Source organism: Lycium barbarum, chromosome 5, assembly GCF_019175385.1.
Source record: "Lycium barbarum isolate Lr01 chromosome 5, ASM1917538v2, whole genome shotgun sequence".
NCBI lineage: Eukaryota > Viridiplantae > Streptophyta > Magnoliopsida > Solanales > Solanaceae > Lycium > Lycium barbarum.
The window spans coordinates 91,164,222-91,308,400 of record NC_083341.1 but is presented as its reverse complement, the minus strand read 5'-3'; the positions used below and the strand labels follow the sequence as shown (position 1 = coordinate 91,308,400).

At 40.1% G+C, this 144,179-nt stretch overlaps 2 long non-coding RNA genes across 4 annotated transcripts; both read left to right on the top strand.

Annotated features, from left to right (window-relative positions):
* Nucleotides 1-45,384: 45,384 nt before the first annotated feature.
* Nucleotides 45,385-64,228, top strand: LOC132641057 (uncharacterized). 2 transcript variants are annotated; one of them, XR_009582649.1, is made up of 3 exons: nucleotides 45,385-45,556; nucleotides 46,566-46,805; nucleotides 63,976-64,228. It is a non-coding gene; the product is annotated as an uncharacterized LOC132641057 (long non-coding RNA). The 2 variants fall into 2 exon arrangements; XR_009582648.1 differs by having other exon boundaries at nucleotides 45,394-45,556; nucleotides 46,566-46,749.
* Nucleotides 64,229-82,776: 18,548 nt separating this feature from the next.
* LOC132641058 (uncharacterized) lies at nucleotides 82,777-90,609 on the top strand. 2 transcript variants are annotated; one of them, XR_009582651.1, is made up of 3 exons: nucleotides 82,777-83,356; nucleotides 89,363-89,411; nucleotides 90,144-90,609. It is a non-coding gene; the product is annotated as an uncharacterized LOC132641058 (long non-coding RNA). The 2 variants fall into 2 exon arrangements; XR_009582650.1 differs by lacking the exon at nucleotides 82,777-83,356 and adding an exon at nucleotides 83,378-88,871.
* Nucleotides 90,610-144,179: the final 53,570 nt, after the last annotated feature.

Here is a 144,179-nt window from a genome sequence, read left to right as displayed (position 1 = left end):
ATTGTCACGACCCGACTAGGGGCCGCGACGGGTACCCGGGGCTAACCACCGAGCACCGCTCGTTCTATTACTCATCATACTCATTTAACGCTCTTTTATCACATTTATACTCAAATCATAAGAAAATCATATGTCATTTGGAAACATAAATACTTTTATATACATAAGCCTCTCGGCTATCAAAATCATATACATATATATGTACATAATAGCAACCTCGTGAGACCATATAACCCATACTGCGTATCTACGAGCCTCTGTTAGAGTACTAGACATATGGATGGGACAAGACCCCGTCGTGCCCAAAATACATATATATATATATATATATATATATATATATATATATATATATATATATATATACAAAAGTATAAACCCGATTAGCACCTCCGGAATAATGGAGTGCTCCTGCAAATCTGCTGATAGCTCCTAAAGGTCTGCGCCGTCTCCTTGTCTACCTGTGGGCATGAACACAGCGTCCAAAGAAAACAGACGTCAGTACGAATATTGTACTGAGTATGTAAGGCATGAATGAAATAAACATGATAGAGAAATCATAAGTCATAAGGGGAAGGCAAAACCTGCGCGACCTTTATGGACGAATACATTTTATACATATATCATATATACATAATCGTCGTACATGCATCATCATAGCGTATACCTCATTATGTCATATAATTCATCATCATAGTACCGTATCTGCTCATACACATAAAACATTATCCGTATTCAGCCACGTAGGGGCTCGACAATATCCGTATTCGGCCACGTAGTGGCTCGACAATATCCGTATTCGTCCACGTAGTGGCTCGACAATATCCGTTTTCGGCCACGTAGTGGCTCGACAATATCCGTTTTCGGCCACGTAGTGGCTCGACAATATCACATACATGTCTTCCGTATTCGACGACGTAGTGGCTCGACAATATCACATACATCATAACAAGGATCGGTATATCTCATCATCATCATTGTCATCACATACATCTTATAAGCGTATCGTAACCTTTCAGTAAAGCATACATTTGAATTTAACAAACAATCTATGAAAATCATATCATATTCGTAACTTGAACTTCGTATAAATATCGTATGATAGACATTATAATCTCTAGACTTAGGCTCAACATTACCATTATCGTTTCTATAGCATATCTCTTGCCTTTATCTCATATGAAATCCTCTATGAACATGGACTCGTAACTTTGCAGAACATTGGTCTTAGGACATGCATTAGAGCTTATAGACAATCTATAATAATGTCAGGGTGACATAAGGTCGAGAACCCCCGATTCCATTATGGAGCATTCATAAGCATTATGCCTCACCTTGAAGGAACTAGCATATAAGGTGAGTGTAATCAATGAACAACATCGATGGATCGTAATATGGATCATTAGCCTTGTAGAACCATAATATTATAGGCCTTAGAATCTTTAGACTTAGACTCATCATCATTATTATCACATTCGTAACATGCCTCTTATCTTATCCCATATAGCTATTCATGAACATAGGCTCTTAGTTTTCCGGAAGGTAGGAAAGTCATGGAGAGGTAAGGATAATACTATCATAGGAATCATATAAGGATCATTAGCTTCGTAGGAATATCATATCACGAGCTTTATGACTTCAAGACTTAGATTCATCTTCGACATTGTCATGCTTGTAACGTATCTCTTTTCTTTATCTCATATGAAGTCCTTTATACTCGTAGATTCATAGTTCTCAATATGTAAGAAAATCATGGAGAGATAGGACGATTCATACCATAAGATTCATGCCTTAGAAAGAAAGGACTAGCCTTACATACCTTTTCGTTTAGCTATTCTACCGCTTGATCATTCTCCTTCAATGCTCACGTCTTTACCTTAAAAAGAATTCGCATTGACATTAGCTAAGCGATTATAAGAACGTGCTTATTGAAGCTAAGGAAAATTGGGCAGCATTTCCTTTGTTTATGATTTCCTCCATATTTCATATCAACTCCCAAACACCCGTAACATCGCTCATAATACCATAATTAACAATCATCATTTATCTATATTATCCATATTTCACATTTTCACTTCAATTTCCCCATAATCATGATCATAATTCACTATTACGTTCTTCTCACATATAATACTTATTCCATGTTCTAAATGTCATTCATAATCTACTTACAATCACAACATATCCATATTCATGATTCATATTAATCTACTATTCACAATTGCCACTAATCTCATCTTTTGTAATCCATTTTCCATTTTCTTCCATAATCCAAGTGTTTCATCTTTTCCATACCTTAAACAACATGAAATAATCATGAAACTCACCTTTGAATGCGTAGGAACGGGTTTTAGTTAACAATACTTCACTTGGAGAAAACCCTAACTTCACTCCCAAGAGAATTCTTGACTTAGAGGAACCCTAGTGATCTTCTTGCACTTGATTCACTTGAATTCTTGATATTGATCTTTTCTCTCCTTTGAATTCTTGATATAGACAGGTAAGGTGTTCTCTCTATCAACATTATCGACTTTCTATCTCTCATTTTCATTTTCTTTATCTTGCTAAACTCTGTTATTCCTGTCTTGCATGAGCTGAATCTATTTTGGTCTATGAAATTTACTCTCTTTTCCTGTGGATCTATGTTGCTGCTGCACTCCATTTCAGGTATGCTCCATGTAATCATCTTCTGAGCTTTCAAATGCTATATTCCATGTACTCTAGTATTCCTTTGTGTATTGAAGCTCCTTAGATTCTGTATCTGTGTAATTCCTCATCTCTTTAAGCACCTATCTTCCTTCCATGTTTGTTGTGATGCTTCCTTGTCACTGTAATTGTACAATCTTTGATCTTTAAACCAACTCATAAGTTGAAATGATGTAAAAACCAATATTATACTATATTTGGCCCCACTATTTGTGTTCTTGCTTTGCTTATATTTCCTTGTAAGTCCTTATGTTATTTGTATGTGTGATAATATACAGACCTGAAAAAAAAAAAACATCATTAGCAAAAAATACCACCATTTCTCCGCCCAAAGAATTTGAACATGATGATAAAAGTTTCTTCTCCATTTTCTTTCCCCTGGTCCTGTACTATCCATACATCTCTTACTGCACTTGTGCTCCCCTCCCTTGTCATAAAATTCAATACCCTCATCTTATTCCAACTCTAGTTCTAATTCTCAAGTGAGGAACTTGAGACTTATCACTATTGACTATCCTTCTACACATTGTATTCAAACCTTGGAAATTTTGGCATTGCACTGCTGTATCATCTAAAACTTGATTAGCTAAAGCATTTGCCAACTTTGTAACATCTCGTAAATCAGAGTTAGGTCTGAATGTGTAAAAACTAGTATTAAGATGATATTTTAGCTATATGAATCCTTTCGGCATGAATTTGGGTGAAAGATAGTCGTTATAGAGTCAAACCAAATAGTGAAGTTCGTAAGAGTTCTTAAACTCGTCTAAGTTTTTGTTGATCTATCTTGTAGGCCAATTTCGTGAAAATATGTTGAGAATTTTGGAAACTTTCATCTCATAGAAGTTGTAGATATTTGAAATACCTTTCCAAATATATATGGTAGAGCTCAAACGGACATGTGAGTAAATATTTATGACCATTTTACTAACCTATCATAGTCCGTGGTGCATCCTGCTTTTCACAGGATCAGTCCGCGGTTCAATCCTGCGTTTCTCATGATGAACACCAAAAATCATGCCCATTTGCCGCGTCATGTGTTAGGGCTGCATTTCATGGGTCAAACATGCGATTCACAGGATGCGTCATGCGCCTTGCTAGGCTATAAAAACCCCCAGAATGTGAAATTTTCTTAAACCTTCATTCTACTTCATTCTTGGCTGACGTTTTGAGAGAAAACAACCCTAGAACTTCCCCAAAACATATAAGGTAAGTTTTTGATCAATTCCTATCATTACTACATCAATCTGACATCAAAGCACTACTCTTAAACACTAGTTCCTCTTCTCAAACCCTAGATTCTTGAAAACTCAAGACGAAGGAGATAAGGGCGTGTGGAGTTCGTCTAAGAGGTAATACTTCTAATTTTTTATGAGATTATTATTTAGGTTTGAACTAGTATAGAATAAATAAAGAGGTTAGAATCCACCAATGATTTTCATAAGATTCAAGAACTAGATTTAAGGCTTACGAGAAACCCTAGTTTTTGATATTCTAAGAAAACTTCAAGAAACGATTCAAGTTCTAATCTTATCATCTAAAACCAATGTAGTGTGATTATTGAATCTTGGAAAGTAAGTTTGAGCAGGATTTGAGGTATGTTTATATTTCAAAATCGTCTTTTCAAGTAGTCTACTTTTGAAGTACATTTATATTGTGAAAGCGTGATTTGTATTTGAGAATCCTTCTTTGATTGTTTGTATAAGTTAAAACCCTAGTTTGGTGGTTGTTATTTGTTGAACTAGTTTTCTAACTAAAAGATGACAATTTATCAAGGTCATGTGTGTGTAGGGTCAAGCCCGCATCGAACCTTAAATGAATGAAACTCTTTCAATGAACACGTTTTGCCCGTTATGGGATGATTGAAGTTTATTTCTATAACACTGAAGTTTCAAATGTGTTGTGAAATTGAATAGATGATTTGAACATTATTTCTAAATGGAATGTGACATGAAATACCTCCATTGTGAGAAGATGGTCTGAGAAGTGAATTTGGCTACAAGCCATGATTAATGATTCAGTTATATCCCATGGTTGTAATTGTTTGGTTTGGGCATGTATGGCAAGTTGTGCTAGTCCAGAGGATGATTAGCCATTATGGATCATAACATATCGATATGAGTATTGTTGTGTCAGTCCAGATGATGATTGATCTCCGTTGTTTCTTATCCTGGAGTATCTATTGCTATGTCAGTCCAGAGGATGATTGACCTCCGAGGCATGTCGCCCGGTGCATATGTTGCTGTGCTAGTCCAGAGGACGATTAGCCTTCATGTCTTCTTAGCCGGAGTATTGAGTGATTGATATTTTGTAACCTGTGAGTGGCTTGTGATGATATTAGATTCGTAAGTGAAATACTTGGCATGGAAAATGGTAAGGAGTTAAGTTAATGTGTTCTTCGTTGCTGGATTCTCAGATGACTCGTTAATGTTGATGACTTACTTTATTCCCGGGTTTGAACTGTGATTTTTATTGATATAATTTTATTGATTTTATTCATCATATCTTGTTTTGTTAACTGTTGCCCCTTAGACACTCACTGAGTATCCAGTACTCAGGCATGCCATTGTTTATTTTATGGTATGTTAGGTATCGTTGAGGAGCAGGTTCATGATACGCATACGACTTAAGAGAACTTGCTGCTTTCGAGACTATTCGGTGAGCCCACATGATTTTTCGTGGGGCATCACTCTATCTTTCCTTTTTGTATTTTAGTTTCGGGCTGCGTCCCGATGTTTTTAGAAACTTTTATTATCTTAGAAGCTCCATAGACAGTTGTCAGATTGTGGGTAGTGTGTTGGAGTCTTGTGTGACTCGTTAGGCACTTTGCCACCCTTATTTACTAAATTTCTGATTTGACTTCCGCTGGATTATCTCAAAGTATGATTGTTCTTTTATCCAATTTATTAATGATCGATTTTCGTATTTATTAAAAGATTATCGAAAGATATTAGACGTTTATTGATTTTATAAGGTGCTTCCGGTGTTGTTCATAACATCGGATGCCTGTTACGTCCAGGGTTGGATTCAGGGCGTGACAAGCGTATTTCCTTCCCTCAATATATGCCAGAAGTTTACATTCATATGCTTTCAAATCTCCATAATCCCCTCAATCCATATTGTTATACCCCAAGGTGGTTTCCATCCTTCCTCTAGGATCTTGAACATCATCTCTACTTATTATTTTCTTTTCTTTTCTCTCATTTTTTTTCTTTTTTCTCAGTTTTACTTTATTTTTTTTCTAAATCATACTATTTTTTATTTTCTTTTTCACCATAATCTGGTTCTATATTCAATTGTAGCTCCTTTGTTTTGTTTTTCTTTTTCTTTCTTATTCTTTTTTTAATTTCATTATTTCTTTGTTTTTCTTTTTTATCTCCATAATCTAAATTCATTCGCATCATTTGCTATTTTTATTTATTCTTCTTTTTTTAAAAATAAAAATCTAGTGATTTTAATTTACTTTTTTTTCCTTTTCTAATTTCATTTTTTCAATTTTTTTTCTTTATTTCCTTTTTTTTCTTTTCGCAATCTAATTCTACACACCTTTTGGCTCGTTTTTTTTTATATCAATTAAGAGGATAACTAATATATTTTCTTTTTATTATTTTTTTTATATCTCAAAAAATAATTTATTCTAGCATATAGTGTATCAAATCAGTAGCAGTTGCAGTATACTATGATACCCACATGGTATATATTATATACAGGATTGACAATTCATTCCTTCAAGAAAAATACTTAGTTCTCTATGATACCAACCTAGTATATATCATAAACTGAGAGGGTAACATAGAGGACTTGTTCATTGTTTCAAGAAAGAGCAATCCTCAGTCCTTTATGATACCCCCATGGTATTTATCATTTACTGACAGGTAATCATAGAGCACCGGTTCATTCCTTAAAGAAAAGCACAACTCGATCTTCTATGATATCCACATCGTATATATCATATACTAACAGGGTATCATGTATGAATGACCCACATGATATATCATACACTGAAAAGATATCGTAGAGGACCGACTCATTCTTCAAAAAAGAGCTTAATCGTTTAGACAAATGCTTGGTCAATAGGTTTGCTAATGTCACACCCCAGGAAATTTCGCATTACCAAGACTGTAGGCGGCTTAGTATGAGCTCAAGGAAGAGTAAATTTATACAAGGATTAGGGAGGAAGATTATATTATCTGATTATAAGAATATATATATATATATATATATATATATATATGACATTAGACACCATATGGAGTAAATCAGTTAACACGTTACTTGATGAATAGCCCTCGTAACTGTAAGTTAAGGTGGGGCCCACATGTCGGAGTTTGATAAAGGACATATCAAAAGTGATATGAGTAGTACATGGGAAGTTGAGTAAGTCTTAAGAAGGACCCTTAAGCCAAATATGTGCATAAGCCCTCCAAAAGGATGATTTAAGGATACGTTTTCGGATGATCTGACTTGGAGGGGCCAAAACGCTATTATAAATTTGGAATTTTGAAACACACCAAAATGAAAGTTGTAGATAATTGAAAGATCTTTCCAACCATAGGTCGTGGGACCTCATACGATGTCGGGATCAAGAGTTATGGCCATTTTAAGATAAAGACTCCAAGCAGCCAAATGGCTTCTGCGGGTCCAACTTGAGAAGGTCGGTGGAACCGACTTAGTAGGGGTATAAATACCCCATTAACTCCATTTTTTCAGCATTCTTACTGTTATATCCCGTATTTTTATACGTCGAATTATTCGTAAGTTAATCGACATAAGTTAAGGACGAGATTATTTTTGGGATATGAGACAAGGACTTTTAATCCCGATTTTAATAAGTACACGATTTGCTTGTAATTCCAATTAGTGTGGAAATATTAATAGAGATTAGATATTAATTAACTATGATTAGATTATTAAGTGGAGATTAGTGATTAAATTAAGATTAATTAAGTTAGCTAACTATATAGTTAAAGTGGGCCCCACTCGATTCTTTAATTAAAAAAATAAAAAAAATAAAAAAATACATTAAAATGATGATTCACCATGGAGGGCACGTGTAGGGCTAGTAGGATTCATATAAATAGTCAAGCTAATGACCAAATTTAGCATTCATTTCATTTTGCAAATTGAAGCTTAAGAGAAAGAGAAAGAAGAGCATAGCCATGGCCGCTGCTCTCGGCCAGCCATGGTTGTTGAAGAAAAAAATATGTTTTGTTGCTTTGATTAAATTCTAAGGTGATTTGCAAGTCCAAGGAGGTGATAGCAACATTGGGTATTGAATTGAGGAAGAAGAAATAGTGAAATTGGTGCAAGTGAGTGTAGAAATTGCTCCGATTAAATTAAGGTAAGATTTTCTCATTTTATGGTATAATTGGATTAATGGTATTGTAATGGAAAGATTAAAATTGTATTAGATGAAATTGGAAGTAAGAAATTGCATGAATTCGTTGATATTGGGAGTTGTAGTTGTTATGTGGAATTGTTGAGTTGAAAAGATTAAAAGTGTGGTTTATGTTCACATGTTGTTGTTCGTGTTGTTGTCGTGTTGTCGTTGATATGGCCTCTAAATTTGGAAGAAAGAAGTGTATAACGTATCGTATACAAAGCGTATGTTGGTCTGTTTGGTGTATAATCTTAAATGTTACTGATTTGGATTGGAAAAGGATTAAGAAAGGTTACTAGGTTGTTTGAGTTGTTTATGGGCTGGATTGTAAGGATATGATATGAATATTTCTATTACTGTCGTTGTTGGTATTGCTGTGATAACAGGAGATTAATTGGAAGTTCGGGTTAGGCGAGTTATGTAGGGAAAATGCTGCCCGATTTCCGTTAAGTTCTTAAGTAACAAAAATCCTAATCAAGAAAGTATGAACTAAAGAATGATTCCTATAAGCGATTGGTTGTAGATTTATAAGCTAGAAAGTATAGTTTACTAACGATAGCGTTACTTTCATATTAAATCGGCTAAAGGGACGACGAAGCGAACTTGGTTACGGTTAACCTATAATAGGTATGTAAAGCTAACCCTTCTTTCTTTTTGGCATGATTTTTATGAAACAAACAGACGACATATATATATATATATATATATATATATATATAAATGACTCCAAAGAAGCTCCTATTCTTAGAGCCACTAGGATGGCTAATGTTCTTGATTTCCAGAAGCTATTTCATTATGTCTTAATACGTGTCTATTATTCCAGAAGTTCTATTTTGATATAATCCATTGTGACATTCGAAGGGTACTTGATGTGATTATTGTCTTGATTTTTAAATGATAGTTCATCTTGATTATTCTATCGAGTCTCAGATATGACTTAGTTTGCATATGGTTGCTCACTACTCTATTCGTGCATGCCTCAATACATCTTTCACTGAGTCCCGGGCCAGGATACGTTCTCGTGCACAGTTTCACTGCATTGTTCACCGAGTCCCTCACTAAAGGGCCGGGATACGGTATATATATATATATATATATATATATATATATATATGATGTGATGATGTGATGATGTGATTATGGCGCCAAGGATGGTATGTGGCGACCTTATTCACCGAGTCCCATAATGGGCCGGATATGATATATGATATTGATATGCATGATTTTCATTTCATAAGGCAAGTGTATTGATATTTTAAAAGTCATACATGTTTCCGGTAATCTCCATTTCAGTTATGATCCTCTTTATTGTATTTCATGCTTTATATACTCAGTACATATCTCGTTCTGACCCTTTTTCTTCGGGGGGGGGGGGGGGCTGCATTTTATGCCTGCAGGTACAGATAGTCGGTTTGGTGACCCTTCAGCATAGGACTTCCACTCAGCTGTCTTGGAGAGCTCTGTTGTTCCGGAGCCTAGACTTTTGGTACAGATCTTATGATGTATGTATATGTTTGCCCAGGGGTAGGCGGGGCCCTATCCCGTCGTATTTCGCTATTGATACTCTTAGAGGTCTGTAGATATATGTGTGGGTTGTGTATAAGTTTGTCCAGCTGTGTCTATATGATGTGCTATGGATATGTTCGTATGTAGTGGCAGCCTTGTCGGCTTGCGCATGATATTGATATGTAGTGGCAGCCTTGTCGGCTTGCGTATCATTTTATGATTTGATCAGTTGTGACTCCTCAGGAGACAGTTATCTGGACATATATCTATGATGACGTAATGAACCTTCGGAGTTCCTTTGCAAGTTTCCATATTGTTCATAGTCAATTTGGCTATATCTAACAGGTACGTATATGAGTGTCCAGCTCGGGCACTAGTCATGGCCCATGGGGTTGGGTCATGACAAAAGTGGTATCAGAGCAGTTCATCCTCGGAATGTCTACAGACCGTGTCTAGTAGAGTCTTGTTTATCGGTGTGTTATGCACCACATATATAAACAGGAAGCTACTGGACATTTAGGATGTTACCTTTCTTTCATATCTAAGATCGTGTGATAGAGCCCAGCCATAGGAAATGAAATTCCTTATACTAACCCTTTTTTCAGCTGAAGAACGGCATCGCCAGAAGAAAGTGACTGATGATATTGGAAGCTACAAAGTACACAGGTAAGCAACGGTGTGAAAGATGCATGTCAGATAAGGTAAGATTATTGAAGTATGATTGAAATGTAAAGTTGAAGAATGAAAGGGAAGGTAGATAGGAAGGTATAACAGGACAGATTGTTAAAGGATCAGGTACGTCTCGAGGTGTGATATGTGAGGTAAGTTTCGACATCTTTATACTTTTACTTGAAATTGGGAGCCCTGTGTGGCTATGATATGATATGATATATACGTATATATGTTGGCCCTATGAGGCATTGTTGGTATTTCCTGCGTGCAGGTTTTGGGATAGTAAGAAATACAGAGGAAACTCTGCCAAAATTTTCTTAGAAATAAAAAGGGAATGAGATATAAGTTCGTAATATGTCTTGAAAGGTTGTGTCAACAGTAATGATAGGATTTGACCAAGTTGCAAGTCTGACTTCGAGAAATAAGTTAACGGTTGAATTGATGGTAATAGTAATTATGAGGTCAAGATCAATATGGTAAAAAAGAAATGTTAAGACAATTTGGAAGGGCTTGTGATAATAAAAGATGATTTAGAAAGGGCTGGCAAATCTTAATAGAGTGTTATGTTGAGATATCAACTGAATTGATCAGTAGGGATAAATTACGACGAGTCTATAGTTAAAAGGAGTAATAGTATGATTGAGACAAGAGTACGGAGGAGGAAGAATTGTGACGAATACGAATGTATTGATAAGACAGCCTGTGAGGTATTAATGCTAAGATTAATCAGAAAGGGTGAAAGGGTAAAAGGGTTAAGTACGCCTACTCCACAAAGTGTAATTAAACCATAGTAAGAATCGTGAATCCTAAGGTTAAGAAGTGTTACACCATAGGATTAATTACGAACAGGATATTATGTGAATACAATAAGGATTTTTATGAAAATGAGTAAAGCCTAGTGAGGAAGTGACTAAAGGATATGACGTGGTCTATGCGACTGAGGTATAAAGGCAAATGTGAAATGGAAAGGCAAGGTATAGAACGAATAAGAAAGACTTATAAAGTTCTTTTATAGGGAAGGTTCAAAATACAGATTATGTGATAACGGAAATGAAAGAGAGCACAAGAAAAGAAGGAGTTAATTGAAAGAAGGAAATAAGAAGAAAGCGAGCGAGATAATAGTGTAGCAACAGGTTATGACGTAGCCGAGAACACGAGTAATATAAATGACATAACTTGTGAAAGACCAAGCTACAGAAAAATGAGCAACGAGGTAGAATGAGTGCTAGAAAATGACTAGTATGACAAGAACAAACAGGGATGAACAGAATACGTTTGGAGGATGAGAAAAGGGGTTATGCAGAAATAGCGTTTTCCGAAGGATACAGGAGTAGCATGAGATTCCTCGTGCACAGAATGAAAGATGGATATAGACTGGAGAAATGGTAAGGGAATACTAAAGGAAGCACCCTAGATAGACAAAATTAATTGAGTACGAGTATAAAATAGAAAGGAAAATATATAGCTACGAACTTAAAGGTGCAGTACGACGACAAGGTGGTAAGATAAGACCATTATTAAGTCGAATTCGATATGATTTTGAGTAAGTTAGAAGTTAGCGTTGGGTACACAACAAGGGTGAAAGAGCATAAGACATAAAGGAGTACTGCGCGTATACGACTTTACCTGTGAAATCCTTAAGGGACAGGGACTGTAAGTTGAGGAACAAATGATGTATTGTAAATTCATTAGAGGAAACATATGATACAGGTTGGGATAAAGATAATGTTACAAGAGAGCTTTGAACACTTATCATCAGAATATATAAGTGCTACCTAATTGAGAATTTGGAACGATTATAAGTACTAATTAATTACTGGTTGGAGTAAGTGGAATGTGGCCTTGGACGAATTGCTACATGGGTTGCATTACTTGAGTACAGATGATTAGATGGGATTTTGTACTATACATAGAAGAGTTCTCATCACTTCGAGATTTTGTTAAGATTTCGTACCCGGATAATCAAAGTTATAGATTATAAAGGAAGGACACAGATATGGCACAGTTGGGATCAAATGAATTTGAGATTGGAAATAGGGACATAAAGCAGAATATAAACAGATAATGGTATAAGTACAACCCCAAAGGGGGGAAGCAGGTGAGAGAAGTGCAAGTGTTAGATGGAAGCGATTGATGCTACAATATATTTGATATGGATGCTTAAACTTCAAGTGAGATACCTTGCTAAAACATGTTAGTAAGATCTGAAGGCCAGCAATAAACGAATAGAAGTCAGGATGGTATTTGAGACAAGACCGAGGATCATTTGTAAAGATCTTATATGATATGACATTAGGAAGTGGGTGCCTGTAAAAAGAAAGAGTACGACAAGAGAATGGTAACGAGTAACTTAAGAGATATTATAAAGGATAACTACGCTATACTGGGTTAAAGACTAAGATGTTGGCAATAGATTTGTTCGCTAATGATATTGCGACTTATAAGTAGTAAGGAGAAGGGATAGAGAATCTCCTATAGTAGAATACAAGAAAAATCAAAGGGTGAATAAGGGAAAGGAAAGGAGTATGACAAGATAGGCTACGAGCAAGTTTTAGTACGGATGAGATATGTAAAGCAGAATGAGTCAGGAGAAGGAAAGACTATGACTAGGATTGGATATATATTATACAAGTTGTACAAGAATAGTTATGCAACCTACGAATATTTGTATGCTAAGGATGAGACCAAGTGAGTACTTGATAAGAAGAGTAAGGATTCAGTAATAGCAATGCGGTAATGATATTTTGGGTACATTAAGGAAAGGTGTAAGATGGTTTGAGCCAAATTACCGAGATAGAATTAGTACTGAGGGCAAATAGGACATGGCCATAGTTGAGCCCCGATACCGATTGAAAGATACAAGAGGAGGATGCAAGGTAAAGCATACAGACTAGTGAAACGACGCTAAGGTATTTAAGCACTTTCGCACATTATTGTAAAGATTACAACATAATGTGTGACAGGAAAACTAGAAACAAAATCTGAGTAAAGGGGTAATAGAATATGCCTAAAGTGTTACAAGTTGGGTTAAGGGAAATTGTGAAATGGTTTAGGCGAGACGATCAGAACAAGCTGGTTACTGGATGACAGTGAATTTATATGTCAAATCAAAAATTCTTTCAGAATTATACCAATTAATGATAGACAGAGCACAGAGCAGCTATGTAAAGTTATAAAATGAGGAAACTCCAGCGCTACTTGATCGCCAACTCTAAGGATTGAGATTAAGAGCTAAAAGCAAGGTGACAGTTAAAAACCTTTAAGAGAAAGTCGAGAAGTGATACATGATGCGGAAGATTTCAGAATACGGACTGTAACAGCAGGACAAAGCAAGGTTATTGGAGTAAAATAATGTTACGCCTTGGGGAAATTTCATTTTATTCGTAGAGTTACGAAGGGCCTACATGTTACCAGAGGCATAAATACCCCAAGGATTGTAAAGTCTAATGAATCGATGAGGAAAATCTGCGTGTTATAAAATCTTAATTAAGGATTTAGAGGTAAGATGAAGTGAACGATACATCTTAAGAGAGTAACTATAGGAGAAGAAAGAGAGCTGAGTTATGACTGAGAGCACCATGAATACAAGTCAGAATCAATCAGTGCCAGTACAACTGAACAGTATTCATACAAGAGTGATAGTAACATTTCAGTAGAAGCGCTCGCAATACAACTGACAACCGACTGCGAAATGAAAGGGAGAGTAAAGACAACGACGTGGAATTTCCACCTCGAGAGGCAAGGGCAAGAACAAATATTATGGAAATGGTTTCTGAGAGAGCTGGAATGCGTTATAATAAAGTGAAGGGATCGACTAATAAAGAGGCATGTGGAGGGCATAATTCAGTAAAAGAACATTTAAGGAAGTATTGGGAACGCAGGACTAGTTTAACATTCAAGGATGAATGTTCCAAAGGGGGAGGGGGGGAGGATGTTATATCCCATATTTTTATACGTCGAATTATTTGTAAGCTAATCGACATAAATTAAGGACGAGATTATTTTTGGGATATGAGACAAGGACTTTTAATCCCGATTTTAATAAGTACATGATTTGCTTGTAATTCCAATTAGTGTGGAAATATTAATGGAGATTAGGGATTAATTAACTATGATTAGATTATTAAGTGGAGATTAGAGATTAAATTAAGATTAATTAAGTTAGCTAACTATATAGTTAAAGTGGGCCCCACCCGATTCTTTAATTAAAAAAAATAAACAAATATATTAAAATGATGATTCACCATGGAGGGCACGTGTAGGGCTAGTAGGTTCATATAAATAGTCCAGCTAATGACCAAATTTAGCATTCATTTCATTTTGCAAATTGAAGCTTAAGAGAAAGAGAAAGAAGAGCATAGCCATGGCCGCTGCTCTCGGCCAGCCATGGTTGTTGAAGAATGAAATATGTTTTGTTGCTTTGATTAAATTCTAAGGTGATTTGCAAGTCCAAGGAGGTGATAGCAACATTGGGTATTGAATTGAGGAAGAAGAAATAGTGAAATTGGTGCAAGTGAGTGTAGAAATTGCTCCGATTAAATTAAGGTAAGATTTTCTCATTTTATGGTATAATTGAATTAATGGTATTGTAATGGAAAGATTAAAATTGTATTAGATGAAATTGGAAGTAAGAAATTGCATGAATTCGTTGATATTGGGAGTTGTAGTTGTTATGTGGAATTGTTGAGTTGAAAAGATTAAAAGTGTGGTTTATGTTCATATGTTGTTGTTCGTGTTGTCGTTGCTATGGCTTCTAAATTTGGAAGAAAGAAGTGTATACCGTATCGTATACAAAGCGTATGTTGGTCTGTTTAGTGTATAATTTTAAATGTTAATGATTTGGATTGGAAAAGGATTAAGAAAGGTTACTAGGTTGTTTGAGTTGTTTATGGGCTGGATTGTAAGGATATGATATGAATATTTCTATTACTGTCGTTGTTGGTATTGCTGTGATAACAGGAGATTAATTGGAAGTTCGGGTTAGGCGAGTTATATAGGGGAAAGGCTGCCCGATTTCCGTTAACTTCTTAACTAACAAAAATCCTAATCAAGAAAGTATGAACTAAAGAATGATTCCTATAAGCGATTGGTTGTAGATTTATAAGCTAGAAAGTATAGTTTACTAACGATAGCGTTACTTTCATATTAAATAGGCTAAAGGGACGACGAAGCGAACTTGGTTACGGTTAACCTATAACAGGTATGTAAAGCTAACCCTCCTTTCTTTTTGGCATGATCTTTATGAAAAAAACAGACGACGTATATATATATATATATATATGACTCCAAAGTAGCTCCTATTCTTAGAGCCACTAGGATGGCTAATGTTCTTGATTTCCAGAAGCTATTTCATTATGTCTTAATACGTGTCTATGATTCCAGAAGTTCTATTTTGATATAATCCATTGTGACATTCGAAGGGTACTTGATGTGATTATTGTCTTGATTTTCAAATGATAGTTCATCTTGATTATTCTATCGAGTCTCATATATGACTTAGTTTGCATATGGTTTCTCACTACTCTATTCGTGCATGCCTCAATACATCTTTCACTGAGTCCCGGGCCAGGATACGTTCTCGTGCACAGTTTCACTGCATTGTTCACCGAGTCCCTCACTAGAGGGCCGGGATACGGTATATATATATATATATATATATATATGATGTGATGGTGGGATGATGTGATGATGTGATGATATGATGATGTGATTATGGCGCCAAGGATGGTATGTGGCGACCTTATTCACCGAGTCCCATAATGGGCCAGATATGATATATGATATTGATATGCATGATTTTCATTTCATAAGGCAAGTGTATTGATATTTTAAAAGTCATACATGTTTCCGGTAATCTCCATTTCAGTTATAATCCTCTTTGTTGTATTTCATGCTTTATATATACTCAGTACATATCTCGTACTGACCCCCTTTCTTCGGGGGGGCTGCGTTTCATGCCCGCAGGTACAGATAGTCGGTTTGGTGACCCTCAGCATAGGACTTCCGCTCAGCTGTCTTGGAGAGCTCTGTTGTTCCGGAGCCTAGACTTTTGGTACAGATCTTATGATGTATGTATATGTTTGCCCAGGGGTACGGCGGGGCCCTGTCCCGTCATATTTCGCTATCGATACTCTTAGAGGTCTGTAGATATATGTGTGGGTATAGTATAAGTTTGTTTAGCTGTGTCTATACGATGTGCTATGGATATGTTCGTATGTAGTGGCAGCCTTGTCGGCTTGCGCATGATATTGATATGTAGTGGCAGCCTTGTCGGCTTGCGTATCATTTTATGATTTGATCAGTTGTGACTCCTCAGGAGACAGTTATCTAGATATATATATATATATATATATGATGACGTAATGAACCTTCAGAGTTCTTTTGCAAGTTTCCATATTGTTCATAGTCAATTTGGCTATATCTAACTGGTACGTATATGAGTGTCCAACTCGGGCACTAGTCATGGCCCATGGGGTTGGGTCATGACACTTACATTCTCAATAGTCCTAGAAACTTTTCAACACAACCCCCAAACATTTATAGCCTACTAAATCAAGAATTCAACAAGATTACACCAAACTAGTCCATGAAAGGTGATTGTTCTTGCTTCTACTCAATGTTGTGGTAAGTTTGATCTTGAAGAAATTTGGTGTGGCTGAATTTCTTCAAATATAAGGTATGTTCTTCATCCTATCTCTTATGTTGAGTTGATTTGAAGGTTTAGCAAGTCTTAAAAGTGAAAATAGTTGTGGAGGAAAGGTCATGAAGTGTTGTGGTGTAGTTGTTGTGTTTATGGACTGTTTTGAGCATGTTTTAGCCGTGTGGCTGGTCTGATTTACATTTATAGAGATGGTATCAAATGTTGTTGGTGTGTTGATGAGATTATGCTCTTTGATTGGGAAGAAAGGAAGTGTATATTGTTGTTGTATGTTGAAAAACATCGTGTGGGATGTTTATGGAATATATTGGTATGGATAATAGTGTTGTTGATGTTGGTATTGTTGTTGTTGTTGATTGGTTGCAATATTGTAATTTTGGGCTAGGCATAATACCAGATGAGATGCTGCCGAAATTTCGGCAGATTCTAGAAAGATTTATTAGAAGGCTTAGGATAAGTATATAACAATGGGCCTAATCATAGTATGAATGGTCTTATATGTAGACTTACGAGCTCGGACGGATAAGCGTAGGTAGTTGGAGGTTGAACAGGTATGTTAAGGCTCGTCCCTTTCTTTCAAAGGCATGATTCCTATGGTATGATTTCATAAATGTTTCCGTAGCCTTCTTGTTTTCAAAAGCTAAAAGTCCATGGTTCTTAAAGCTTCTCATCATGTCGAGGATAAGAATGATTTTATGATGGTGACAACGATAATGATGATTTTGTGTTTTAAGAACTCAAGTTTATGATTTCAAAGAGAATATGAGAATGTGGAGCTGTTTCTAGATTTCTCAATTTTATTTATGGATGATGACTCTATTTCTAAAGGCTCCAAGGTGTATGTAAAGATATCCCTTCTTTCTTTTTGGCATGAATTACATAAAACGAGCGAACGATGAGCATACATGACTCCAATGAACTCTAGTTCTCTGTGGTACTTGACATGACAGTTGTCTTTAATTTTCAAGTGGTGGTTCATTCTAAATATTCTATCAAGTCTCAAATGATCATTCAGTTAGTACATGATTGCTCCTAATATTCTATTCGTGCACATTGTTATGGCCTCACTTCACTGAGTCCCTCACTAGAGGGCCGGGTACGTATTCGTGCATATTGTTAATGCATCATTTCACCGAGTCCCGGGCCGGGTTCGTATTCGTACCCAGTTTCATTGCATTGTTCATCGAGTCCCTCACTAGAGGGCCGGGTATGTATATTATATATTTTACCGAGTCCCATAATAGGCCGGGTACACTATATATTTTACCTTGTCCTATAATGGGTCGGGTACGCTATATATTTTACCGAGTCCCATAATGGGCCGGGTACGCTATATATTTCATCGAGTCCCATAATGGGCCGGGTACAATATATATGTATATGACTTCATTCACCAAGTCCCACATGGGCCGGGTACGGTATATTATATATATGCATGACTCTCATCTCATAAGGCACAGATGCATTGGTATCCTTGATTATCATACTCGCCTCATGTCATCTCTTACTCAGTCATGATCTTCTTTATTGTACTTCATACTTTACATACTCAGTACATTTTCCGTACTGACCCCCTTTCTTCGGGGGATGCGTTTCATGCCAGCAGGTATAGATACTCAGTTCAGTGATCCTCCAGCTTAGGATTGCTACTCAGCTGCTTGGAGAGCTTCATTGTTCCGAAGTCTGAGTCATTTTGGTACATATTCTTTTGACATAGACGTTGTTGTACTCTTAGAGGTCTGTAGACATATGTGGGTTATGTATATGGTTTGGTCAGCTATACAGATGTAGATCGTTTTGGATATTCCCGCGTACAGTGACAGCCTTGTCGATTTGCATATTTTGTAATGTATGGTTAACTGTGACTCCTCAGGAGACAGGTTCATTTCGATATATGGCATTATGAGTCTACATCATGCTTTTACAGATTTCCCTATTGTCTTTAGTATCAGTCTGACTATATCTAATAGGTTCGTATACGAGTGTCCAAATCGGGCACCAGTCATGGCCCATCGGTTTGGGTCGTGACAGAAGTGGTATCAGAGCAGTTCATCCTTGGAGTGTCTACAGTCCGTGTCCGGTAGAGTCCTGTTTATGGGTGTGAAGCCGGCCACACTTATAAATAGAAGGCTGCAAGACATTTAGGAATCATTGACCTTTCTTTCTATCTTAGATCGTGCGATGCGAGCCAAGTCATAGGAAATGAAATTTCTTGTACTAACCATTGATTTCAGCGGAAGAATGGCGTTGATAAAGGAAGAGGATGATGATATTAGGATTACAGATGTAAGTCACTTTGTTGAAATTACATCATCAAGATGTGCATCTTCTATGAGAATAAATTGGTCATAGTCAAGATAAGCTGATTGTACAGTACATCTGGGGGAATTATTTACGTGTATAATTTAATGATAAGTTCAGTTGTAAGATTGCAGATGACAGAGGTTGAAGGAAACAGTACAGAGGTAGGTAATGGTAAAAAGGATTGTAAGTCAGATATGGTAAGAATGTTGTAAGTGTTATTGAAATGTATTGCCAATGAATGTAAGAGAAAGTGACCAGGGAAATATACAAGGACGATTGATAAAAGTTCAAGTATATTCCGAGTTGTGACGCATGAAGTAAGTTTCGTCATCTTTGCATTTTTGTTTGATATTGAGAGAGCGGTGAGGCTAAGGTGTGTTACGCATGTATATATTTGTCCCTGTGAGGCATTGCATGTATTTTCTGGGCTGCGTGCAGGTTTTGGATTGTAAGAAGTATAGGGGAAACTCTGTCAAAATTTTCCTAAAAATTTAAGGATGAGGACCAAGGATTTAAGAGATAACAAAGATTATACGTCTATGATTGCTACAGATTGATTAAAGGGAAAGTATAGGACACATTGATATGGGATTATAAAGTAAAGACGACGCTACAAGTAGACATCGGGCATCAGTTATTGGAATCAAAAGTACTATTTCGGCTGGACAGATAGTTGGGCACATCACTATTTCGAGTATCCCCATAAATTTCGATCGAGAATGGCAATGAAATACAACACTATAAGGTAAAATTTTTAAGGGGGGAAACAAGTAAGCTTGAGTACGAGCACAAGGACTGACTAAGGTATTGGAGGAATTATGACACCCGACTATGGGGTAATCGAAAAGAATAGGGAGTTATGAGGCAAGATGAGCTAAGGAAATGCAAGGATAAGCCATGAAAGTGGACGGAGATAAGATCGCAAGAAAAGGATTCAACGATATTACGTTGGTCGAAACAAGCTGGTGACAATGAACCCTCGTGAAATTTCAAGTAGTTAATTATATCAATTGCGAGAGTATATGGCATAGAACCATACAAACAATCACCATGATGAGATGGCTAACAGAATGGTGCAAGCACGATGAGGAAGATACTTCACTCTACAGCCCTCCAGACCGAGAGGAGGACAGGCCGGCTACAAGTATATGAGTCTTTTATTGGAACTTCTTATGTGCGTACAACTATTGCAGGATACCATTGATAGTTGACAAATGGAAGTTTTGAAGGGACCAATAACCAAAGTACTTATAGAAAACTGCGGCTAAGAAGTTTTACCGCTACAAGGAATCTTAACATTTAGGAATGGAAAACAGTTGTATATGTTGATTGATGGCCTGTCATCGGGAGTTCCAAAGGCTAAAATAGCATTTGCTTCGTTGGAAGAGTAAGGAATCATTTTAATCTGGAGGGAGATGCATTACGAGAATTTATCGGAATCGGTTAGAATTTCAGCTTGTTCTAGGTTGTAATAAAGGTCACGCAGTAGGGTCGATGCGATCATACCAGCACTAACACACCAGATCCCATTAGCACTACAAGGTTAAGCGTGCTGGGGTGAGAGTAATACTAGGATGGGTGACTCCCCTGGGAAGTGTACTAAAAGTCTTACAAATTCAGAGATAAGGGACAGATGAGAAGTTAGAGTAGCCTAAGGGAAATTGGAGTATGCGGAGTGGTTGGAAACCTTAAGAGATCGCGAAGGACAAGGCGGACTAGATCGGTAGCGAGAAAGAAGGTGCATCACTGCTCTAGAATTAGGATGAGTTCGAATAGTATTTAGAGATACTTTGTAAGTGAGGGGTTAGTAACCACATATATGTATAGGTATGATATCCCATATGTGATCACGCCAAATTGGTATGTGTGTCCCAGCAACCGGCGTCGCAATATACTGAAGGCATTAATTGAACAGGGTAGAGAAGTTCAAGTAACAAATGCTACAAGGTAAGTTGATGCTATTTTCACTACAGGTTAGAATTGGAAAGTCCTAACGCCATAACGCCAGGAAAAGGAAGAAAGTGAGTATATAGAAAGTAAAAGGATTAGAATGTCTTAAATGTAAGGAACGAGGGAGAGTGAAGTTTCCAAGAGGGACGATGGGCAAGTCAAGGGACTATTTGAATGAGATTCGAAGGTAGGCATGCGAAAGGGATAAAGTGTGGTAGTGTGAAAACAAAAGATGAACGCGTAGGGTTAGAGAACAAGCTTCGATAAGTGGGACTAAAGGATAGTAATCACCAATAGGGATGGAAAGTAAGAGAAAGAATGATCAGGGCTTGCAACGATGCTAAGATATTTCCAGCTCTCGAGAGGTATATAAAGGGATAAATGTGTAGTCATGTTGACATGGTTGCCTTGGACACGGAGGAGCCTTCCTAAAAGATGGTTTAAGAATAGAACGGATTTGCGTGTTTAAAGGAATATTTCATGGACTTCAGGGTGGAAAGAAGAGAGTATAATGCAGGGATTTCATGATACGAACAAGAAGTGGTAGAACACTGGAAGAACTACAATGCATAGGTGGGACGCAAATAAGTAGTCAAGGAAAATTTTGGATAAGTGAGCTAAGTGAATAAAATGATTGATAGTGGAGATGGAAGAGTGTATCATATTAACTCTCAATGATATATTGTAGACGCAAAGTGAAACCGGAAACTCAAAGTAAGAAGACCTTCAGTGATAATAGTTATGGAGAAAGACGAGGGATAAAAAGAGCAAACTGTGACCAAATGCTTCGTAAAATGTTTTGATGGATTCCAATGTTCCCATTAACCCGTTGATTCAGAAAATGTTCAGTCATAAAAGATGGAAGTAGAAAGTCCTTAAAGAAGGCAGCGAGAGTGGATTTGTAATGCATAAGCGCTTCGTTTAAACGCAAAACCCTCGACTAGCAGAAAGAAAAATAAGTCAAGCTATACGGTGAGAGAACTCCGGTATTATGAGAGACCAATCGAGTTGGAATATCGTTAGGGTTGGCCAATGACTACCAGTACTCGGGAGTTATTAGTGTGTAAGAACACCCTTAAAAAGAGGGGAAGAGCATATCTAATTCTGAAAGGAGGTGTAGCATTGTCAAAAGTCTAAAGAAAGAAGGAGGTTAGCTTAAAGAGGCTATGACTCAGGATGTAATGGCATATCAAGAATGTATTAAGAGGGAGCAGAAATGAATCAAAGATAAGCAAACCACAAGCAGGTATGAAAAATAAATTACGATGGATCAAGAAATACTTCATGCGGATGTGAGATATGATTTGCAGGCCCGGCATATTACAAAGAGTAATAAAGAGAGGGAGAAAGGTCTTCAAAATAATTTCATAGAGAACGATGGAAAGGGTGATGAAAACAAAGGGCACTGCAGCCGGGAGATACCCATTAGTAGGGAGACAAGGAAGAAAAAAATGGCATGATTATCAGAGTATTTGCAACACGACGAGCGATTATGGCATGATAAATCTAGACTACGATAAAGGAAACAGAGCGAGTGCGAGATACGAGTTGATATATGATTATGTACATAAGAACAAAGAGGTGATGGAGTGCATAGATGAGTCCAATGAAAGAGTTAAGAGTGCGCGAAGAAACTGACCAATGTATAGTATAAAGATACGGTTATCTAATTCTAAGAGGAAGGCAACGAACCAACGGAGATGTTGTGGGTTGTAAACTACAACATTCGAGGACGAATGTTTTTAAGGGGGGAAGGATGTTACACCCTGGGAAATTTCGCATTACCAAGACTGTAGGCGGCTTAGTATGAGCTCAAGGGAGAGTAAAGGTATACAAGAATTAGGGAGGAAGATTATATTATCTGAGTATAAGAATATATATATGACATTGGACACCGTATGGAGTAAATCAGTTAACACGTTACTTGATGAATAACCCTCGTAACTGTAAGTTAAGGTAGGGCCCACATGTCGGGATTTTATAAAGGACATATGAAAAGTTGCATGCGTAGTACATGAGAAGTTGAGCAAGTTTTAAGAAGGACCCTTAAGCCAAATATGTGTATAAGCCCTCCAAAAGGATGATTTAAGGATACGTTTTCGGATGATCTGACTTGGAGGGGCCAAAACGCTATTATAATTTTGGAATTTGAAAACACACCAAAAATTAAAGTTGTATATAATTGAAATATCTTTCCAAACATAGGTCGTGGGCCCTCATACTATGTCGGGATCAAGATTTATGACCATTTTAAGATAAAGACTCCAAGCTGCCAAATGGCTTCCGCGGGTCCCACTTGAGAAGGTCGGTGGAACCGACTCAAGAGGGGTACAAATACCCCAATTAACTTTATGTTTTCAGAATTATTACATTCTCAATAGTCCTAGAAACTTCTCAACACAACCCCTAAACATTTATAGCCTACTAAATCAAGAATTCAACAAGATTACACTAAACTAGTCCATGAAAGGTGATTGTTCTTGCTTCTACTCAATGTTGTGGTAAGTTTGATCTTGAAGAAAGTTGGTGTGGCTGAATTTCTTCAAATATAAGGTATGCTCTTCATCCTATCTCTTATGTTGACTTGATTTGAAGGTTTAGCAAGTCTTAAAAGTGAAAATAGTTGTGGAGGAAAGGTCATGAAGTGTTGTGGTGTAGTTGTTGTGTTTATGGACTGTTTTGAGCATGTTTTAGCCGTGTGGCTGGTCTGATTTACATTTATAGAGATGGTATCAAATGTTGTTGGTGTGTTGATGAGATTATGCTCCTTGATTGGGAAGAAATGAAGTGTATATTGTTGTTGTATGCTGAAAAACATCGTGTGGGATGTTTATGGAAAATATTGGTATGGATAATAGTGTTGTTGATGTTGGTATTGTTGTTGTTGTTGATTGGTTGCAATATTGTAATTTTGGGCTAGGCATAATAACAGAGGAGATGCTGCCGAAATTTGGCAGATTCTAGAAAGGTTTATTTGAAGGCTTAGGATAAGTATATAACAATGGGCCTAATCATAGTATGAATGGTCTTATGTGTATACTTGCGGGCTCGGACGGATAAGCGCAGGTAGTTGGAGGTTGAACAGGTATGTTAAGGCTCGTCCCTTTCTTTCAAAGGCATGATTCCTATGGTATGATTTCATAAATGTTTCCGTAGCCTTCTTGTTTTCAAAAGCTAAAAGTCCATGGTTCTTAAAGCTTCTCATCATGTCGAGGATAAGAATGATTTTATGATGGTGACAACGATAATGATGATTTTGTGTTTTAAGAACTCAAGTTTATGATTTCAAAGCGAATATGAGAATGTGGAGCTACTTCTAGATTTTCTCAATTTTATTTATGGATGATGACTCTACTTCTAAAGGCTCCAAGGTGTATGTAAAGCTATCCCTTCTTTCTTTTTGGCATGAATTACATAAAACGAGCGAACGATGAGTATACATGACTCCAATGAACTCTAGTTCTCTGTGGTACTTGACATGACAGTTGTCTTTAATTTTCAAGTGTTGGTTCATTCTAAATATTCTATCGAGTCTTAAATGATGATTCAGTTAGTACATGATTGCTCCTAATATTCTTTTCGTGCACATTGTTATGGCCTCACTTCGCCGAGTCCCTTACTAGAGGGCCGGGTACGTATTTGTGCATATTGTTAATGGATCACTTCACCGAGTCTCGGGCCGGATACGTATTCGTACACAGTTTCATTGCATTGTTCACTGAGTCCCTCACTATAGGGTCGGGTATGTATATTATATATTTTACCGAGTCCCATAATGGGCTGGGTACGCCATATATTTTACCGAGTCCCATAATGGGCAGGTACGCTATATATTTTACCGAGTTCCATAATGGGCCGGGTACGCTATATATTTTACCGAGTCCTATAATGGGCCGGGTACGCTATATATATTACCAAGTTCCGTAATGGGTCGGGTACGCTATATATCTCACCGAGTCCCGTAATGGGCCGGGTACGGTATATATGTATATGACTTTATTCACCGAGTCCCACATGGGCCGGGTACGGTATACTATATATATGCGTGACTCTCATCTCATAAGGCACAAATGCATTGGTATCCTTGATTATCATACTTGCCTCCTGTCATCTCTTACTCAGTCATGATCTTCTTTATTGTACTTCATGCTTTACATACTCAGTACATTTTCCGTACTGACCCCCTTTCTTCGAGGGTTGCGTTTCATGCCCGCAGGTGTAGATACTCAGTACGGTGATCCTTCAGCTTAGGACTGCTGCTTGGAGAGCTCCATTGTTCCGGAGTCTGAGTCATTTTGGTACAGATCCTTTTGACATAGACGTTGTTGCACTCTTAGAGATCTGTAGACATATGTGGGTTATGTATATGGTTTGGTCAACTATACAAATGTAGATCATTTTGGATATTCCCGCGTACAGTGGCAGTGTTACGCCCCAAAACATTTCATATTACTAAGGCTGCAACGGCTTAATGTGAGCTCAAGGAGGATCAAATATTACAAGTATAAAGGATGAAATTCTACTGTATTAGCATGAGGATAGCATGAGTATGATATTTGGAATTCGTACAATATGATTGGAATGATACGTTAAAAGATATATAGCCCTCGTAATCGTAAGCTGAGGTGGGGTCCACATTTCGAGATTTTATAAAGGACATAAGTTATATGGATAATATATGTGAAGTTAAACACAACTCAGGAAGGACCCTTGAGCCAAATCAAAGTGAAAGCCCTCCAAAAAAATGTTTTTAAGTTATGTTTTCGGGTGATCTTACTTCGGGAGGCCATAACCCCATAATTATTTGGGAATTTGGGAAAACTCCTAAAATGAAAGTTGTAGATAATTGAAATACCTTTCCAACAATAGGTCGTGGGTCTGCATGTGACGTAGGGATAAAAAGTTATAGACGTTTTAAGGCAGAAAGGTCAAGCTGGGCAGTGGGCTCGGCCCAACCCGATTCCAAGTCGGGTCAGGCCCACTTCCTTGCTATTTAAGGGGAATTTTCAGCCTTATCTGCCTCATTTCATACAAAAGGTCCAGAATATTTTAGATAGAGAGAGAGGAGAGTTATAGAGAGAAAGTGGAGAATTGATCATGTTCGAGGTCTCGAATTCCGAGGCTCATGAAGCGTAAAGTGTAGTACAAGTTGTTACCGTCGTTTTAAGCTAAAAATTGAACTTGGGGGATGTTTTTTTCGTGGTGGCTGCTCATATAAGGTATGTTTAAGATTTTAATGATGTTCTTTCCCTGATTATTGATAGATTTGACGGGTTAGAATAGAGAAAATGACATTGAAAGTTCGGTTATAATTTTTGGATAACAAATGACTTGGGGGCTGTTTTGGTATGATTAAATGGATAGGATTAGTTGGATATTGATATAAAATAATTGTTGATATTGTTGTTGATGTTGTTGATAAGTTGCTGTTCTTGAATTTGGGAGAATAAAGTGTATGAAGATATCGTATACAAAGTGTATACCGGGCCGTTTTGGTGTATATCCTTGGGAGTTGATACTTTGAGTTTAAAAAGGCTTATATGAGATGGTTCTTGTTGTTGTTAATTTAGCTGAATTAGATTCTTGGGGTTGTCGAGTTTATAAAGGAAATGTTGTTGAAATTCCGTTAGAAATAAAGATAAGTTTAAGGGATGGATTATAAGGATATATATTGGATTGATTGTTGGTAAATTGGTATTGTTGATAGATTAGCATGACCCGAAGATGGGCTGTGGTTAGCTGTAAAGCGGCAAAGGTATGTCAGGCAAACTTTTCTTCCTTTGGCATGATTCTTGTTGCTATTCATTCTATATGTACTCCACATGATTCCATTCTTAGACGAGTAAGGTCTAAATGTTTCTTGTGATGGCTTATTGATATTGTACTCCTACTCTGTTCCAAAGGGAACACCCATAGGGTGCCAAGTTGAGTTGTGTATATGGTTTTACTAATGATTTCTAGGAAATGAGTTTTATACTAAAGGAAACATAAAGTTTGATTTTCAAAACCACTCCGAAAGGGGTGCGAGATTTTACTACTTCATTTCATTTACGATTTCTGTTTACATTCCATAGTATCATCGCTTTATATTGATATGATCATTTATTCTTTGGGTAGGACAATAAGATGAAATTGATTAGAATATAAGTAGTAAGAATTTCATAACAATTCTACCCTTAAACCTGGAAGTATGTCCTCCTAAGTCTAGTGAGATACAAATTTGATAACTTCTTATGAAAGACTAAGGCTAATAACTGGATTGTGATGACTTGATTAGTGACTTATGATATGAATTGAAATTGATATTTGTGTATTGAGTTTGAGTTGATATTAAGCCGGAAGCGGCTGCCCGAAGGGGCTATCGTTATTAAGCCGGAAGCGGCTGCCCGAAGGGGCCATCATTATTATGCCGGAAGCGGCTGTCCGAAGGGACTATTGTGATACTAGCCAGAAGCGGCTGTTGGAAGGGACTATTCTGTTAAGATATCGGGAGCGACATATGTATTGGATTGCATTATTTACTTAAAGATTATTTTGAGACTCCGTGTGCACATTTATCTTTCTTCCAGCGAAGGTTGCAGATATTGAGTTAGGTTGCGATTTATTCTCTCCTAAGTCAAATTATGATTATGACTTGTTACCACCTTACATACTCAGTACATTGTCCGTACTGACGTCCTTTTGCCTAGGAATGCTGCGTTCATGCCCGCAGCCCCAGATTGTTTGGCAGGTTAAGTGTATAGTTGCGATGCTTGGACATCAGCTGGGATTGGCAAGTTCCACCTCATTCTGGAGTTGTGCTAAGTCATGTATCGATATGTATGATTATGGGTATGTCAGGGCCCTATCCTGACTCATAATGTTCATTTTACTTCTTAGAGACTTCTGAAGACAGTGTCCTGTGGTATGTTTGTCGAGATGTCGACAAAGTGATGTCAGTTGAGTCATTTGTGGATTTTAAAAGAGTATGTATTTTAGATGATTTCAATTGGTTTAAAGTACTTATTTGATTGAAAGTTTTCATAATCGTTATAAAGATAATGATTTCTATATGGAAAAGTTTTATATTCTTAAAAGTTTTTGAAATGATAGGATTTGATAGAGCGAATGTCTAAAGGTTCGCTCGACTCTGATGAGAGTCGGGTGCCTGTCATGCCCTACCACTGTTAGGGTGTGACAGGTATCCTTGTCGACTTGCATATTTTGTAATGTATGGTTAACTGCGACTCCTCGGGAGACAGGTTCGTTCTAATATATGGCATTTTGAGTCTACAACATGCTTTTACAGATTTCCCCATTGTCCTTAGTATCAGTCTGACTATATCTAACCGGTTCGTATATACGAGTGTCCAAATTGGGCACTAGTCATGGCCTATCGGTTTGGGTCGTGACAGATAACATATCTTCTGTATACACATACTTCATGTTCACTATCTTGCGTCTAACTATGTCTCAGATAGGTATACTTAATATATATCTATGTGTTTGGTTTTGCAATGAAACTTAGAGTCCTTGGTAGAGATATTGCAACTTCACTATCATAGAAGACGAAGGTTCAGCATTTTCTGTGATAACCAAAAAGTGTTCTAAGAACGTTATCAACCAAACAACTTCTTATGCTGTTGATATGAGAGCACAGATTCGCCTTTCATCATAGATAGTGATATACATGATTGCTTTTATTACTCCATGATATGACACCATCATTGAGTAGGAAAACCTATTCTGGGTAGACTTCCTTTCGTCTAGATCTCCTCCTTGATTAACATCACTGTATCCAACTACTCGCAGATTTTGGTCGCCTTAGTAACAAAGCGCATTATCAATAGTTTCCTTCAGATATCTAAAGATTATCTTTACTGCTTGCCAATATGCTAAACTTGGTCGGTTTGATATCAACTTACCAAGTTTACTGCTTGACGAATATCAGGTCTAGTACATACTACAACATACATTAGATTTCCTACTATGCTCCTATAAGGAACTCCACTCATTCTTTCTGTCTCGTCAGTAGTCTTAGGACACATTTGACATCCAAGGCATGAATTTTACTGATAGGAGTGTTAACATGAACTATTTTGCATATTGAATTGTTCAAGAACTTTTCTACTGTAATTCTTTTGGGAGAGATAGAATAGTTTTTGTGGACAGTCTCTTGAAATCTTAACTACAAGAATATATGCAGCTTCATCCATATCTTTCATCTCAAATTGGGATGACAACCATGACTTTATCTCAATTATGAACTCCTTATCATTTTCAGCTATAAGTATTTCATCCACATATAATGTTAAAATAATAATCTTGTTTCTTGATGTCTTTTTATAATCTATGATCTTTATACATTATATTAAAATCAGTAGATATAACAATATTCTGAAAACGTATATACCATTACCTTGAAGATTATTTGAGGCCATAAATAGACTTCAAAAGTCTACAAATGTTTTGTTCGTGGTCCTTTTCAATGAAACATTCGGTTCTTCCTTATAATTTTTTTCATTTAATTCTTTATCGAGAAAGGCAATCTTTATATCAGTTGATATAATTCAAGATCTAAGGTTGCAATTATAGCTAGAACAAAATGAATAGAGATAAAGCACACAATAGGCAAGAAAGTATCTTCTTAGTCTATTCCTTTCTGTTGTGTATACCCTTTCGCCACCAGTCGAGCCTTATATCTCTCAATTTTGCTCTCAACCTTGAGCTTTATTTTGAGAACCCATTTGTTGCCAATGGCTTTGTGTCCCTCAGGGAGGACAACTTTGTTGACTCCCATAGACTCCAATTCATCTTCCATTGCTTTTGTCTGTCATGAGAGAGCCTCTTTTACATTTTTAGACTTGTTTTCGTTTGGTAGAGGTATCATAAATAGTTCACTGCCTTCAATGTCAAATCATTATAGGAGAGTCTTTTTACGAGAACCATGTCTATTTTGTGATTCATCGTTGTTGCCATTTAGATCGACATTGCTCCCACTCGGATCAAGAACATTCATCAAGCTCCCACTTCGAACAAGATCGATGATCGTCTCGCTCCCACTTGGAATAAGATCCATTTGGTCATTTCTACTAAATGCAAAACGATTACTTTCATTCTTATATGATGATGAAGGAGGTTGTTGATGAGAAACTAACTCATCATCTGTTAAAATACTCCCTCTCGAATGAAGTGATCCTTGTACGTTTTGACCCCTTATCTCAAACAAGAATAGCTCTTGACCTATCTCTCCTTTCTTGAGAAACTCATCTATAAGAATGTGATATTTAGTCATTCAAACTCAGTCACACTCCCGTTGTGTTGCTAACCTATAAACATGTAACCCTTTATGATTTCTAAGTATCTTATAAAGAAACTTTTCTATCCTCTTGTGCTTAATTTGCCAAATTTGTGAGAAGATATCTTTCGGTCCAAAACTCACATGGAGTGGTTGCAACTGATTTTGTAGGCACTTAGTTCAATACAAGCATTACCCTAAAAATTAATCTGAAGGTTAGCTTATGCCATCATTGACCTAATCATTTGTAAGAGATTTTTGTTTTTCTCTCTGCAACACTAATTTGCCAATTTTTGGGCCAATTTTTCTTTTATTTATATCCAAAACTCCTTTTGGAACCCACTAAAGAAATGCTTGCCGTGTGGATTTCAACTACCACTTCCAATGTTCACTCAACACTAGGGCTGGGCATATTTCGGTTCAAATCGAAAAAACTGACCGAACTGAACCTCTTTTAATTTCAGTTTCTGTCTTTCGGTTTGTTCTGCATGGTTTTAATTAACGACCCGTTTGGTCGTTATAGCACTTTTAACCCATTTACCCTCATTGACCTTTCCTTGAGACTAATTATTATGATTTGGACCCACGGGGATGGGTGGTACGATTCCTGAGGTGATCATACAAGATTTATGATGTTTGATGCGAAATTATAACGACCCGTTTGGTCGTTATTTTTTTTTACCGTCTTGACCCATTTCCCGAGCTCACTTTGGACCCGAGGGGACTGTTGACATGCTTCCTGAGGTGTTTAGATTTGATTCAGGCGACTTTTAGTGAAATTTGGGCTTTAAGCGAAAAAGAGTTGACTCAAAGTTGACTTTTGAGTAAACGGATCTTTTTCGAAAATTCGTAGATCCCAAGAGGTCCGGATGGTCGTTTAGGACTTGTCGGTATATGTGGTTCAGTTCCCAATGCACTCGGATGCATTTTGGGACTTGGGTTGGGAAGTTGAAATTATGGTATCGGGGGTTGACTCGGTCAACGAGACCTCCATTGGGAATTCTGAGGCCATGAATACATTCATAGCATGTTTTTATGTGTGCCTGTGTATTTGGTTTGTGAGAAGATTGTCACGACCCAGCTAGGGGCCGCGACGGGTACCCGGAGCTAGTTACCGAGCACCGCTCACTCTACTACTTATCTTGCTCATTTAATATTCTTTTATCAATTTACATACCAGTTGTAGGAAAATCATAATTAAACAAACATAAATACTTTATATACAATTGCCTTTCGGCCATCAAAATAATATACACGCATATGAAAACGTCTTGTGAGACCATCTAGCCCACACTGCGTATCTACGAGCCTCTACTAACATACTGTATATACATGGACGGAACAAGACTCCGTCGTGCCCAAAATATACCTATATACCAAAAGGATAATCCTATGCACCTCCGGACGATGGAGTGCTTTCAACCAGCTGACTGTTACTGAGGATCTGGGCCAAGCTCTCCTCTCTGTCTACCTGTGGGCATGAACACAGCGTCCGAAGAAAGGACGTCAGTACGGATGTTGTACTGAGTATGAGAAGCATAAACAATGAAAGAAAACATCACCAATATAATGATAACATCAACATGAAATATCTGGATCTGTCTGATAATCATAAAGGAAATCATGCGTTCCATCTTACTCATACTCATCCTCATAACATATATGCATCATGTGCAAGCTGCTCGTCCATGTCGGAACGGTGTGATAATCAATAATATTAGCCCGCGTCCAGGCCTCCCGCGTCCGGGGTACCATCTCATGCCGCCCACTAGTGGTGCCTGCCCATGCCCGAATGTCATGGTGTATCCGTATAGCTGCCCGCCTTGGCGGTGACTGCCCGGCCAACTAGGCACGGTGTGAAATGCTCATATCATGCTTATCATAAAATGCTCATAATAATAATATACTCATCATAAAATACTTATCTCATTGTAATACATGCATAAGGCTCAAGATCAACTTTACTCTATCGGGGTGACGTAAGGTCGTGATCCCCCGATTCCATTATGGAACAACTATTGATACTCTGCCTCACCTTGAAGGAACTAGTACATAAGGTGAGTGTAAGCGATAATTAACATCATCATTATACTAGCATCATCGTATCGTATTCCTCATCTTATATAGACATTAAGGAGTTAGACTCTTAGCCTTTCGGACTACAAGAACTCATGAAGAGAATAGGAATTTCGTGCTACAAGATTCATGTCATCAGAAAGAAGGGACTAGCCTCACATACCTTGGTCGTTTAGCTAAGATATCGCTCACTCGTTCTCCTTCAATATCGCGTCGTTACCTTCATAAAGAATTCATATCAACATTAGCATACTAACTACAAGAATGCGTCGCTAATTCTAGGAGAAGTCGGACAGCGCTTCTCTTGTTTATACTATTTTTTTCCATGTTTTATATTAACTCCCAACATTCATAGCATTACTCACAATATCGAAATCAACAATCGTCGTTTACGTACATTTAGCAAAATCCACCATTTTCCTCAAATTTCCCTCATAATTAGCCTTATGACTCGTCCTTGCATTTTCATGCGTTTAATGCTTGTTTCATGATGTAAGCATCATTTACAACGTATTTGTATTCACAACACTTCAACATTCATAATTCAATCCCACTATCATTCATTTATGGCAATATTCACTCAGTAATGGTCCATTTCTATGTTCTTCTACATTTCAAGTGTCTAAACTTTTCAATACTTCAAACAACATAGAATGATCATGAAACTTACCTTGGATAGTGGTTGAACAACCCTTGAGTTGAAATTCTTCACTTAGCCAAAACCCTAGTTCCACCCTTCTTTAGAATTTCTTGATTTAGAAGATCCTTTGATGTGTTCTTACACTTATTTTCATGAATTTAGTGGTGATGATCTTGATATTCCCTTTGATTCTCTTGAATTCTTGTGGCGGAATAATTTGGAATGTTCTAGAGGTTTCTTGAGTTGTGTTGATGAATAATGAACTGAATTGTAGTCCAAGCCCCTTTTAATAACCCCAAAATTTGATCTTTAATGAATTCTCGTCGGGTGAACAGTGGTCGTAAATTGCAGTTTACGAACCGTATTCTGATTTACGGCCCGTCCACTGTGGACGTATTTAAGCATTCCAAGAAACAGAAAGTTTGGCTGAGGATTATGGCACTTTACGACCTGGTTTACGGGCCGTAAACTGGGTCGTATTTAACCATATCAACGCTGGGCAGAAAGTTGAGATTTTTGGAATGATGGAATACGATTGCATTATACGGTCCGTAAATCACTTTACGGGTCGTATAGTGCCATAAACGACCACTGGCAGAAAAATTTTCTGCAACTTTATTATTTCCAAAAAATGCAAAATTAGCCATTCCCGACTTAGTAAAACACCATACACTCAAGTCCTTCATTGTTCTACTCATCACACAAGTACGGAAAATTTTTCGAGGTGTAACATTCTTCCCCACTTTTGGAACATTCGTCCTCGAATGTTCGACACTCGGGGATTCTAGAAATTTTTTTTGCCAGAGTTTCCTTTGTAATTTGGCACTACCAATTTACCACAACGACCCATAATATCATCGCCTCACAGGGCTATATCACAATAACAACACATTTATGGCCATACACGACCAAAAACATAAAATTAAAACATTCATACCTCATATTGTCGACGTCTCATCTTGAATCTCTTCTGGGGATTGGAACAAATGGGGGTATATAGATTTCATCTTCTCCTCCGCTTCCCAAGTCATTTCTTCCCGATTATCGTTCCGCCACAGAACTTTGACTGAAGCAACCTTTTTATTCCGAAGCCTTCGCACTTGTCTATCCAAAATAGCAATGGGCACTTCTTCGTATGTCAACTTCTCTGTCACTTGTACATCATCAATCGGAACAATCCTCGTGGGGTCTCCAATACACTTGCGGAGCATCGAAACATGGAATACTGGGTGTACAGATTCGAGCTCTGAAGGCAAGTCCAACTCATAGGCTACTCTTCCCACCTTGCGGATGATTCGATAAGGTCCAATGTATCTTGGACTCAATTTCCCCTTTTTGCCGAACCTCATTACTCCCTTCATTGGTGAAACTTTCAGGAATACCCAATCATTAGCTTGAAATTCTAAATCCCGTCGGCGGTTGTCCGCATAAGACTTTTGGTGACTTTGAGCCGTTAACAGTCGGTCTCGAATCACTTTAACCTTTTCAACTGCTTGTTGGACCAAGTCGGGGCCTATCAATTGTACTTCTCCGGTTTCAAACCATCCAATTGGAGATCTGCATTTTCTTCCGTATAAGGCTTCATATGGAGCCATTTGGATACTGGAATAATAGCTGTTATTATAGGCAAATTCAATAAGAGGCAAATGCTCATCCCAACTACCATCGAAGTCCAGCACACATGCTCGTAGCATATCTTCTAAGGTCTGAATAGTGCGCTCGGCTTTCCCGTTGGTCTGTGGGTGGAACGCCGTGCTGAGCTTGACTCGAGTACCTAGACATTCTTGAAAGGACTTCCAGAACTTGGCTGTGAACTGCGCCCCTCTATCCGTGATAATGGCCAAAGGAATACCATGAAGTCGTACAATCTCCTTGAGATACAATTTAGCATAGTCTTCCGCTGAATACGTAGTCCTGACGGGGAGAAAATGAGCTACTTTTATGAGCCTGTCCACGATCGCCCATATAGAATCATACTTCCCTCGCACTTCGAAAACTTAGCATACAATTCCCGATCTCGAAGAATGCCAAGAACAATTCTTAGATGATCTGCATGTTCTGACTCTGTGCGAGAATATACCAGGATATCGTCGATAAACACTATCACAAAAAGATCCAAGAACGGCCTGAACACATTATTCATTAAATTCATGAACACCGCCGGGGCGTTTGTCAACCCAAACGACATCACTCGGAACTCGTAATGGCCGTACCTCGTTCTGAAGGCTGTCTTGGGAATGTCTTCTTCTCTGATCCTCACTTGATGATAACCCGATCTTAGGTTTATCTTAGAAAACCACTTAGCACCTTGTAATTGATCGAACAAGTCGTCGATTCTGGGAAGGGGATATCTGTTCTTCACAGTCACCTTGTTCAACTGTCTATAATCGATACACATTCGTAGCGACCCATCTTTCTTTCGCACGAACAAGACCGGTGCTCCCCACGGTGTTGAACTGGGTCTAATAAAACCCTTCTCGAGTAAGTCTTTCAACTGTGCCTTTATCTCTTTCAACTCTGCTGGAGCCATTCGATTGGGAGGAATAGAAATAGGCTCGGTGTTGGGTACTACATCAATAGCAAAATCGATTTCCCTTTCTGGAGGAAGGCCTGGTAACTCGTCGGGAAACACATCTGGGAATTCATTCACTACCGGGACAGACTGGAAAGTTGGCACTTCCGCTTCCGTGTCATGAACCCGAACTAGATGACAAATATAACCCTTGGCTATCATCTTTCTCGCCTTAAGGTAGGAAATAAACCTACCCTTTGGGGAAACTGTATTGCCCTTCCACTCGAGTATGGGCTCTCCCGGAAATTTGAATCGAACTACCTTTGTCCGGCAACAAACATTAGCATAGCATGACGCCAACCAGTCCATACCCATAATTACGTCAAAATCTATCATCTCAAGTTCAATCAAATCAGCCTTTGTCTGACGATCACGTATAATGACTACACAGTTCTTATATACTTGCCGCGCTATTACAGGATCACCAACCGGAGTGAATACTTCGAAAGGTTTAATTGGCTCGGGTCTCACCCCAACACAATCAGCGATATATGGAGTAATATATGAAAAGGTAGAACCTGGATCAATCAGAGCATATACGTCACGGAAAAATATAGTCAGGGTACCTGTGACAACATCTGGGGAAGACTCGAGATCCTGTCGCCCAGCTAAAGCATACACACGGGGCTGAACAGCATCTGAAGTAGATGCTCCCCCTCTACCTCTGCCTCTACCCGCTGTAGTCTGAGGAGTCTGTGCTGTCGGGCGTGCTGAAGAAGAACCTGCTGCTGAACCTGTAGGCTGAGTCCCAGCTCTATCTCTCGCTGAGGGGCATTCTCTCATCATGTGACCAACTTGCCCGCAAGCATAACAAGCATCCGAACCCTGACGACACCGTCCGGAATGTAATTTGCCACACTGGCTACACCGCGGTACTGGAGGTCTCCTCTGACTAAAATCTCCCTGATACTGAGAACTTGGGGCCTTCGAACTCTGACCCTGCCCTGACTGGAAAGAGCGATCGAACCTCCTGTCTGAGAATCTGGGAGGCGCACTAGTCGCGGACTGACCTGAGTGCCTGGGATGTGTCTGTCTCGATCCCTCTCTATACTCACTGCTCTCTCCCATAGATCTAGCCCTCTTACCTTGTCTTCTGTCACCATCACGATCATTTCTTTGCTGTCGTTGTCGTTCCTCGAGATTTTGAGCATGGGCCTGTATCCGGGAAATATCCATCCCGTCTTGCAAGGAGGCCGTCAAACAATCTCTGTACAAATGTGGCCCCAGACCACTCACAAATCTATAGATTCTGTCTCCCATGTCGGCCACCATAGTCGGAGCATATCGAGCCAATGAGTTGAATTGCATGCTATACTCTCGGGCACTCATACCCCTTTGCTTTAAATTCAGGAACTTGTCCGCTCTAGCTCGGCGGACTTCGGGTGGCAAGTAGTGACGAATAAAGGCATCTACAAACTATTGCCACACGGGAGGTGGAACATTTTCTCCTCTGGTTATCACCCAATTCTTATACCATAACACCGCCACATCGCGGAGTCTATAAGAAGCCAACTCCACGGATTCGGTCTCGGAAGCATGGATAATCTCTAAAGTCCTCAACATCTCATCAATAAAGCTTTGCGGATCCTCATCTGGCTTTGACCCAAAGAATTCCGGAGGATTTAAGGCCATAAAGTCACGGGCTCTCGTACTAGCTGAACGATCCCTTGGACCCGCATCCTGTCGTTGTGCCTGAGCGGCAACCAATTATGTCAATAAATGGATGGCCTCAGACACTTGTTGAGCCGAAGCACCCGGTGGAGGAATCGGAGCAGAGGCTCCTCCCTGCTCTTCTACATTGGGCGCGACCTCACTTTGCGATTCGCTTTCCTCTACATTTGTCGGAGGCTCTCTTTCCGCCTGCCTCTTTGTCGTAGCTTTGCCCTTCTGGGAAGCTGTAGCTTTTCCTTTTGGCGGCATTTTCTGAAACCATAACGCACTTTTAGGAATAACATAATCCTAAGCATGGCTCTATCGCACGATTTCATGAGAAGAAGGATGGTAATTTTCCTAAATGCCCTGTAGCCTCTTGTTTATTAGCGTGGCGCGCAACACACTATAAACAAGACTCTACTAGACATGGCTCGTAGACACTTCCTAGGACGAACTGCTCTGATACCACTTCTGTCACGACCCAGCTAGGGGCCGCGACGGGTACCCGGAGCTAGTTACCGAGCACCGCTAACTCTACTACTTATCTTGCTCATTTAATAGTCTTTTATCAATTTACATACCAGTTGTAGGAAAATCATAATTAAACAAACATAAATACTTTATATACAATTGCCTTTCGGCCATCAAAATAATATACACGCATATGAAAACGTCTTGTGAGACCATCTAGCCCACACTGCGTATCTACGAGCCTCTACTAACATACTGTATATACATGGACGGAACAAGACTCCGTCGTGCCCAAAATATACCTATATACCAAAAGGATAATCCTATGCACCTCCGGACGATGGAGTGCTTTCAACCAGCTGACTGTTACTGAGGATCTGGGCCAAGCTCTCCTCTCTGTCTACCTGTGGGCATGAACACAGCGTCCGAAGAAAGGACGTCAGTACGGATGTTGTACTGAGTATGAGAAGCATAAATAATGAAAGAAAACATCAACAATATAGTGATAACATCAACATGAAATATCTGGATCTGTCTGATAATCATAAAGGAAATCATGCGTGCCATCTTACTCATACTCATCCTCATAACATATATGCATCATGTGCAAGTTGCTCGTCCATGTCGGAACGGTGTGATAATCAATAATATTAGCCCGCGTCCAGGCCTCCCGCGTCCGGGGTACCATCTCATGCCGCCCACTAGTGGTGTCTGCCCATGCCCGAAGGTCATGGTGTATCCGTATAGCTGCCCGCCTTGGCGGTGACTGCCCGGCCAACTAGGCACGGTGTGAAATGCTCATGTCATGCTTATCATAAAATGCTCATAATAATAATATACTCATCATAAAATACTTATCTCATTGTAATACATGCATAAGGCTCAAGATCAACTTTACTCTATCGGGGTGACGTAAGGTCGTGATCCCCCGATTCCATTATGGAACAACTATTGATACTCTGCCTCACCTTGAAGGAACTAGTACATAAGGTGAGTGTAAGCGATAATTAACATCATCATTATACTAGCATCATCGTATCGTATTCCTCATCTTATATAGACATTAAGGAGTTAGACTCTTAGCCTTTTGGACTACAAGAACTCATGAAGAGAATAGGAATTTCGTGCTACAAGATTCATGCCATCAGAAAGAAGGGACTAGCCTCACATACCTTGGTCGTTTAGCTAAGATATCACTCACTCGTTCTCCTTCAATATCGCGTCGTTACCTTCATAAAGAATTCATATCAACATTAGCATACTAACTACAAGAATGCGTCGCTAATTCTAGGAGAAGTCGGACAGCGCTTCTCTTGTTTATATTATTTTTTTCCTTGTTTTATATTAACTCCCAACATTCATAGCATTACTCACAATATCGAAATCAACAATCGTCGTTTACGTACATTTAGCAAAATCCAGCATTTTTCTCCAATTTCCCTCATAATTAGCCTTATGACTCGTCCTTGCATTTTCATGCGTTTAATGCTTGTTTCATGATGTAAGCATCATTTACAACGTGTTTGTATTCACAACACTTCAACATTCATAATTCAATCCCACTATCATTCATTTATGGAAATATTCACTCAGTAATGGTCCATTTCTATGTTCTTCAACATTTCAAGTGTCTAAGCTTTTCAATACTTCAAACAACATAGAATGATCATGAAACTTACCTTGGATAGTGGTTGAACAACCCTTGAGTTGAAATTCTTCACTTAGCCAAAACCCTAGTTCCACCCTTCTTTAGAATTTCTTGATTTAGAATATCCTTTGATGTGTTCTTACACTTATTTTCATGAATTTAGTGGTGATGATCTTGATATTCCCTTTGATTCTTTTGAATTCTTGTGGAGGAATAATTTGGAATGTTCTAGAGGTTTCTTGAGTTGTGTTGATGAATAATGAACTGAATTGTAGTCCTAGCCCCTTTTAATAATCCTAAAATTTGATCTTTAATGAATTCTCGTCGGGTGAACAGTGGTCGTAAATTGCAGTTTACGGCCCGTCCAGTGTGGACGTATTTAAGCATTCCAAGAAACAGAAAGTTTGGCTGAGGATTATGGCACTTTACGACCTGGTTTACGGTCCGTAAACCAGTTTACGGGCCGTAAACTGGGTCGTATTTAACCATATCAACGCTGGGCAGAAAGTTGAGATTTTTGGAATGATGGAATACGATTGCACTATACGGTCCGTAAATCACTTTACGGGCAGTATAGTGTCATATACGACCACTGGCAGAAAAATTTTCTGCAACTTTATTATTTCCAAAAAATGCAAAATTAGCCATTCCCGACTTAGTAAAACACCATACACTCAAGTCCTTCATTGTTCTACTCATCACACAAGTACGGAAAAATTTCCGAGGTGTAACAAAGATGGCCTCGAAAATTAGTCAAAAATTCGTGTTGAAGTGAGAAAACTTGGGAAGTTTCTGGTGTCTAGTGCCCGCTTTGGTGGCACCAGCACCGCGACAGTGGTACCGTTGAAGCGGTTACCCTATCGCTAGAGCGGTCCTTGCCAATTGGGCATGACTGCTGTAGCGGCCTTGGTGTCGCGGAAGCGGGTGACGGCCAGTGAGTTCATTAAATGAAGTGTTGACAACCCTTAGTATATCATTTAATACCATTCCGAAAGTGGCTCATATTGGGAGCAATTCTAGAGGATTCTTGGAGAAGATTCTTGTTGGTAAGTCCTCCTAACCTTCTTGCTAATTCATTATTCCTAATCATCTTAGAATTCCTTTCCCTTGTTAATTCCTTAAGTGATGAAGGTAAAAGTGGGTTTAATGGATATTCTATTTAGCCTTCTAAATGATGAAATTGATTGAGTTTATGCTAGATTATGATGTATCTAAGGTTGTTAATCATATATCTCCCATTATTAGTGTTGAATTCTTAAATCTAAAAGTTAGGGTTTATACCTAAAATTGGGGGGTTTTGCATGAATTTTGAAATTGAATGAATCTTTGAGTTAATTTAGCAATTAGTTGATGGGTTTTGATCACCTAGTGTTTAATTGGGTATTTTACCCTTGAGTTTCTCGTTTTGACCTTGTAGGTCCCATTTTAACCCAATGTGAATGATAGCAATATAGGTATCGATCTTCATGATTTGTAATCTAGATGTTGAATATACCTAGACTTTCTTGATCTTGAGGCTCAGCGGAAAGGGAAATCTAAGGAGTGATTGTTGGTGTTTATTGTTCGGCCATGCAGGTAGGTTATGGCTTACCCTTGGTGAGACTTTGTGTAGCGAAGCATATATTTAGATTTTATTGTCGGAGAAAGCATGTAAACCTTCGGGTATGAAGTTGGGTTAGATATTGTATTAGGTTGGGCCCTATTGTGTGATCGGCGCTAGCCACCCCGTTGTGTTGTGATTGAGTTGTCCTATTGTTGTGGGCTTGATGGTCGCATAGTGGTAGTGGATATTGGAGAATTTTGAGATATCTTGTTCGTGATATTATGGTAGCCCACTTGTTAGCATTTGATTTTGAGGATAGTATTCTATATGACTTGTGTAGTCTTTCATGTTATTGTTGGCGTACCCATATTTGGTACTTGTGATATTGATCTGATTATTCATGTTGACTCATACATCGCAAGCATTCACATCCCTCGTGATATATTGTTGATACATTATTGATACTTGATAAAACACTATGATGAACTGAGCTTAGTTTGCATGAGAGTGATGTGAGTAGTCCGATATCCGATGGTCCTCCCGGAATCGTGGATTGTGTGTGAGTGATGTGAGTAGTTCAATGTTCGATGGTTGTCCCGGAATCGTGGATTGTGTGATGTGAGATTCTGATGTCCTATGATTGTCCTGGAATCGTGGATGAGTGAGTACATGGACTTCACGAGTCCCCCATGGGTTGTGCTACCGAGACGTCGATACTTCCGTCCGGAGTACATGTGTACACATCATTGCATTCTTATATCATTGCATTGCAGTGCATTATGACTTATATTGTGATGATATGGTGATTTACTTGTGTTGTTGATTTCGAATTTGATATATTGAGACTTGGCACATTTGGGTTTAGATACTTCAACCTAGGTGATCACTAATAATTGATTCTGATTTGTGTTGGACTTCTACTTGTTGATTTATCTGCCTATCCTGCTTTATTGTCTGAATTATGTTAGCTATACTTAGTCGGCCGATGATACCTACCGGTATTGTGGTTTTGTACTGACCTATAATTGCTGCATTCTTTTATGAATGCAGAGTTCCAGGTTGAATCTGCTTCCATCTCTCGTGGCTGATAGTCGCCATCAGTGCATCTTCGAGTTTCAAGGGTGAGCATGAGACGTTCGCTGCCTTGAAGACTCCTCTTATTATGTCTTTCTTTTCCCTATTCTGAGACATAGACATATTTGATGTATTATTATATTCCAGACTTGTATATTTTTCATTAGATGCTCTTGTATGGATTAGACCAGATCCTGGGTGTATTTCCTTATTTTCGCACTATTCTATTATAGTATCGTAAGACTTACGTGATTATTCTCTTTCGCGTAAATTGATTTATTTATTTATGTGTTTACTTTCGTTGAGTTGAGGGTTCGCTTACCGAGGTGGAAATGTAAGTGCCCGCACGGCTTAACCAAATTAGGTCGTGATAGAAATTGAGCCTTGAAGTGAGAAACATTTGACCAATAGTTGACTTTTGGGTAAACAGACCTTTTTCGAAACTCCGTCAATTTCGAGAGGTCTGAATGGTCAATTGTGAGTTAGTGGGATGTTTGGTTCGGTTCCCAAGGCACTTGGGAGTGTTTCAGGTTATTGGTTGGAAGGTTAGTATTTGGCCATTGGGTGTTGAACCGGTTAAACTGACCTCCGTTGGGAATTTCGAGAATGCGAGTGAGTCTGTAGCGTGTTTTTATGCGTAAATGTATGTCTGGTTTGTATCTATGAGGTCTCAGGTGAATCTCAAATTTTGGGATTGAGATAGTGAAAAACCAGAGTTTTCTGGTGTTTGGTGTCCGTCGTAGCGGCACCAGATCTGCCGTAGCAGACCCGTCACAGCAAGGGCCAGGTCCGCTATATCATGGATAAGGATATAGAGAGGGGTCGCCATAATGGACGGTAATTTGCTGTGAAGGATGCGTGACAACGAGAGGGGTACCGCCGTGGCGGTCCTGCTGTAGCGGACAGTCCACCCGCTACAGTGAATGACGGGACCAGTTTCTTATTTAATGCTTAGTTGAAACCCTTCATTTCTTATCACTTCATTTACTGTTTCTAAGCATCCTTTAAGGCGATTTGGAGAGTTCTTGGCTAATTTCTCTTGTGGGTAAGTTCCCTAACCTTAAATCCATTTCATTGTCTTTCCCTAAGCTTGAATCCATGCTAGAATCTCTATAGAACTTAGGAGGAAAGATGGGTTTTGATGTGTATTTCATTATTTGAGTTTTAAGTCTTTCTAAATGAGAATTGTTGGTAGATTTGACTATTCTGAGTATGGAAATTGATGATCTAGTAACTAATAAGCTTGAATCTTGCACTTTTGTTGATGAAATTGAAGGTTTAAAAGTTACGGTTTATACCTAAATTGGGGGTTTTGACTTGAATGAAGTAATTGACCTATTCTTGAATTAATCTAGCAATTGAATAGTGGAATTGAACTTCTAGAACGTTGGGTTACCGATTTCACTTTTGAAATACCCGTTTTACCCTTGTGGGCCTGTTTTCCCTTTTTTCATAACTGATTTTGATTTGAAAGATATCCTAGCAATATGGGTATTGTCCTTCCTATTTTCTACCTTAGAATTTGATTGTGGTTATACTTTTGAGTATTTGGAGGCACTCCGTAAAGGCAAGGCAAAGGTGTGATTGTTCGTGACTCCTGCTCGGCTACCAGGTAGGTTACGACTTACCTTATGGTTAGACTTCGGTTAGCGAAACATATGTAGAGTTAGTGATTGTTGGAGAAAGCATATTATGCCTTCGGGTATAAAGTTGGGATGGATTACTTAGGTTGGTACTGTTGTTTGATTGTGGCTTGTTGCCTTGTTGTGATCTATTGGCTTGTTTCCACGTTTGTGATGCTAGGCTTGTTGTTGAGTTGCCTTATCGTGATTGTGAAATCTTATCTCTCATTTATTGGGTATTGTCTTGTAAAGAGGAAGAAAGTGATTTATTCATGATATTGTGATACGTGTCCTTGGGTGGCATAATTGATATTGATAGATTCTCGTGATATATGTCTATGTATGGCACCATTGGCATTGATATCATTCATGCATTCATACTCATATATTGGACCGGGTTGCACGCAACAACATATTTTATACATATATTGGATCGGGTTGTGCGCCACAACATATATTAAACCTATTTTGGACCGGGTTGCACGATTTGTAACACACACATACACACACACACACACACACACATATATATATATATATATATATATATATATATATATATATATATATATATATATATATATATATATATATATATATATATATATATATATATATTGGATCGGGCTGTGCGCCGCAGAAGGTACATGGACTTCGCGGGTCCCTCATAGGTCATGACTATCGAGGTGTGGAGGTATTCCACCCGGAGCGTGTGTGTATCATTGCATTGCATATGCATTCATCATTATCATCTCATTTGCATCTATTGATCAGATTCATGGATTGTACTTGTGGTTGTGATCACTTTGAGGAATTGTGGTAAACTTGGTAGACTTGTTTTCAGGTGCTTCACCGTAGGTTATGATTCGGTTGTTAATGTTTATGTACTTGCGATACTATTCTTGGACTGTATTGATTGATACTTGATTGTGAGCATGATTATCTTTCAGTCTCTTTCTTTATATATGTTGGCTAACTGTTGTTGGCCTATGATACCTACCAGTACATAGTGTTTGTACTGATACTACCTTGCTGCGTTCTTTTGTGAGTGCAGAGTACATGACAGGGTCGACTTTCTCTCCTCGTGGCTGATTTCCCGAGGCTTTGCTGACGAGCATCCAGGGTGATTACATGGATGGATCTGCAGCCCGGATGCCTCATCTTATCTACTTGTCTTATTTTGATATTCTGGGACAGTATTCCTTTTTCAGACTTGTAGTATTTGTAGTAGTGGCTCTTATACGGCCTTAGACCAGATTCCTTAGGATTGTTATATTATTTCCGCACTTATTTACTTATCCTTATTATTATCTACGTTTGAGACTTATATTTCGATTGTCTTAATTACTTTATTGTGGTTGAATGAATGATTTGGGAAAGGGTTCGCCTATCATGGTGAGAAATGGTAGGTGCCCGCACGTTGCCCGATTTGGGACGTGACAGGTTTGATTTTAATTATAAGATTTCAACACTTCGATTCGATTATCGGTGTATAAAATTTTTAATTTGGTTAAGCTGAAAAACCAAATTTTAGCAAGTCACTTTTTTTCTGAAATATATATATCATATAATATATTGGGTTCTGTCCATAAATAATAAACTAAACAGGCCCAAATCCAATCCTGATATAAACTATTAACCCATTATTGAAATCCAACCCTATCTATCCAAGCAAAAGCAATTACACTTCAAACCAGTCAAAGCTCAAAAGAATCAAAACATTGTGCGCTCTCTTCCGCTAGGGTTCGTCCATCCTCAACTTGATCTCTTCCTTCTTCGGCTTTCAAGAGTCAACTAGGGTTCTTCAGTAAGCTTTTTATTTTTTGCTTTTTGTTTGGAATTTTTAAAATACAGAACAGGTTTGAGATTACATAGAGATAGATTTGAAGAGTCATTTTTTGTTGTGGCCTGTAAGTCTGATTTTTACTTGTGGGTTTCGACTCTTTCTGATTTTTACTTGTGGGATTCGACTCTTTTTCTGATATTTTTGTTGTGGCCTGTGAAATTTTTGAAATACTTATTTTTTGTGTTGTGGCCTGTGGATTCGAAGAGCACACAAGTAATCAGTTTGGTCTCCTTGCTCGATTACTTGTGTAGTTGTGTGCTTGTTAGTTTTTTCTGTCTTCTTGCTCGATTACTTGTGTGTTCGCTTGTCATTTCTTTCTTCTTTCTTGATTACTTGTGTTCGTTTGTCGTTTCTATCTTCTTGCTCGATTAATTGTTTGATCGTTAGTCGTTTCTGTCTTCTCGTTCGATACTTGTGTTCTCGTTTCTCGTTTCTCGTTTCTTTCTTCTCGCTCGATTATTTGTGTGCTCGCTCAAAAATATGCATTATGAGCATCATTATTTCTTCAAAGTACTAATTTCTCTAGAATATAAGTTACTGTTCAAGTAATTTTTCCATTTCCACTAGATCATAACAATTTACAACCTAAGTTTATATAGAATTTAAGTTTACTATATTTCCATTTCTGCTACAACTTAACAGTTTATAACTTAAGATCATATAGAATTTAAGTTACAGTTATAACTTAAGAGTTAAGAGTACTATTTTTCCATTTCCACTAGAACTTAATAGTTTACAACGTAAGTTTATATAGAATTTAAGTTACTGTTATAACTTAAGATTTAAGAGTACCATCTTTTCAATTCCACAAGAACTTAACAACAGTTTATAACTTAAGTTTATATAGAATTTAACAGTTTATAGCTTAAGCTTATAACTTCTGATTGTGCTCACTGCTCAGTTATATTCACTTATTCAGTGTATCCATGCTCAACATTTAAATGTTCTATTCTTCTTGTTTGTTTCATAGATGGCAGAAAATGAAAGTACGCAAAGTGAAGGTGGGGCTTCAAATGAAAGCGTACCTAACACTTTATGTCCAAGTCCAGTTGAATCTGAATCTGAAATTGAAGCTTTAAAGAAAAGAAAAGTCATGGAACCTAGAGCTGGTTGTTGGAAGCATTTTGAAAGGATAATTATCGATGGATCTCATGGTAACTATTGTGGCAAAACTTATGTAACGACCCGTTTGGTCGTTATAGTCTTCTCGGTACTTTTGACCCTTCCCCAAGCTTTTTTAGCTTATATTTGACCCGAGGGGACTGTTGACATGCTTCCCGAGGTCTTTCGATATGAATTGGGTGACTTTTGTGGGAAGTTTGGGCTTAAAGCAAAGAAAAAGTTGACTAAAAGTTGACTGTTAGGTACACAGACCTTTTTCGGGAATCCGTCGATTCCGAGAGGTCCGGATGGTTATTTAGAACTTGTGTGTATATTCAGTTCAGCTCTCAATGCACTCGGGTGCATTTTGGGACTTGGGTTGGGAAGTTGGTTTTGAGGTATCAGGGGTTGACTGGGTCAATGAGACCTCTGTTAAGAATTTCGAGGACACGAATCCGTTCGTAGCGTGTTTTTACATATGTCTGCATATATAGTATGTGAGCAGATGGCCTCGGGTGATAGTCGGAATTTCGGGTTGAAATTGTGAAACTTGGAAATTCTAGTGTCTGGTGCCCGCTATGGCGACACCAGGACCGCAGCAGCGGTCATGGGACCGCTGAAGCAGTAACGTGAGCGCGGAAGCAGATGACGGGCAGTTAGATTCATTAAATGTGTGTTAAAAGCCCTAAGTCCTTCATTCGTACCACTCCGACTTTAGAGCTCTTTAGGAGCATTCAAGGTTATTATTCATAGAAGATCATTGTGGTAAGTAGGGGTGGACATGGTATGGTAGATACCGATTATCATACTGAAACCGAAATCTTTTATACCGCGGTTTCGGTATTATGGTATTTGATATGCATTTTTAAAAAGTTTGGTATTCGGTACGGTATTCGATATTCATAAAGCAAATACCGAAATACCGAATACCATACCGAAGTATATAATTACATATACAAGTCATATATCTTAGTATTATAATACTAACAAATATATAGACTAGTATTATTAGAAAACTAATTGTTTAAACCTTGGAACTTTGACTACACTATCTTGATTTAAATGTCTTTTTTGTGTAATTGATTTACGAAGGGGATTGCTTGTACTTTCTTTTGAATATTTTTACATGTTTAAGGTGTTTAATACATAATATTTGAAACGTTTCTTAAGTAGCGGAAGTCATAATTCTCCACGATATGAGTATATGTAAGTCCAAGTCGACAAACTATATTCCCGATTTACCGTACTGTGAAATACCGAAATCGAACCTTAAAATATCGAACCATACCGAATTAATTTGGTACGGTAATGGTATAGTATTTTTAGAAACCGAAAACCAAAATTACCATACCGAAGTTTCAAATATTGTACCATACCGCACCATGCCCACCCCTAGTGGTAAGTTCCTTCACCTTCCTTTCTATTCCATGTCACATTATTCACCTTAGGAATCCATTAAACATGCTAGTTTTCTTAAGAAATGGTGGATTGAAAGAGGGTTTTGTGGGTTCTCCATGCTAGGCAATGAATGAATTATTGATTGGGTTAGCTTCATTAAGCATGAAATTGATGATTAGAATCAATTATTGCATGATTCCTTCCTAATAACTGGCTAATTTATGGAATTGGAAGTTAGGGTTCATACCCAAAATTGGGGGTTTTGCCTAGAATCCAACTTTAAGTGAGTTTTTAGTGCTCCTTGTTAACACCTAATTTTTGACCTCCCGTAACTTATTTTAATTACCCAGATCCTTAGATATCAAACAGAGTGAAATATGTATTTTTAGAAGTGAAAATGATTTTATAAATTACTCAGATGATATTTTACCATTCTTAATTGGTAAAATAATTTCATAATTTAGAAATTAATTTACATATTTTATATATTTACAACAATTATTTAGTTAATTGTCTAAATTGTTAAAATGTCAATTTGCAAGTATTTTACTCTGTTTAAATTCACGGATTTTGATTAATTAAAAGAATTAATCATTTTATCCCTCAATTCTTATATTTACACATTCAATTTATTAGAATTTTATCACAATTAATTGAATTTTTAATTTTGTCACAACCCGACTAGGGGGGCCATGACGGGTACCCGGAGCTGACTACCGAGCACCACTCATTATGCTAGTCATCATACTCGACCTGAATAGACACAATCTCGGAGGCAACATGTGCATATATATATATATATATATATATATATATATAAGCCCTCGTGGCTACAAAATATACACCGAGATATCCATAAGACATCAACTACCCACGCATCCGCATCTACGAGCCTCTACTAGAATATTGTGACATAAGGACGGGATCATAACTCGTTTATACTTGTATATTTTTAAACAAAAGGAGTTGAATCTTCGACAGAGACGGTGGTTGGAATTATTGAAAGATTATGATGTGAGCATTTTGTACCATTCTGGGAAGGCGAATGTAGTGGCTGATGCACTTAGCCGCAAATCAATGAGTAGCTTATGTGAGGTTCCTCCATAGAAGAAAGAACTAATACATGAGCTCCACCAACAAGCTAACCTTGGAGTTCGCCTAATTGATTCGGATAATGCAGGAATTGGCATTCACAATCTAACTGTTTCATCCATAGATGTGGAGGTGAAAGAGTGTCAATATGAAGATCCTCAGTTGGGCCACTATAGAGATACATTTCATGAGAAAGATAAGTCTCCCTTTGAAATTTCTATAGATGGAGTTCTTAGATACCGAGACGGGTTATGTGTTCCGAATGTTGCAGAATTTCATCGTCGAATTCTAGAAGAGGCTCATTATTCTCGGTATTCTATTCATCCAGGAACGACAAAGATGTATCACGATCTTAAGCTAACGTATTGGTAGGATGGAATGAAGAAGAACATAACATAATTTGTGGCTCAATGTCCAAATTGCCAACAAGTGAAAATCGAGCATCAAAAGCCAGGAGGATTAGTGCAAGCAATGGAGATTCCAACCTGGAAATGGGAGGTGATCAACATGGATTTCATTGTAGGGTTACGTCATTCCCGAAGCAAGTATGACTCCATATGGGTGATCGTGGACAGACTCACGAAATTAGCTCATTTTCTTCCAGTCAGAACCACATATTCAGCAGAAGATTATGCAAGGTTGTATCTCAAAGAGATTGTGCGACTTCATGGTGTCCCAATATCTATTATCACAGATTGAGGAGCCAAATTTATAGCTAAATTCTAGAAGTCTTTCCAGGAAGGTTTGGGTACTCAGGTAAGGCTTAGCACAACATTTCATCCACAAACTGATGGGCAAGCCGAACGCATTCTTCAGACCTTGGAGGATATGTTAGATTTTGGTGGTAGTTGGGATGGCCACTTACCGAGTTTGCATACAGCAACAGCTACCATGCCAACATTCAAATGGTCCCGAATGAAGCTCTATATGGAAGAAAGTGCAGATCGCCAATTGGATGGTTTGAAGTCGGGGAGACACAATTAATAGGTCCAGAATTGATTCAACAACCGGTGGAAAAGGTCAAAGTTATTCGAGATCGATTAGAGACAGCCCAAAGTCGCCAGAAATCTTATGCGGACAACCGTCAATGAGATTTATAAGTTCAAGTTGATGATTGGGTGTTCTTAAAAGTATCGCCGATGAAGGGCGTGATGAGATTTGGTAAGAAAGGAAAGTTGAGTTCTCGATACATCGGACCTTATAAGATTGCCCGCAAGGTGGGTCAAGTAGCTTATGAATTGGACTTACCTCCAGAACTTGAATCAGTCCATCCGGTTTTCCATGTCTCAATTGTTATAGCCCGTATTTCATACGTTCGGATAATTCGAGATAGTTGTGAGAAATTAAGGGCAAGACCATTCTCTAAAATTATTTTAATGTACAAGTTGGTTATGAATATTATTTATGAGTATTATTAGTATGGAAATATTAAGAAAGGCTAGGGGTAAAAAGGGAAATTCGCAATATGACTCATGGAAATATGGAGGAAGGCTAAGGACAAATTTGGAAATTGAAAAAAATAAATTTTCATGAAGTGCAAAACAAAACAAAACAAAAAAAATGGGCTTGGAATTAAAAAGGGGCATTTGGCCGTCCATAGTAAATGGGCCAAAGCCCATATGAGGCCAAAATAAATAAGTCCAAATAAGTCATCTTATTCATCTCATTCCTAGAAATTTCAAGAAACTTAGAGAAGCCAAAGTGAAGGGGGCCATTCGGCCATACCATACCCAACAAGAACCTTGGAAGAATTTTCATCAAAATTATTTTCTTCTAGCTGAACAATCCATTGAAGGGTCCTTAACAAAGTGAAGTGGTCATTGGAGCAAGAAAAACACATTCTTGCAAGTTACAAATTCTAGCCAAGTGAGAAGTTAAGGAAAAAGGTAAGGTTTAACCCTTTTCTTATATGTTATGGATGATTATGTATGTTGTAGTATGTAAAAGTGGATGAAATTCATAAAAATAGGGATGCTATGTGTGGCCGTGTATATGTGGTATGTGGCCGTGTGGATATGGTTTGGTGTGGAAGAAAATGAATCAATTTTACTTAGTATTTTGGTTGTTGTTGTAATGGAATCTATGAGGGGAATGAAAGTTTAATGATTTTAGTTAAAGTTGTAAGTGTTGGAGAGTTGTTTGGAAGCTAATGTAATGTTAAAAATCATTTATTATATTCATGGAAATTGATGTTGTTAGTGTGTAAATTGTTGGTATGGTTTATGAACTTGAAAGAAGGAAATGTGTTGTTATTGTTCTTGTTGAATTTGGAAGGTCTCGGGTGAAGTAGTATGTTGATTGAGTTGTTTTGAATGTTATGTGAATTGTTTGAAGTATTCTTGAATCACGTTAGGAAGATTTCGGATTAATACTTGAATGTGGGATCATTGGTGTTAGTTGGATTATATGTGATTGAATTGAATATAAATGAATTGCCGATGAATTGTGTGACGAAGGTTGCTAATGTTAGAATATATTTTGGATTGATTGTTGACGTTGTTAGTATGATTGTTGGTATTGTTGTTGATAGTTTGGCCGAGTTAAATTCTTGGATTGTTGTTGAAAAACATTGGCCGAGTTAGATTCTCGGGGATGACGTATTTACAAGGGGAAATGCTGCCAAAATTTCGGCAGATCATAAGTGAAATTTATTTGAAAACTAAGGCAAGTGTATGACGACGAATCTAATAATTGTGTGAACTCTTTTGAATGTAGACTAGTAAGCTTGGATAAATAAACGTAGCTAATAGGACGTAGAGGAGGTATGTAAGGCTTACCCTTTCTTTCTTTTGGCATGATCTTTATGAAACGAGCATGTCACGACCCAGCCCCGTGGGCCGCGACTGGTGCCCTATTTAGACACCCAAAAAGACTTTCATCCCAAATCGTCATATTTCAGCTTAGTTCAGATATCATATTCACCATGTAAACAGAAGTGAAAACGACTACTATCTTAAGCGGCCGCGCGTACAAAATATCATATCAAGTAAAAAGGGGCGGCGGAATACACATCGCCGAACATATATATATATATACAAACATATGGGCCATTATGGCCGCCATAACAGACGGGACCGCATTAAGATGCAAATCAGAAACAAAACGAACACACATAGGACCCACGACCCACATATATGACTACAAGCCTCTATAAGCCAAAAACGAAAACATATGACGGGACAGGGCCCCGCTGTACCCAAAATAGTCGAATATACAGAAGCATATGTACAAAGATATATATACCAAAAGATGAGCTCCGGATCAAAGGGAGCAATCCAAGATAGCAGAATATGTAGCCTACACTGGCGGGTCTCCTGCACGTATGTCTGTACCCGCGGGCATGAAACGCAGCCCCCGAAGAAAGGGGGTCAGTACGAAAGATGTACTGAGTATATAAAGCATAGAGTACAGAAATCCAAACCATAGCTGACATAAAAGAATACAGGGAGTAAATACCGAGTCAGTACATCAAAGTCCGTGCTGAGAATATATGTATGTATAATGCAAATAAAAATTATGCATAAGGCTCAGGAACGTGGTCACCACTCCGACGCTGGTGCCACAACACAGCATACTCCAGAAGGTTTCAAATCTCCGTACAACCCCGAACATAACATATCATCACGACATATCATATCATCAAAGCATATCATAATCCATATCACAGCATAACTCCATAAACGGTACCCGGCCCTATGGCGAGGTCTCGGGAACCGTAACACATCATACCGCCGAATTTGTCATAATACGCACGATCACAAAACCGGCCCGGGAACCGGCGAACAATATCATAGTAGTAGGCACGAGCAGAGTAGTGCGGAAACCATAAGCATATACACAATTAAATTCCAAGGCTCGACAAATAAATACACACACACACACATATATATATATATATATTGATATCAGAAAACTCAAAGTAGGTGTTGGGTCTGTCAGAATTAATATACAAAAGAGGTGAGCCTTTTAAATTTACAAACTTTCGAAAAATACCTCATAGGTCATTTCCTGAAAATGTAGTGTTATTCATATTAGGGAGCTTTCAAATAACTTATGGAGAAAACCAAATGGAGCCTTAACTTCATAGGCAAAAGTTCCCTTTTTGATGTCATACAGAAATAGGTTAAACAAGACGGACAAAGATAGTCTCGGTACTAGTGGGCCCACCTCGGGTAAAGTCGAGGCGGCGTACGAAATTTACAAACATTAGACCTTATGGAGTCATCCATGAAAGCTTAGGGGTGGTTCGGTCATGTTTATGAAAGTTACGAACGTTTGAACATTCTTTCCAACAAAATGTCAAAGTTCTAATTCAATTATACTGAATGCGATAGTGCTAAAAGTAAACTCGGATTTCTATGAACAGAATATTCCCCGAAGCTCAAATTCAAACCTAGTACACCTAGGACATGCCAAAAGAAGGAAAGGTGGGGCTTTACATACCTTATTCGCGTCCTACGCTCGTCCGAGCTCAACTCCCGTTTCCACCAAAATCTACAATTGGCCATAGTTGCCAAATATGAGTTATGCGCTTTTAGAATTTCAATCTAAAATTCATATTTGTCTACCGAAATTTCGGCAGCATTTCCCCTATAAATTCAACATCCCCGAGAATTTACTCGGGCATAATATCAACAACAACACCCACAATAATGCCAACAACATCAAGAATCACAACAAGACACACTCTAACATGATTATTCTTACTTTCTACATAATGTAACATTTCCGTTCCAACTTCACATTATCAAACTATTATCAACATTTTTCATATTCATTGACTAACTCAAGATTATTTAAACATAACTCAATAGAGTTTCAAGCAATACTCAAGAATTCAAACAATCTCGACAATTCCATATTCTATCCAAAACTTCTACAAATGCGACAAAACAATAAAATCGCATTGTTTTCTTCCAAATTCATTAACAACAACCATAATCCACATTTTAGATTTTCTATTTCCATAGTTACATAAAAACTATATTAGAAGGACATAATTTCCCATAACAACATACAACCATTTTCAATGCCGACTAGATTCATTAAGCCCTTATTTACGTTACAAATGCCACAACGACGCAACTAACGAGCTAAATAGAATTTAATCCATCTCTTTCCATCATCACCATGGCACACGGCCATGCACCTACTCACACACATACACGGCTATGCACACACACCACAATTCCATAATTCTCATCCAATTCCAATCATTATAACATATACGCTTATTCCATAACACAAAAGAATGAAATTCTTACCTTTTTCTTCAAATTTCAACTTGCCGCAAACGTAGTTCTTTCGCTTAACTAATTGTATCACGTCGAAGAGAGTCTTGCACTTATCAAGAATCCAAGAAGAAAGAGATTTTTAGAATCAAAGTTGATGGAATAGAATTTTTTTTTTTTGTTGAGGTTCGGCCGAATGGCCTTCAACTCTCACTCTCTCTTTTGTTTGATTTTTCTTGAAGCTTCTTGATAAAATGATGAAGGCCCCTTTTATTTATTTAGTCTTTAATTAAATAAAAGTATGGGCTTGGGCTATTATTCTTGGACCATGGCCGGCCAAGCCCCTAAAATGGGCCTTAATTCTCTTATTCTTTTTCTAAGCCCAATAATGATGGATCTTATTTTATAATTTACGAGACCAATTTCTGAAATTCCAATTTTTGCCCTTAGCCTTCCCCGATGTTTCTGCGTCAATATTTTTCATGAACAACATATACATATCAACTAAATCACAATATTGCCTTATTTCATACAAGTCACAATTATTTCAAAATTTCCGAATGTGCAAAAATACGGGGCATAACATGCTCCCCCTCTTTAGAACATTCGTCCTCGAATGTTAGATTAGCCTTATAAGGTCTTATGGGCATAGCGGGGGAGTTTCTTTTTATGGGTAGCACATATAAATCATTTGCCAATCAATATAACAAATTCAAAAAACTTAAATTACCTGTAGGTATATAGAACAAGTGAGGATACTTGTTTTTCATCTCATCCTCCGCCTCCCAGGTCATTTCTTCTCGGTTGTTGTTCCGCCACAGGACTTTAACAGAAGGCACATCCTTGATGCGCAGTCTCCTCACCTGACGATCCAGAACAGCTACAGGTTGCTCTTCATAAGATAAGTCCTCCGTTACCTGAATATCGTCTACTGGAAATATTCTGTCAGGGTCACCAACACATTTTCGGAGCATGGATACATGGAATACCGGGTGCACTGCCTCTAGATCGGATGGTAAGTCCAGTTCATAAGCGACATTCCCAATCTTCCGGACAATCTGGTAAGGCCCAATGTATCGCGGACTGAGCTTTCCCTTTCTGCCGAATCTCATCACGCCTTTCATGGGCGACACTTTCAAAAATACCCAGTCTCCAATCTGGAACTCCAAAGGTCGACGTCGTTTATCAGCATAAGATTTCTGTCGACTCTGGGCCGCTAATAGTCGCTCTCGAATCAGTTTCACTTTATCGACTGCCTGCTGGACCACATCTGGACCAATTAATTTAGTTTCACCCACGTCAAACCAACCGATCGGAGATCTGCATTTTCTACCATATAGGGCTTCGTACGGCGCCATCTGTATGCTGGAATGATAACTATTATTATAAGCAAACTCAACAAGCGGCAAGTGATCGTCCCAGCTACCTCTGAAATCAATAACACAAACCCGCAACATATCTTCTAATGTCTGAATAGTGCGCTCGGCCTGTCCGTCGGACTGAGGATGAAATGCTGTACTAAGACTCACCTGAGTCCCCAATCCTTCCTGGAATGATCTCCAGAAATTCGCTGTGAACTGGGCACCTCTGTTAGTAATAATAGATACAAAGATCCCGTGAAGTCTTACTATTTATTTAAGATACAATTTGGCATAATCCCCAGCCGAATAAGTGGTCCTGACCGGAAGAAAATGGGCTGATTTCGTTAATCTGTCAACAATAACCCAAATAGAATCATACCTGCGTGGAGTGCGCGGCAACCCAACAACGAAATCCATATTAATCATCTCCCATTTCCAAGCTGGAATTTCCATTTCCTGTAGTAACCCTCCGGGCTTTTGATGCTCAATCTTAACTTGCTGACAATTTAGGCATTGGCCAACGAACTCTGCAATGTCTCTTTTCATACCGTCCCACCAGTACAAACACCTGAGATCATGATACATTTTTGTGGAACCAGGATGGATAGAATACCGAGCATTATGTGCTTCACCCATAATTTGTCGCTGCAACCCTGCAACGTCAGGTACGCATAATCTGCCTCCATATAACAATACCCCTTCAGGCGAGATTTCGAACTGAGTCTTTTCTTTATTAAGGGCCATATTTCTATACTGTACCAGTACAGGATCTTCGAACTGGCGCTGTTTTACCTCTTCCATAATTGATGATTCAGCAACTGCTCGAACAGAAACCCCAGTATTTCCAGAATCTGCCAAACGGACTCCGAGGTTGGCTAACTGATGAATCTCATGAACCAATTCTGTCTTGCCAGGCTGTACATCAATCAAACTGCCCATGGACTTGCGGCTAAGTGCATCAGCTACCGCATTGGCTTTCCCAGGATGATACAAAATATCAACGTCATAATCTTCCAATAATTCAAGCCATCTTCTCTGCCGCAAATTCAGTTCCTTCTGCCTAAAAATATAATGGAGACTCTTATGGTCCGTATAAATATCAACGTGGACCCCATATAAGTAATGCCGCCAAATCTTCAAAGCGTGAATCACCGCGGCTAATTCCAGATCATGAGTGGGATAATTCTTCTCGTGCGGTCTGAGCTGCCGGGAAGCATAGGCTATGGCTCGACCGTGCTGCATCAACACACAACCTATCTCAATACCGGAGGCATCACAATAAACAACGTACCCGTCTGACCCCTCTGGAAGAGCTACAACTGGAGCCGTAATTAATTTTTCCTTCAGCATCTAGAAGCTGCGCTCACATGCATCAGTCCACTGAAATTTTGCTGCTTTCTGAGTGAGCTTTGTTAATGGTGCCGCGATAGAAGCAAAATTCTCCACAAACCTTCTGTAATATCCGGCCAACCCCAGAAAACTGCGTACCTCTGTCGGTGTAGTAGGCCTGGGCCAATTCTGTACAGCTTCAATCTTCTGTGTATCGACCCGAATACCATCTGCTCCGACAATATGCCCCAAGAATGCCACTGAGGTCAACCAGAATTCACATTTGGAAAATTTAGCATATAACTTTTGCTGCCGAAGTGTGCCAAGTACTGTTCTCAGATGATCTGAATGCTCATCTGCTGATCGTCAATAGACCAAAATATCATCAATAAATACAATCACGAACATATCAAGGAACGGCCAGAATACCCGATTCATCAGATCCATGAATACCACTGGAGCATTAGTCAGCCCAAAAAACATCACTCTGAATTCGTAATGCCCGTACCGGGTCCTGAAAGCAGTCTTCGGAATATCTGCCTCTCGTACCCGTACCTGGTGGTAGCCCGAGCGCAAATCTATCTTCGAAAAATGTTTAGCACCCTGCAGCTGATCAAATAAATCATCAATCCGGGGGAAGGGATATTTATTCTTGATAGCCACCTTATTTAGTTGTCTGTAGTCAATACACATTCGCAGCGAACCATCTTTCTTTCTTACAAACAATACCGGAGCTCCCCAGGGTGACGTGCTGGGTCTGATGAAGCCTTTTTCTAATAGATCTTTCAGTTGTTCTTTCAATTCTTTCAATTCTGCTGGTGCCATTCTGTACGGAGGAATAGATATGGGCTGAGTATCTGGCAGCAAATCTATCGTGAATTCTATCTCCCGTTCAGGGGGAAGACCTGGAAGCTCATCTGGGAATTCATTGACAACCGGAACTGACTGGAGATTAGGTGTCTCGGCCTTAGTATCGTGCACACGGACCAAGTGATAGATATAGCCTTTCTGAATCATCTTCTTAGCCTTGAGGTATGAAATAAACTTACCCCTCGGCGATGTAGTGTTTCCTGCCCATTCTATGACTGGTTCCCCTGGAAACTGGAAACGAACTACCTTTTTCTGGCAGTCAACATTAGCATAACAGGAAGCTAACCAGTCCATGCCCATAATAACATTAAATTTCTAGCATATCTAATTCCACCAAATCAGCTTTAGTGCAACGATCACATATAATCACAGAACAATCTTTATATACCTGCCTCGCTATAATAAAATCCCCAACCGGTGTAGCCACTTCGAATGGTTCTATAGGTTCGGGTGTTATTGCAATTTTACTAGCAACGAGCGGGGAGATATATGATAAAGTAGAACCAGGATCAATCAATGCATATACAGATCGGGAGAAAACCAGTAATGTACCTGTAACAACATTTGGCGACGCCTCCTGGTCCTGGCGGCTAGCCAATGCATATATGCGGTTCGAAGGACCGCTAGAATCTGAAACACTGCCACGACCTCGACCGCGGCCCGCCGGTGCCGATAAACCCCGCCCTACAGGGCGCATAGCTGAGGGAGTAGAGGATGAACCAGCGGCTGATCCCGTCGGCTGAACTGTACTGCCAGAACCACTCGCCATCGGACAATCTCGCATAACATGGCCCTGACGGCCGCAGGAAAAACAAGCCCCTGTAGCTCGGTAGCACTCCCCTGGGTGTGATTTCCCACAATAAGAACAACGGGGCCTGGGTGGTCTGGACTGGCTGGAACCCCTGGTCATGTGCGAACCTGATGCTCTGGAACTCTGGCCGGCCCCAGATGGTCCTGCACTATCAAATCGTCTACCGGCGGACTGTGTACCCCGGCCTGACGGAGAAGGATATCTGCCTGACTGCTGTGACTGAGGCTGCCCGCCTCGAAAATCTCCAGAATATCCCGCTGATCTGGCCCTCTTGGGCGGCCTCCTGTCTCGATCTCTACTGGGCTGCTCTCCCCTATGCCGATCCTCCATCCCCTGGGCATAGGCATGTAATCGGGCGATGTCCATGTCAGTCTGCGATGCCATCGCCATACAGCTGTCAACTAGGTAGCGGTCCAACCCTATCACGTACCGGTGCATCCGGTCGGCCATATCCGCTACTATAGCAGGTGCATATCGAGCCAAGGAATCAACCTCCAAATTATACTCACGAACACTCCGACCTCTCTGCCGCAGCTGCAAAAATCTGTCAACCCTCGCCCTCCGCAACTCCGGGGGCAAAAGGTGGCGGAGAAAAGTGGCCACAAACTCATCCCATGTAGCTGGGGGAGCACCCTCACCTCTGGACAGCTCCCAGGACTCATACCAATTAGCCGCAACATCTCGTAATCTGTGCGAGGCTAACTCAACGGACTCGGTCTCTGAAGCCCTGACCAGTCCCAATGAGCGCCTCATCCCCCGAATGAAGTCGTGGGGGTCCTCCTCGGGCTTAGACCCGAAAAACTCTGGGGGACTACATGTCAGAAAATCACGAACCCTCAGGCTATCACGCCTGTCATCATCATCATCACCTCTCAGCCCGCGTCTGCGAGCCTGTCCCGCCACCAAAGTCGTCAACAACTGTACGGCCTCCCTCAACGTCCTATCCTTCGCCCCTGGCTGAGGAGCTGGAGGCTCGGGCGCTGGAGCGTCTGGAGCTAATGATGGACCTGCTCCAGGCTCCTCCGGTGGTGTAGCAGAACCCTCCGACTGGGGCACAACATCGGGAAAATCCTGAGCACGAGCTCGGGTAACTCTCCGCACCTGACTAGTCTCTCCCATCACCGCCTTGCCTTTCTGGGCAGCCGTTACATTCTTCGGAGGCATCACTGAAAAACATAACAGCCAATCAGAAAAGAGTCATCCTAATAGCACAGCTCTATCGCACGATCTAAGAGTCAAAGAAAGGTAACACCCTAAATGTCCTGTAGCCTCCTGTTTATAGATGTGGTGCACGACACATCGATAAACAAGACTCTACGAGACACGGCCTGTAGACATTCCGACGACAAATCGCTCTGATACCACTTTTGTCACGACCCAGCCCCGTGGGCTGCGACTGGTGCCCTATTTGGACACCCAAACAGACTTTCATCCCAAATCGTCATATTTCAGCTTAGTTCAGATATCATATTCACCATGTAAACAGAAGTGAAAACGAATACTATCTTAAGCGGTCGCGCATACAAAATATCATATCAAAGTAAAAAGGGGCGGCGGAATACACATCGCCGAACATATATATATATATATATACAAACATATGGGCCATTATGGCCGCCATAACAGACGGGACCGCAATAAGATGAAAATAAGAAACAAAACGAACACACATAGGACCCACGACCCACATATATGACTATAGGCCTCTACAAACCAAAAACGAAAACATATGACGAGACAGGGCCCCGCCGTACCCCAAATAGTCGAATATACAGATGCATATGTACAAAGATATATATACCAAAAGATGAGCTCCGGATCAAAGGGAGCAATCCAAGATAGCAGAATATGTAGCCTACACTGGCGGGTCTCCTGCACGTATGTCTGTACCTGCGGGCATGAAACGCAGCCCCCGAAGAAAGGGGGTCAGTACGAAAGATGTACTGAGTATATAAAGCATAGAGTACTGAAATCCAAACCATAGCTGACATAAAAGAATACAGGGAGTAAATACCGAGTCAGTACATCAAAGTCCGTGCTGAGAATATATGTATGTATAATGCAAATAAAAATTATGCATAAGGCTCAGGAACGTGGTCACCACTCCGACGCTGGTGCCATAACACAGCATACTCCAGAAGGTTTCAAATCTCCGTACAACCCCGAACATAACATATCATCACGACATATCATATCATCAAAGCATATCATAATCCATATCACAGCATAACTCCATAAACGGTACCCGGCCCTATGGCGAGGTCTCGGGAACCGTAACACATCATACCGCCGAATTTGTCATAATACGCACGATCACAAAACCGGCCCGGGAACCGGCGAACGATATCATAGTAGTAGGCACGAGCAGAGTAATGCGGAAACCATAAGCATATACACAATTAAATTCCAAGGCTCGACAAATAAATACATATATATATATATATATATATATATATATATATATATATATATATATATATATATATATATATATATATATATATATTGATATCAGAAAACTCAAAGTAGGTGTTGGGTCTGTCAGAATTAATATACAAAAGAGGTGAGCCTTTTAAATTTACAAACTTTCGAAAAATACCTCATAGGTCATTTCCTGAAAATGTAGTGTTATTCATATTAGGGAGCTTTCAAATAACTTATGGAGAAAACCAAATGGAGCCTTAACTTCATAGGAAAAAGTTCCCTTTTTGATGTCATACAGAAATAGCTTAAACAAGACGGACAAAGAAAGCCTCGGTACTAGTGGGCCCACCTCGGGTAAAGTCGAGGCGGCATACGAAATTTACAAACATTAGACCTTATGGAGTTATCCATGAAAGCTTAGGGGTGGTTCGGTCATGTTTATGAAAGTTACGAACGTTTGAACATTCTTTCCAACAAAATGTCAAAGTTCTAATTCAATTATACTGAATGCGATAGTGCTAAAAGTAAATTCGGATTTCTATGAACAGAATATTCCCCGAAGCTCAAATTCAAACCTAGTACACCTAGGACATGCCAAACGAAGGAAAGGTGGGGCTTTACATACCTTATTCGCGTCCTACGCTCGTCCGAGCTCAACTCCCGTTTCCACCAAAATCTACAATTGGCCATAGTTGCCAAATATGAGTTATGCGCTTTTAGAATTTCAATCTAAAATTCATATTTGTCTACCGAAATTTCGGCAGCATTTCCCCTATAAATTCAACATCCCCGAGAATTTACTCGGGCATAATATCAACAACAACACCCACAATAATGCCAACAACATCAAGAATCACAACAAGACACACTCTAACATGATTATTCTTACTTTCTACATAATGTAACATTTCCGTTCCAACTTCACATTATCAAACTATTATCAACATTTTCCATATTCATTGACTAACTCAAGATTATTTAAACATAACTCAATAGAGTTTCAAGCAATACTCAAGGATTCAAACAATCTCGACAATTCCATATTCTATCCAAAATTTCTACAAATGCGACAAAACAATAAAATCGCATTGTTTTCTTCCAAATTCATTAACAACAACCATAATCCACATTTTAGATTTTCTATTTCCATAGTTACATAAAAACTAATTAGAAGGACATAATTTCCCATAACAACATACAACCATTTTCAATGCCGACTCGATTCATTAAGCCCTTATTTACGTTACAAATGCCACAACGACGCAACTAACGAGCTAAATAGAATTTAATCCATCTCTTTCCATCATCACCATGGCACACGGCCATGCACCTACTCACACACATACACGGCTATGCACACACACCACAATTCCATAATTCTCATCCAATTCCAATCATTATAACATATACACTTATTCCATAACACAAAAGAATGAAATTCTTACCTTTTTCTTCAAATTTCAACTTGCCGCAAACGTAGTTCTTTCGCTTAACTAATTGTATCACGTCGAAGAGAGTCTTGCACTTATCAAGAATCCAAGAAGAAAGAGATTTTTAGAATCAAAGTTGATGGAATAGATTTTTTTTTTCTGTTGAGGTTCGGCCGAATGGCCTTCAACTCTCACTCTCTCTTTTGTTTGATTTTTCTTGAAGCTTCTTGATAAAATGATGAAGGCCCCTTTTATTTATTTAGTCTTTAATTAAATAAAAGTATGGGCTTGGGCTATTATTCTTGGACCATGGCCGGCCAAGCCCCTAAAATGGGCCTTAATTCTCTTATTCTTTTTCTAAGCCCAATAATGATGGATCTTATTTTATAATTCACGAGACCAACTTCCGAAATTCCAATTTTTGCCCTTAGCCTTCCCCGATGTTTCCGCGTCAATATTTTTCATGAACAACATATACATATCAACTAAATCACAATATTGCCTTATTTCATACAAGTCACAATTATTTAAAAATTTTCGAATGTGCAAAAATACGAGCCATAACAGAGCAAATGACGTATATGTATGATTTTAAAGAAATTCCTATTCTTAGAGCCACTAGGATGGCAAATGTTTTTGACTTCCGAAGAACTATTTTGTCATGTCTTGATACAAGTATGTGGTTCCAAAAGTTCTATGTTAATTTGATTCATAGCGATATTCGAAAGGTACTTGATATGGTTATTGCTTTGATTTTCCAAAAATAGCTTCTGAAACGTTCGTAGGAGGTGTTGTACTTCAAACTCTCATAACTTCCTTATACTAAATCGGATTGACCCGAAACGTGTTTCTGAGCCTTCAGGTGTCGATAAGTATACTTGTCCATCGAGTCTTCCATAATATATTCGGAGGTTACCGACCTTATGTCACCCCGATAAAGTATAGTCATCCTTGTGTCTTTGTGCATGTTCTACGTTAAACATATGATGATAGTATTACACCGCACCTGTATGGGCGGGCAGTTATATACACCACTATAGTGGGCAGCTTATACCCCGGACGCGGGCTTACACGCTGATCCTATATGGACGGGAAGTTTATACACCGTTCCTATTTGGACGGGCAGCTTATACACTTTGCATATATGGTACGAGGATGAGTAAGAGTAAGGCAGTTTGGCTTATTCTCTTTATACTTGACAGCTTGGTTATGACGTTTCATATTGATGTCTTTCTTTTCATTATTGCCTTATTTCACTGTTCATGCCTTACATACTCAGTACATATTCCGTACTGACCCCCTTTCTTTGGGGGCTTCGTTTCATGCCGCGCAGGTACACCCAGATGAGCTGAAGCTGTTATAGAAGATGTTCCGGCGGAGTTGGCAGGCTCCACTTGTTCCTGGAGTGCTGCCGAGTCAGAGTATGTGTGCTACGATGTCTGATTAATGTTAGAGACTTTGCAGACAGCGTCGTGGGTATTGGTTGTCAGTTCTGTAAGCGGCTCCATCAGCCGATGTGTCATTTTGTGTTATGATATAAGTTCTACATGATTACAAATTTTGTTTGGTTTGAGAACAAAGAAAAAGGATATTTCCGAAAGTTTTACTATGTATTTTATTGTATTTGATTTAAGAGCTCAAAGATATTATGTGCGTAATAAGAGTCAGAGGGTTCGCTCGGCTCTAGGTAAGGGTCGGGTGCCCATCACACCCTAGTAAGGTTAGGGTGTGACAAAGTGGTATCAGAGCAGGTTGTCCTAGGGGTTGTCTGCAAAGTCGTGTCCGGTAGAGTCCTGTTTATGGTGTGAAGCGCGCCACATTTATAAACAGGAGGCTGCGGGGCATCTAGGGATTGTTGACCTTTTTTTTCTGTCTTAGATCGTGTGATAGAGCCAAGTCATAGGAAAATGAAATTCCTTATATAAGCCTTACATACGACGGAAGGAGGTAAGTTTTGATACATTTGTTCTGTTATATGAGATTGGGAGCTCTGGAGAACTGGAATGTGTAGTATGCACATGTCACGACCCAACCCCGTAGGCCGTGACTAGTGCCCGATCTGGGCACCCAAACACATTTATCAAAAGCTATCTCAAATTTTATCTAATTTCCAGATAAATTTTGGCAGAGTCTCCTTTGTTTTACGGACTATCCCAAATACCCTGCACGCAGAAAATACCAACAAAGGCCACACAGGGGCAACAGAGCAACATTTAAATATATGCGGATCGGCCGCCGCGGCGAATGGGATCGCCCAAACACAACATATGCACACGTCTGTACAGAAAGACCCCAACCCACAAACATGTCTACAGACCTCTAAACAGACCAACAGACTCATATGGCGGGACAGGGCTCCGCCGTACCCATGAACGAGAATATGCATATATAGAAGTGACAGACTGTACCAAAAGATGGCTCTGAATAAAAGAGCGCTCCAAATGGCAGAAAAGATATCCTAGACGGACGGATCCGCAAACCTGTCGTTGGTACCTGCGCGGCATGAAAACGCAGCCCCCGAAGAAAGGGGGTCAGTACGAAATATGTACTGAATATGTAAAGCCTGAATTACAGAAACAAAATCATAACTGGTACAGAACGTACAGAAAGTAAACAGAAGACCCGAAGTATCAGATACATATTTTCAAAACATGCAGAGTGTATACATAAACATATGTCATATCAAATCCGGCCCCTACCAAGGGACTCGGCAGACAAAACGTGGCCACCCTCCCGACGCTGGTGCCACAACACAGAAGAATCAGAATAGGGGCATAACCCCGTAACATAATATGTCATATCAGATGGCCATAACAAATCATATCAGAACAAGCGTACATGACACAGCATACTCCACAAACCCATGTACGCGTATACCTGCCCCCTCACATCGAGGCACGGCGAACAATGCAAAGGATCACGCTTGACAACATATCCTGGCCCGGGCTCAGTGTGGGAAACATTGGGGCATCCACGAATGGAGTAGTGAGAGACTAATGCAATTAAAATACCACAATTGTTTTCATAGACTCAATGAGGCATATTGAAGGCAAACCAATCCAATGAAGTCGGACGGGATCATAATAAACGCGTTTCGGATATCATAATAAATTACAGAAATATAACCTTTCTGAAATCGTTCCGAGTGCCAAAATAATTTATCGGACATAATGGAATATTTAAAACAATATTTGTTAGGTAATTAAAATGGTAGTCAAAACGTTTCTTTCAAAAATCGCTCGAAAAGAAGACTTAAGTACATTAAGGGCAAAATCGGGAATAGCGGGCCCGCCTCGGGACAAACAAGGCGGCGGGCTCAAATTATGCCCTCTAAGCTTATGGGGTCACCTAAAAAGGTTCTACGGACATTCTATAGCTTTCCAAGTAATTTAGAGCAAATTTGCATAATCTCAGGAAAAGCATACCAAGATGGCTCAATTCTACTGAAGGAAAAGATGAAATTTTCACTTGCGGATTCCGATGGCCAGAAAGTCTTCCGAGGCCCGAATCCGGCCCTAACACACTTAAGGCATGCCAAGAGAAGAATCGGGGTAGCTTTACATACCTTTTGAGCTTTTTAAGTCTATCCAAGCTCACTTCCCGTTTCGTCAAAAATCTGCAAATGGTCACATTTACCAATTGTAAGTTATGAATACCATAATTTCAACTTAAGGCATATTTGTCTACCGAAATTTCGGCAGCACTTCCCCTATACATATAGCACCCCCGAGAATTCAACTCGGCTAAAAACCATCAACAACAACCCAAACAACAACATCAACATCAACAACAACCATTAGAAACACAATATCCTTCAACTAGCCATCTTTTTAACAACATGATATAACCTTCACCCCAACCTAAATCTTCAAACTAATATTGATGATTTCACATTCATTATCAATCAAGATCATCACAATATAGTTTTTGAAATATCTCATATCGTTTCCTCAAGTTATACACACGATATACATAATATACAACTTTCCGCCAAAGTCATAACTTGTTCAAAACATCAAATCTTTGGCATACATATTGATAACATGTTTCCAACTTCCAAATTCATCAATGATCAACACAACTAACAACCAAATAGCTTCATTTTCCTAATGTCGGAAAATCATACTAAAACGACATAAGTTTCTACATTCCATTTCAATACAAACTCATATTATCCCATCTTCATTTACATTGAAAGCATCACAATAACACACTAAACAACTCAATTCATTTGCATTCCAAGTCCACATACCATACGGCCATATGCCCATTTTATCAACTTCAACTAAATTCATTCAACTTCCAATTCTAATATGCATTTCATCATAACCATAACTAGAATATAACATAAAATTCACTCATACATGTATACCACACATATACCTCACGGCTACAACCCCATATTCCAAACCCACTTTGCAAACTTTCATTTTTCCATACAATCAACACATTTCTACATACTACAACACAAACAAGACTTAATAACACAAAGATAAGGGATAAATTCTCACCTTCTCCACTAGTCTTCTTCACTTGAATGAATGATCACTTTGGAGAATCAAGACCTCCTTCCTCCAAACCAACTATACCAAGTTACAAAGAGACCTTGAATTAGTGGAAATCCAACAAGGGAAAAATTTTTAGAACAAGGTTTTTGATAGCTAATTTCTCTATGGCCAACCCGAGAGCTCCTCTTTTCTTGCTCTTGTTCTTGATTTCTATTCTAAGTCATCTAATGGATAAAGATGACTATATATATAATAATATCCCTTATGATAATTTAACACATGGAAATTTAATACAATTTGTGGGCTTGGGCCACACCATGGCCGGCCACACCATGCATTGGGCCTAAAATGTTCCTTCCAATTTTTTTTTTGTGGCCCAATGACTTGTAGTCCACGTTTTGTAATTCTCGAAACTAATTTCCGAAATTCCAAAATTGCCCTTAGTCTTGTCCCACACTTCCATGACTCTATTCTTTCATGCACAACTCTTACGTTCAATAAAAATCAAATTTGACCTTATTTCTCAAGAATCCAATATATTTCAAATTTTCCAATCATGCGAAAACACGGGATATAACATCCTCCCCCCCTTTAGAACATTCGTCCTCGAATGTTAAATTAAGCTTATAGGGTCTAAAAATACTTTGGGGGAGTTTATGTTTATAGACAGTACGTATGACATACAATTGATATAGAAATGAAATTTAAGCAGGGATTCAAGATTACCTGTAGGCATACAGAACAAATGAGGATACTTCATCTTCATTTCCTCTTCGGCTTCCCAGGTCATTTCCTCCATATTATTGTTCCGCCACAGCACCTTAACAGAGGCTACATCCTTGTTCCGGAGCTTTCTTACCTGGCGGTCCAAAATGGCTACGGGCTGCTCCTCGTAAGATAACTGCTCCGTCACCTGAATATCATCCGCAGGAAATATTCTGGAGGGATCACCAATGCATTTGCGGAGCATAGACACATGGAATACCGGATGTACCGCTTCCAAATCTGATGGCAGGTCTAACTCATAGGCGACATTTCCAATTTTTCTAATAATCTGATAAGGCCCAATATAACGCGGACTGAGCTTACCCTTCCTGCCGAACCGCATCACGCCTTTCATAGGCGATACCTTCAGGAATACCCAATCACCAACCTGGAATTCCAAAGGACGACGCCGTTTATCAGCGTATGATTTCTGTCGACTCTGGGCTGCCAATAGTCGCTCCCGGATAAGTTTCACCTTATCAACTGCCTGCTGGATCATATCTGGGCCAATTAATTCTGTCTCGCCAATATCAAACCAGCCGATAGGTGACCTGCATTTCCTGCCATACAAAGCCTCGTACGGAGCCATCTGGATGCTGGAATGGTAGCTGTTATTATAAGAAAATTCAATCAATGGCAAGTGATCCTCCCAGCTACCTCTGAAATCAATAACACAGGCCCGCAACATATCTTCAAGCGTCTGGATAGTGCGCTCGGCCTGTCCGTCACTCTGAGGATGGAAAGCTGTGCTCAGGCTCAGCTGAGTCCCTAATCCTTCCTGAAAAGATCTCCAGAAGTTCGCTGTGAACTGAGCACCTCTGTCAGTGATAATAGATATAGGAACTCCATGAAGTCGCACAATTTCTTTAATATAAAGCCTGGCATAATCCTCAGCGGAGTAACTAGTTCTGACGGGGAGAAAATGGGCTGATTTTGTCAGCCTATCAACAATAACCCAGATGGAATCATACTTCCGTGGAGTGCGAGGCAAACCCGTAATGAAGTCCATATTAATGATCTCCCACTTCCACGTCGGAATTTCCATTTCCTGCAACAGTCCACCCGGTTTCTGATGTTCAATCTTGACCTGCTGACAATTTGGGCACTGAGCGACGAACTCTGCGATATCCCGTTTCATACCATCCCACCAGTATAGGCATCTAAGATCATGGTACATCTTCATAGACCCAGGATGAACAGAATAGCGAGCATAGTGTGCCTCGCCCATAACCTGCTGCCGCAGCCCTGCAATATCAGGTACACACAACCTGCCTCTGTATAGTAAGGTTCTGTCTGGTGTAAACTCGAACGGAGTCTTCTCCTTATCATAGGCTGTGTCTCTGTACCGAGCTAAAATAGGATCTTCATATTGATGCCGCCTGATATCTTCCTTAATAGATGATTCAAAAATCCCTCGAACAGAAATCCGTGTACCGCCAGAATCGGCCAGACGAACCCCAAGATTAGCCAACTGATGAATGTCACCTACTATCTCTCTCCTGTCTGGCTATAAATTTGCCAAGCTGCCCATAGATTTCCGGCTAAGTGCATCTGCGACAACATTAGCCTTGCCCGGATGATACAAAATATCCACATCATAGTCCTTCAGGAGCTCTAGCCACCTCCGCTGCCGCAAATTAAGCTCCTTCTGCTTAAAAATATACTGGAGACTCTTATGATCTGTATAGATATCAACATGAACGCCATATAAATAATGTCTCCATATCTTCAGGGCATGAATCACCGCTGCAAGCTCCAGATCGTGGGTAGGATAATTCTTTTCATGCTTTTTGAGCTGCCGGGAAGCATAAGCTATAACTCTGCCGTGCTGCATCAATACACAGCCTAATCCCATGCCAGAAGCGTCACAATAAATAACATATCCATTGGGTCCCTCTGGAAGAGTCAGAACTGGGGCTGTAGTCAGCTTCTCTTTCAGCAACTGGAAGCTTCGTTCACAAGCATCAATCCACTGGAACTTGGCTCCCTTCTGAGTTAGCCTTGTCAAAGGCGCTGAAATCGAAGCAAACTTTTCCACAAATCTTCTGTAATAGCCTGCTAATCCCAGAAAACTACGTACCTCTGTGGGCGTCGTGGGTCTGGGCCAATTCTTCACGGCCTCAATCTTCTGTGTATCCACCCGGACACCATCAGCTGCAATAATATGCCCCAGGAATGCCACTGAAGCCAGCCAGAATTCACATTTAGAAAATTTTGCATATAATTTCTGATGCCGAAGTACCCTTAATACCGCTCTCAGATGATCTGCGTGCTCTGCCTCGGACCGAGAATAAACCAGAATATCATCGATAAATACAATTACGAACATATCCAAGAACGGCCTGAATACCCGATTCATTAGATCCATGAATACCGCAGGAGCATTAGTTAACCCAAATGACATAACTCTGAATTCATAATGCCCATATCTGGTCCGGAATGCTGTCTTAGGAATATCGGCCTCTCGTACCCGTACCTGGTGATAGCCTGACCGAAGGTCTATCTTCGAAAAATATTTGGCGCCCTGCAACTGATCGAAGGTCTATATTCTTTATGGTTACCTTATTCAGCTGCCGATAATCAATACACATACGCAGCGACCCGTCTTTCTTACGCACAAATAATACCGGGGCTCCCCAAGGCGAAGTACTGGGCCTGATGAAGCCTTTTTCTAACAGATCCTTCAACTGCTCTTTCAGTTCTTTCAATTCTGCCGGTGCCATTCTGTACGGGGGAATAGATATAGGTTGAGTATCTGGAAGCAAATCAATAGTAAAATCTATCTCCCGCTCTGGAGGAAGGCCTGAAAGCTCTTCTGGGAACACATCTGGAAATTCATTAACCACGGGAACTGACTGAAGAGTCGGCGTTTCTGCTGTCAAGTCTTGTACCCGAACCAGATGATAAATATAACCCTTTCTGATCATTTTCTTCGCCTTAAGGTATGAAATAAACTTACCTTTCGGCAATGCAGTATTACCTGCCCATTCTATAACCGGCTCCCCAGGAAACTAAAAACGAACTACCTTATTTTGGCAGTCAACATTAGCATAACAGGAGGCTAGCCAGTCCATTCCCATAATAACATCAAATTCAATCATGTCTAATTCCACCAGATCTGCCTTAGTGTCTCGGCCGCATATAATTACAGAATAATCTTTATATACCTGTTTCGCTACAATAAAGTCCCCGATCGGTGTAGCTACCTCAAATGGCTCTATAGGCTCGGACGTTATACCAATTTTACTAGCAACAAGAGGCGAAATATACGACAAAGTCGAACCTGGATCAATCAATGCATACACAGACCGAGAGAAGACCAATAATGTACCTGTAACGACATTAGGCGATGCCTCCTGGTCCTGGCGGCTGGACAAAGCATAAATGCGGTTCGAAGGACCGCTAATACTCGAAGCTCCACCACGACCTCTGTCGCGACCCGCCGGTGCTGATGTACCCGGCCCAGTAGGGCGCATAGCCACTGATGAAGATGATGACCCGGCGGCTGATCCGGTAGGCTGCGCTGCACCGCCCGAACTACCCTTATACGGGCAATCTCTCACAGAATGGCCCTGACGGCCACAAGAAAAACATGCACCGGTGGCCCTGTAGCACTCTCCCGGATGGTATCTGCCACAATAAGAACACTGAGGTCTAGGTGTCCTCGTCTGACCAGAACCCCTATCTGTCCGCGAACCTGAAGCCCTGGAGCTCTGACCTGCTCCTGAATAACCTGGGCTATCAAATCTGCGACCTGTAGGCTGTGGAGGTGCGCTCTGTGCCGGCTGGGATAGATGTCTACTAGACTGTTGCGGCTACTGAGGCTGTCTGCCCCGAAAATCTCCAGAATACCCAGATGATCTGGCCCTCTTGGGCTGTCTCCGATCCTGACTCCTATCAGGCTGACTCTCCCTATGCCGGTCCTCCATGCCCTGGGCGTGCGCCTGAATCCGGGCAATATCCATGTCGAGCTGAGCAGCCAATACCAAACAGCTGTGGACAAAATAATGGTCCAGCCCCATAATGTACCTGTCAATCCTGTCAGCCATAGTAGCTACCACAGCAGGTGTGTATCGGGCCAATGAGTCGACCTCCATACTGTACTCTCGAACACTGCGACCCCTCTGTCTCAGCAATAAGAATCTGTAAGCCTTGGCCCGCCGTAACTCCGGAGGCAGAAAATGGCTAAGAAAAGCCTGAGAAAAATCATCCCAAACTGCTGGGGGAGCGCCGTCCCCTCTAGATAACTCCCATGGCTCGTACCAGTTAGCCGCTACATCATACAACCGGTACGAAGCCAATGTGACTGACTCTATCGCGGAAGCATTAATCAACTGTAAGGTGCGCCGCATCTTCCTGATAAACTCCTCAGGATCCTCCTCGGGCTTTGTCCCGAAGAACTCTGGAGGGCCACAAGTCAAGAACTCACGAGCTCTCGAACTGTCACGCCTATATGCTCGGTCACCTCCCAATTCGTGCCCCTGAACCTGTCCCGCCACAAGTCTGGTCAATAGCTGGACTGCCTCTCTCATAGTCTGATCCTCAGTCCCTGGCCGTGGAGCTGGAGGCTCAGGTACTGGAATCTCGGGAGCTGGCGATGGAGCCGCCCCTCGACCTGCAGCCGCTGCTGCTCCAATCTCCTCTACGTGTGGCAGTGTGGAAGAGCCCTCTGCCGGGGGCAAAATATCAGGAGCAATATGGGCATGGGCCCTGGTAACCCTCTGGGCCCGACTAGTCTCTCCCACAGCTGCTGCCTTGGCCTTTTGGGCCGCTGTCGCCTTTTTTGGAGGCATAACTGCAAATGTAACAATTCGTTAGGGCGGATTCATCCTGATAACACAGCTCTATCGCACGATCTAAGACTGAAAGAAGGGTAGTATCCTAGATGCCCTGTAGCCTCCTGTTTATAGGTGCGGTGCACAACACACCGATAAACAAGACTCTACTAGACACGGTCTGTAGACATTCCGAGCACGAACCGCTTTGATACCACTTTTGTCACGACCCAACCCCGTAGGCCGTGACTAGTGCCCGATCTGGGCACCCAAACACATTTATCAAAAGCTATCTCAAATTTTATCTAATTTCCAGATAAATTTCGGCAGAGTCTCCTTTGTTTTACGAACTATCCCAAATACCCTGCACGCAGAAAATATCAACAAAGGCCACACAGGGAAACATTTGGGCATCCACGAATGGAGTAGTGAGAGACTAATGCAATTAAAATACCACAATTATTTTCATAGACTCAATGAGGCATATTGAAGGAAAACCAATCCAATGAAGTCGGACGGGATCATAATAAACGCGTTTCGGATATCATAATAAATTACAGAAATATAACCTTTCTGAAATCGTTCCGAGTGCCAAAATAATTTATCGGACATAATGGAATATTTAAAACAATATTTGTTAGGTAATTAAAATGGTAGTCAAAATGTTTCTTTCAAAAATCGCTCGAAAAGAAGACTTAAGTACATTAAGGGCAAAACCGGGAATAGCGGGCCCGCCTCGGGACAAACAAGGCGGCGGGCTCAAATTATGCCCTCCAAGCTTATGGGGTCACCTAAAAAGGTTCTACGGACATTCTATAGCTTTCCAAGTAATTTAGAGCAAATTTGCATAATCTCAGGAAAAGCATACCAAGATGGCTCAATTCTACTGAAGGAAAAGATGAAATTTTCACTTGCGGATTCCGATGGCCAGAAAGTCTTCCGATGCCCGAATCCGGACCTAACACACTTAAGGCATGCCAAGAGAAGAATCGGGGTAGCTTTACATACCTTTTGAGCTTTTTAAGTCTATCCAAGCTCACTTCCCGTTTCGTCAAAAATCTGCAAATGGTCACATTTACCAATTGTAAGTTATGAATACCATAATTTCAACTTAAGGCATATTTGTACCGTTTCATGCCGCGCAGGTACACCCAGATGAGCTGAAGCTGTTATAGAAGATGTTCCGGCGGAGTTGGCAGGCTCCACTTGTTCCTGGAGTGCTGCCGAGTCAGAGTATGTGTGCTACGATGTCTGATTAATGTTAGAAACTTTGCAGACAGCGTCGTGGGTATTGGTTGTCAGTTCTGTAAGCGGCTCCATCAGCCGATGTGTCATTTTGTGTTATGATATAAGTTCTACATGATTACAAATTTTGTTTGGTTTGAGAACAAAGAAAAAGGATATTTCCGAAAGTTTTACTATGTATTTTATTGTATTTGATTTAAGAGCTCAAAGATATTATGTGCGTAATAAGAGTCAGAGGGTTCGCTCGGCTCTAGGTAAGGGTCGGGTGCCCATCACACCCTATTAAGGTTAGGGTGTGACAAAGTGGTATCAGAGCAGGTTGTCCTAGGGTTTGTCTGCAAAGTCGTGTCCGGTAGAGTCCTGTTTATGGTGTGAAGCGCGCCACATTTATAAACAGGAGGCTGCGGGGCATCTAGGGATTGTTGACCTTTTTTTTCTGTCTTAGATCGTGTGATAGAGCCAAGTCATAGGAAAATGAAATTCCTTATATAAGCCTTACATACGACGGAAGGAGGTAAGTTTTGATACATTTGTTCTGTTATATGAGATTGGGAGCTCTGGAGAACTGGAATGTGTAGTATGCACATGTCACGACCCAACCCCGTAGGCCGTGACTAGTGCCCGATCTGGGCACCCAAACACATTTATCAAAAGCTATCTCAAATTTTATCTAATTTCCAGATAAATTTTGGCAGAGTCTCCTTTGTTTTACGGACTATCCCAAATACCCTGCACGCAGAAAATACCAACAAAGGCCACACAGGGGCAACAGAGCAACAGAGCAACATTTAAATATATGCGGACCGGCCGCCGCGGCGAATGGGATCGCCCAAACACAACATATGCACACGTCTGTACAGAAAGACCCCAACCCACAAACATGTCTACAGACCTCTAAACAGACCAACAGACTCATATGGCGGGACAGGGCTCCGCCGTACCCATGAACGAGAATATGCATATATAGAAGTGACAGACTGTACCAAAAGATGGCTCTGAATAAAAGAGCGCTCCAAATGGCAGAAAAGATATCCTAGACGGACGGATCCGCAAACCTGTCGTTGGTACCTGCGCGGCATGAAAACGCAGCCCCCGAAGAAAGGGGGTCAGTACGAAATATGTACTGAATATGTAAAGCCTGAATTACAGAAACAAAATCATAACTGGTACAGAACGTACAGAAAGTAAACAGAAGACCCGAAGTATCAGATACATATTTTCAAAACATGCAGAGTGTATACATAAACATATGTCATATCAAATCCGGCCCCTACCAAGGGACTCGGCAGACAAAACGTGGCCACCCTCCCGACGCTGGTGCCACAACACAGAAGAATCAGAATAGGGGCATAACCCCGTAACATAATATGTCATATCAGATGGCCATAACAAATCATATCAGAACAAGCGTACATGACACAGCATACTCCACAAACCCATGTACGCGTATACCTGCCCCCTCACATCGAGGCACGGCGAACAATGCAAAGGATCACGCTTGACAACATATCCTGGCCCGGGCTCAGTGTGGGAAACATTGGGGCATCCACGAATGGAGTAGTGAGAGACTAATGCAATTAAAATACCACAATTGTTTTCATAGACTCAATGAGGCATATTGAAGGCAAACCAATCCAATGAAGTCGGACGGGATCATAATAAACGCGTTTCGGATATCATAATAAATTACAGAAATATAACCTTTCTGAAATCGTTCCGAGTGCCAAAATAATTTATCGGACATAATGGAATATTTAAAACAATATTTGTTAGGTAATTAAAATGGTAGTCAAAACGTTTCTTTCAAAAATCGCTCGAAAAGAAGACTTAAGTACATTAAGGGCAAAATCGGGAATAGCGGGCCCGCCTCGGGACAAACAAGGCGGCGGGCTCAAATTATGCCCTCTAAGCTTATGGGGTCACCTAAAAAGGTTCTACGGACATTCTATAGCTTTCCAAGTAATTTAGAGCAAATTTGCATAATCTCAGGAAAAGCATACCAAGATGGCTCAATTCTACTGAAGGAAAAGATGAAATTTTCACTTGCGGATTCCGATGGCCAGAAAGTCTTCCGAGGCCCGAATCCGGCCCTAACACACTTAAGGCATGCCAAGAGAAGAATCGGGGTAGCTTTACATACCTTTTGAGCTTTTTAAGTCTATCCAAGCTCACTTTCCGTTTCGTCAAAAATCTGCAAATGGTCACATTTACCAATTGTAAGTTATGAATACCATAATTTCAACTTAAGGCATATTTGTCTACCGAAATTTCGGCAGCACTTCCCCTATACATATAGCACCCCCGAGAATTCAACTCGGCTAAAAACCATCAACAACAACCCAAACAACAACATCAACATCAACAACAACCATTAGAAACACAATATCCTTCAACTAGCCATCTTTTTAACAACATGATATAACCTTCACCCCAACCTAAATCTTCAAACTAATATTGATGATTTCACATTCATTATCAATCAAGATCATCACAATATAGTTTTTGAAATATCTCATATCGTTTCCTCAAGTTATACACACGATATACATAATATACAACTTTCCGCCAAAGTCATAACTTGTTCAAAACATCAAATCTTTGGCATACATATTGATAACATGTTTCCAACTTCCAAATTCATCAATGATCAACACAACTAACAACCAAATAGCTTCATTTTCCTAATGTCGGAAAATCATACTAAAACGACATAAGTTTCTACATTCCATTTCAATACAAACTCATATTATCCCATCTTCATTTACATTGAAAGCATCACAATAACACACTAAACAACTCAATTCATTTGCATTCCAAGTCCACATACCATACGGCCATATGCCCATTTTATCAACTTCAACTAAATTCATTCAACTTCCAATTCTAATATGCATTTCATCATAACCATAACTAGAATATAACATAAAATTCACTCATACATGTATACCACACATATACCTCACGGCTACAACCCCATATTCCAAACCCACTTTGCAAACTTTCATTTTTCCATACAATCAACACATTTCTACATACTACAACACAAACAAGACTTAATAACACAAAGATAAGGGATAAATTCTCACCTTCTCCACTAGTCTTCTTCACTTGAATGAATGATCACTTTGGAGAATCAAGACCTCCTTCCTCCAAACCAACTATACCAAGTTACAAAGGGACCTTGAATTAGTGGAAATCCAACAAGGGAAAAATTTTTAGAACAAGGTTTTTGATAGCTAATTTCTCTATGGCCAACCCGAGAGCTCCTCTCTTCTTGCTCTTGTTCTTGATTTCTATTCTAAGTCATCTAATGGATAAAGATGACTATATATATAATAATATCCCTTATGATAATTTAACACATGGAAATTTAATACAATTTGTGGGCTTGGGCCACACCATGGCCGGCCACACCATGCATTGGGCCTAAAATGTTCCTTCCAATTTTTTTTTGTGGCCCAATGACTTGTAGTCCACGTTTTGTAATTCCCGAAACTAATTTCCGAAATTCCAAAATTGCCCTTAGTCTTGTCCCACACTTCCATGACTCTATTCTTTCATGCACAACTCTTACGTTCAATAAAAATCAAATTTGACCTTATTTCTCAAGAATCCAATATATTTCAAATTTTCCAATCATGCGAAAACACGGGATATAACAGCACATATATGCCCTGTGAGGCATTGTTGGTATATGCTGCGTGCAGAGTTTGAATAGTACGGACAATAAAGGATGATTCTGCCAAAAATCTTTCAAAATCAGGTCATTTAACTAAGTACACCTAACAGGAAGAGCGTGGAAAGGAAATATTGTAAATAGACGATAAGTGGGATGTGATATTTTAGAAAGGCTACGAATTTGGGCATGGCGTGAAGAATGATTGTGAGAAAGATGAATAGCAGTCTGAAGGATTAAAATGGATGACGTTCGAGGCTTAGTGGGAGCAAGGTTTGTTGGAGGATTTAGAGAAAGTCGAAAATTAGCTATAGATTATTATACAAGGATGGTGAGTGGAAATCCGAATAGGCTGATACCCGAAGCATTCATAAGTAATGGCGATAAAGGTATATGTGCTACCATCGGGAATCTGGAAGCCCAGGACAGGCAGTAGTCATACACACAGGTGGGAGGTGAACATTTGGAATTGAAAAGGATAAAACAGTAATTGTAAAAGAAAGGACGTGTACGAAAATGTCTCGGGATCTGTAAGGCTTCAATTTGCTCTAGAACATGTAATAAAGGTCATGTGAGGAAGTGGACGCGATTATATCAGCATCAAGGCACCGGATTCCATCGAAGTTTCGAGGTTTAGCGTGCTAAGGTGGGAGCAATTTTAGGATGGGTGACCCCCTGGGAAGTGTGTAAGAAATTCTATATATTCCGACATAAGAGACAAATGAAAAGCTAGAGTAACCTAAGGGGAGCTAGAGTATACGGGATGGTTGGAGACCATAAGAGGTCACGTCGGACGAGGCAGGCCAAACTGGTGGAAAGACAGAAGGTGCAACACAGTTCTGAAATTTGGATAGGCTTGAATGGCGTTTGGAGGTATTTTGCGGGCTAGTTGATAGTAATTGTATATATATGTATATATGAAGGCGTACGATATCCCACATGTGCTTGTATCGGTGGACATGTGAGTCCCAGCAACCGGCGCTACAGTAAGGAAGGCATTAATCAAGTAAGGGTACCGAAGTTCGAGTGACAGCAACAAAATAAATTATACAAGTGTTACAAGGTAAATTGATGTCATTTTCACTACAGGTTAAGATTGGAAAGTTCTAATACAGCGATATTTGGAAAAGAAAGAGAGTGAGTGGATGGAAAACAAAGTGATTAAAGCGTCGGAAGAAGGTGAAAGGTAAGAAGCCTCAGTGAGTAAAGCTCCCGAAAGAAACTACCGGCAAAGCACGAGACCATTTGGGTAAGAACTCAAAGTAGGCATGTGAAAAGGGATAGATTGTGGTAAAAGGAAACAGGAGAAGAGTGTATGAAGCTCGAGGACCGATTCCAATAAGTAGGGCTAAGGGAATAGTAACCACGACAAGGAACATAAAGTAAGAGAAGGAATGTTTAGGCCTTGCGATGAGGTTAAGGTGAGAGTATATAAAGGGATAAATGTATGGTAAAATTTACACGGTTACCTCGGACATGGAGGAGCGTTCCAAAAGGATGACTTAGAATGAAATGGATTTGCGAGCTTAAAGTGAAAATTTCATGACCTTCAAGGCCGATGCCACAAATAACAAGGGATGAAGGGTGTTTGAGGAGGACGAAATCCAAGGAGGGCTAAGGATGAAAGTAGGAAGATATACTAATGGGTTAGTCAAAGAAATAAAAACGAATATATGGGAATGTTGACAAGAATGACGATATAGGCGCGAAATGAAAGGAAAACTTATGGTAAGAAGTTTTTGATATGTTATGCACGAAGTTTGAAATAAAAACGAGAAATAAGATAATTATCGTGGACGAGGATACTCGGAGATTGTTGGAGTATAAGGAGCCCCATAAAAAGGGGGGGGGGAGACCATATTATATTAGGCTTAAAAAGGAATCACAACAATTTCAGGCGCCAGAAAAGGAAATTTATTAGCTTAGGACTAGAATTCAAAACATATCGGCATGTTTTAAAGAGTAATAAAAAGAGCAAGAAAATGGCTACTAGCTAGGTGCACAAAGGATATTGCGGACAACAACGATTATTATAATAAAAGTACCAACGCTTGGTAGTTTGGAAATTTTTGAAAGAAAGAAAGGACGCAGTGCCTATGAATGAAATAAAAGAGTTCGTTAGATACTAGAAAATAGTTCATAGACCACTAATTATACGAAACATGAGAAGATATGCTATGGAATTATATGAACCATCGATGTGAAGTGGTGCTCGATCATATTTGTAAGGAATCCACACCAGAGGGCCGACGAGGAATAACAATGGATAAAATGAGTACCAATACACAGGCACCAAAGACAAGTACACTTGTGTCGAGAAATGTGAGGGAAGGAAGTAAAGAAAAAGTCGTAGTAAGAACTCAAGGATGTTGCGAACTAAGAAGATAAGTGAACTCGGATCATAAGTTACCATAGGTATAACCGAGACTGTAATACTGTAGATCAAATGCGAGCAAGGAACAGCCTGTGGCCATAGGGATCGTCAAGTGAAGATTACGTGCCAAATACATGGCTTCTGTTAAGGTGTGGTGACGAAACAATAACAGAAGAGATGACCTGGGAAGGACAAGAATAATAAGTTGGAACAGTGGATTAGGAAACCCATGATACGGAATAAGGACTCATGTAAAAGACCAAGGAGTTCAATTATAACGACGATAGGGGGAAAGATAAAGAACGGGCCTGAAGGAAAGGACAACTATAAAAAGAACCCCCCGGAGTATTATGACACCCCTTGAGGTCAGTTGAACATTCGAGGATGAATGTTCTAAAGGGGGGGAGGATGTTATAGCCCGTATTTCATACGTTCGGATAATTTGAGATAGTTGTGAGAAATTAAGGGCAAGACCACTCTCCAAAATTATTTTAATGTACAAATTGGTTATGAATATTATTTATGAGTATTATTAGTATGGAAATATTAAGAAAGGATAGGGGTAAAAAGGGAAATTCGCAATATGACTTATGGAAATATGGAGGAAGGCTAAGGGCAAATTTGGAATTTGAAAAAAATAAATTTTCATGAAGTGCAAAACAAAACAAAACAAAAAAAATGGGCTTGGAATTAAAAAGGGGCATTTGGCCGTCCATAGTAAATGGGCCAAAGCCCATATGAGGCCAAAATAAATAAGTCCAAATAAGTCATCTTATTCATCTCATTCCTAGAAATTTCAAGAAACTTAGAGAAGCCAAAGTGAAGGGGGCCATTCGGCCATACCATACCCAACAAGAACCTTGGAAGAATTTTCATCAAAAAATATTTTCTTCTAGCTAAACAATCCATTGAAGGGTCCTTAGCAAAGTGAAGTGGTCATTGGAGCAAGAAAAACACATATTCTTGCAAGTTACAAATTCTAGCCAAGTGAGAAGTTAAGGAAAAAGGTAAGGTTTAACCCTTTTCTTATATGTTATGGATGATTATGTATGTTGTATGTAAAAGTGGATGAAATTCATAAAAATAGGGATGCTATGTGTGGCCGTGTATATGTGGTATGTGGCCGTGTGGATATGGTTTGGTGTGGAAGAAAATGAATCAATTTTACTTAGTATTTTGGTTGTTGTTGTAATGGAATCTATGAGGGGAATGAAAGTTTAATGATTCTAGTTAAAGTTGTAAGTGTTGGAGAGTTGTTTGGAAGCTAATGTAATGTTAAAAATCATTTCTTATATTCATGGAAATTGATGTTGTTAGTGTGTAAATTGTTGGTATGGTTTATGAACTTGAAAGAAGGAAATGTGTTGTTATTGTTCTTGTTGAATTTGGAAGGTCTCGGGCGAAGTAGTATGTTGATTGGGTTGTTTTGAATGTTATGTGAATTGTTTGAAGTATTCTTGAATCACGTTAGGAAGATTTCGGATTAATACTTGAATGTGGGATCATTGGTGTTAGTTGGATTATATGTGATTGAATTGAATATAAATGAATTGCCGATGAATTGTGTGACGAAGGTTGCTAATGTTAGAATATATTTTGGATTGATTGTTGAAGTTGTTAGTATGATTGTTGGTATTGTTGTTGATAGTTTGGCCGAGTTAAATTCTTGGATTGTTGTTGAAAAAAATTGGCCGAGTTAGATTCTCGGGGATGGCGTATTTACAGGGGAAATGCTGCCGAAATTTTGAAAGATCATAAGTGAAATTTATTTGAAAACTAAGGCAAGTGTATGACGACGAATCTAATAATTGTGTGAACTCTTTTGAATGTAGACTAGCAAGCTTGGATAAATAAACGTAGCTAATAGGATGGGGAGCAGGTATGTAAGGCTTACCCTTTCTTTCTTTTGGCATGATCTTTATGAAACGAGCAAGTGACGTATATGTATGATTTTAAAGAAATTCCTATTCTTAGAGCCACTAGGATGGCTAATGTTTTTGACTTCCGAAGAACTATTTTGTCATGTCTTGATACAAGTATGTAGTTCCAAAAGTTCTATGTTGATTTGATTCATAGCGATATTCGAAAGGTACTTGATATGGTTATTGCTTTGATTTTCCAAAAATAGCTTCTGAAACGTTCGTAGGAGGTTCTGTACTTCAAACGCTCATAACTTCCTTACACTAAATCGGATTGACCCGAAACTTGTTTCTGAGCCTTCAGGTGTCGATAAGTATACTTGTCCATCGAGTCTTCCATAATATATTCGGAGGTTACCGACCTTACGTCATCCCGAAAAAGTATAGTCATCCTTGTGCCTTTCTGCATGTTCTATGTTAAACATATGATGATAGTATTACACCGCACCTGTATGGGCGGGCAGTTATATACACCACTACAGTGGGCAGCTTATACCCCGGACGCGGGCTTACACGCTGATCCTATATGGACGGGCAGTTTATACACCGTTCCTATTTGGACGGGCAGCTTATACACTTTGCATATATGGTACGAGGATGAGTAAGAGTAAGGCAGTTTGGCTTATTCTCTTTATACTTGACAGCTTGGTTATGACGTTTCATATTGATGTCTTTCTTTTCATTATTGCCTTATTTCACTGTTCATTCCTTACATACTCAGTACATATTCCGTACTGACCCCCTTTCTTTGGGGGCTGCGTTTCATGCCGCGCAGGTACACCAAGATGAGCTGAAGCTATTATAGAAGATGTTCCAGCGGAGTTGGCAGGCTCCACTTGTTCCTGGAGTGCTGCCGAGTCAGAGTATGTGTGCTACGATGTCTAATTAATGTTAGAGACTTTGCAGACAGCGTCGTGGGTATTGGTTGTCAGTTCTGTAAGCGGCTTCATCAGCTGATGTGTCATTTTGTGTTATGATATAAGTTCTACATGATTACAAATTTTGTTTGATTTGAGAACAAAGAAAAAGGATATTTCCGAAAGTTTTACTATGTATTTTATTGTATTTGATTTAAGAGCTCAAAGATATTATATGCGTAATAAGAGTCAGAGGGTTCGCTCGGCTCTAGGTAAGGGTCGGGTGCCCATCACACCCTAGTAAGGTTAGGGTGTAACATCAATGCTCCGCAAGTGTGTCGAAGATCCTACTAGAATCGTATCGGTAGATGATGTTCAAGTTACAGAAAAGTTATCTTATGAAGAGGTACCTATTGCCATACTAGACAGGCAAGTACGGAAGCTTAGAAACAAAGAAGTAGCTTCGGTCAAAGTCTTGTGGTGAAACAATAACCGAGAAGAAATGACTTGGGAAGCGGAAGAAAGTATGAAGTCCAAATACCCACATTTTTTCCATCCCCGGAAAAGATCCAAGATGAGACATCAACATTATGAGGTATGTATGATTCTTTTTATGCTTTTGGTTGTGTGTGGCCATAATTTCTTACTATCAGGTTGTAGCCCTGTGAGGCATTGTTATTGTGGTTTGTTGTGACAGGATGGTAGTGCTATATTACAGGGGAAACTTTCGTGAAATTTTCGTAGAATTCCCGAGAAATTAACATTCGTGGACGAATTTTTTAAAAGGGGGGAAGAATGTTACACCTCAGAGAATTTCATGTCATCGTATGGTAGCTAGACTAACGCAGTGTGAGAAGTATATGATGTTTCTATAAGTAAGAAGTAGTAATTAAGATTTCAAAGACATTTGAAGCAAGAAAGGAAAGTTCATTAAGAAAGGCGAAGTATACGTTGTGTTTCTGAAGAGTTTTTCAAAGTGTCGAACTAATGATGATTTAGTAATGCTTTGAGGCATAGTTATGATGCCCCTTAGATTGATAATGAAGTGTTAAACAAGTGCTAAGAAGATTCTATAAGGATTGGAGATCAAACGAAGCGATGAGAACAAGATTGGAGAAGAAGTGGATTATACGACCATTTATACGGTCCGTATAATGGTCCATATAACCATTACAGTGAGGGTGCATCACTAATGGAGTTATACGGTCACATAACGGACCGTATAATGTGTCGTATAATGGTTACAGAAATGAGATGTTTTTGGAGCGATTTCACGGCCACTTATATGGACCGTATAAGTTTATACGGACTGTATAAGTGTCTGTATAATTTCCCGACGGGTCAGATTTTCCAATTATAAATATAAGACCCCATGTTATTATTTTCATTTCCCTCACTTCTTCACTTCTCTCTAACCCTCTAGAATATTCCACACACTTCTTTTACAAGAATCTAAGACTAAACAAGAATCAACTTCATCAAACTAAGGAATTCAAGTGTAAGAAAGCTATTGAGGGTTGCTTGAAGTCAAGAAATCTCTTGGATTGAAGCTAGGGTTTTTATTCAAGTGGAGTATTGCTATCCAAAACCCATTCCTACACTATCAAAAGGTAATTTTTATGATCAATTCATGTTATTTGGAGTAGTGAGGGGTTGAAAGACTTGGATTGTGGAAGAAAATAGGAAATGGGTTACAAATATGAGAATAGTGACATTTTTGAGTAGTAGCTTAATATGAATCATGATTTTTTGTATTTTACGAGTATAGTTATGTTATAAATGATATTAAGAACATAGGAGCAACATTACACGGGGAAGAATGTAATGTAGTATTATGACCATGGTATGGATGCCCTTGAAATGGAAATAGGAGAATTGAATAATGTATGGTTGATGAAGATTATTGAGTATGATATTATGGATATTGTTATTAACGTTTGGGAGTTGGTATATGATATGGAGAAAGTTGTATAAACAAAGGAGACGTTGCCCAATTTTTCTCTAGCTTTAGTTCATGCATGCTTAAGTTGTCAATTATCTAATGTTAGTACGAACTCTCTTGAAGGTAGAAACGTGAATATTGGAGGGGAACGTTCAAGGGATAAAGTAGCTAAACGAAAAGTATGTAAGGCTAGTCCCTTCTTTCCTAAGGCATGATTCTTATGACATGATTTTCCCTATTCTCCATGACCTTCTTACATTCCGGAAATTATGAGTCTATGATGATGATGAGTCTAAGTCTAAAGATTCTAAAGCCCATGATATGATGTTTCTACAAAGATAATGATCCTAATTATGATTCTTTGATGTTGTTCATTGTGTTACACTCACCTTATAATGCTAGTTCCGTCAAGGTGAGGCAGAATACTCATGAATACTCCATAATGGAATCGGGAGTTCACGACCTTACGTTACCCCGATAGAGTACAGTTGTCTTTGAGTTCTTAAGCATGCTCCATGATAAGTCTGTGAGGATGATATTACACCGCGCCTATATGGTCGGGCAGACACCGCTAAGGCGGGCGGCATATACACCATGTCTAGAGGGCATGGCAGACACCACTAGTGGGTGGCATGAGATGTTTACCCCGGACGCGATAGGCCTGGACGCGGGCTAATGATGGTCACACCGTACCTATATGGTCGAGCAGCCTATATATGCATACATGATATGATGATGTTTATGAAGTAAGTTAACATGCATTATTACGTGTGGGTAAGTTGTGCCCCATGATGATGTCAGTGTACGTTTTTGTATATCATTTTTGTAGCCGTACGGGCTTATGTATATCCATGTATAGCTTTGGGGTTTATATTTATGTTCAGTTGAGTATGATGACTAGCAGGATGAGTGGTGCTCGGTAATCAGCTCTGGATACCCGTCATGGTCCCCTGGCCGGGTCGTGACAACCCCGTCGTGCCCAAATATATACACAAAAGAATATGACCATAAGTATCACCTCCGGAGTAGTGGAGTGCTCCTGTGGTTCCGCTGATAAGCTCCTACGGGTCTGCACCGTCTCCCTGTCTACATGTGGGCATGAACACAGTGTCCAAAAGAAAAGGACGTCAGTACGAAAAGTGTACTGAGTATGCAAGGCATGAATAATACTAACATAATAAAGAAATAATAAAACATGAGGCGAAGATATAACCTGCTTAACTTTTAAGAGAAAACACATGTTATACATATCAAATATACCATCATCGTTAAACCGCGTCCGGGTAACTATCATACGCCGCCCACTAGTGGTGTCATGTCCGACCCTTTAGGCACAGGGTAATCAAAGAAGCCCGCCTCAGCGGTGTTATGTCCGGCCATCGAGGCACAGTGTAATCATAGTAGCCCGCCTTAGCGGTGTCATGTCCGGCCATCAAGACACGGTGTAATCTCATCATTATATACTTATCATAAAGCATGCATTATAAATCAATTAAATACTACAACTCTATCGGGGTGACGTAAGGTCGAGAACCCCCGATTCCATTATAGAGTAGTCATGATCATCGTGTCTCACCTTGAAGGAACTAGCATTATAAGGTGAGTCTAGCAACAATGAATAACATCAAAAAATCATAAAAGGGTCATTAGCTTCATAGGAATATCATATCATGGGCTTTAGAATCTCTAAACTTAGACTCATCATCATCATCATTATCATATTCATAACATATCTCTTGTCTTTTTCTCATGAGAAGCTCTTATTAATCATAGACTCATAGTTTCCGGAATATGGGAACATCATGGAAAGTTAAAGAAAGTCATATTATAGGAATCATGCCTTAGAAGAAAAGAAGGGACTAGCCTCACATACCTTGATGTCGCTCTAACTTTATCAATTAAGTGCTTTCCTCCAATGTTCACGATTCTACATTCAAGAGAAATTTGTACTAAGATTAGATAATCGGAACTATACTTAAGCTTAAGCTAAAGCTAACGAAAATTGGGCAGCATCTCCTTTGTTTCTACAACTTCCTCCATATGATATAACAACTCCCAAACATCCATAACAACATTCATAATATCGTAGTCAACAACCTTTTCAAGTTCGACGTTATTCGATTCCCATAATTTCTTAACAAAATGATTCATGACCATAACTATAGCATAGCACCATATTAGTTATCATATTATATTTCCTTAACATCATTTGCATCATCTACAACAAGATTTTACTCATAATATATCAAGAGTCATGATTCATGTCAAGCTACTATTCAAGAACACAATTATTCACAATTGAGCTCTATATTCTACTTTCTTCCATAATCCAAGTCTTTCAACCCTTCAATATTCTAAATAACATGAAATGATCATAAAACTCACCTTTGATTATGTAGGAACGGGCTTGGGATGGAAACACCTCACTTGGAGAAAACCCTAACTTCAACTTCAAAGAGATTCTTGACTTCTAACAACCCTAGAGAACTCCCTTGCACTTGATTTCCTTGGATTGATTATATTGATATTTGATTTCCCTTGAATTTTTGTAAATGAAGTGTGTGGAATGTTCTAGAGGTGTAGAGAGAAGTGGAGAAGTTGAAAGAATGAAAATTTGGAAGTGGGAACATGTTTTATACTTGAAAAATACTCAGCCCGTCGGGTGTTATACGGACCCTTATGCGGTTCGTATAATATTATACGGTCCGTATAAGTGATCGTATTTCACCATCAGGAAAATCCCTTTTTCTGTTCGGTTATACGAACCGTATAAGTGGTCGTATAACTCCACTTTCCTGAAATTATTTCTGTCGTTTCGTTTGATCTCCAATCCTTATGGAACCTTCTTAGCACTTGTTTAACACTTCATTAACAATCTAAGGAGCATTATAACTCTTCCTCAAGACCATATTAAATCAACATTAGCTCGGTACTTTGCAAACCCCTTTCAAAACACGACTTATACTTGACATTCTTCACGAACTTTCTTCTCTTGCCTCAAACGTCTTCGGAATCTTAATTAGAACCGTTAAGTAACATTTCTTACTTGTAGGGACATCGCACGCATCTCACCCTGCGTTAGTCTATCTGTTACATCCCGTGTTCTCATGCGTTAGAAAATGTACGAGTTAAATGATATTAGTGATGGACACGAGGTTATCCCCCAAGCTTATAGGTGGTTGAAGTGATGGTACACATGTATCGTAAGGATTTGAAGTTAAACCAATCGAAGAAAATAAGTTTTGTCGAGTTTCAACATTTATTTGAGTGAAATATGGTCCAAGTTATAATACCTCGTATTTTTGGACTAGAACATTTAATCGTCCAACATGAGCAAATTTACCCGAGCCCGGAGAATTCGATCATATCCAAGGATGAAAATCAAGAGCTCGGTATATACAAGGAATGAAGTCCCAAAATAATTTAGGACTTAACAAGTGTGACCACGGTGATTGAGAATAATATTTTGTGTGTACCAAAAGGGACTATGGACTAGTGCTATGTCACATAATCATGACAATGAGTATATGAAGTGTATTAAAAATAATTATTATTAAAGTGAATTGAGATCAAGAAATTAATCATGTGGATAATTGGTTAAATGTTAGAATAAAGTGGGAGACTAGAAATTAATTAGTGTATTTTTGGATATGAAATAATGTGGATAGCTATTGATGTGGGAGCACCCTTCCACGTGGCAATAGGAGGCAAGAAACTAATGAATATGCATTTGCATGGATTCGGTGTCACCATTTGGTGGAAGATAATTATCATGGGATCATTACGTGTAAGTGGGCTCCACACCCACTAAAAAAAGGGATGGATCAATATAATGGAAGGTTTCACAAGGAATTGATGTACATACAGAACGTTTTGTTTTTCTCCAAGGGAAAGGCACACAAATGTAGCAATCTTGTTCTTTAGGAATTTACATAGGTAACGAATATTACTGGTACTAAAGTGACTTTCACTTTTTATCAAGCAACATGGTTTTCCTTTTAGGCAGCAACATGAAAATTTCATGAGGACAAAGTACAATTCTCGTCGACAACAACATACGGATTTTGCTCACTACTTCGATCTCATTGTTCCGTTTTGTTGCGCTGTTTAACCCGGGCTTTCTTCGTAATGAACTAAGGTGGAAGAAGATTAAATCTTGGCATATAAGGTAATAAATCCTCTCCCCTAGATGTATTTGAGTTATCCGGGTCGTATCTACGTTGCTAGACGAAAGAATTACGAAAACTATATTGGAAATCTGATAAATTGTTATTGTTATCATGTGGGCTGTTTGGTGGTTGCTATGAATTTTTTTGTGGGCTGGAATGTCGTGGGATTGGCTGTAGTTGTTGTTGTTGTTATGTTTGTTGTTATACTATGTATATACGGAAATAAAGAAGTGTATACAAGCATCGGTGTAGGAATTTATATTGGGCTGTTTTGGAAGTGATTTAAAAATGGATTTGATTCTATTTGGACATGTATTTGTTGATATTGATGTTAGTATTGGGATTGATATTTTGGCTAAATTGGAATCATTAGGATTATTAAGTTTTTAAGGATAATGCTACCCGAATATCGTTAGATTTCTAAGTAATTAAGGATTGGTTTGAAAGAGTATCCTAATTTGATTATTGGAATATTTGGTATTGTTTGTAGATTGATGAAGCCCGAGACCTAAGTTATGGTTAACTTGAGAAGCGACAAGGTATGTAAAGCTAACCCTTCTTTCTTTTTGGCGTGATCTTTATAAAACAAACAGACGATGAGTATATAACTCCAAAGAAACTCTAATTCTTAGAGACACTAGGATGGCTAACGTTATTGATTTCCAGAACTTACTTCATTATGTCTTGATACGTGTCTATGACTCCAGCCGTCCTATTTTGATATAATCCATAGTGACATTCGAAGGGTACTTGATATGACTATTGTCTTGATTTTCAAATGATAGTTCATTTTGATTATTCTATTGAGTCTCAGATATGATTTAGTTTGCATATAGTTTCTCACTACTCTGCTCGTGCATGCCGTAATATATCTTTCACCGAGTCCCGGGCCGGGTATGTTTTCGTGCACAGTTTCACTGCATTGTTCACCGAGTCCCTCACTAGAGGGCCGGGTACGGTATATATATATATATATGTATGATGACATGATGATGTGATGATGTGATGATATGATGATATGATGATGTTATTATGGCGCCAAGGATGACTTTATTCACCGAGTCCCATAATGGGTCGGGTATGATATATGATATTGATATACATGATTTACATTTCATAAGGCAAATGTATTGGTATTTTGAATGTCATACTTGTCTCTTGTGACCTCTATTTCAGTTATGATCCTTTTTACTTGATCACATGCTTTATATACTCAATACATATTCTGTACTGACCCCCTTTCTTCGGGGGGCTGCGTTTCATGCCCGCAGGTACAGATACTCGATTTGGTGATCCTCCAGCTTAGGATTTCTACTCAGCTGTCTTGGAAAGCTCCATTGTTCCGGAGCCTAGACTTTTGGTACAGATCTTTTGATGTATATGTATATATGTTTATCCAGGGGTACGGCGGGCCCTGTCCCGTCATATTTCACCGTTGATACTCTTAGAGGTCTGTAGACATATGTGTGGGTTGTGTATAAGTTTTGGTCCAGTTGTGTCTATACGATGTGCTATGGATATGTTCGTCTGTTGTGGCAGCCTCGTCGGCTTGCATATGGTATTGATATGTAGTGGCAGCCTTGTCGGCTTGCGTATCATATTGACATGTAATGGCAGCCTTGTCAGCTTGTGTATCATATTATATTTTGATTAGTTGTGACTCCTCAGGAGACAGGTTATCTGGATACACATATATGATGACGTTATGAACCTTCGAGGTTCTTTTGCAAGTTTCCATATTGTTCTTAAGAGTCAGTTTGTCTAAATTTAACAGGTACGTATACGAGTGTCCAGCTCGGGCACTAGTCATGGCCCACGGGATTGGGTCGTGACACTATCTACCACATCACGACATGAAATTTTCCGAGGTGTAACAAATTTTGATTAATTCTGTAAATTGTTCATTAAATGGCTACAATTGAAATAATCAATTGATAGTTCAATTATAACCCAATTGGAAATCAATTCCCATAATTGAGGTCATTATTGCAAATTTGTCTTTCTAGTTGATCAAGTAAGGTCATTTATGCAAATTTGTTACTTTAAATTGTCTAATTGAACTAAAGTGGCCATATTTAAAATAGCCTGAGTAGATAAGTCAATTTAAGGACCATAATAGCAAGATCTAGCCTTTTGTTTGTTTAATTAGTCTCATTTAATTATGCCTAATGGTCTAAATTAATTAGCTTTTTCTTAATTTGGGTTATTAATTAAAACAAATGACAAAATCATGCATATATACGTGTATATACGCAGATATACATGTGATATACAAGTATATCACACGTATATACATGTATATATCAGGACAACCCCTTTCTCTTAAAACAACAGACCAGGCCCCGTCCAATTTGGACTTGACTCAGCCTAAAGCTCCACTTAACTGGGGTAATACACCCCCATACCCTTCATTTCATCCAAACACACCCTGAACCTCCTTCCTCCTTTCCTCTCCCGTGAAACCCTAGCTGCCTCGTGTGGTTTTCTCCCTCTTGCGTCATTAAACGCCATTTTTGGCATGATTTCAGAGGCTTTTTTGCTTTCTCCAGTTCTGTATGGCCTTAAGGAGTAAAGCAATTAATGTTTTCAACTATTTCCACCGTAAATCAACCAAACAAGGTATCACCAATACTTGTTTTGATTTCTTTCTTGGTTTTCTGTGTTATCAAACGATCAAAGACAATAAATCTTTAATTGTTATTGTTTGTGTTCGATTTTGAATAATGCATTCTTATTGGTTCTTGAAGAACTTTTGGGATTGATTTTTGTTGGTAAAAATCTAACCCTTGATTTTCTATTTGACTTAATCCTAGCCCTACAATGCTATATGTGAGGAGGAAATCCGAGGTTTGGGATTTATCTCACATCGATACACCTAGGGTTTGGGGGATTTAAGAATTTCTATATAAAGGAGCCCTAATTTGCATTTTACAAACACCTTGCAATTGAAATCTCACTTGCATACTTGAAATACTTAAGTTTTTAAGCATTTGCTTCTAAGACTTTAATAGTTCGAGTAAGTTCTAATTTTAAGTGTTTTTTCTGCATTTTTCTTATTAATTGTGGTTGAGTCTTTGGGATTTTGAGGAGCAACAGATCTTCAAGGTTCATTCTCGATCAAGGTTGTACAAGAAAGAGGTAATCCTCTTTCCTTTATATTTTTTCTGCATTTTATTTAGCTTCTTAGTTATCTGTGCTAGCTGCCTGTATGTTCACATGTTTATTTTAGTTTTGTTTAGATTAATATGCTCTTGTATTAGGCATTATAAGTTACTTTGGTTAAATTAGTTGAGCATGCTCTTGTGGTAGTTAGCTTAGTTCATACATAGTTAAATATATTTGTTGTATTAGTTTGGTTTTTTTTCTTCTACCTGCCTTATTAAGATTTATGTGTAGTGTGCTTGGTTTAATGTAGATGCTTATGTGTTAGTTTGATCTGTTTATTTTAAATGAGCGGTTTATAGCTATGTTCAATCCATGATTAAGTTAGTACCAACTGTGTTAGCTTAGCTAATGATTAAGCAAGCAATTATTTTCTCTAGTGTAAACTTGTTTTTCTGTTCAATATGGTCTAAACCCTGCTGTTTAAATCTTAGTTATAATGATAAGTTTGATCTGATTAAGCTTGCTTTGTATGATAACTGTGATACAACCTAACTAAATATGAAGCATAAATGTTCATATATAATCCTGTATGAGTAAAAAAGATGTTTATATGATGCCTCAATCAAAGTATTAACTGGTTAGCTACGATTTATGTGACATTTTTGGTCTAAGCTGCCTTGTATAGACATGTTGTTGCTATTGACTCAATCTGCTAAGCCTGTTGTCTCTAGCATGCTCTAGTTTAACTTATCTTAGTCAAGTGTCATTCTTTAGTTAGCTAACTGTATTTGTGGGTGGTCATGATAAGATTATATGGTTGTGTTGTAGTAAAACTTAAGTATATTGGATCCTGAACTTGGTTACAAGATGATTGCTAGCATGATCTTTGTCTATGGGTGGCCTAAATGTAGCCTTGGATGTGTTCCTTGAATCTGCTACTCTGTCTAGACTTTGAAATTTGGTAAATGAAATTATAAAATGACTAAGAGTGTTAAGCTTACCCGAAATCACTTTGTTAATCCTATAGGACTAATCTTGCTTAATTATGCGGCTTTCTTTTCTATACTGCTCATGTATCTCCCCACAACATCATGCTAATACCTACTTGAATGCTGTTTAGACTAATTTGTTTGAAACTTAGATGTTGAAGCATGCACCCTTTATCTTATGCTATGGGTAAGGAATCAAAGGCAACGAGCCAAACCTAGTTGTTTTTAGGAAGCAACCTCTCCCCTCCCACTGCGCGGGTGTCACAGCCCAACCGAAGGACTATGACGAACACCCAGAAGCTGACCTCCTAGATACCACTAAACTACATGACATATCTGTTCATGCTCATTCTGGGCCACTTGAGGGCACTCACAACATGATCTGCTGACTGATAGATGTCATAAACTGGAGGGTCACGGCCCTAAAAAGCTAACCTTGGTAAGGAAAAACACCTCTATAGTGTTGTGTTGCGTTTAAGGGTGATTGAAAGTTGAATCAGCGGCGGATTTCAAATGGTATTTACTGTTTAAGGTAATTTTAACATCCCCTTGGTTGTGCTTAAGCTTAACTCCATGTTGGTGAGATTGTTTATAGCAAAATACTACAAGATAGCATTGAAATTGCCTAAGATATGGCTACTGTTTCGTTGGGCTGTTTTGAGGTGATAAATATAATTTGTGATGGCTGAAAATTATGGAATACAACATGATTGTGATATGGTCTCTGTCGTTATTTTTATTTATATGTTTATCAAGTGAATTGGTGAAAGAAACATATGAAATTTGAGATTGAAAGTGGAGATTGAAATGGTAGGCGTGTGGGCTGTTTTATGGCACATATTCATGTTGTAAATGATGTTATTGTTGTTGTTGGTTGCTGAATTATAATTTCGGGCTAGTCATATAAATAGGGGAGATGTTGCCGAAATTTTAGCAGATTCTAGAAAGAGGTATGTTAAGGTTTTCCCTTTCTTTCATTTTGGCGACCAAAAAGGTATGTTAAGGCTTTCACTTTCTTTCATTTTGGCATGATACTATGACATGAGCGAACAACGAATAATCGAGTCTCCATATTACTCTACTCTTAGAAGTACTAGGAGTATCTCAGTTCTTGATGATCCTATACCCCTCTATTATGATTATTCCTTCTGTTCATGGGTGTTACTCCTCGGAAAATCTTTCGTTGGTACGCAAGTGAATGAACTAGTGAGGAGTATGAGTATACGATGTTTTCATGGGCGATCGATGACATTCGATGATTCTAGGTGAGAGTTCAAAGATGTTAGAGATGGAGAAGAGGATTGCCAAGAGAAGGCAAAGTATTTTGATAAGCATCGGAAAGAAATTACGAGTAACAAGTTAGTAAGGGCTTAATGATGTCTTGGAGAAGAGTGATAACTTCCCTTGGATTGGTATTGAAGTGTTGAACAAGTGTTAAGAAGGTTCCATAAGGATTGGAGATCAAACGAGACGACGAAACGAACTTCGGGATCACTGGGGATTATACGGCCAAACATACTGGCCGTATAATTTATACGGTCCGTATATTTGGGACCGTATAATCAACCCAGATTGGCCAAACTCTCTGGACCAATTGTACGACCAAACATACGGCCCGTACAATTTATACGGACCGTATGTTGGTTCGTATGTTTGGTCGGGACAGATTTTGTCTAATAAAGGTAAAGGACCAAGGTTATTTCATTTCATTTCTTCTTGATACCCCTTCTCTCTAAAACATCTCTCTACATATATTCCACAAGTTTTCAAGGGTTTTTAGTGATCAACAACACAAAATAAGTGAATCAAGTGTAAGCAAACCCATTAAAGATCATTCAAGTCAAGAAATCCAAATGGAGAAAAACTAGGGTTTTTGCTCAAGTGGAGTATTTCGTCTAAGGCTTGTTCCTACAACATCTAAGGTAAGATTTATAGTATTTATATGTTGTTTAAGGTATTTGGAAGTTGAAATGCTTGGATTTTAGAAGAGTATAGCAAAATGGGTCATGAAAGATGAATAGTGACGTTTTGAGAAATAGTTTGAATTGAATCATGATTGTTGTTGTGTTGTGACATGAATGGGTTATAAATGACATTAAGATCATTAAATAGGCATTGTATGTGAATGGACGAAATCGTGTGTTATGGTTTTGAATATGGAAAATAGGAAGTGAATTGAGAATATGGATAATGTAGATGACTAAAGGCTATTGTTATGATATTGTAAATGTATTGTTGACGTGTGGGAGTTGAATTACGATATGGAGGAATGTTGTATAAATAAAGTAGATGTTGTCTGATTTTCCCTAGCTTTAGCCATTTATGCTAGTTGTCAATTCTAACGATAGTATGACCTTGATGAAGGTATAAACGCAAGCGTGGAAGGGAACGTGCAAGTGTTATATAGTCGAACGAAAAGGTATGTAAGGCTAACCCTTCTTTCATAAGGCATGGTTCTTTGGCCAAACGTCTAAATCTCCTATAAGACTATGATTCCCTTCAAACGATTTGATTCTCCGAGCTAGTAAGCTCCCGATGCTCGATGTGCTACGATTGTACTAAGTTCCTCGTATGATGAGTAAGCCTATAGGGTAGATGTAACGATAATGACAATGATAGTAATGATCATGAGAATAAAATGATGCTAAAGATGCTTATGAGCTATTATATGTATGTGTGCCTATGAAGGGCTATAATAAGACCCCGAGCTTATGACGCCGGGTAAGAATATATGTATATGAATATGTATAGAGTATGTATATGATTATGAAACGCGCGCGCACTTCTGCAGAAGGTACGGATAACCCTGATGCCTTGGTAGGGCCAGGTATGTATGACCTTGAGCCTTGGTTGGCCATGTATGAAACACCGAACCTTTATGGTCGGGCACGCTATAGCTATATATATATGTGTGTGTGTGTGTATATATGACATCAATATGAGTACGAATATGTTATAAAAATGAATGTGAAGGTAAATAAATACGGATATGGATGTATGTACACGGATACGCAATAGAAATGGAATGTACTTGTGGAAAGCAAGTGCTATGACGACGATATTATTATCTCCCATGTTATGCTATCTCATATGTTGACTCTTAATCTTACATATTGATATTGATCATGCTTTACATACTCAGTACATTCTTCGTACTGACGTCCTTTTGTTTGTGGACGATGCGTCATACCCGCAGGTGCACAGGGAGACAGGCTTGATCCATAGCTATATTTTTAGGGACTACTTAGCGGAGCTCCATTTCATTCGGAGCTATAGCTTTTGGGTACTTATTATTTTGTGTACATAATTATAGGCATAGCGGGGTCCTGTCCCGCTCATGTGATATGTTATAACCTTCTTAGAGGCTCGTAGACATGTGTATGTGGTTAGATGTGTTTGGCCTTGTCGGCCTATATTTTTGTATGTCATTTTGTTGGCATTGTCGGCCCATGTACATTGATGTGGCATAGATGCCTATGATGATATAAGAAATGTTGTCGTCCAATTGGGACTAGTATGATTGATGGTTAGAATGCATGATTTGATTTATGGCTCACCTAGTGGTATACAGTCTGGATGGCTTCACGGGGAGCCAATGCACCTCCCCCGGTATGGCAAGAGTTTGTTGATGCTTTTCTCCGTCATTATATGCCTCCAGAAGTTCGGCGAGCTAGGGCCGATAAATTCTTAAATTTGAGGCAGGGTAGCATGAGTGCTCTAGAGTACAGTCTCCGCTTCAATTCCTTGGCCAGGTATGCTTCCGCCATGGTAACGGATATGGGTGACCCGGTACACCGATTTGTGAAGGGCTTAGGACCACACTTGATGGATAGATGCTTGACTGCGTCCCTTCAGGACGGTGTGGATATTGCACGCATTCAGGCACATGCTCAGAACTAAGAAGAAAGCCTACAGCAGCAGAGAAGTGAACGCGAGCAGGATAGGGGACATAGCAAGAGGGCCAGATCTTCAGGCCCGATGAGTGAGTCCAGAGGCGGACACAGGCAGCGGTTCCCTAGACAATCAGGCTATTCTATGACCAGTGCATCTCCACGATTTTCAGGCCAGAGCCTTGATAGATCTGCTCATTCAGGGCCGAGTCCGAGTTATTCATGTTATATCCCGCATTTTAGTACAATCGGATAATTCAAGGTATTGCGGGGAGATGACAAACAAGGTCTTACTTTTGTTTTGTTAAGCATATGAGTCGCTTATAAAGAATTTAGAGCGGAAATATTAAGAAAGGTCAAGGGCATAAAAGAAAATTCGCAATATGACTCGTGGAAATATGGAGAAAGACGAAGGGCAAATTTGGAAATTGGGAAAATTTTGTTTTCATGAATTATGAGAACTAGCCAAACACAATTGGGCTTGGAATTTTTTTTTGAGAAAAATTAAACGCCCAACCGGCCATGACATGGGCTAGGCCCATGTGGGGGTTCAATTTATGAGATAAATAGATGACTAAGTCATCTTTATCTCATAAGACTCTAGAAATTTCAAGAAAAACAAGCACAAAAAAAAGGAGAAAACTTCAAGGCCATTCGGCCATAGTGAAATTCCACAAGAAAAATTGACAAAACTTCCTCCAAAAATCATTTCCTACCAAGTAGAGGGTCCTTAACAAAGTGGAGTTGTTGTTGAAGCAAGAAAAATTCATAATCATACAAGTTGCCAATTGTAGACAAGTGAAGAAGTGAAGGAAAAGGAAGGTGAGAACTTGTGCTCTTTTATATGTTATGAATATTTATGCATGTTGTAGTATGCAAAAGTGAATAAAAATTATGAAGAACAAGAATATAGATGTGGCCGTGCATGCCTATGTGTGTGTAGAGACCATGTGTTAATTATTTTATTTAGTGTTTGGTTGTTATTGTTGTGAATGTTATGTGGAAAATGGAAGTTGAATGATTTTGGAGAGATTGTAGTTGTGAATGCATGATGAAGCCGTGTGTGTGCATGGAGTATATAGCCGTGTATGTGTGTGGTATGGTGAATGGATAGTGAGCAAGTTTTATTTAGTATTTTAGTTGTTGCGTTGTGGATTTTATATTGCATATAAAGAATCGATAAGCGTGGTGAAGTATTAGTAGTTGAAAGCTTGTTTTGGAAAAAGTATGTGAATTGAATATGTGGATCGCTAATGTGGTTGTTGAGTTTATGTTGATAGTTTGGCTGGGTTTGAATTCCCGGATTGTGATTGATCAGAATTTGGCTAAGTTGAATGTTGAGGATGGTATATTTACAGAGGAAGTGCTGCCGAAATTTCGGTAGCCAAGTGATACCTTAAGATTCCAACACTAAATACCCTAATGAAAGTTTGGGTAAATGTGACCAAATTGCATATTTTGGTGGAGTTGCAGCTTGAATTCGGGATAGCAAAAGGAGCGGAAAGAGGTATGTAAGGCTTCACCCTTCTTTCTATGGCATGTCTTAGACGTAATAAGTTGGGTACGAGCCCCGGGGACAACTCTATTCCCCGGAATCCGCATCCAAAGTTTCCTTTTTTCCCTTCAGTAGAATTGAACTAGAAGGTGCGCGAAATGTTGGAAAGACCTCCTAAACCCCTAGAACTTGTATAAATGGGACCCGACTACCATAAAACTCTCACAAGTAACGCCATGACATGTAACATATGCAAATCGTATACGCTACCTCATTCGGGCCGAGGTGGGCCCGTTGCTCTCGGATTTTCCTTATAGTTCTGTTTGACTTACTTGAAGTTGAATCCAAAGGGGGCCTTTGATCCCGATTCCGTTACTAAATGATAAGTACTATGACTACTCTACCGAGGATACTTTTATGATGACAATGATAACGACGATGTTAGACAAGAGAATATGCCTATGATAAGTACGACCGGAATGATGCTACAGCTAAGATTTCTAAGCTAAGGATTCAATGTGAGCATGAAAGTAATAAGCTAGTTCTTAAACCTTATTTCTACTTCCTAGCTATGGCACTATTTCCTAAGGATTCCCAAGCCTATGAGTTGACGTCTATGGTGCCATGATTCCATTCTATGTTTACTTTTGATACTATTCTCCGTTGGTAGTCTCGCCTTAAAATACTTGTTCCTTCAAGGAGAGACAAGGCGACCATGATTGTTCCATAATATAATCGGAGGTCACCGACCTTACGTCACTCCGATGACTACATGATTCTTCTTTGGGCTCTCCTGCGTGCCTATGTGACATATGTATATAAGATATGTAAATGCATATAAGACATGTAAATGTATGTAAGATATGTGTATATATATTTATAAAATATGTACATGACACATGTACATGCATATGACGAAAGAGCCAGGGCGCTATAGACGCTGATATATGCACATGATACACGTATATGTGTATGATAAAAGAACCAGAGTGCTATAGACGCTGGTGTATGTACATGACACACGTATATGTATATGGTGAAAGAGCCAGAGCGCTATAGACCCTGATATATGTACATGATATATGCATATGTATACGGGGAAGATGGAGATAAGGGCAGAGCGTTACATACGCATATCCACCTGATCAGTTGGCATTACATGACATGACATCGTCCCGGACGCGGGATGTGTATATTTATGGTTAAATGGATCGGCTGCCGACGCCTCGGCAACATGACATGTTCTACTTTTATAGATATATATGAACAAGAAAATATTTTCAAAGGAAAGCTAAGCATGCATGGCATCTGCCCAAGGGCACTTATATGTACAGGTTATGTTTCTACCTCAGGACATGTGCTATTACTCTTTTATGTCGTTATACCCGTTTTATATTTTCCGTATGCTATTATTCATGCCTTACATACTCGGTACATTATTCGTACTGACGTCCCTTCTTGTGGACGCTGCGTTTCATGCCGCGCAGATCAGCAGACAGACGGTTTTGGTTCCTAGAAGCCTCACCAGCAGCACTTAGCAGCGCTCCAGTTGTTCCGGAGCCTCACTTCCTTGGTACTATTTTGTGTATATATATTCGGGCATGACAGTACTCGGCCCTTCTTATGTATATGTGTACTATGTCTAGAGGCTCGTAGACAGATATGTACAGTTAGATATGTTGTATTTTGGTATCTTAGCGTCTCTGTATAATGTGATAGCAACACTTACTAGTCTATGTTTATGATGACACGGCTAATGTTAAAGCTCAGCAATGAAAAAAAAATGTATAGCACAGTTCCTACGGCCCGCTGAGAAGTAAAGGTAACATGATAGACGAGGGGTGCTCGGTATAAGTATCGGGTACTCGTCACGACCCCTAGTCGGGTCGTGACAGAAGTGGTATCAGAGCAGTTCGGTCCTAGGGGTTTGTCTACGAGCCGTGTCCAGTAGAGTCTTGTTTATGGGTGTGTAGCGCGCCACACTTATAAACAGGAGGCTGCAGGGCATTTAGGAAATATGACCTTCCTTGTATTCTAAGATCACGCGATAGAGCTATGCTACCAGGTTTCCATATTCCTTCCCTAATCCTATGTTATGGTTTCAGTAATGTCGATGAATAGATCAGCCTCAGATAGTGGGGGCACCAGTAAGGCCCCTAGAGTATCTCCAGAGCCGAGCAAGAGGAGCCTCGGCTATTCGATTGAGTCAGATCCGTCAGAGGACCCAGCCACAATTCCTCCAGAGTTCCTGACTCCCAGAGCAGAGGATCCTGCGGAGGACAGCTATGATATAGATCCATCGGAGGACCCCGCAACAATTCCTCCAGAGTTTCTGACCCCCAGAGCAGGGGATTCCACGGATGGTGACTATGATACAGATCCCTCAGAGGATTCGACGATGACTCCTCCAGAGCTTCTTACCTCCAGGGAGGAGGATAGTTATGGCACAGACCCGTCAGAGCACTCTTCTGGGACGACGGAGGAGGAGGCTTCCGGGGATATGCCAGTTGTACCTGTGATGGAGCACTATGCCAGTCCGGCCACCTCGGAGAGTGCTACGGATTACTCCTGTCCCTTGTCCTGGCCATCAGTGAACCAGGAATCGCCTGGTTATCTATACTCTTCCGAGTCAGATGCGAGAAATGACAAGAGTCAAACGAGCGGAGAGCAGACAGACGAGGATGAGGGGCATACTTCACATGGCAGCTCCCCGAACCAGGCTCGAGATTGATCGGCTACAGGTATATGAGATTTTCTTTGAAACTTTCCATGTATACGTAATCTCTGCAAAATACTAAATAATGACGGCAGACAGAAATTCAAAAGGGGCCAAGGACTTAGCGGTTAGGAGTAATGGCGACTGAGATGTCTCCGCCACCAGTGCGAATTTAGGAACCCCGGATAAAAGATAGTCATATGTACGGATGGGAGTGACTAGCGAAGATTTAAACAGAGGCAATATGGAAATTGTATGGTCCCGAAAGTGAAGATAGGAGCGGGACCCGCCGTAAGGATGTTTTGGGAAGTCGTTAGAACCCCGACTTACCTTAAATGATGTGACAATGGTCGTGCGGGGCAGTCGATATAATTATACCAGCATTCACGTATTAAAATGCGCAAAAGTTTCAAGGTTAAGCGTGCTAGGGTGAGAGCAATATCAAGATGGGTGACCCCTGGGAAATATGCTGAAAATTTCATAGATGTGGGAACAAGAGAAGAATGTGTAATTAGGTAGTCTAATGTAAATTAGAGTGTGTGGGGTGGTTAGAAACCCTATAGAAGTCATGTAGGCTGAGACGGACTAGACTAGCAGAAGGGGAGAAGGCATGACAGAAAGGGTATTCAAGACTAGGGAAAGTTGATTAGCTTTTGGGAGTGGTTGTAAGTAAAATAGTGGGGAAATGTATATATATATATATATATATATATATACATGACATCCTATCGGTGATTGTAGAACCCTAACAAACAGTGTTGCGATACATAGAATGTGCTAGTTGAATGAAATCCAAAGGACGTAATGAAAGGTATGAGTATGGATGTCACAGGGTAAGACTGATGCCGAAACCACAAGGCTAAAAAAGGCCTAATGCGGTGATATACGGGAACATATCAGGCAAGGGAATAGTCGCAACAAACTCCGCAAAGAAGGAATCGCAATTGTAAAAGACCGCGGAAGACGACGATTATTTAAAGGGCACAGGCGTGTGTAGACCCTCTTAATGAAGGAAGGGAGGACATGTTGGACCTAAAGTGGACTATGACGGTTCAAGAACCAGTAAAGGGGACTTGTTAACGCAGAGACAGTGTTCGGAGCTAAATCAATTGACCTACGACTTAGAGGCAACCTAAGCTCCTAAAATGGATATGTTAAGCGATATGCGAGATGTCTACGAAGGAGACCTCCCCGAAGTATTATGATACACTATGAGGCCAGATTGACATTCGAGGATGAATGTTCTAAAGGGGGAGAGGATGTTATATCCCGCATTTTAGTACAATCGGATAATTCAAGGTATTGCGGGGAGATGACAAACAAGGTCTTACTTTTGTTTTGTTAAGCATATGAGTCGCTTATAAAGAATTTAGAAGCGGAAATATTAAGAAAGGTCAAGGGCATAAAAGGAAATTCGGAATATGACTCGTGGAAATATGGAGAAAGACGAAGGGCAAATTTGGAAATTGGGAAAAATTTGTTTTCATGAATTATGAGAACTAGCCAAACACAATTGGGCTTGGAATTTTTTTTTGAGAAAAATTAAAGGCCCAACCGGCCATGACATGGGCTAGGCCCATGTGGGGGTTCAATTTATGAGATAAATAGATGACTAAGTCATCTTTATCTCATAAGACTCTAGAAATTTCAAGAAAAACAAGCACAAAAAAAAAAGGAGAAAACTTCAAGGCCATTCGGCCATAGTGAAATTCCACAAGAAAAATTGACAAAAATTCCTCCAAAAATCATTTCCTACCAAGTAGAGGGTCCTTAACAAAGTGGAGTTGTTGTTGAAGCAAGAAAAATTCATAATCATACAAGTTGCCAATTGTAGACAAGTGAAGAAGTGAAGGAAAAGGAAGGTGAGAACTTGTGCTCTTTTATATGTTATGAATATTTATGCATGTTGTAGTATGCAAAAGTGAATGAAAATTATGAAGAACAAGAATATAGATGTGGTCGTGCATGCCTATGTGTGTGTAGAGACCATGTGTTAATTATTTTATTTAGTGTTTGGTTGTTATTGTTGTGAATGTTATGTGGAAAATGGAAGTTGAATGATTTTGGAGAGATTGTAGTTGTGAATGCATGATGAAGCCGTGTGTGTGCATGGAGTATATAGCCGTGTATGTGTGTGGTATGGTGAATGGATAGTGAGCAAGTTTTATTTAGTATTTTAGTTGTTGCGTTGTGGATTTTATATTGCATATAAAGAATCGATAAGCGTGGTGAAGTATTAGTAGTTGAAAGCTTGTTTTGGAAAAAGTATGTGAATTGAATATGTGGATCGCTAATGTGGTTGTTGAGTTTATGTTGATAGTTTGGCTGGGTTTGAATTCCCGGATTGTGATTGATCAGAATTTGGCTAAGTTGAATGTTGAGGATGGTATATTTACAGAGGAAGTGCTGCCAAAATTTCGGTAGCCAAGTGATACCTTAAGATTCCAACACTAAATACCCTAATGAAAGTTTGGGTAAATGTGACCAAATTGCAGATTTTGGTGGAGTTGCAGCTTGAATTCGGGATAGCAAAAGGAGCGGAAAGAGGTATGTAAGGCTTCACCCTTCTTTCTATGGCATGTCTTAGACGTAATAAGTTGGGTACGAGCCCCGGGGACAACTCTATTCCCCGGAATCCACATCCAAAGTTTCCTTTTTTCCCTTCAGTAGAATTGAACTAGAAGGTGCGCGAAATGTTGGAAAGACCTCCTAAACCCCTAGAACTTGTATAAATGGGACCCGACTACCATAAAACTCTCACAAGTAACGCCATGACATGTAACATATGCAAATCGTATACGCTACCTCATTCGGGCCGAGGTGGGCCCGTTGCTCTCGGATTTTCCTTATAGTTCTGTTTGACTTACTTGAAGTTGAATCCAAAGGGGGCCTTTGATCCCGATTCCGTTACTAAATGATAAGTACTATGACTACTCTACCGAGGATACTTTTATGATGACAATGATAACGACGATGTTAGACAAGAGAATATGCCTATGATAAGTACGACCGGAATGATGCTACAGCTAAGATTTCTAAGCTAAGGATTCAATGTGAGCATGAAAGTAATAAGCTAGTTCTTAAACCTTATTTCTACTTCCTAGCTATGGCACTATTTCCTATGGATTCCCAAGCCTATGAGTTGACGTCTATGGTGCCATGATTCCATTCTATGTTTACTTTTGATACTATTCTCCGTTGGTAGTCTCGCCTTAAAATACTTGTTCCTTCAAGGAGAGACAAGGCGACCATGATTGTTCCATAATATAATCGGAGGTCACCGACCTTACGTCACTCCGATGACTACATGATTCTTCTTTGGGCTCTCCTGCGTGCCTATGTGACATATGTATATAAGATATGTAAATGCATATAAGACATGTAAATGTATGTAAGATATGTGTATATATATTTATAAAATATGTACATGACACATGTACATGCATATGACGAAAGAGCCAGGGCGCTATAGACGCTGATATATGCACATGATACACGTATATGTGTATGATAAAAGAACCAGAGTGCTATAGACGCTGGTGTATGTACATGACACACGTATATGTGTATGATAAAAGAACCAGAGTGCTATAGACGCTGGTGTATGTACATGACACACGTATATGTATATGGTGAAAGAGCCAGAGCGCTATAGACGCTGATATATGTACATGATATATGCATATGTATACGGGGAAGATGGAGATAAGGGCAGAGCGTTACATACGCATATCCACCTGATCAGTTGGCATTACATGACATGACATCGTCCCGGACGCGGGATGTGTATATTTATGGTTAAATGGATCGGCTGCCGACGCCTCGGCAACATGACATGTTCTACTTTTATAGATATATATGAACAAGAAAATATTTTCAAAGGAAAGCTAAGCATGCATGGCATCTGCCCAAGGGCACTTATATGTACAGGTTATGTTTCTACCTCAGGACATGTGCTATTACTCTTTTATGTCGTTATACCCGTTTTATATTTTCCGTATGCTATTATTCATGCCTTACATACTCGGTACATTATTCGTACTGACGTCCCTTCTTGTGGACGCTGCGTTTCATGCCGCGCAGGTCAGCAGACAGACGGTTTTGGTTCCTAGAAGCCTCACCAGCAGCACTTAGCAGCGCTCCAGTTGTTCCGGAGCCTCACTTCCTTGGTACTATTTTGTGTATATATATTCGGGCATGACAGTACTCGGCCCTTCTTATGTATATGTGTACTATGTCTAGAGGCTCGTAGACAGATATGTACAGTTAGATATGTTGTATTTTGGTATCTTAGCGTCTCTGTATAATGTGATAGCAACGCTTACTAGTCTATGTTTATGATGACACGGCTAATGTTAAAGCTCAGCAATGAAAAAAAAATGTATAGCACAGTTCCTACGGCCCGCTGAGAAGTAAAGGTAACATGATAGACGAGGGGTGCTCGGTATAAGTATCGGGTACTCGTCACGACCCCTAGTCGGGTCGTGACAGAAGTGGTATCAGAGCAGTTCGGTCCTAGGGGTTTGTCTACGAGCCGTGTCCAGTAGAGTCTTGTTTATGGGTGTGTAGCGCGCCACACTTATAAACAGGAGGCTGCAGGGCATTTAGGAAATATGACCTTCCTTGTATTCTAAGATCACGCGATAGAGCTATGCTACCAGGTTTCCATATTCCTTCCCTAATCCTATGTTATGGTTTCAGTAATGTCGATGAATAGATCAGCCTCAGATAGTGGGGGCACCAGTAAGGCCCCTAGAGTATCTCCAGAGCCGAGCAAGAGGAGCCTCGGCTATTCGATTGAGTCAGATCCGTCAGAGGACCCAGCCACAATTCCTCCAGAGTTCCTGACTCCCAGAGCAGAGGATCCTGCGGAGGACAGCTATGATATAGATCCATCGGAGGACCCCGCAACAATTCCTCCAGAGTTTCTGACCCCCAGAGCAGGGGATTCCACGGATGGTGACTATGATACAGATCCCTCAGAGGATTCGACGATGACTCCTCCAGAGCTTCTTACCTCCAGGGAGGAGGATAGTTATGGCACAGACCCGTCAGAGCACTCTTCTGGGACGACGGAGGAGGAGGCTTCCGGGGATATGCCAGTTGTACCTGTGATGGAGCACTATGCCAGTCCGGCCACCTCGGAGAGTGCTACGGATTACTCCTGTCCCTTGTCCTGGCCATCAGTGAACCAGGAATCGCCTGGTTATCTATACTCTTCCGAGTCAGATGCGAGAAATGACAAGAGTCAAACGAGCGGAGAGCAGACAGACGAGGATGAGGGGCATACTTCACATGGCAGCTCCCCGAACCAGGCTCGAGATTGATCGGCTACAGGTATATGAGATTTTCTTTGAAACTTTCCATGTATACGTAATCTCTGCAAAATACTAAATAATGACGGCAGACAGAAATTCAAAAGGGGCCAAGGACTTAGCGGTTAGGAGTAATGGCGACTGAGATGTCTCCGCCACCAGTGCGAATTTAGGAACCCCGGATAAAAGATAGTCATATGTACGGATGGGAGTGACTAGCGAAGATTTAAACAGAGGCAATATGGAAATTGTATGGTCCCGAAAGTGAAGATAGGAGCGGGACCCGCCGTAAGGATGTTTTGGGAAGTCGTTAGAACCCCGACTTACCTTAAATGATGTGACAATGGTCGTGCGGGGCAGTCGATATAATTATACCAGCATTCACGTATTAAAATGCGCAAAAGTTTCAAGGTTAAGCGTGCTAGGGTGAGAGCAATATCAAGATGGGTGACCCCTGGGAAATATGCTGAAAATTTCATAGATGTGGGAACAAGAGAAGAATGTGTAATTAGGTAGTCTAATGTAAATTAGAGTGTGTGGGGTGGTTAGAAACCCTATAGAAGTCATGTAGGCTGAGACGGACTAGACTAGCAGAAGGGGAGAAGGCATGACAGAAAGGGTATTCAAGACTAGGGAAAGTTGATTAGCTTTTGGGAGTGGTTGTAAGTAAAATAGTGGGGAAATGTATATATATATATATATATATATACATGACATCCTATCGGTGATTGTAGAACCCTAACAAACAGTGTTGCGATACATAGAATGTGCTAGTTGAATGAAATCCAAAGGACGTAATGAAAGGTATGAGTATGGATGTCACAGGGTAAGACTGATGCCGAAACCACAAGGCTAAAAAAGGCCTAATGCGGTGATATACGGGAACATATCAGGCAAGGGAATAGTCGCAACAAACTCCGCAAAGAAGGAATCGCAATTGTAAAAGACCGCGGAAGACGACGATTATTTAAAGGGCACAGGCGTGTGTAGACCCTCTTAATGAAGGAAGGGAGGACATGTTGGACCTAAAGTGGACTATGACGGTTCAAGAACCAGTAAAGGGGACTTGTTAACGCAGAGACAGTGTTCGGAGCTAAATCAATTGACCTACGACTTAGAGGCAACCTAAGCTCCTAAAATGGATATGTTAAGCGATATGCGAGATGTCTACGAAGGAGACCTCCCCGAAGTATTATGATACACTATGAGGCCAGATTGACATTCGAGGATGAATGTTCTAAAGGGGGAGAGGATGTTATATCCCGCATTTTAGTACAATCGGATAATTCAAGGTATTGCGGGGAGATGACAAACAAGGTCTTACTTTTGTTTTGTTAAGCATATGAGTCGCTTATAAAGAATTTAGAAGCGGAAATATTAAGAAAGGTCAAGGGCATAAAAGGAAATTCGGAATATGACTCGTGGAAATATGGAGAAAGACGAAGGGCAAATTTGGAAATTGGGAAAAATTTGTTTTCATGAATTATGAGAACTAGCCAAACACAATTGGGCTTGGAATTTTTTTTTGAGAAAAATTAAAGGCCCAACCGGCCATGACATGGGCTAGGCCCATGTGGGGGTTCAATTTATGAGATAAATAGATGACTAAGTCATCTTTATCTCATAAGACTCTAGAAATTTCAAGAAAAACAAGCACAAAAAAAAAAGGAGAAAACTTCAAGGCCATTCGGCCATAGTGAAATTCCACAAGAAAAATTGACAAAAATTCCTCCAAAAATCATTTCCTACCAAGTAGAGGGTCCTTAACAAAGTGGAGTTGTTGTTGAAGCAAGAAAAATTCATAATCATACAAGTTGCCAATTGTAGACAAGTGAAGAAGTGAAGGAAAAGGAAGGTGAGAACTTGTGCTCTTTTATATGTTATGAATATTTATGCATGTTGTAGTATGCAAAAGTGAATGAAAATTATGAAGAACAAGAATATAGATGTGGTCGTGCATGCCTATGTGTGTGTAGAGACCATGTGTTAATTATTTTATTTAGTGTTTGGTTGTTATTGTTGTGAATGTTATGTGGAAAATGGAAGTTGAATGATTTTGGAGAGATTGTAGTTGTGAATGCATGATGAAGCCGTGTGTGTGCATGGAGTATATAGCCGTGTATGTGTGTGGTATGGTGAATGGATAGTGAGCAAGTTTTATTTAGTATTTTAGTTGTTGCGTTGTGGATTTTATATTGCATATAAAGAATCGATAAGCGTGGTGAAGTATTAGTAGTTGAAAGCTTGTTTTGGAAAAAGTATGTGAATTGAATATGTGGATCGCTAATGTGGTTGTTGAGTTTATGTTGATAGTTTGGCTGGGTTTGAATTCCCGGATTGTGATTGATCAGAATTTGGCTAAGTTGAATGTTGAGGATGGTATATTTACAGAGGAAGTGCTGCCAAAATTTCGGTAGCCAAGTGATACCTTAAGATTCCAACACTAAATACCCTAATGAAAGTTTGGGTAAATGTGACCAAATTGCAGATTTTGGTGGAGTTGCAGCTTGAATTCGGGATAGCAAAAGGAGCGGAAAGAGGTATGTAAGGCTTCACCCTTCTTTCTATGGCATGTCTTAAACGTAATAAGTTGGGTACGAGCCCCGGTTAAAGCATGTCTATGGCAACGCTTACTAGTCTATGTTTATGATGACGCGGCTAATGTTAAAGCTCAGTAATGAAAATAAAATGTATAGCACAGTTCCTACGGCCCGCTGAGAAGTAAAGGTAACATGATAGACGAGGTGTGCTCGGTATAAGTATCGGTACTCGTCACGACCCCTAGTCGGGTCGTGACAATTCAGGACCTCAGTTCAGAGATGATTCAGGTCAGTCAAGGCCACCTGTACCACGATGTTCCCAGTGTGGGAAGTTGTATATGGGTCGATGCCGATTGGGCTCAGATGGTTGCTATTCATGTGGTCGACCAGGCCATATCATGCGTGATTGCCCCTCAGTACATGGTAGAGGTAGGACCCAGCCATCAGGGTCGGCAGCCGGATCTTCAGCATCTGCACGCCCTACGGGGCCAGGTTCACATGCGCCAGTCGGCCATGGTAGAGGCAGAGGGAGAGCTCCCACTTCTAGCGGTCCTCAGCACCGTATTTTTGCTTTGGCTGGACGCCAAGATCTTGAGTCTTCTCCTGACGTGGTCACAGGTATATTATCGGTATTCTCTCATGATGTATATGCTTTGATTGATCCGGGCTCCACATTGTCATATGTTACTCCCTATATAGCGGGTCGATTTAAAATCGAGCCGGAGTCGATCAAACCTTTTGAGGTGTCTACACCCGTGGGTGAATCGGTAATAGCTAGCCGAGTATATAGAGATTGTGTAGTTGTGATATGTGACTGCCGTACTATAGTTGACTTGCATGAACTAAAGATGGTAGATTTAGATGTCATTATGGGTATAGATTGGTTGGATTCTTGTTATGTCAATGTTGATTGCCGGATGAAAATGGTTCGTTTCCAGTTTCCGGGAGAACCAGTTTTAGAATGGAAAGGAAATACGGCATCACCAAAAGGTAGGTTTATTTCCTATCTAAAGGCAAGGAAAATGATCACAAAAGGGTGTATTTATCATCTAGTACGAGTTCAAGATGTTGAAGCTGAGTCGCCGACTCTACAGTCAGTTTCAGTGGTGAATGAATTCCCGGATGTGTTCCCGGAAGAGCTTCCAGGCCTTCCTCCCGAGCGGTAGATTGATTTTGCTATTGAGGTGTTTCCAGACACTAAGCCTATATCTATTCCTCCCTATAAAATGGCTCCCGCAGAATTGAAAGAGTTGAAAGAGCAATTGGAAGATTTGCTTGATAAAGGCTTCATTAGGCCTAGTTCATCCCCGTGGGGAGCACCCGTATTGTTTGTCCGAAATAAAGATGGCTCGTTGAGAATGTGCATTGATTATCGGCAATTGAATAAAGTGACGATTAAGAACAAATATCCTCTTCTGAGGATTGATGATTTATTTGATCAGTTGCAAGGTGCCAAATGGTTTTCAAAGATCGATTTGAGGTCCGGGTATCACCAAGTGAGAGTTAGGGAGAAAGATATCCCTAAGACAGCCTTCAGAATGAGATACGACCATTTTGAGTTCCGAGTAATGTCATTTGGGCTAACCAATGCGCCGGCAGTGTTCATGGACTTGATGAACAATGTGTTCAGGCCCTTTCTGGATTTGTTCGTGATTGTATTCATCGACGATATCTTGGTGTATTCTAGAACCGAGGCAGAACATGCGGATCATTTGCGTATTGTCCTTGGAGTTCTTCGAACTCGAGAGTTGTTTGCAAAGTTTTCCAAATGCGAGTTCTGGTTGAACTCAGTGGCATTCCTAGGGCATATTGTTGCAGCCGATGGTATTCGAGTGGATAGCCAAAAGATTGAGGCTGTGAAGACTTGGCCACGGCCCACAACTCCTACGGAGGTACGTAGCTTTCTGGGCTTAGCAGGTTATTACAGGAGATTCGTTGAGGGTTTTTCTTCTATTTCTGCACCACTTACAAGATTGACCCAGAAATCGGCAAAGTTTCAGTGGACAGATGTGTTATATCCTGCATTTTCGAACGTCGAATTATTTGTAAGCTGAGGTGGGGCCCACACATCTATTTTTTTTTTTGGGACATGTGAAAAGTTATATGAATCGTATATGTAAATTTAAACACAACCCGTGAAGGGCCCTGGGGCCAAATCAAAGTGGAAGCCCTCCAAACGAATATTTTTAAGAAAACGTTTTCGGATGACCTGACTTGGAGGGGCAAAAACGGCATTATAAGTTTAGAATTTGGGAAAATGCCCAGATATAAAAGTTGTAGATAATTGAAATAGCTTTCCAACGGTAGGTCGTGGGCTCCCAGGCGACATCGGTACAAGGAGATATGGACATTTTAAGGCGGAAAGGTCAAGCTGGGCAGTGAAATGGGCCCAACCCGATTCCAATCCGGGTCAGGCCCATTTCCTTATTATTTAAGGGAGTTTTCAGCCTCCTCCTCCACATTTCAGATCAGAAAAGATCCAGAAAATTCCATTAGAGAGAGAGAGAGAAAACTTCAAGGCTAAGAAGGTCATTTTGATCAAAATCCGAGCTCCGAATCCCGAAGCTCATGAAGAGAAAAACGTTGTACGTTGCGTTGCCTTCAATTTGAGATAAATATTGGTCTTGGGGGATGAAATTTTCGTGGTGGATCTTCTGATAAGGTATTTATAAAATTCCTTTTATGTTATTAAAGTGTTTATTTAGAGTTTTAACGAATTAGAACGGAGAAAACAGCATTATAAACTCGTTTGTTGTTTTGTTAAAATTTATGGGTGAGGGGCTGTTTTAATTGAAATTGATGGACTGATTTGAATTAATATTTTGGTTGTTTTAATCATGGATTATGTGAGGAGAGTGAAGGAACTTAATGGTTATTAAGTTGTTGTAGGAAAACATACAACTTTGTTATGGTTTATGTAAAAATGGAAATGAAAGTATCAAGAGGAAAATTATGATTATTGTGGATGAATTTGGAAGATGGAAATGTATAATGAACTTGTATGTTGAAGGTTAGGAAAAATTGGAAAAGTAGTGGCTTAATGGAAAGTTTGAATGTTCGCATACCTTATGAATATTGGGTGAAAATGGTATGGATGCTTCCGATGTATGTTGTAATGAATTTGGTGGGTGATGAATATCAAAATAACAAGTTTGGTTTGGAAATGTAAGTTTGAAACGAAAGATGTGCCGTTATGCCGAAACGATGGCTAGTGATGCCATAGTGTGTGTTTTAATGTCTGTTGTTGTTTTTGCTGTTGTTCTGGGTTGTTGTGTAGTGAATTGAGCCGAGCTAAGTCTCGGGGATGTCTTATATACAGAGGAAATGCTGCCGAAATTTCGGTAGGCAAACATGTGTTAAGTTGGATTATTGAAAAGTTTGAAACTAACAAATGGTAAACTTGACCATTTCTAGATTTTGGACGAGATTGGGATCGACGCCAAGCGAGCGTAAGGCGCTATCGAGGTATGTGAAGCATTTTCCTTTGTTCCTAGGCATGTTCTGGATGTGATAGGCTCGGCCGCGAGCCTTAAGTACGACTCCGTTCCCCAGAATTTGAGACGGAAAACCGCTCTAATTCCTTCAATTCAATTGAAGCTATTTTCTTACAAATTGCCTTTAAAGTGAATTTTTGTACAAAACTCCCCTAAACGGAGTCGGAACACTTCCAAACGATTATGGATGACCTCATAAGGTCTATTAGCGATAATTTACATATGTTGCCTCGAGTTGGTCCGAGGCGGGCCCGCAAGGCCCGATATCTTCTGTAATACATTAAATACTTCCGTTTTGTCCGATTTTCTCAGAAACCATCTGAACTATTATTTTGATTATGATACAACTATTTTTATGAAATTCTTATAAATTAACTTCTGAACATCTGAGAATCCGATTCTGATAATAATCTGTCGTGCCTTCCCAAGTAGGATATAGGCGCGTACTATGCATACTATCCGTATACTCTGATTTTGGCTCGCCGTTTGGCACCCTTTAGTCTGATTGAGTCTGTATGTGAGTCTGTATGTATGTGGTTTCCCATGGATCTGTTCGTGGCTGTCTCAATGCATTCCTTCACTGCATCCCGGGCCAGGTTCTGTTATCGTAAATATTTCTCTGCACTGTTCACCGCGTCCCTCGGCGTACGGGCCAGGATCTGTATGTCTGTATGATACTATGATCTGTGTATGGGGATGGCGGCCAGGATGGCATATGATCTGATCTGATTCTGTCTGTCCACCGCGTCCCGTACTAAGAGGGCCGGGTTCTGTTACCGCGCCCCCAGACAGGGCCGAAATCTGTATGTCTGTATGCATGTGCCATCAGTATCTATATAAGCACATGCCTCTGTATGATTCTGTATGGTTCAGTATGACTCTGCACTACTCTGCATGCATAATTCTGTCTGTCCGTCTGAATTACGACTATGTCTGTATGTCCATATGGCTTCTGATTCTATATGTCCGTATGGATTCTGATTCTGTATGTCCGTATGGATTCTGATTCTGTATGTCCGTATGGATTCTGATTCTGCTCGTCTGTCCGGATTATGATTCCGTCGGTCTGTCCAAACCATGATTCTGTTTATCTGTATGGACCACGATTATGTATGTCTGTCTGGATCATGACTCTGCCCGTCTGTCTGATGTATGGTTCTGTCCGTTATGTTTCTGTGACTTCGGTTCGGACTATGATTGTATCTGTTATGTTTCTGCTTTACATACTCGGTACATTTTTCGTACTGACCCCCGTTCTTCGGGGGCTGCGTTACATGCCCGCAGGTACAGGCGCACTCGGTGACACGCCGCCAGTCTAGGGCACAGGTTCTGCTATCTTGAAGAGCTCATTTTGATTCGGAGCATGTACTTTGGTATATATATCTTCTGTTTTCCGTATGTTCTGTATGTATGGAAGTTCTGGGTACGGCGGGGCCCTGTCACGTCATATGATTCTGTATGTCTGTAGAGGCCTGTAGATAGATGTGTGGGTTACGGGTTTCGTCTGTATGTTAGCCTTATCGGCTTATCTGTAAATGTCTGCATGTTCAGGTATATATATATATGTTTGCGCGCGTGCCGTATTTGTATCGGCCTACTTCTGTAATATCCGTTTGAAAAGAAAAATCTGTACGATACGAAATTCGGTCAGGTAGGTATGTACGGGTACCCAACTAGGGTGCCAGTCGCGGCCCACGGGGTTGGGTCATGACAAGATGCTTGCGAACGTAGTTTCCAAGAGTTGAAAGATAGGTTGACTTCTGCACCAGTCTTGACACTTCCAGAGGGATTGGAAGGATATGTTGTTTATTGTGATGCTTCAGGTGTTGGGCTAGGCTGTGTATTGATGCAGCACGGTAAAGTGGTTGCATATGTTTCAAGGCAACTGCGGAAACATGAGCAGAATTATCCGACCCACGATCTAGAATTGGCCGCAGTGGTTCATGCTTTAAAGATATGGAGACACTATTTATATGGTGTCCATGTGGATATTTATACCGATCATAAGAGCCTTCAGTATATTTTCAGGCAGAAAGAGTTGAATTTGCGGCAACGACGATGGCTAGAGTTGCTAAAAGATTATAATGTTGATATCTTGTATAACCCCGGAAAGGCGAATGTTGTAGCTGATGCTCTCAGCCGCAGATCTATGGGAAGTTTATGTGATGTACGACCGGAGAAGAGAGAAATGACTCGTTAGCTTCAGCAATTAGCTAGCCTAGGAGTCCGAGTAGTGGACTCAGGTAACAAGGGAACTACTATTCAAAATTCAACAGTTTCGTCGCTAGTCGCGGAGGTGAAAGAGCGGCAATACGAAGATCCCATGCTAATGCAGTACAGAGATACACTCCCCCTGAAAGAGGAGTCATCATTTGATATTTCAGGAGACGGAGTCCTTCGATGTTGAGGCAGATTATGTGTTCCCGATGTGGCGGGGCTACGCCACAAAATATTGAGAGAAGCTCATTATTCCCATTATTCTGTCCACCCCGGAGCGACGAAAATGTATCATGATCTCAAGTCTATATATTGGTGGAATGGGATGAAGAAAGATGTAGCGGAATTTGTGGCTCAATGTCCTAATTGCCAACAAGTGAAAATCGAGCACCAAAAGCCGGGCGGATTGTTGCAAGCTATAGAAATCCCAACTTGGAAGTGGGAAGTGATTAACATGGATTTCATTACAGGCTTACCCCGTTCTCGACGTAGGTATGATTCCATATGGGTGATTGTTGATAAACTCACAAAGTCAGCTCACTTCTTGCCAGTCAGGACGACGTATGTGGCTGAAGATTATGCAAAACTGTATGTTAAAGAGATAGTGAGACTCCATGGTGTTCCAGTATCGATTATCTCAGACAGAGGAACTCAGTTTACAGCTAAATTTTGGGAGTCTTTCCAAGCAGGTTTAGGGACCCAAGTGAGCCTTAGCACGGCATTTCATCCACAGACCGATGGACAAGCCGAACGTACTATTCAGACTCTTGAAGATATGTTACAGGCATGTATGATAGATTTTGGAGGTAGTTGGGATGATCATTTGCCACTCATTGAATTTTCTTACAATTACAGTTATCATTCTAGCATTCAAATGGCACCGTATGAGGCTTTATATGGGCGAAAATATAGATCCCCAATTGGGTGGTTTGAAATAGGAGAGGCTCAGTTGATAGAGCCAGACTTGGTCCAGCAAGCCATAGAGAAAGTCAAGCTCATACAAGATCGGTTGTTAGTGGCTCAAAGTCGTCAGAAGTCCTATGCAGATAATCGTCGAAGAGACTTAGAGTTCCAAGTTAAGGATTGGGTATTCTTGAAAGTGTCGAAAATGAAGGGCGTTATGAGATTTGGCAAAAAGGGGAAGCTTAGTCCCCGGTATATTGGGCCTTATGAGATTGTGCGCAAGATAGGCAAGGTGGCCTATGAGTTAGATCTACCTCCCGATTTGGAGTCAGTTCATCCAGTTTTCCACGTCTCGATGCTCCGGAAATGTATTGGAGATCCTACCAGGATCGTCCCAGTAAATGATGTGCAAGTGACAGAGAAATTGACCTATGAAGAAGTACCCATTGCCATACTAGATAGGCAAGTACGGAGGCTTAGAAACAAAGAGGTGGCCTCAGTTAAGGTTCTATGGAGAAGCAGTAAACGAGAGGAAATGACGTGGGAAGCGGAAGAAAGCATGCGATCCAGATACCCGCAGTTATTTCAGCCCTTGGAAGAGATCCAAGATGAGACGTCAAGATCATAAGGTATGTATGTTTTGCTTTTATGCTTTTGGGTCGTGTGTGGCCAAATTCTATTGCTATTATGTTGTTGCCCTGTGAGGCATTGTTATTGCGGGCTGTTGTGACAGGATGGTAGTGTCATATTACAGAGGAAACTCTAGCGAAATGTTTATAGAATCCCCGAAGACTTTAACATTCGAGGACGAATGTTCTTAAGGGGGGGGGGGGAGAATGTTACACCTCGAAAAATCTTCCGTTGGTACGCAAGTGGATGAACTAGTGAGGAGTATGAGTATACGATGTTTCCATGGGCGAGTGATGACATTCGATGATTCTAGGTGAGAGTTCAAAGATGTTAGAGATGGGGGAAGAGGATTGCAAAGAGAAGGCAAAGTATTTTGATAAGCATCGGAAAGAAATTACGAGTAATGAGTTAGTAAGGGCTTAATGATGCCTTGGAGAAGAGTGATAACTTCCCTTGGATTGGTATTGAAGTGTTGAACAAGTGTTAAGACGGTTCCATAAGGATTGGAGATCAAACGAGACGACGAAACGAACTTCGGGATCACTGGGGATTATACGGCCAAACATACTGGCCGTATAATTTATACAGTCCGTATGTTTGGGACCGTATAATCAACCCAGATTGTCCAAACTCTCTGGACCAATTGTACGACCAAACATACGGCCCGTACAATTTATACGGACCGTATGTTGGTCCGTATGTTTGGTCGGGACAAATTTTGTCCAATAAAGGTAAGGGACCAAGGTTATTTCATTTCATTTCTTCTTGACACCCCTTCTCTCTAAAAAATCTCTCTACATATATTCCAGAAGTTTTCAAGGGTTTTTAGTGATCAACAACACAAAATAAGTGAATCAAGTGTAAGCAAACCCATTAAAGATCATTCAAGTCAAGAAATCCAAATGGAGAAAAACTAGGGTTTTTGCTCAAGTGGAGTATTTCGACTAAGGCTTGTTCCTATAACATCTAAGGTCAGATTTATGGTATTTATATGTTTTTTAAGGTATTTGGAAGTTGAAATGCTTGGATTTTAGAAGAGTATAGCAAAATGGGTTATGAAAGATGAATAGTGACGTTTTGAGAAATAGTTTGAATTGAATCATGATTGTTGTTGTGTTGAGACATGAATGGGTTATAAATGACGTTAAGATCATGAAATAGGAATTGTATGTGAATGGACGAAATCGTGTGTTATGGTCTTGAATATGGAAAATTGGAAGTGAATTGAGAATATGGATAATGTAGATGACTAAAGGCTATTGTTATGATATTGTAAATGTATTGTTGACGTTTGGGTGTTGAATTACGATATGGAGGAATGTTGTATAAATAAAGGAGATGATGTCCGAATTTCCCTAGCTTTAGCCATTTATGCTAGTTGTCAATTCTAACGATAGTATGACCTTGATGAAGGTATAAACGCAAGCATGGAAGGGAAAGTGCAAGTGTTATATAGTCGAACGAAAAGGTATGTAAGGCTAACCCTTCTTTCATAAGGCATGGTTCTTTGTCCAAACGTCTAAATCTCCTATAAGACTATGATTCCCTTCAAACGATTTGATTCTCCAAGCTAGTAAGCTCCCGATGCTCGATGTGCTACGATTGTACTTAGTTCCTCGTATGACGAGTAAGCCTATAGGGTAGATGTAACGATAATGACAATAATAGTAATGATGATGAGAATAAAATGATGCTAAAGATGCTTATGAGCTATTATATGTATGTGTGCCTATGAAGGGCTATAATAAGACCCCGAGCTTATGACGCCGGGTAAGAATATATGTATATGAATATGTATAGAGTATGTATATGATTATGAAACGCGCGCGCACTTCTGCAGAAGGTACGGATAACCCTGATGCCTTGGTAGGGCCAGGTATGTATGACCTTGAGCCTTGGTTGGCCAAGTATGTATGAAACACCGAACCTTTATGGTCGGGCACGCAATAGCTATATATATATATATATATATATATATATGTGTGTGTGTGTGTGTGTATGACATCAATATGAGTACGAATATGTTATAAAAATGAATGTGAAGGTAAATAAATACGGATATAGATATATGTACATGGATACGCAATAGTAATAGAATGTCCTTGTGGAAAGCAAGTAAGTGCTATGATGACGATATTATTATCTCCCATGTTATGCTATCTCATATGTTGACTCTTAAGCTTTCATATTGATATTGATCAGTCTTTACATACTCAGTACATTCTTCATACTGACGTCCTTTTGTTTGTGGACGCTGCGTCATGCCCGCAGGTGCACAGGGGGGGGGGGGGGGTTGCGTTCATGCCCGCAGGTTCAGATAGCCAAGAAGACAGATCGCATCCTTAGGCTACTTCTTCAGTTTGATAGTGCAGCACTCCTCTCTTGTCGGAGTTGCCGTCTAGATCGGGTATGTGTCCTGATGCTATGGGTAGGGCGGAGGCCCTGTCCCATCCGCAGCATGTCCAGTATGTCAGTAAAGGCTCATAGACGCTTATATTCAGTCAGACAGTGTGGCCCGCTCAGCACATGTCTGGTTACATAGTTTTATCGGGTAGCCTTGTCGGCTTGTACCCCGGTTCAGTTTAGTGATGCATGTATATATATATATATATATATATATATATATATATATATATATATATATATCTTTTGAGGGCTGTGACCCTCCAGTTTATGACATCTATCAGTCAGCAGATCATGTTGTAAGTGCCCTCAGGTGGCCCAGAATGAGCATGAGCAGATATGTCATGTACGTTTAGTGGCATCTAGGAGGTCAGCTTCTGGGTGTCCGTCATAGTCCTTCGGTTGGGCTGTGACAGCGGGAGTCTCAGCCGGCAAGGAGTCCCCAGTTAAATGATTCCCAATCAATACAATATCATTACTCATACTCGAAGAAATTCCCCGGCTTTGATAAAAAAAAATTAATCAGGGTAGAGGAATTGGTCAACTCATCAGGCTCATGACCTGAAGATTGCTGGTTCGAATCCTGTCCCCGCCTAATCAGTGGAACATTGTTCACCAGGATAGAAGGCCGGTCCCAACCCGTCTACAAAATGGGGATAAAATCCACTCTATGAGCACAAATCAAAATTCCGCTCCTCCAGTAGACATTGATGGTGTTCGTGAACCTGTTTCAGGGTCTTTACTTTACGAAAACAATAATATTTCCGGGACTTTAAAAAAAAAAGCCACGCGGAGCGTGTCACGAGATATATTGCTCTCGGATTTCTTATGGTAAGGCCAATGCACCAGCCAGGTAGTGTGGTGGCCATTTGGGTTGGAAATAACATAACTGTCCATAAACCTTTACTGATTGTATAAACTTAGGGTCTTATGACTTTAATGATGATACATGCCTACTGTTATATCAGGATATAACCTAGAAAAACTACAAAGCATGAGTAGAGTAAGTTTAAATGGCTTGGAAATATGATAGCATGGTCTCTTTTGTCACTCATGTGTGTTGTGAGGCTTGTTCTGATGCATTTTTTAGTCAAATTAAGGGGTCATTGAAACCAAAATGATGTGCTATCAATATTTGTATCTAATGGGCGAGGAAGAATTAGTGTCGGTGTTCATCTGTTCGCAAGAAACAGACTTTTATGACAGAATGCTTTCAATGGCCGGAAGACCGTTCTTCGAACTGGTCAAAATGGGAGAGGCCATAGAAGAAGGTCTCAAAACAGGCCGAATCATAAGTATGACCGGAAAGTCCACTGGGTCAAGCTCAGCCAGGTTTATAAGGAAGAAGAAGGAAGACGTGGCAAACATATCCCACACTCCTAGCCCAAAACCCAAAAGAAAGGAAGAATTCCCGATGGAAGCATATGCTTCACCTCCCCCAAACACTTACATACCTGCTCCTTACAATATGGTGCCCGTATATTACTTACTCGCAGTCGACCTGTTACACCTCAGAAATTTCCCCGCGAACGTACAATGAAAAGTTGCGGGTTTGCACTTTGAGCCAGTTGGTTGTAAAGTGGAATACGGCCCGTAAAGTGATTTACGGACCGTAAACTGCTATCGTCCTCCAACCTTTCAAAAATTTCAACTTTCTGTCAAATGCTTCAAATGGTTAAAAATGGCTTGGAATACGGACCGCAAATCGAAATACGGCCCGTAAACTGAGTCGTAAATTGCCATGATCTCCAGCATGCCTTTCTGGTTCTGTTATGCTTAAATACGGTCGCGAAGGACGGACCGTAAACCAGAATACGGCCCGTAAAGTGGGTTTACGACCACTGTGCATCCCGACAACTGTTCATAAAAATCAGATTTTGTGATTAATATAAGGGACCCTTTTCATTCATTTTCATTTCATTTCTCATCTACACCACTCAAGAACTCTCTAGAAAATTCTCCAAACACTTCAACCCTAAGAATAACAAGGAAATAAATGATCAACAACATTAAATCTATGAAACAAAGTGTGTGAAACTCAAGTGAAGTTCATCCAAACCAAGAAGTTCCAAGAAAGGTGAAGTAGGGTTTTGGTGCTAGAGGAGTAAATCCATTCAAAGCTTGTTCAACCATCATCTAAGGTAAGTTTCATGACCATTTCATGTTGTTTAAGGTATTGGAAGGTTAAGATACCCGAATTGTAGAAAAGCATAGCAAATGGGTCATAAATGAGTGAATAGTGCCATGAGTGAATGGTAGTTGAATTGAATCATGAATGTTAGTGTGTTATGAGTATGAATATGTTATAAATGACATGTAGACCATGAGATAAGTGTGATACATGAGAAAATACGATAGCGAACCCAAAACCATAAATGTGGGAAAAATGAAGAGAAATGGTGGATCATGGTCATTGTATATGAATGATGATTGTTGATTGCTATATTGTAATTGTTGTTGTGGGTGTTGGAAGTTGATATGAAATATGGGAAAAGTAGTATAAACAAAGGAAGTGCTGCCCAATTGTCTCTAGAAATAGTAGTGCGTTCTTATAGTTGATTAACTAACGTTAGTACGAATCCTCTTTTGAAGGTAGAAACGCGATATTGAAGGAGAACAAGCGAACGATAGCTTAGTTAAACGTCAAAGGTATGTAAGGCTAGTCCCTTCTTTCTAATGGCAGGGAGGAGAGCTCGATCCAGATCCGTAGTAGCTGTCAGCTGATTGGGAGCCCTCCATTGTCCCGGAGGTGCTTATGATTATTCTTTTGTGTATATATATAGCCATGTATATGTACTTTTTTTGGGCATGACGAGGTCTTGTCCCGTCCCTATGTTCAGCACTCCAGTAGAGGCTCGTAGATACGCAGTGCGGGTTAGATGGTCTCACGAGATCACTACTGTATACATATCTATATTATTTTGATAGCCTAAGGGCACATGTACATGAAAGTATTTTATGTTTTCATACGAAATATGATTTTCCTCCGCTATGAGTATAAAGATGATAAAAAGAGCATTAAATGAGTAAAATGAGCGACAGAGCGAGCGGTGCTCGGTGGTTAGCCCCGGGTACCCGTCGCAGCCCCTAGCTGGGTCGTGACACGACCTTCCAATCACCACCCCTAAATTACCAAACCCCACAAAAGACCTTTCAGTCACCTCCCCCGAATTACCAAGCTCCGCAGTCGAATTATGAAACTCCCCCACCTGCTTAGCATCCTTCACAAAATAACCAACCTAATATCTACCAAAATTAGCCACCACCAAATACTTATAATGCACCACATTAGAACTTCGAAAAGAAGCTTGCCTGCGTGTTCACTCCGATAATGGAATCACGGACTGATTTGTTCAAAAGATTGAGCGTGGCTGGGATGATCGAAACACTTCCCCCAAAGGTCGTTGACCCAAAAAATCAGTTCTACCGAGTTGTTCTAATAGCATAGGACACAATACTGAGGACTGCATCAATCTCAAGTATAAGATACAAGACATGATCGATTGGAAGGATATTATGCTCCAAACAACTCCTCCACATATGAACACCAACCCCTTGCCAAACCATGGCAGCAACGTGATTCATATGATCGAAAGAGAAGAGGAATGGGTCGCAGTTAGGCCCACAATCCGAGAACCTGTGAAAGAACTTGAACGCATAGTGGTGTTGCTTTCTCTACAAGAACGCCAACAATTCAAAGTACTAATCCCTACGCCGGTTATTGCGCATGTGGCACAAGTAAACCCGACACCACCTCGAAAGGAATTTATGGTCCAAGTCGCTGTCGCCCATGGAATTACGAGATTGGAAAGGTGCTATACTCCCGAAGATCTAGCCCAAAGGGCACCCCGAAGAGAGGGAACTCAGAAAAGGGCGATCTGAGGGTGAAGCTGAAGATTTCTGGCACCGGATGCAGCCCAAAGAATACTCCATTGTGGAGCACCTAAAGAAAACACCGGCCCAAATTTCGGTGTTGGCACTTTTACAAAGTTCACCCCAACATCACTTGGCTCTAATGAAGGTGTTAGAGGAATCCCACGTCCCAGCTAGGACGAGTAGTGAAAATCTGGCTGAAATGGTCACCCATGTTATGGAGGAACACCAAATTACCTTCACGGAAAAAAGAGTTGCCCAAGGAAGGCACGGTTCATAACAAAGCATTGTACATCTCTGTTATGTGCCGCAACAAGGTAGTGACTCGAGTGCTGATCAACAACAGAGCGGGACTCAATATTTATCCCAAGTCTACCCTAGCTCAGTTGGGATATGACCTTGGAAAGGTTTGTCAGAGCCACACTAATATAAGAGCATTTGACGGAGGCCGATGCAATGCCACCGGAGCAGTTGACCTGGACATCTAATTAGGTCCAGCAGAGTTCACTACCGAGTTTCAGGTTATGGAAATACTTGCCAACTACAATCTACCCTTGGGGAGGCCATGGATCCACATGGCAGGAGCAGTACCATCTTCACTTCACCAATCTTTGGAATTCGTCTGGAGAGAACAAGAAGTGATAATCCATGGAGAGGCAAGCATGCATAATTAGGTGGATAATTCCGTGCCTGTCATTGAAGCGGCACCCAAAGGAACGGATTTCCATGTAATGGAACTCGTAGGGGCTGCCCACAAAATAGAACACCCCGAGACTCCCATGCCGACAATATATAAGATGATTGCTTAGACTATGCTCTGAACGGGTTCGAACCCGAGAAAGGTCTGGGAAAGAATTTGCACGGCATCACTGAGATAATTCCCCTTCCCCAAGACAATTTTCATTTCAGACTGGCATATGTCCCAACTAAAGATGAGATACCTACCAAGAAGAGGGAAGAGGTTGTAGATGTTATATCCCATACTTTTGCGCATTCGGAAAATTTGAAATAATTTTGACTTGTGAGAAATAAGGCTATGTTTTTATTTTATTTACTACATGTGTGATGTTCATGAAATGTTGATGCGGAAATATGGAGAAAGGCCGAGGGCAAAATTTGAAATTTTCGAAATTAGTTTCGGGAATTACAAAATTAGCCACCACAAATTGGGCTCAAAAACAAATAAGAGAAAATGAAGCCCAAAATTTTAGGGGTGGCCGGCCATAGTGCCAAGGCCCAAGCCCATGGAATTTAATTTTATCCATGTGATAAATATGAAAAAGGGCCATAAACTTCTTCATTTTTCAAGAACTATCAAGAAAGAGAATGGAGAGCCAATAACAAGGGGCCATTTCGGCCAAGAGAGGGAGAAGATGAAGATCAAAAAAATTTATTTCTTCTAGTATTCCTACTAATTCAAGGGTCCTCTACAACGTGGCATAATTGTTTCGGAAGATAAGTCATCCGTTTCGTCGTTTCCGCATTCTAGTCAAGTGAAGAAGTTGAAGAGAAAAGGTAAGAATTTTATGTTTTTATTATGTTATGGAAGGTGAATATATGTTATAGTATGTAGAAATGAAGGAAAAGTATGAAAATCTTGTGTATTGTGGATATGGGTGTGTTGGCCGTGTGCATCAAGTTGGAGGGGGGATATGAATTAAATTATTTAGTATGTTAATTGTGTTGTTGTAGCCTTGTGATGAAAATGGAAGGTTAATGGTTCTAGTTGGCATGAGAAAATTGTTGTTGAGTTGTTATTGGAAAGTATGTGATTTCATTATAGTTTATGTAACTATGAGAATGAAGTAGTAAGATACAAATTGTTGTTGTCGTGAGTGAAATTGGAAGATAAAAATGTGTTGTGAATATTTATGTTGAAAATTGAAGGTTTTGGGTGGATTATGGTTTGGTGGAACTTTTGCATATTTTGTAGAATAATGGAAAATGTTCTTGGATTGTATTTGAATGGTCTTGAATTAGTGAATAAACATAAAAACGTTGACGTTAGTTTGATAGTGTGAAGTTGGGATGGAAGATGTTGAATTATGTAGAAAAGAAGACTATTTATATTATAATGTATTTTGTGATGATGGTTGATGTTGTTGGTATTGTTGGGTTGTTGTTGATATTTTGGGCCGAGATGATTCTCGGGGACGTTGAATTTACAGGGGAAATGCTGCCGAATTTCGGTAGACAATATGAATTTAAGCTTGAAACTTACATTTGGCAGTTATGACCAATTGTAGATTTTGGACGAAATGGGGATTGAGTTTGGACGAGTGTAAGGCGCAAGTGAGGTATGTAAAGCTATCCCTTTTCTTCTCTTGGCATGTCCTAGGTGTACTAGATTCGGATTTGAGCCTCGTAAGGTTATTCTGCTCATAGGAATGCGAGTCTGAATTTTGGTACTATTCATTCAGCACAATTGAATTATAGCCCTTAAGTTTTGTTGGAAAACTGTTCAAACATCCATAACCCGTGCAGACGTGATAGGCTCGCTTTGAAACCTTCATGGATGCCTCCATTGAGTCCAATGTTTGTCATTTATATCCGCCACCTCGACTTGACCCGAGGTGGGCCCACAAGTTTCGAAACTTCCTTCGTTTGTCTCACTTGAGCTATTTTTGTATGATATAAAAATAAGACTTTCGTCTATGAATCTAAGACTCCGTTTGATTCGTTCCACAAGTCACTGGAAAGCTCCTTAATGTGAATATCCTGATGTGAGCATGTAATTCGATATAAGGAGTCTGCTATGAGTAATCTGATATAAGTATGTTGATAGAAATATCCTGACACAAGTAATTTGTTATAAGTATCCGAAATAAGTATTCGGTTATAAATAAGCCGTTACGAATATCCTGATAATACATTCGATTATTTCATCGGGTTTTAATTTATGTGCACCTAGTTTCTTACTAATTCGCTCGTATATATGCTATGATCCCTTTCACCGAGTTCCGGGCCAGTATGTATCGTGCGTATGGTTCGCCGAGTCCCTTGTCTAGGGGTCGGGTTCCATGTATGTAATTTCGAAGTATGATGTGTCCGGCTCTGAGGTACTGTGCTATATGTTCGTCCCCAGCTACTGTGTATATGGATTATGATGTGACTGGTTCTCGGGTTCTCGTGGTATATGTACGATTCCCGAGGTACCGTGTACATGTTATGAAATCTTCTGGAGTATGGTGTGTTATGGCGCCAGAGACGGGAGTGGCGACCATGTTCTTGTGCCCTTTGCATGACTTTGATATGCATCATTTGTGATTGAAAAGTAAGTATTCTGACATTCTGGATAAGCTACTTACCTCCTGTATTTTTCTGATATACGATTTTGGCATACATGAATCTATTCACCGAGTCCCTCACCGAGGGCCGGGGCACGTTGTATGTATGTGTGATGCATGATTCTGACATGTGTGATTTATGTTTGGAAAGTAATAAATGTGGCATTTATATTATTGTGCGCACTTGGTGATATTGACCGCTGGACCCCTGACCGCGGTATGTCCGACATTGACCGCTGGACCCCTGACCGCGGTATGCCGGATTTGTGATATTGACCGCTGGACCCCTGACCGCGGTATGTCCGACATTGACCGCTGGACCCCTGACCGCGGTATGTCGGGTTTGGGATGTTAACCGCTGGGTACTTGGCCGCGGTATGTGTGATAGTGACCGCTGGACTTTTGGCCGCGGTAATTGTGTGTTTGATTTTCTGTGTGTATGAGAAGGAAATGTTTTTTTAAAAGAAAGCAAAGCATTTTGGCATTTTGATTTCTGTATTTGTCTTCCGGAACCTCTTATGTGTGATTTGTACGTCAGATGCAACACTTTGGTATTATGGTTATTGTGCTCACCTTCTGTACATTTTACTTCGGTTATGACTTCGTTTTCTGTACTTCATGCCTTACATGCTCAGTACATATTCCATACTGACCCCCTCTTCTTCGGGGGCTGCGTTTCATGCCGCGCTGGTGCTCCCAGATGAGTTGAAGATATTATGGAAGATGTTCCAGCGAAGATGGCAAGCTCCATTTGCTCCTGGAGAACTGCCGAGTCAGAATATATGTGTTAAAGGTTCTGTTAATGTTAGAGACTTTGCAGACAGAGTCGTGGGTATGGTATGTCGGTTCAGTAAGCGGCTCCATCAGCCGATATGTCGTTTTGTATCATGTTATAAAGTCCGTATCATTACAGATTTGTTTGACTTGAAAGCTACAAAATATGTATATGTTTCAGTAAGTTTTATTGTGTATTACATTCTATTTGGTTAAAAGTCCGGAAAGATTATGCACGAAGTGAAAGTCTGTGGGTTCACTCAGCTCCGGATATGGGGTCGAGCGCCCATCACACCCTAGTGGGATTAGGGTGTGACAGTAGATCTCCGCAAACCCATTCCCAACCTGTACCAGTCATTTCCTAGCCGAATGCCTATGCCGAACGATGCTGACATTGAAGAAGGGATAGGAATGCTATTCTGAGAAGAAGATTACTCAGTCATCTTAGAAGAATATGCAGAAGCGCCTGCCATTAGAGATGCAGATCCGGGCGAGCGGCTGTCCAATTGGACCTCCACCCCACTACTGGCATTTCGGTAGAGAAAGATGAATTTATTTTGAAAATAGGGAGAATCGATCGAGGCCCGATCACTCACTTTTTATCACTCTATGTACCTCGTAATGTTTTCTAAAAGGGAAATGGCTTGATGTTGATCCAAGCCAGGACCACAGTTTGTACTTTTATTAATCTAAATAAAAAAAAGCCTCGATTTAATCAAACCAATTTTATTTATTTATTGTGAATGCATGTTTTACACTAACATACTTTGCTTTGAAGTTTTAGTAATAAAAATGATAAAACAACCCTAAATGTCATGACATGTTGTGAAACGAGTGAGTCGACCAGCGTAGAGGAAGATGCGTACGAGGAATACAACGAGACCACAATGTTACCCGAGGGTCTCGCAGAAGAATTAGAGCAGCTAGAAAGTGAGCGAAAACCAAACATGGACGAAACAAAAGCCATAAATCTAGGTGACGAAGAGAATGTCAAAGAAACAAGGATAAGTGCGCACCTAGAGTCACCTTTAAAAGAAGAATTGATAAACCTACAGAAGGGGTATGTGGATGTCTTCGCGTGGTCATATGCCAACATGCTAGGGCTAAGTACCAGCGTAGTATCCCAAAAGCTACCTATCAACACGGGTTTCGCTCCTGTAAAAACAACCTGACAATTCAAGCCAGACCTCAGTATCCGCATCAAGGACAAGGTAGAAAAGAAAATCAAGTCCAGGGTAGTAGAAATAACCTCATACCCCACCTAGTTGGCCAACATATTTCTAGTACCCAAAAAGGATAGACAGATAAGGATTTGTGTGGATTAGCGGGATCTCAACAAAGCTAGTTCAAAGGAAAATTTCCCACTGCCAAACATCCACATACTCATAGATTACTATGCCAAGCACGAGCTATAATCATTTGCGGATTGTTTCTCCGGTTACCACCAAATCCTAATGGATAGAGAAGACGTGGAGAAAACAGCCTTCATCACTCCATGGGAAGTGTACCATTACTGAGTAATGCCCTTCAGCCTAAAAAATGTCGACGCAACCTACATGAGAGCCATGACTACCATTTTCCACGTCATGATTCATAGAGAAATTGAAGTATACATAGATGATGTCATTATCAAGTCAAAGGAAAATTTGGAGCATACTACTCATTTAAGGAAATTCTTTGACAGGCTTCAAAAGTTCAACTTAAAATTGAACTCGGCTAAATATGCATTAGGAGTCCCGGCCAGAAAATTACTGGGGTTCATAGTCAGTCAAAGGGGCATAGAGCTAGACTCGGCAAAGATCAAAATCCAAGAATTACCTCCTCCCAAAACCAAGAGGGAAGTCATGCGCTTCCTAGGAAGGTTAAATTACATTCGACGATTCATAGCTCAATCCACCATCATTGTGGAGCCCATCCTCAAGCTTTTAAAGAAAGACGCTCCCACAAAATGGATAGAAGAGTGCCAATAGAAATTTGATACTATCAAGAGATACTTGTCCAATCCACCAGTCTTAGTACCACCAAGGCCCGGGAGCCCACTATTGCTATACTTATCGGTTGCTGAAAATGCTTTCAGTTACGTGTTAAGGAAACACGATGAAGAAGGGAAAAAGGAACGTGCCATCTACTACTTGAGCAAAAATTTCACTACCTACGAGACAAGATATACGCTAGTAGAGAAAACCTGCTATGCTTTAACTTGGCTAGCCTAGAAATTGAGACATTTTTTGTCTTCCTACACCACCCACCTTATATCCAAGATGGATCCATTAAGGTATATCTTCCGTCAGCCCATGCCCATCGAAAAATTGGCCAAATGGAAAATGTTTTTGAGTGAATTCGACATTGTATTCATAACCTAAAAGGCCGATAAAGGACAAGCCTTGGCCGACCTGCTAGCTGAAAGTCCGTGGATGAAGAGCTCGAACCCCTCCGCACTCATTTCCAGACGAAGGGGTATTGAACATATAAGAGGAAGCAGTGGAACCATAAACAGGTTGGAAATTGTTGTTCGATGGAGCAGTAAACTACAAAGGTTCCAGAATAGGAGCAGTTCTAATATAAGAAAATGGGCAACCTTACCCGACGACTGCGAAGCTCAAGTTCTGTTGTACCAATAACATGGCTGAATACGAGGCCTGCATTATAGGTTTCAGAATAGCACTGGATATGGACATCAATGAATTGCTGGTCATTGGAGACTCCGATCTATTGATTCATCAGGAACAAGGCGAATGGGCAACCAAAAATGAAAAGATCTTGCCATATATGAACTTGGAGCAAAGGTTGTGTAAGAAATTCAGAAAGATCATGTTCCGACATACGCCGATAGCTCGGAATGAATTTACCGACGCGTTGGCCACAATAGCGTTAATACTCCGACATCCTAAAAGCAATCAGATTGACCCACTGAGGACAAGCTTAAAAGAAGAGCATGCCTACTGTTGCCACATGGAGGCTGAGCCGGATGTCAAGCCATGGTATAGTGACATCAAGATGTATTTGGAAAGACGGGAATACCCCGAAGGCATCATAAATGGACTAAAGAAAACCGTCAGAAGAAAGGAAAACGGTTTCTTCCTGAACAAAGAAGTGTTGTACAAACAGACGCCGAATTTGGGTCTGCTTCAATGTGTAGATGTCGGCGAAGCCATCAAACTTCTAGAGGAAGTACATACTGGGACGTGTGGACCCCATATGAATGGATTTGTACTAGCAAAGAAGATTTTACGAGCTAGATATTATTGGATGACCATGGAAAGTGATTGCAGCAAATATGTGTAAAGATGCGATCAATGCCAAATCCATGGTGATCTAATCAAGGTTCCTCCGTGTCACGACACGTCTGGAGGGCCGCGACGAGCACCCGGTGCTAGCCCACCCGGGTACCCCTTAACTTACTCTTATGCTTACATCTAGGTGAGCCATACAGTTAAACATATAAATCTATTCATTCATCATACTAGTCCATTTGGACGACAATGCCTTTATATCATAATTGGCATCTAGGCCACATCAAATGTACATAAGCCGACAAGGCTACCAAAAGATATACAAAATATAGGCCGATAAGGCCGGACATGTCTAATCATATACACGTGGCTACGAGCCTCTAAGAAGAGTATAACATATCACATGAGCGGGACAGGATCCCGCTATGCCCATAATTATGTACACAAAAGAATAAGTACCCAAAAGTTATGGCTCCGAATGAAATGGAGCTCTGCTATGTAATCTCTGAGAAAGCAGCTATGGATCAAGCCTATCTCCCTGTGCACCTGCGGGCATGATGCAGCGTCCACAAGCAAAAGGACGTCAGTACGAAGAATGTACCGAGTATGTAAAGCATGATCAATATCAATATGGAAGCATAAATAGCAACATAAAAATTAGCATCGAATGGGAGATGGCAGTATCATCATCATATGCACTTACTTGCCTTTATTCACATTCACATTCATATACATAGTCATATCATATTCGTATTCATATCATATACATAATCTGTACATAGCATTTACATATACTTAGCGTATTCGTAATCATATTGATGTCATATACATATCATTTATATAGCGTACCCGACCATGCAGGATCAATTTTTCATACATACTTGGCCAACCAAGGCTCAAGGTTTCTCATACCTAGCCCTACCAAGGCTTCAGGGTTACATCTACCTGGCCCTACCAAGGCTTCAGGGTTATCCGTACCCTCTGCAGAGGTATGCGCGTGTTTCGTAATCGTATACATACTTATTTACATATCATACCCGGCTTCATGGGCTCGGGGTTCCATAATGGTCATACATAGATACATACACATATTAGCTCATAAGTATCATCACTGATGTTATATCCCGTATTTTGTACATTGGGACATTTCGAGCTAACCGCGATAAGTTAAGGACAAGGCTATTTTCCGGTATGGTTTTAATGCACAAGTTTCTTGTAAGTATTATTGGCATGGAATATTAACAAAAACTTGGGGTTAAAAGTGAATTATGGAAAACTTATATTCATGAAGCAAAAAGGGCCAAGTGGTCATCCAAGGTGGTGTGGGCCATGGCCCACATGGAAGCTTAATATATGTACATAAAGGATGACCAATTAGTCATATTTATCATCTTTCACCTTAGAAGCTTGGAGAGACTTGGAGAAAAAAGAAAAAAAGGTCATTCGGCCATGGCAAGCCAAAATTGACCCCTTGAAAAATTGATCAAAAAAATATTTTCTTCTAGCAATCCAACCAATTGGAAGGTCCTCTTGAACATGGAGTAGTTGTTGGGGCTAGTAAACCATTCATTCTTGGAAGGAGCAACCTTAGCCAAGTAAGAGGATAAGTGGAAAAGGTAAGGTTTAATCTTCTTTTCATATGTTATGGATGGTTTGTATATGTTGTAGAGTGTAGAAGTGGATGAACTTCGTGAAAATATGTGTGTTGGGTTGTAGCCGTGTGGGTGGTTGTTTCGTGTAGAAGTGATGAACTAATTTTACTTAGTATTTTTTCTTTGGTTGTTGTTGTTGTTGATTCTATGATAAAAATGAAAATTTAATGGCTCAAGTTGAAATGGTAACCGTGTGGGCTGTTTTAGAAGCCAATGCGATTCTAATGTGGTTTCTTGAATCTATGAGGATAATGTCGTTAACGTGAGAATTGTTGGTGTAGTTCATGAATTTGAAAGAAGGAAACGTGTTGTTATTGTTCTTGTTGAATTTGGAAGGTTTCGGGTGAAGTGGTATGTTGTTTGGGTTGTTTTGAATATTGTGTGAATTGTTTGAAGTGTTCTTGAATCATGTTAGAATGATTTCGGATTAACACTTGAATGTGAGATCATTGGTGTTAGCTTGACTGTACATGGTCGATTTGAATGTAAATGGGATGTTGTCGAATTATGTAGAAAAGAGTTACTAATGTTAGAATGCATTTTGAATTGATTGTTGATGTTGTTGGCATGATTGTTGGGATTGTTGTTGATGATTTGGCTGAGTTGAATTCTCGAGGTTGGTTGTAATTACAGGGGAAATGCTGCCGAAATTTCCGTAAATGAAGTGTTAGTTTAGGACTGGATTTTCAAGTGTCTATAGCTAATGTTGGATATCTACTAATATTGTTGTAGATCTTGCAAAAGCCGGGACTTAAGTTGGATTAGCGTAGGAAGCAGGCAAGGTATGTAAGGCTTACCCTGTCTTTCTTTTGGCATGTCCTAGAGCCAAGTAAGGTATGACACGTACCTTGGGGTAACTCTACTCTTTTATTCCGAGCTTGTTTATGATTCTTATTCTCTTCTTGCTATGAGTATACTTAATATAGTCGAGCTTATTGTATGATTGCATAACGATCAAAGCATAAAGAGTTCTTGATTTTAAAGAGTTCTACAAGTGTTAATGTTTCTAACTTTCGTAGACGGTCTCGGATTGCTTTAAAACGTTCGTAGAAGGTTCTGTAGTAAATGATGGTCATAACTTTCTTATGTAAACTCGGATTGACCCGAAATGTGTTTGCGATCTTTCAAGTGTCGGTTTATGTACTTATCTATCGAGTCTTAAAACTTTATTTATGTGCATATGGTTTCTCACTACTCTGCTCGTGCATGCCTCAATACGTCCTTCACTGCGTCCCGGGTCAGGGCATGTTCTCGTGCGTACTCCACTGCATTGTTCACCGCGTCCCTCACTAGAGGGCCGGGGAACATTATATATATATGATATGATGACATGATGGTATCATGATGGGGTGGCGGCCAGGATGTCATCTGATGACTCTATTCACCGCGTCCCTCACTAGAGGGTCGGGGCACGTTACATGCATATATGATACATGATATTGACATACATGATTTTATTCACCGCATCTCTCACTAGAGGGCCGGGGCACGTTATATGTATATATGATATATAATGATGACATGCATGATTTCCATTTCAAAAGGCAAGTGTATTGATGTTTTTTTTACTGTCATATTTGTTTCTGGTAAACCTCCGTCTTAGTTATGATCCTCTTTACTGTATTTCATGCCTTACATACTCAGTACATATTCCGTACTGACCCCCTTTTCTTCGGGGGCTGCGTTTCATGCCCGCAGGTACAGACGCTCACGTGGGTGACCCGCCAGCTTAGGACATCTATCCTGCTACTTTGGAGTGCTCTCTTGTTCCGGAGCCCATACTTTTGGTACAGATCCTTCTACTGTACATATATATATATATGACTGTTTCAGGGTACGGCGGGGCCCTGTCCCGCCATATAATGTTGTTGTTACTCTTAGAGGCCTGTAGACATGTATGTGGGTCATGGGTCGTACTTATTCGGTATGTTAGTATGGTTCACGTTTGGCATTTCCCTATACTATGATAACCTGGCCGGTTCGTATGCTATATTATGAGTAACGATTTTAAGGCTATATTGTCCTGTGTGTAGGAAAGTCCTTTATATGCTAAACGCAAGTAGACTTTGGGTCAGTAAATACGTACGAGTGTCCATCTCGGGCACTAGTCACGGCCTACGAGGTTGGGTCGGGACAAAAGTGGTATCAGAGCAGTTCGTCCTCGGAATGTCTACAGGCCGTGTCTAGTAGAGTCTTGTTTATCGGTGTGTGGTGCACCACATCTATAAACAAGAAGCTACGGGACATTTAGGATGTTACCTTTCCTTCGATCTTAGATCGTGCGATAGAGCTGTATTATTAGGATGGTTCGTCACTAATAAATTGCTATGTTTACAGTGATGCCTCCGAAGAGAGCGACCGCTGCCCAGAAGGGCAAATCAGTAGCAGGGGACCCTAGCCAGCCTAGGAGAGTTACTAAGGCTCGCGCTCAGATCATACCCGAGGTTGTGATCCAGTCCGCGAGTTCTTTGACAACGCCACTTCCAGAGGAGCCGAGGGCAGCGACAGCCCCAGGTCAGGGGACGGCTCCACCACCAGTTCCTGAGGTCCCCGCACCTGAACCTCCTGCTCCTCAGCCAGGGGCGGAGGACAGAGCTATGAGAGATGTAGTACAGTTGCTGACTAGATTAGTAGCAGGGCAGGCTCACAGACATGGGCTAGAAGGTGATCATGCGGATAGACATGACAGCTTAAGGGTTCGTGACTTCTTGACTTGTAATCCTCCGGAGTTCTACGGGTCAAAGCCCGAGGAGGACCCCCAGGAATTTATTCGACAGATGCAGCATACGCTGAGGCTAATCAAAGCTACTGAGACCGAGTCTGTCGAGATGGATTCATACCGGTTGCGTGATGTAGCTGTTAATTGGTATGAGTCCTGGGAGTTGTCTAGGGGCGAGGGTGCTCCCCCTGCGGTGTGGGATGAATTTACAGAGGCCTTTATCGGCCACTTTCTTCCTCCCGAGGTGCGGCGAGCTAGGGTTGATAGATTCCTACAGTTGAGACAGAGGGGCAGAAGTGTTCGGGAGTATAGCCTAGAGTTCGAATCTTTGGCTAGATATGCACCCACTATTGTAGCCGATATGACTGATAGGATGCATCGATATGTGATGGGGTTGGATCGTTATCTGTTTGATAACTGCATGGCAGTGGCTTCCCAGCCAGGGATGGACATCGCTCGGGTACAGGCGTATGCGCAGGGGATGGAGGATCGACACAGAGGGCGCCAGCCCGATAGAGATCGTGACAGGGGCCAGCCCAAGAGGGCTAGATCAGCTAGTTATTTCGGGGAGTTTCGAGGCGGGAAGCCTCAACAGCATACTAGACATCCTCCTCAGCCAGCACAGAGTGCACCCCCACAGTCTATTGGTGAGGGACTTGATAATACAGGATATTAAGGAGGTGGTCAAAGCTCTAGGGCTTCGGGTTCGCAGTCGAGCAGAGGGTTCAGCCAGACGAGGCCACCTATGCCTTAGTGCCCTCGGTGCGGCATGCGCCATCTGGGGGAATGCCGTCTCGCTACCGGTGCTTGCTTTTCTTGTGGCCGTCAGGGCCATGTTATGAGGGAGTGCCCATTTAAGGGTAGTCCAGGTGGTTTAGCCCAGCCCACTGGGTCAGTTGTTGGTTCGTCTTCCTCTTCTGTAGCTATGCGCCCTACGGAGCAGGGTATGCCAACACTAGCGGGCTGCGGTAGGGGTCGTGGCGGAGCTCCCGGTTCTAGCGGTCCTTCGAACCGCATATACGCCTTGGCCAGCCAACAGGACCAGGAGGCGTCACTAAATGTGGTTACATGTATATTATTAATCTACTCCCGAGATGTATATGCTTTGATAGATCCAGGCTCTATTTTATTATATATTTCCCCCCGGTTGCTAGTAGAATTGGGATAAGACCCGAATCGATAGAACCGTTCGAGGTAGCCATACATATAAATGAAAAGTGAATAATGAGGATTTAAAAGGCTAACACAGTAATTGTATAGTTAGAAGAGTAAAAGACCCTCTCTAGATCGGAGGGAGACGCGTTACAAGAATATTTTGGAAGTTGTTAAGACACCGACTTGCCCAGATTACGTGATAAAGGTCATGCGGTGAAGTGGATGCAATCATACCAGCATTAACGCACCGAATTTCGTCAGAGTTTCGAGGTTAAGCGTGCTAGTGCGAGAGAAATTTTAGGATGGGTGACCCCCTGGGAAGTGCACTGAAAGTTCCATAAATGTAGATATAAGAAACAAATGGGGAACCAGGGTAACCTAGAGGAAACTAGAGTATGCGGAGTAGTTAGAAACCTTGAAGAGATCGCGTAGGATGAGGTGGACTAGACCGGCGAAGAGGAAGAAAGCGCATCACAGCTCTGGAATAGGGTGTGTAGAGCCTCTAAGAGAGAGACGACGGGTAAAGCATGAAACTATTTGAGTAGAAATTCGAAGGATAGGTCTGTAAAAGGATTAGAGTGTGGTAGTATGGGACAAAAAGAGGAATAGATCCAATAAAGGTTAAGGGTGAAAATAGGAAGAGCATATGGGAGTACGAAGGATACTTCGACAAATTGGCGATAGGAAACTGATTACTCGCCAAGGGAAGGACAAGGATAATGAGTTGACGAGGTTGATTAGAACACCCATGACATGGAATGAGGATTCACGTGAAGACCGGGATGTTCGATTATAAAGAAAATAGAATGAGAGATAAGGAATGGGCATGAAGGAAAGGACAACTTGGCCGAGCGTACTATTCAGACGCTAGAGGATATGCTACGGGCTTGTGCTATTGACTTCAAGGGTAGCTGGGATGATCATTTGCCACTTATTGAGTTTGCTTATAATAACAGCTACCATTCTAGCATCCAGATGGCACCATACGAGGCTCTGTATGGCTGGAAATGCAGGTCACCGAGTGGTTGGTTAGATGTTGGTGAAATTAAGTTAATTGGCCCAAATATGATTTAGCAAGCAGTTGGCAAGGTGAAACTTATTCGGGGAAGGAGTATGACAAGATAGGTTACAGGCGCATGTTAGTACGGAGGGGATATGTGAGGTGAAACGAGCCAGGAGAAGGAAAGTCTGTGACTAAGATTGAATATACGGTATACAAGTCGTACAAGAGTAGTTATGTTACCTATGAATATTTATACGCTAGGGACGAGACCAAGCGAATACTTAATGAGAAGAGTTTGGATTCAATGATAACAATACGGTTGTAACATTCTGGGTGCATTAAGGGGAAGATGTAAAGATGGTTTAAGCTAAATTACCGAGAAAGAGCTAATACTGAGGACAAACGGGACGTGGATATGGTGGAACCAAAGATCTACTCCGATACCGATTGTAAGGTAAGAGAAGGGTGAAGACAAGGTAAAATATAAGGATTAGTGGAGCCACGCTAAGGTATTTCTTGGGCTAAAGTTGAGCACCTGCGCAGATTCTTGTAAAGCCTGTAACATAATGTGTGACAGAGAAGTTGAGAGCCAGACCTGAGCAGATGGACACTAGAAGAGGTTAAATTAAAGATGAAGAAACGACATGAGATAATGTGCCTAGGATGTTACAAGTTGCGAAAAAGGGAATTATAAGATGATTTAAGCAAGGTGATCGGACCTAGCGGGCTACTAAAGGGGGGTGAATATATGCGCCAAACTCTTTCAGGACGATATCAGCTGATGATAGCTAAAGCAGGGGACGGTTATTAGCAGCTCAGAGTCGGCAGAAATCATATGTAGATAATCGACGTCGACGCTTAGAATTCCAGATTAGTGAGTGGGTATGCTTGAAGAAATCACCCATGAAAGGTGTAACGAGATTCGACAAGAAGGAGAAGTTTAACCCGAGGTATATTGGGCCCTATTACATTATTCGTAAGGTAAGAAGGTTGCGTACTAAAGACGTGGTTTTTGTTAAGATACAGTGGCGGAATAATAATAGGGAAGAGATGACCTGGGAAGTTGGGGAGGAGATGAAGAAGAAGTACCCCCACTTATTTTCTATGCCTACCGGTAATCTAAATTCCTTACCTGGTTATGTTGATTGATGAATAAACTGTATACGATAGCTATAAAAGAGACTCCCCCGAAGGGCTTAGAAGACCATATGGGACTAGTTTAACATTCAAGGACGAATGTTTTTAAAGGGGGGGAGAATGTTATATCCCGTATTTTGTACATTGGGACATTTCGAGCTAACCGCGATAAGTTAAGGACAAGGCTATTTTCCGGTATGGTTTTAATGCACAAGTTTCTTGTAAGTATTGTTGGCATGGAATATTAACAAAAACTTGGGGTTAAAAGTGAATTATGGAAAACTTATATTCATGAAGCAAAAAGGGCCAAGTGGTCGTCCAAGGTGGTGTGGGCCATGGCCCACATGGAAGCTTAATATATGTACATAAAGGATGACCAATTAGTCATATTTATCATCTTTCACCTTAGAAGCTTGGAGAGACTTGGAGAAAAAAAAAAAGGCCATTCGTCCATGGCAAGCCAAAATTGACCCTTTGAAAAATTGATCAAAAAATTATTTTCTTCTAGCAATCCAACCAATTGGAAGGTCCTCTTGAACGTGGAGTAGTTGTTGGGGCTAGTAAAACATTCATTCTTGCAAGGAGCAACCTTAGCCAAGTAAGAGGATAAGTGGAAAAGGTAAGGTTTAATCTTCTTTTCATATGTTATGGATGGTTTGTATATGTTGTAGAGTGTAGAAGTGGATGAAATTCGCGAAAATATGTGTGTTGGGTTGTAGCCGTGTGGGTGGTTGTTTCGTGTAGAAGTGATGAACTAATTTTACTTAGTATTTTTTCTTTGGTTGTTGTTGTTGTTGATTCTATGATAAAAATGAAAATTTAATGGCTCAAGTTAAAGTGGTAACCGTGTGGGCTGTTTTAGAAGCCAATGCGATTCTAATGTGGTTTCTTGAATCCATAAGGATAATGTCGTTAACGTGAGAATTGTTGGTGTAGTTCATGAATTTGAAAGAAGGAAATGTGTTGTTATTGTTCTTGTTGAACTTGGAAGGTTTCGGGTGAAGTGGTATGTTGTTTGGGTTGTTTTGAATATTGTGTGAATTGTTTGAAGTGTTCTTGAATCATGTTAGAATGATTTCGGATTAACACTTGAATGTGAGATCATTGGTGTTAGCTTGACTATACATGGTCGATTTGAATGTAAATGGGATGTTGTCGAATTATGTAGAAAAGAGTTACTAATGTTAGAATGCGTTTTGAATTGATTGTTGATGTTGTTGGCATGATTGTTGGGATTGTTGTTGATGATTTGGCCGAGTTGAATTCTCGGGGTTGGTTGTAATTACAGGGGAAATGCTGCCGAAATTTCCATAAATGAAGTGTTAGTTTAGGACTGGATTTTCAAGTGTCTATAGCTAATGTTGGATATCTACTAATATTGTTGTAGATCTTGCAAAAGCCGGGACTTAAGTTGGATTAGCGTAGGAAGCAGGCAAGGTATGTAAGGCTTACCCTGTCTTTCTTTTGGCATGTCCTAGAGCCAAGTAAGGTATGACACGTACCTTGGGGTAACTCTACTCTTTTATTCCGAGCTTGTTTATGATTCTTATTCTCTTCTTGCTATGAGTATACTTAATATAGTCGAGCTTATTGTATGATTGCATAACGAGCAAAGCATAAAGAGTTCTTGATTTTAAAGAGTTCTACAAGTTTTAATGTTTCTAACTTTCGTAGACGGTCTCGGATTGCTTTAAAACGTTCGTAGAAGGTTCTGTAGTAAATGATGGTCATAACTTTCTTATGTAAACTCGGATTGACCCGAAACGTGTATGCGATCTTTCAAGTGTCGGTTTATGTACTTCTCTATCGAGTCTTAAAACTTTATTTATGTGCATATGGTTTCTCACTACTCTGCTCGTGCATGCCTCAATACGTCCTTCACTGCGTCCCGGGCCAGGGCATGTTCTCGTGTGTACTCCACTGCATTGTTCACCGCGTCCCTCACTAGAGGGTCGGGGCACGTTATATATATATGATATGATGACATGATGATATGATGATGGGGTGGCGGCCAGGATGACATCTGATGACTCTATTCACCGCGTCCCTCACTAGATGGCCGGGGCACGTTACATGCATATATGATACATGATATTGACATACATGATGTTATTCACCGCGTCCCTCACTAGAGGGTCGGGGTACGTTATATGTATATATGATATATAATGATGACATGCATGATTTCCATTTCAAAAGGCAAGTGTATTGATGTTTTTTTTTACACTCATTTGTTTCTGGTAAACCTCCGTCTTAGTTATGATCCTCTTTACTGTATTTCATGCCTTACATACTCAGTACATATTCCGTACTGACCCCCTTTTCTTCGGGGGCTGCGTTTCATGCCCGTAGGTACAGACGCTCACGTGGGTGACCCGCCAGCTTAGGACATCTATCCTGCTACTTTGGAGTGCTCCCTTGTTCCGGAGCCCATACTTTTGGTATAGATCCTTCTACTGTACATATATATATGACTGTTTCAGGGTACGGCGGGGCCCTGTCCTGCCATATGATGCTGTTGTTACTCTTAGAGTCCTGTAGACATGTATGTGGATCATGGGTCGTACTTATTCGGTATGTTAGTATGGTTCACGTTTGGCATTTCCCTATACTATGATAACCTGACCGGTTCGTATGCGATATTATAAGTAACGATTTTAATGCTATATTGTCCTGTGTGTAGGAAAGTCCTTTATATGCTAAACGCAAGTAGACTTTGGATCAGTAAATATGTACTAGTGTCCATCTCGGGCACTAGTCACGACCTACGGGGTTGGGTCGTGACAACTATTAACATCATTATCATCATCGTCATCATCTACCTTAATAAGCCTACTCGTCATACGAGGAACTTAGTACAATCGTAGCGTATCAAGGATCGTGAGCTTACAAGCTCGAAAGATCAAATCATTTGAAAGACAGCATACTCGTATAGAGGATTTAGATGTTTGGCCAAAGAAGCATGCCTTATGAAATAAGGGTTAGCCTTACATACCTTTTCGCCCAACTACTCTATCACTTGTACGTTCCTCTTCAAGGCTCACGTTCTACCTTCATTGAAGTCATACTATCATTAGAATCAATAGCTAGCATATATGACTAAAGCTTGAAAAAAATCGGACAGCATCTCCTCTATTTATACGACATTCCTCCATATCGTAATTCAACTACCAAACGTCAACAATACATTCACCATATCACAACAATAGCCTTTAGTCACCTACATTATCCATATTCTCAATTCACTTACAATTCTCCATATTCAAGATCATAACACATGATTTCGTCCATTTACATACAATGTCTAATTCATGATCTTAACGTCATTTATAACCCATTCATGTCACAACACAACAACAATCATGATTCAATCCAAACTATTTCTCAAAATGGCACTATTCAACATTCATGACCCGTTTTACCATATATTTCTACAATCCACGTATTTCAACTCTCCCATACCTTAAGCAACATATAATTATCATGAATCTTACCTTAGATGTCGTAGGAACGAGCCTTAGTTAATAATACTCCACTTTGAGCAAAACCCTAGTTTATCTCCATTTGGATTTCTTGACCTTGGATTATCTTTGATGGTTTCCTTACACTTGATTCCCTTGATTTATGTTGTTGATCACCAAATATCCTTGAATTCTTGTGGAATATATGTAGAGAGATGTTTTAGAGAGAAGGGGTGTGAAGTGGAAGTGAAATAAAATGAACCTTGGTCCCCTTATTTAATGATCCATTTTCAGCCCCGACCAAATATACGGACCAACATACGGTCCGTATATATTGTACGAACCGTATGTTTGGTCGTACCTTTGGTGCAGAGACTTGAGCCATTATGTGCTGATTATACGGTCCCAACATACGGACCGTATAATTTATACGACCAGTATGTTTGCCCGTATAATCCCTAGTGATCCCGAAATTCGTTTCGTCGATTCGTTTGATCTCCAATCCTTGTGGAACCTTCTTAACACTTGTTCAACACTTCAATACCAATCTAAGGGATGTTATCACACTTCTCCAAGACATCATTAAGTTCTTGTTAACTCATTACTCGCATTTCCTTTCCAATACTTATCAAATACCTTGCCTTATCTTAGCCAACTTTCTCGTCTTACATCGGATGCCTTTAAAATCTCACTTAGGGTCATTAAACGTCATTTCTTACTCATGGAAACATCATACACTGGTACTCGTCACCAGTTCATTCACTTGCGTACCAACGGAGGATTTTCCAAGGTGTAACACTCCGAGTAAGCTTAATGATATGAGCTCACCATGGCCTTTTGTTGCTTAGGGCATAGACATCATTGGACCCATCGAACCCCCAGCCTCAAACGGGCAACGATTCATTTTAGTCGCCATTGACTACTTCACCAAATGGGTGGAAGCTACATCACACAAGTCAGTGACAAAGAAAGTGGTAGCCGATTTCGTGCGAAACAGTATTATATGCCGATTCGGCGTACCCGAGTCCATCATAACTGATAATGGGGCAAATATGAATAGCCATATGATGAAGGATATCTGTGAGCAATTCAAGATCACTCACCGAAACACGACAGCCTACCGGCCACAAATGGACGGAGTCGTAAAAGCAGCCAACAAGAATATCAAGAGCATATTGAGGAAAATGGCAGACAATTGCAAAGGTTGGGGAGCAGTTGCCTTATGCATTACTGGGATACTGTACTACTGCCAGAACTTCAACAGGAGCAACTCCATACCTGCTGGTCTATGGTACTGAAGCGGTTATACCTGCCGAGGTCGAATTGGACAATGTTGAATGGGTCCGAGCTCGATATGAGCAATTGGCTTTAAGTAATGAAAAAAGGATGGTTGCTGTATGTCAGAGTCAACTATATCGATAAAGGATGGTAAGAGCCTTCAACAAGCGAGTCAGGACTCGACTTTTCCAAATTAGGCAGCTAGTGCTCAAAAGAATTTTCCCACATCAAGATGAATACAAAGGGAAATTCACTCCCAACTGGCAAGGTCCTTATGTGGTCCGCAAAGTACCCTCCGAAGGAGCAGCGGTACTAGCAGAAATTGATGGACAAGAGTGGCCAAAACCAATCAATTCAGATGCAATCAAGGGCTACTATGCATGAAGACAAGATTGCTCAGTCTGTGATAGTATTTTCTCTTGTAAGCGTTATGTTATTTTCTTGTATTAGCTATTCCCTTTTGCTTGTAATCGTTTTGTAATATATAGGAAAAACAAAACAACTTTGTTGTCACACCCTAATCTCCCTAGGGTGTGATGGGAACCCGACCCCACATCCGGAGCCGAGCGAACCCACAGACTCTTAATACATACATAATCTGTTCGGACTCTGAAATCAAATAAAAGTAAAATACATAGTAAGCTTTCAAATCTTTCTTTTATCGTTCTCGAATCAAACCAAATTTGTAGTCTTATGAAATCTATAACATAATACATAAAGACACATCGGCTGATGGAGCCGCTGACAAAACTGACATCCTACACCCACGACTCTGTCTGCAAAGTCTCTAGTCTCGAACAAATGTCACAGCACATATACTCTGACTCGGCAACACTCCAGGAACAAATGGAGTTGCCAATCCAGCTGAAGCATCTTCTAACAGTGCCCTGTACTCATCTGGGTGTACCTGCGTGGCATGAAACGCAGCCCCCGAAGAAAGGGGGTCAGTACGGAATATGTACTGAGTATGTAAAGCATGAAATACAGAAAACAGAACCGTAACCGAAATAAACAGTACAAGAGTGAGTACAGTATCCAGATTACCAAAGCACTTACTTTCCAATCACAAATCGTGTATGCAGAGATCACATGTCAGAAAAAAATGCAGATCCAGAATATCAGAATACTTGGCTTCCAGACACAGATCATATATGCCGAAGTCCGATGTCAGAAGGGGTACAGAAGGTACAGAATTGCTAGAAGGTTTACTTTCCAAACACAGATCATGCATGTCAGAATCATAAATCGTATATGCGTATGACAGATCCCAGCCCTTTAGTGAGGGACGCGGTGAACAGAATCATATAACAGATCCCGGCCCTTTAGTGAGGGACGCGGTGGACAGAATCATATAACAGATCCCGGCCCTTTAGGGGACGCGATGGACAGAATTATCATATGCCAGATCATATATCATATATGCGTGTAACAGAACCCGACCCTCTAGGGGACGCGGTGAACAGAGTCATCATATGCCAAAATCATGTATCATATATGCATGTAACAGAACCCGTCCCTTTAGTGAGGGACGCGGTGAACAGAATTATCAATGCATGTCAGAATCATATACCATATATGCAGATAATAGATCCCGACCCTCTATTGCGGAACGCGGTGAACAGAATCATCATATGCCATCCTGACCGCCACCCCATATCATCATATATAGATACACATATAACAGAACCCAGCCCGCAAGGGAGAGGGACTCGGTGAACAATGCAGTGGAGTACGCACGAGAACATATCCTGGCCCGAGACTCAGTGGAGGATACATTAAGGCATGCACGAGCAGAGTCGTGAGAAACTATATGCACATAAATCAAGACTCGATAGATACGTACACTTACCGACATCTGAAGGCTCAGAAACAAATCTCGGATCAATCCGATTTAGTATAAGGAAGTTATGAGCGTTTGAAGTACAAAACCTTCTATGAACGTTTCAGAAGCCGTTTTTGGAAAATCAAAGCAACAACCATATCAAGTACCTTTCGGATATCATTATGGATCAAATCAAATATAACTTTTGGAACCATA